This window comes from Lithobates pipiens, unplaced genomic scaffold, assembly GCF_037356315.1.
Source record: "Lithobates pipiens isolate NorthernLeopardFrog02 unplaced genomic scaffold, aLitPip1_a1.2 Scaffold_8, whole genome shotgun sequence".
Taxonomy (NCBI): domain Eukaryota; kingdom Metazoa; phylum Chordata; class Amphibia; order Anura; family Ranidae; genus Lithobates; species Lithobates pipiens.
Window position 1 is genome coordinate 677,753,914 of NW_027507903.1, and position 144,179 is coordinate 677,898,092.

Below are 144,179 nucleotides of genomic sequence, written 5' to 3' on the forward strand. Positions count from 1 at the left end.
TCCATTATGCTTTACATTTGCAGGGAACCAAAGAGGAAGTAAACCCATCAGGGTTTACTTCCTCTTTAATGCAGCGCATTCTCTTTTTCTTTACAATGCTACAAGAATGAAGTTGTTTTGCTGCTCATATTCACACACACTTCTCCCAAACGTATTTATTTATTCTTTTTACTCATTTCATCAATACAATATTTTAATTCGTCACATCTCCCCAATCATTTTTTATTTTTTTGGGGTTTTAAATTTGGTGGTTGGTTTTTTTAATAAACATCTCCCTTTTTGACAGTTTGCTCATCTTCACAGTTTTTTTGTTGTGTTTTGTGTGTCAGCTTACCAGAACACCATTATTATCTTTTTATTTTATTTTTTTATTTTTTAATCTAGAGGAGGTTGTTTGGTGTTGGTGCCTATTGTTATTAATTTGACGTTGTATTTTTGAAATGTACCTGCCTACTCACAAATAAACTGTCCTTTTTAAAGTAAAACACATAGGCATAGGTAAGTATTTCTTCAACCAAAAAAAAACCTTTATTTAGGTGTCAAACAACTAAAGAGGGAGACAGCGCTGGAGAAACTGGTCAATTTGGCGAGGCCTTTGGCCCCCAGGGCAGACATGAACTAATTTGAAAATGCAAAATTGGTGGCCTGAGGAGTACTTATCTCAGGGAGAGTAGTCTGGTCCAGAAGTCCTAGAGATCAGGAAGAGCAGATGCCATCTATGTCCTCACTCAGGCTGTGGTCCTACAAGAGGCTGCATCTTCTGTCAGACCAGACTGAACCCAGGCCATCACACTCTGGTCTTCTTTGGGCACTTCCCTCCAGGCTTCCTTCCAGGCTGTGGCTCGGCTCCTGTAGTTGCGGCAGGAGGAGGAGAAGGAGGGCGATGGTCGACCTCCCGGCTGCCACTTGCCACAGCCTCCTCTCTGCTGAGGTCTTCCTGTGCATGAAAATGGGACATCGTTTTCGTTTTTTGGTCATTAATCACACAATTTTGTGCTCATGACTGTTGCAAATTGAATGTTATAGACTATCATTCTGAGCTCAGCAATTTTCATTCTTGTCCCAATCATTTTTGGTCACTACTGTCTATTGATATGTAAACCACTTTGTTAAATCACAACTTACTGATCGATAATAACATCTAGTTAACATCCTTAAATGTATGTCAAGAAATATATTCAACAATGCTATACCTGTCTCAAACTGGGCCCCTCCACATGTTGCTGCCTGGAAGGCCCAGGTTGGACGTTGGAAGCCTCAGCTGGGGGTGAAGGAAGCCTTGAAGGAAGACTGTAGAGTGGTGGCCTGGGTTCCCCCTGGTCTGCAAGAAAATGCAGCCTCTCATAGTACACCATCCTGGGGATATAAATGGCATCTGGATCTCCTGATCTCAGGGAATTCAGGTACTTCTTGCGCTCCCTGAGATATGTACTCCTCAGGGCACCAACTTTGGCCTTCACATAGGTCATGTCTGCCGTGGGGACCATGGTCTTTACAAAACCAAGCAGTTTCTCCAGCGCTGCCTTCCTCTTTCTTAGGTCATTATAAAAGGGGTTGTTCATCTGCCACAGGCAGGGCAGCTTCCTGAGCAGATCAATGAATAGCCCCATAAAATGAGATTTCTGGAAGGGATCCATCTTGTTCGCAAGACACAACACAAGACAAACCCTAATAATAATACCATGCTAAACTCTCCTAATCTTGTCCCAACATAGGCCTATATAGAAGCAGTATAGGCTAGTGATGTACCAAGTTAAAAAAATTGTACCGTCGTTTGCACGATTAGCGTGTCAGCTCCTCACTCTGCTCACAGATAGTACGTACGACACACGTGTGTTGCGTTTTATATACAGTGCGCATGCGTGAAACTCCTCCCGCCCCTGGCGTTCTTTCTAGTCTATTCCCCACCCCTTCTCTTTCGGCGCAGTGGGGAGAGCACATGGTGGAGACACAGCAGGTGCGCAATAATAATTCCACTAACGAGGAGGAGGACGAGGAAAGCCTGGAGCCAGAAACGTCCCGATCCCGGGAGAGAAGATTTAAGGCCTCAAATATGTCTTTTGGAGAGATGTTGGACATATTGAAGAGGACCGACTATGATGGGAAGTATGGACCTTACCCAAACCCAAATATCAGAAAGGCCAAGATCATGACTAAAGTTGTGAAGAGTCTTCAGAAGAATTTTGGGGTACGACGATCCAAGGATCAACTGAGAAAACGCTGGTCAGACCTGAAACTGAGGGAGCACGATCAGTACAGAAGGATCAAGCAAGTTCTTCAAAAAAGTAAGTAGTTGTCGTGTGTTCATATTATTATTATTGCTTGCATACTGCTCCATGTGCTTTGATTTAATGTTGTACAGTTTAAAATGGCCACTTTCATGGTCATGAATTCAATCGTTCGTAATAAACATTGTTCGTTAGCCCACTCCAAAACAATGTTTTGCCAACTTGCACCTGACTACATTTGTTCACACTACAGGTAAGTATCCCAGCTTTAGAAAGTGCCAAAAATAATTTTTTCACCGCTGAACTCTGCCAAAAAACACAATTGTACGACACTTCCAAGCAATATTTCATATACCTCTTTTTGCCCTCTGTATGCTAAGTATTCTTTTTTTACATTCTCATAGGGAGAGAAGACTCGGGACGTCTGAGGACACCAGGGACCCCACACCTCCCAAAGAAGGGGAAATACCAACACCAGAAGCAGAGGAGGAGGAGGAAGGAGAGATTGTTGAAATTGACGAAATTGGCACCACAACAGGTGAGTGCCCGAGACCACAGCTTCAGGTAAGCTAATCAATGTATGTCGGCATATTTATAATACATGGTGATGTGGAAGAAGAATCACATTTTACCAGTGAAAGTGCCCAGATCCTCATTGGGGAGATAATGGGGTGCAATTGCGATTTAGAGAATATACAGAAAAACATCAATGATGTTCAACAAAAAATGAAGAACATCATTGATGTTTTGGGGAGAATCTGAAACACCCCAAACTAGCTAGCATCGTTTTTAAATTTTCAAAAACACTTTTATATTTTTAGAAAAGCCAAATTTGGAAGATGCACACAGTGTGTCAACATGTGCTATCTCCCATCATGGGGGGTCAATGTATGTGTTTTGTGGGTCCAACCCCTTCCTTGCTACTAAAGTGGCTGAGATGAAGGTGTTGCACCCCCAAAACACGTACATTGATACCCCATGATGGGAGATAGCACATGTTGACATTAGGCATGGAATCATGAGGAAAATGGCCACTTTATGATTCTCAATTTGTGTGCATCTTCCAAATTTGGGTTTTCCAGGGGTGACACCCCATCTGACGAAGGCAATATCAGCACAGTTTGTACATACTCATGTCTGATATTGTCTTCACTTTTCAAAGTTGAACTTTGTAAGTTCCTGTGTTCTGTATGTTATGCTTTGATACATGCCTGTTTACACAAAAATGCCAAGTTATAAAAATGTTACCCAACATAATGTTACAGTATATACACCAAATATGTTGGTTTGTTGTAAAACCCTTTTCTAAATGCACATGTGAATGTGCTTTGAGTAAAAAGTGAAATTATCAACAATGTGTGGCTTCCTTTTTCAATGTGCAAAAGCAGTATTTGTAGTAAAGTTGTTGTTTTCTGTGACAATGGGTGTTATTTACTAAAGGCAACTCCACTTTGCACTCCAAGTGCAGTTTCAGGTGCACTTTTGCAGTGCACTTGTAGTGCATAGTGGATTTGCCTTTAGTAAATAACACCCACAGTGATGTTTAAATTTCCCCAATCATGCCATTTTCAGGACCCCACATATTTCTGCCATGGTGCTGAAAATGAGCAATATTTTTGTCAGTAATGCACTACATACATTATCAACAAAAACAAGGTGTGTGTGTAGCAGACCCACAACATAATAAGATTATCTGAAGAAGAGACTGTCCCCTCATCTTGCTCTGAACTTGGGTTTGCAGTGTTGTAGAAAAAGGGCCAAAACAAACAGCAACAAAAACCTAGGAGACACCTAAAACAAAGCCAAGCAGTAAATGAAAACAAAAATTATTGCAGTTTCAAGTAAAAATGTATTAAAAAAATGCCTCTCAGACATTGTCTGGCATATCAATGGCCCCCCTACCCACATAGTACTCCATGTATTGGTTTCTGACCTCGCGGGCACTTTGGGGGGGGGGGGGGGGGCAAGCCAGGACGAGCAGCTTCAAGGGCCGTAAGGTTGACATTTTCCAGCAGGTCTGCATCAAGGCCAACTGAGACCACATAGTTTGCTGAATGTTTTTTCCAAAAATTGTGCAGAACACAGCAGGCAAGCACAATGTGATTTAGTTTATATTCCGTCATGTGTATTGGCATCAAAAATAGGCGGAACCGGCTGGCCATTATCCCGAAAGTGTTCTCCACGACTCTTCTGGCTTTGGCAGGCCGCACATTAAAGATCCTCTGATCCGGGGTGAGGGTCCTCATCGGGAAAGGTCGCATCAGGTGGTTTGCCAGAGCAAACGCCTCATCCATGACGAAAACGAATGAGAGTTCTTCTACAGTCTCCTCTGGAGGTGGCAAGCCCAGACTGCCACTCTGGAGATGCCAGTAGAATTCCGTCCGTAAGAACACTCCACCATCCAACATAAGGCCATTTTCCCCACATCCACATACAGGAAGTCATAGGTCGCTGACACCACTGCCAATTTCACAATAATATTATACCCCTTGTAATTATAATAGTAGGACCCTGAATTAAGGGGTGGGATGATGCGGAAGTGTTTACCATCAATTGCACCTCCACAATTGGGAAAGTCCCAACGGCTGGCAAAGTGGGAGGCCACAGTCTGCCATTCCTGTGGCGTTGAAGGAAACTGTGGAGTGAAACCAGAAAAAAAAAAATAGTAATTTTGCACATCAACATTGCAAGCAGATTAGACACAAACATTTTTTGACAATATCAGTATAACATTTTGGGAAATAAGTATTTAAAGCCTAAAGTATAAGGCCCCCTTATCAGAGTCATCACCCTCCCATCCCCCCCATCTGATAGGCCATTGCAAAAAATGAGAGGGGGGATGTTTTGGAAAGGTAACCCTCTCCACTTCATTGAGAGCTGAATGCATAAATAATGTGTGATACTTTGGCCAGCCCCTCCTTACTTACACTATTGGCAGCCCACCGGACAGGTAAGAAGTGCCATAATACAAAATAAGGAACAAATGGAAGCACATTTTGACATTCTGCTATTACCTATCAAGATAATAATAGGAACAAACAAACTTGAAACTGTAGCATTTGAAAGTATTGAAGCAGGCCCTTGCACTACATGCTTTGGTGAATTCATCCATAAATCAGACCAGAAAAAGGTAGGTATAGTGTGTATTGGGTTTGGCAAAGTCAGCAGATAGAGGATTGCTATCAGCTGACCTAGCAGTTGAGGGGAGGGGGGTTCCTAATGAGTTTGGCCCAACCAAAAAAAAAAAACTCTGGCACTCTGCATGAATTTAAGCACACACATAACATTTGTACACATTTTAGGGGGTGTTTAGGGGAAAGCAATACTATGAAGCTGACAAAATACATTGCTAAGCCACTAGGCTATAGGTTTATGGCCCCAGAAGAGCATGCTGGGGAAGTTAGTAAAGGCAAATATGCATGAAGGACAAAAAAGGAACTTGAAAAGCTTCCAGCATGCATGAGGACAAAAGGGCACAGCATATCAATTACAGCATATTGCAATCATGGTAAGTAGGGAATGAGAAAAGAAATACAACACATTAGCAATTCTTGGTCCACAAACTCCTCCTCGCCCTGTTCATGGACCGGACTTTTGTCAAAGCTAAAAGCCCAACACCAAGCCCATGCACAGCACAAACTTTACGACGAGTACGTACACGAAACATGGCTTAAAACGGTCGGCTGGTCAGAACGGACAACAGAAAGCACCGATAAACAGCAATGCCTGAAAGAACGACTTGAAAACCAGAAACGAGCAGACAATAAGCAATGAAAATCAAAGCGTACTATACCAAGATATAGTCAACAATGAGCAACAAATGCAAACTGACTACATGCACTGATAAGCAGATACGCACCGACAAGCACTAACTGAAGAGCAGTAACGATCTGAAGCACAAATCTGAAAAGCGCAAATTGTCTCTAACCAAACATCTACTAACATGCGATAAACACGAGATTAGCAGAAGGAGCCCAAAGGGTGCCGGACATGGTGCTGAACTTCCCTTTTCTAGTGCCGTTGTACACGGCTTACGTCACCGTGTTCTTGGCAACCAGAAATTCCGACAACTTAGTCGGACCGTGTGTATGCAACACCACTTTTGGACCACTTCCGGACTAAATCTGTCGGAATTTATCCGACGGATTTGGTTGTCGGAATGTCCGACCATGTGTACAAGGGCTTACAGTAAAGAACCCTCTACATAGTTTAAGGTTAAACCTCTTTAATTCTAATTTTAACCACTTAAGCTTTGGACCATTTGGCTGGCCAAAGACTAGACCACGTTTTGCGATTCGGCACTGCGTTGATTTAACTGACAATTGCGCAGCCATGCGATGTGCCTCCCAAACAAAATTGATGTCCTTTTTTTCCTCACAAATAGAGCTTTCTTTTGGCGGTATTTGAACACCTCTGTGGTTTTTATTTTTAGCGCTATAAACAAAAAAAAAGTGACAATTTAGAAAAAAATGCATTTTTTTTTTACTTTTTGCTATAATAAATATCCCCAAAAAATATATAATTTTTTTCCCCACAGTTTAGGTTTATTCTTCTACATATTTTTGGTTAAAAAAAAAATCACAATAAGCGTTTATTGATTGATTTGCACAAAAGTTATAGCGTCTACAAAATAGGGGATAGTTTTATCTCATTTTTATTAATATATTTTTTTACTATTAATGGCGGTGATCAGTGATTTTTATTGTGACTGTGATATTATGGCAGACCGATCACACACTTTTGGCGCTATTTTGGGACCATTCACATTTATACAGCGATTAAATGTATACAGCAATGTAAATGTGACTGGCAGTGAAGGGGATAACCAGGAGGGGGTGCTAAGGGGGTTAAGTGTGTCCTAGGGAGTTATTCTAACTGTGGGGGGGAGGGGCTACGTGTGACGCAACACTGATATCCGCTCCCAATCACAGGGAGCTGTGATCAGTATCCTGTCACTAGGAAGAATGGGAAAATGCTTGTCTACATCAGCATTTCCCCATTCTTCCTCTCCGTGAGACGAACGCGGGTATTCCCACGGACAATGAGTCCACAGGACCCTCGTTCACACTCACAGAGCTTGCAGTGGGCGCGCGCACCCACAATGCTGCATCTTAAACGGCAATGTACAGGTATGCTAATATGCCTGTATGTGCCATTCTGCCGGCGTGAGCCAGTTGGCAAATGGTTAATGAGTGGCCATGTGTCTTGTTAAACTCTCTCCTGCAAAAAAGTTTTATCCCTATTGTGGGGGCACCAGTATGGTATTGGTATATCATATCCCCTCTCAAGCGTCTCTTCTCCAGAGAGAATAAGTTCAGTGCTCACAACCTTTCCTCATAACTAATATCCTCCAGACCCTTTATTAGCTTTGTTGCCCTTCTTTGTAGTCGTCCATTTCCAGTACATCCTTCCTGAGGACTGGTGCCCAGAACTGGACGGCATACTCTAGCGGGAGAATTATTGTTTTATCTCTGGAATTAATCCCCTTTTTAATGCATGCCAATATTCTGTTTGCTTTGTTAGCAGCAGCTTGGCATTGCATGCCATTGCTTAGCCTATCATCTACTAGGACCCCCAGGTCCTTTTCCATCCTTGATTCCCCCAGAGGTTCTCCCCCCAGTGTATGGATTGCATTCATATTTTTGCCACCCAAACGCATTATTTTACATTTTTCTACATTGAACCTCATTTGCCATGTAGTTGCCCACCCCATTAATTTGTTCAGATCTTTTTGTAAGGATTCCAAATCCTGCAGAGAAGTTATTGCCCTGCTTAGCTTAGTATCACCTGCAAATACAGAGATTAAACTGTTTACCCCATCCTCCAGAGTAGTAGATTAGCAGTGCATACAAATGTATTATAAACCAATTATAGTCCATAAACCACTGATATTAAATAACAAGATGTTCATGAGTGGGCACACGTTTCTACAGACTATTACAGAACTACATAGACTTCCTCTTTATTGTGGCATTTCTAAGTTCCTAAAACTGAAATGCAGTATGTGGTAACACCTTATTTTAGGAAGTTCTTAAAGATAACATCAACAGATATCAAGGATGCAGACTGAGCAGGGCACAGAATCGGGTTTGTCTGCAGCCTGCAATGAGGGGGGGTAAAAATCAAGAGAGAGAACCAGGTAGGTTATAGATGTGATCATTGATTAATATTGGGGGGGGATAGAAATGGGGTCACTTTGACATAGTTGGCCAGCAAAGCAATTAATTTGATGCATTTGGCTAGTGAGGGATCACTTTGATGTAGTGGACCAGAAAGGGCTCACTTTAACAAAGTTGACCAGGAAGGGATAACTTTGATGCAGTGGACCAGAGAGCATTCACTTTGATGAGGTTGGCCAGGGAGGGATCACTTTGATGTGGTTGACCAGAGAGGGATTACTTTAAATTCAATTGGTCAGGGAGGGATCACTTTGATTCAGTTGGCTAGAAAGAGATCACTTTCATTCAGTTGGCTAGAAAGAGATCACTTTCATTCAGTTGGCCTGGTGGGGATCACTCTGATGCTTCGGCCAGAAAGAAATCACATTGATGCAGTTGTCAAGCGAGGGATCACTTTGATTAAGTTGACCAGAAAGGGATCACTTTGATTCAGTTAACCAGAGAGCGATCTCTTTGATTCAGTTGACCAGAGCGGAACCACTTTGATTCAGATGACCATAAAGGTATCACTTTGATGCAGTTGACCAGAGAGAGATTTCTTTCATGCAGTTGGCCAGAGAGGGATCACTTTGACACAGTTGGCCAGAGAGGGATCACTTTAACAAATTTGACTAGAGAGGGATTAGTTTGATTCAGTTGACCAGAAAGGGTTCACTTTGATGTAGTTGACCAGAGAGGGATCACTTCAATGCAGTTGGCCAGAGAGGGATGACTTTGATTCAGTTGACCAGAAATTAATACATTTGATGCAGTTGGCCAGAGAGGGATGACTATGACGCAGTTGGCCAGAGAGGGATGACTTTGACGCATTTGGCCAGAGAGGGATGACTTTGATTCAGTTGACCAGAAAAGAATACATTTGATGCAGTTGGCCAGAGAGGTATCAATTTGATTCAGTTGGCCAGAGAGGGATAACTTTATTCAGTTGGCCAGAGAGGGATTACTTTAACGCAGTTGACCACAGAGGGATCACTTTGATTCAGTTGACCAGAGAGGGGTCACTTTGACATAGTTGGCCAGCAAAGGGATTACTTTGACGCAGTTGGTCAGTGAAGGATTACTTTGATTGAGTTGACCAGAAATTGCTCACTTTAACACAGTTGACCAGAAAGGGATAACTTTGATGCAGTTGACCAGAGAGGGATCACTTTGATGCGGTTGACCAAAGAGGGATCATTTTGATTCAGTTGGCCAGGGAGGGATCACTTTGATTCAGTTGATCAGAGAGGGATCACTTTGACATAGTTGGCCAGCAAATTAACTACGCTGATGCCGTTGTCCAGTTAAGGATTACTTTGATTCAGTTGACCAGAATGGGCTCACTTTGACGCAGTTGACCAGAGAAAGACCATTTTCATGCATTTGGCCAGAGAGGGATTACTTTGATGCAGTTGGCCAAAGAGTTGCACAGTGTTTGAACATGTCCATGTTGACATGCTAGTCGCTGGACCCGTTTTCTCATCTAGAGTTTTTCTGTGCTTTCAGTAATTCCCATCATGTTCTAGTTTGCTCCCAATGTGTCCCAGCCTGCTTTCAGCCTTAAGTTCCCTGTGTGTCCCATCCTTCTTCCAGCCTTAAGTTCCCTGTGTGTCCCAGCCTTCTTCCAGCCCTGTGCTCCCAGTGTTTCCCAGCCTGCTTCGAGCCTTGTGTTTCCAATGTGTCCCAACCTGCTTCCAGCCTTGAGTTCCCTGTGTGTCCCAGTCTGCTTCTAGTCTTGTGTTCTTCAGTTTAATATATTTTATTGAGAAGAATGGCATTGTAGAAAGGAAAAAAAGGAAATAACAATACTTATTAACCGTGTCCTGAATATACAGTGGCCACCCGAATTTTGTATTACCACATGTCCTCTTGTGCTTTGTCAACTGAGAAACAAGAGACTGCACAAATGAAACAGGCTGAAATATTTGCTATCCATGCCAATTTTTACATTAAAAAAAAGGAGAGAAATAAGAGACAAAAATAAAATAAATAAATAGATGAATGAAGTAAAATTAGGAAAAATTATAGCCTCCTAACAATCTCAAGATGACAGCTGAGGTGATTCCAGAAAGTTCCCCCACGGTGCCCAGACTTCCCTAAACATAAGTCATTATTATTTGCTGTGGATATTAGCTCTTCCATCTGCATTGTGTGGTTCATCTTTACTATCCATTCCAATATTGTTGGTGTTATTGGAGATTTCTAATGTCTTGGAATTAAAGCTCTTCCTGCCATCAAGAAAAATCAAAATATTCCCTTTATAATTGATTTAATTGATCCCGGGATCAGAGAGAGGAGCGCTACCTCCGTAGACTCCTGACACTTTTTGCCGTTGACCACATGACTTAGTTTAAATATAGCCGACCAAAATGGTTTTATATCCGGCAAAACCACCACAAGAGTAATAATGTGCCTCTCGATTCACAACATTTCCAACATAGGTCAGACATAGCTGGATTCATTTTGTTTAATAGGACCGGGAAACGATAAAGTCTTGTCAAAATCTTATAGTTGTGTTTCTGTGAATAAGAGGATAAAATTATTTTAACCACTTACCTACTGGGCACTTAAACCCCCTTCCTGCCCAGACCAATATTCAGCTTTCACAAATAGAGCTTTCTATTGATGGTATTTAATCACTGTGGGTTTTTTTTTTGCTAAAAAAATAATAAAAAAGACGGAACATTTTGAAAAACAGTTTCATAGTTTGTTATAAAATTTTGAAAACAGATCATTTTTCCCCTTCATTGATGTGCATTGATGAGGAGGCACTGATGGACACTAGGGATGGGCAAATATAAAAGCCGCAGAACACCCTTTATAAGTCTATGGGAGAAATCAAAAGTCCTAATTTTAAAGGCTTATATGCAAGTTATTGTCATAAAAAGTGTTTGGGGACCCAGGGGACATGTATCAATGCAAACAAAAATTTTAAATGCGGACGTTTTTTTGGGAGCAGTTATTTTAATAATGCTTAAAGTGAAACAAAAAAAGTGTAATATTCCTTTATATTTCGTACCTGGGGGGTGTCTATAGTATGCCTGTAAAGGGGGGCTTGTTTCCCATGTTTAGAACAGTCTGACAGCAAAATTAAATTTCTAAAGGAAAAAAGTAATTTAAAACTACTCGCGGCTATAATGAATTGTCAGTCTGACAATACACATAAAAGTTAATTGATAAAAACGGCATGGAATTTCCCTACAGGGGAACCCTGAACCAAACTTTTTTTTTTAAATGCCTGGGGGTCCTCCCTAAATTCCATACCAGGTCTGGTATGGATTTTAAGGGAAACCCCGTGCCAAAATGAAAAAAAATAGTGTGGGGTCCCCCCAAAAATCCTTACCAGACCCTTATCCGAGTAGGCAAGCTGGCAGGCCACAGGAAAAGAGGGGGAGCGAGAGAGCGACTGCCTCCTGAACCGTACCAGGCCACATGCCCTCAACATTGGGAAGGTGCTTTGGGGTAGCAGTCCCCCCAAAGCACCTTGTCCCCATGTTGATGGGGAGAAGGGCCTCATCCCCACAACCCTTGCCCGATGGTTGTGGGGGTCTGCGGGCGGGGGGCTTATCGGAATATGGAAGCCTCCTTTAACAAGGGGACCCCCAGATTCCGCCCCCCTGCGTGAATTGATAAAAAGGTACAAATGTACCCCTACCATTTCACAAAAAAATTGCCAAAAAGGTTAAAAAGAGAGTTTTTGACAAGTCCTTTATTAATTTCCCCATGCCAAAATTTTACATTTTGGCACGGGGTTCCCCTTAATATCCATACCAGACCTGAAGGGCCTGGTATGGAATTTAGGGGAACCCCCACGCGTTTTTTTTTCAAAATTTTGGTTTGGAGTTCTCCTGTGGGGAAATCCCATGCCGTTTCTATCAATGAACTTTTATGTGTATTGTAGGACCAACAATTCATTATAGCCACGAGTAGTTTTAACCACTTCCCGACCAGCGCACGACGATGTACGTCGACAGAATGGCACGGGCAGGCATATTGGCGTACAGGTACGTCCAATATTCAATGCCGCCCTGCCATCGGGAGCGCGCCGCAGGCGGTGTGCTCCCGCGCTGGTCGGGACCCCCGTGAGTCCGGGCGCGGGACCCACAGACTCGATCGCCACGGGCATCCCGGCGATCGTCTCACGGAGCGGCCGAATGGAGGAAATGCCGTGTAAACAGCATTTCTCCATTCTGCCTAGCAACTAGTGACGCTGATCTCTGCTCCATGTGATTGGAGCAGAGATCAGTGTTCACTAAATGAAAGCCCAACCCCCCCACAGTTAGTAACACACCCCTAGGAACACTTAACCCCTACACTGCCACCCCCTGGTTAACCCCTTCACTGCCAGTGTCATTTACACAGGAATCACTGCATTTATATAGCAGTGATTACTGTATAAATGACAATGGTCCCAAAAATGTGTCAAAAATGTCCGATGGGTCCCCCACAATGTCACAGTCACAATAAAAATCGCTGATCGCCGCCATTACTAGTAAAAAAAATAATAATAAAAAATTATTAATAAAAATGCTATAAAACTATCCCTATTTTGTAAACGCTATAACTTTTGCGCAAACCAATCAATAATCGCTTATTGCTATTTTTTTTTATTTTTTTTTATTTTATTTTTTTTAATTTAAAAGATGTTTATTGAAACCAAGACAATACATATATCAAATTGCTCTCACGTAGGAGAGACAGCAGTAAGGCACGTAGTAAACAACAAAAGACAATATGCCAAAGGACAATGAAAAGGGGGATGATGGCGCCCGCGAACCAAAACTACAAGAATACTGGTCAAAAATGCGGGGCACATGTGAATTGGGGGGGAGCGAGTGATGCACACGGGAGTCCCCAGCTAAAAAGAAGTCCAGGGAAGGGGGAGAGGGGAACGGTTTCAGTGGTAAAGGGAGAATTCAATTTCTTTTGGGGAGCCCGGCTTCCAGACACCCCACATGGGCTCAGACTGTGCCCGGAGCTCTGAGCCCCCCAAACCCCTAACCCCCTAGGACTACCGCGTGCATCAAACCTGACATAGAACAACTTAACAAGAATAATGTCAACCAAACGAACTCAGGGACTGAAAACGTAGTAAAAAATGCGATCCGACTCTGGACCCTCCAAACAAGAAACAATGGGAGGGGCCAGAGTAGGGAAGGCCCTATGGGCCACAAGATAACAGTGTCTATGCAGGCCAAAAGGTAGGTCAATCTTGCTCAGTCCAGGCTCCAAACTTGTGCCGCATATCCAACACCTCCCGACGAAAGATTTCGAGGGGAGGGACGGAGTAGAGAGAAGAAGAAAGACAGGACAGAAACAGAGGGGACAGAATAGGGAAAGGGAGAAGGGAAAGGAATGGGTAGGGGAGGTACCCGTGCCAGGGGGAGCTCCTAGGGGAAGGCAGGGATCTCGTTGTGATACAGGTTGTCAAAAATACGCCCTGTTCTAGGGCTAGAGGAGAACCCCCACGTAGCGAGCCCAGGGATTCCAGATTTTCTTGAATTTTTTATATTTATCAATGATGAGACTGGAGGTCTTTTCCTGGAACATAATCCAGGAGATTTTCTGTTTAGCTGCTGGGTACGAGACCTTTGGGGACTTCCAAGCCCGGGCTATGGTCATCTTGGCACTAATCAAAATGTAGTGGATCAAACATTGTTGGTATTTAGAAGTATTAGGGATTGGCTGGTTCAGGAGCGCTATAGCAGGGGTTTGGGGGGCTGCAACGTCAGTGACCTTGCGGATCAGAGAGAAGATTTTGTTCCAGTAGCTTCTTACCCGGGGACACTCCCATAGGATATGGAGAAGGGAGCCCATGTGGCCACAGCCTCGAAAACATAAAGGCGAGGTCTGTGGGTAGAATTTAGCCAGGCGGGTTGGGACCAGATACCATCTAGTGAGGACCTTAACGTCTGCCTCAATGAGGGAGACATTAAGGATCCCTGTGAAGGCTCTTGAAAAATAGGAGTGCCAAGTGTCCATGTCCCACTCTAAGTCAAGGTCTCGCTCCCAGCTTAGCATATAACTGGATTTCTCCGAGGGGGTAGACAGAGCTGTGTAGATCAGGGAGATTCCCCCCTTCATGTCCATGGCTGAGACACACCACTGTTCATAAGGAGTGACCTCAAGGCGATCTGAGTTGGTGTGTAGGAGAGAGCGTAAAAAGTGATTTATCTGATAAAAATGGAACTGCTCCGTGGGGGGCATGGCAAGTTGGGAGATGCATTGCTTTAAGGTGACGGGACCATTCATATTAAAGAAGTGCCCAATCCTATATAGGCCTTTGTCCAGCCACCATCGAAAAGCTTTAACGTTTAAACCGGGGGGGAAGGCAGGATTATTAAAGATATGGGCCAGGGGGTGCCAGCTGGAAGTAATTGCTATTTTTTTTACCAAAAATATGTAGAAGAATACGTATCGGCCTAAACTGAGGGAAAAAAATGTTTTTTTATATATTTTTGGGGATATTTATTATAACAAAAAGTAAAAAATAATGCGTTTTTTTTTTCAAAATTGTCGCTCTATTTTTGTTTATAGCGCAAAAAATAAAAACCGCAGGGGTGATCAAATACCACCAAAAGAAAGCTCTATTTGTGGGAAAAAAAGGACGTCAATTTTGTTTGGGAGCGACGTCGCACGACCGCGCAATTGTCAGTTAAAGCGACGCAGTGCCGAATCGCAAAAAGTGGTCTGGTCTTTGACCAGCAAAATGGTCCGGTCTGCAAGTGGTTAAATGACTTTTTTTCCTTTAGAAATGTAATTTTGCTGTCAGTCTGTTCTATACACAGGAAACATGCGCACCTTCACAGGCATACTATATACACCCCCCAGGTACGAAATTTAAAGGAATATTACACTTTTATTGTTTCACATTAAGCATGAATAAAATCACTGCTCCTGAAAAAATTGCCATTTTTAAAACTTTTTTTGCATTTATACATGTCCCCTGGGGCAGGATCTGGGTCCCCAAACACTTTTTATGACAATGCCATGCATATGTCTTTAAAATTAGCACTTTTGATTATTCATGTCCCATAGACTTTAAGCATTTTCAAACAATGTTTTTGCCTGTTCGCATGTTCTGGATGCGAACCGAACCGGGGGGGATGGTGTTCGGCTCATCCCTAATGATAAGGATTAGATGGTGAGCTATGGCGCTAAAACCCAATGTGTATTTAACCTATAAATATTGACAAGGAAAAGGGGGAGTAAGGGAGAAAAATAAAAAATAAAAATAAAAGAACCTTCACATAAAAGACCTCAAAAGAAAAAATGTGGGTTCAGTTGGACTTTTTAGGCATAAAGAAAGTTGTAAACACAACCAGTATATTCAAAAGAAATTATTTCTATTTATTTTTAAAACAAAAAATAAAAACAGAAAATAAAGAGTTTAATTTCCTTTTTACACACAAAAAATAAATGTTTCCTCCTTATAACTACACATTTAAGACCTAATTGACATCCTATCAAAAGTAGTAAAATCCATTTCAAATATCCAAAAAGGAAAAGACAAAATATATATCTATATAAATATAGGATCAAGGATATCAACCATACAGTCAGTAATTACATATATTTTTGGTGCTCTACATGTTTCGCGTCTGTGATGACGCTTCTTCAAGAGCTGATAACAGTATTCTAAATTGTAAGGAGAGAATATAAATAAATAAAAAAGGAAAAAACATATATGTATATAAAATACTAAAAAACACATATATAAGCATACATATAAAATACATATATCCAAATATATATAACATATTTCGTTATATCACCCATCAGAGTACTGAGGTGTTTCAAAAAAGGGGGGGAATGAAGGAGAGGGAAAAAAAAAAAGGGGGGGGGAGGGGGGAGAGGGAAAAAAGGGGATTTTCTGGGACCACGATGTGGGGGCGGATATAACATTCCTATTTCATATCATATAGTGTCAAGCCATCAATACTTACATTCCTTCATAGAGTGTGTCCCATATAAAGAGACCACCATTTCCGAAGGAGACTGGGGAAGTTGGTACGATTGATTACACAACCATTTCTCCACAAAGGGAGAAAAAAAAAAGGGAAAAGAAGAAAGGGAAGGAAAAAAAGGGGGAAAAAAAAGGGAAGTAATTGTTGAGCAGAAAAATATAAATATAGATTTTGAGCTTAGTGGAATCACTTTAAAGGTGTATTGGGCTCATAAGGTTTCAAATCTTCAGTGTTTAATAAGTATTCTTGAGACGTAAGTAAACAGAAGTAGGATCGGTGATGGATACTGTTTAGTATCCCCTGAGCTGTATAGATAAAAGAAAAAACATAAAAATGGGGATTTTTAGGATTTTATATAAATAATATCCAAAAACATAAAAAAATATCCCTAAGAGTGAGAGAAAATAAAGGACCCACTATTTAGGTGAAACGCCAATTATTTGAACAACAAAGAAAAAAAGAAAAAAAAGAGAGCCAGCAAGAAAAATTGTGCAGTGTATGCTGAGACTAAACTATTAATAGTGCTTTAAGAAACCCACCATAATAGTTAAAAGAGATGAAAGAAATATATCCAGTGAAAATAAGAGAAGGATATATACAGTTGTGTAGACCAATTACCTCAAGGTGCAATGAAAACGGACCAAGTTCCCACTGGGTAAAGAAGGAAGGTAAAAGGGGGAATCAAAAAGGCAGACTATTCAGCCCATTCACCCCTATCATATTGTTTGTTGTGTACAAGATGGCCGCCATTCATGGACACCAGCCACGTGTGTCCTTTTATATATATCCGTCCCGGTAGTGACGCCACTCCGCACTAGACGGAAGTGACGTTCACCTACCCGACCAACGTCTCCTACGATGCGTTCGGACGGCCACGACGCTACACCCGAACGTGCGGCGTCCTCGCATAAGGCGTGTGTACGTTCGTATACCAAAACAAAACGTCTGGCCACCATAACAAACAGACGTGCACCGGATATAGGAGGAACACCTCAAAGGTTCCTCCCCGATCTGCGGAGGTGAACAGAGGGGCCTCGTTTCGATACATCGGATGGGGACAATACCAGAGGGGACCGTGAGGACAACCCACGGGTCCCTATGGTGGAGCGCCAGACCCTACATCCTGAATGGAAATCCCATGGGATCATTGGGGGTCGCGCTTACGTGGTCGCACACTGTGGTCAAAGAGAAAAAAACAAAACACCTGAGCATTGATGAGGTAATAATTACAATAAACCATAAATATGCATAACTGTTTATAAACAAATTAAACTGTTACAAAAAGGCAGATCAGATTCGAGTTGATCAGCCATTAATCAGTCAAATCATTAATTATTAATTACATCCCGATGCGGTATACATAAAATTCAAAACAAACAAAATGAACATCCATATATTTATTATTTATTTATTTAACCTATAAAGGTCTATTCATGAAAATATATGCACAATTAATTTATAAGTGTTACAATACGGTGCTACAAAAAAAAAATTTTTATATATTCAGTGTGTGCAAATATGTGCTGACACTACTGTGACCCATAAATATGATTAGCTTATAATAATAATAACAAATTCATAAAAATTCATAAAATTCATAAAAAAAATCATAAAAAACATTCAAAAATGTGTGCAAAATGATTAATCCCAAAAAAACCATATAAGAGATTGTGCAAAATAATTAATCCCAAAGAACGTCTTTGTGCATAGAAAAAAACTTTCAAAATCGCATTCTGGGATCGCTGGAAAGTCCCATACAGTAATGTTCCAAGTAGTGGTAATAAAGTAAAGTGACTAGTGCAAAAGTGCCAATCCTCAATGTAGAGAAAACACTCATCCCCGGTGCACCACTCAGTGTTGTGGTAATGTGAATGCTCTCACCAGATCATGTACCCCTGTGGGGTTGGATGGGCTTTCACAGTATGAGCCACTGTGCTGCTGACTGGATACTGCTGCTGGTGCGCTGGGGGAATGTTCACTCTTCACTTTATGTGTACTCCGTTGTTATATACATTGAGGGAAGAAAAACATATCCATGGTTCAAATACGTTTAAACCAGATTTTTATTTGGTTGTATGAAAGAAAATTACTCACATTTACTTATGAGAACAGTTCCCATTTGTGAACAGATAGAAAACAAACTCCGCCGGCCGCTGCTGGCTATGGGAAGGGTGCACCTACATAGCCACACCCTACGCGTTTCGTCAGAGTGACGTCTTCTGGACAAATTTTTGAATGTTTTTTATGATTTTTTAATGAATTTTTATGAATTTGTTATTATTATTATAAGCAAATCATATTTATGGGTCACAGTAGTGTCAGCACATATTTGCACACACTGAATATATAAAAATATTTTTTTTGTAGCACCGTATTGCAACACTTATAAATTAATTGTGTATATATTTTCATGAATAGACCTTTATAGGTTAAATACACATTGGGTTTTAGCGCCATAGCCCACCATCTAATCCTTTACATTCCAACCTCCCCCCCCCACCTATAGGGGGTGGAGGATCTAGGCAAAGGCAGCTCTAACCCTTGTAAATCTCACAAGTCACAGTAGTTTTTATTTTAATTTTATTTCAATTTTCATTCGTTTTAGTCACATACAGAGTGGAAAGTCTGTAGCGGGACTTTATTTATTTATTTACTCATCCCTAATTATCACTGATAAGGTGGCACGATTGGGCACTGATAGGTGGTACTGATAAGCACTGAAGAGGCGGCACTGATAGGTGGCACTCAGAACTGGCACTGATGGTTGATACTGATTGGCACTGATGGGTGGCACTGATAAGCAGCACTGATCAGAGGCACTGATGATGAGGCACTGGTGGGCATTAATGGGTGGCACTGGTGAGGCAGCCATGGCTCTCTGTGTGAGGGACCAATGTCCTGCTAACAGAAGGTGATGATCTGCTTTTTTTCTACTCACACTGACAGTGTGATGGGAAAAAAATACTTCTGTTTACATCACGTGATCAACTGTCATTGGCGGACATAGACTCGGTGACCGCAAAGCGCACCCCCAGGGACATGCAGGCAGCTTATGCAGGGGAGGATGTCCATGGACGGCCTCCCGGCAATTAAGGCCCGCACTGTAGCCATTTTTTTGGCTATAGGGTGGACGGCATGTAGTTAAAACTGAGAGAGAAAACTTTATCCCAGTCTTCAAGGGCCACATGTTTACCTAGCTCCCAGTCTTGGATATAGAAGGGGCAGTCGGGAAATGTGTGTGATAATAAAATGGCATATGTTATAGATAAAGCATGGGGGCATTTTGAGTCAGAGAGGCACAACTCCTCAAACTCAGTTAAGTCCCCACAGAGACTTGACCTACTCAGCTCTTTATAAAAATTGCGTAGTTGGAAATATTAAAGCTACTCACTCAGTCTTGTGTTCCCAGTTTGTACCAGCCTGCATACAGTTTTGTGTTCCTATTGTTTCCAAGTCTGCTTCCAGCCTTGTGCTCCCATTGTGTCCCATCCTGCTTCAAGCCTTGTTTTTCCAGTGTGTCCAAGCCTGCTTCCAGCCCCATGTTTTCTTAGTGTGTCCCAGCCTTCAGCCAGCCTTGTTTTGTCATTGTGTCCTAACCTGCTTAAAGCCTTGAGTTCCCAGTGTGTCCTAGCCTTCGGCCAGCCTTGAGTTCCCAGTGTGTCCCAGCCTGCTTCCAGCCCCATGCTTTCTTAGTGTGCCCCAGCCTTCGACCAGCCTTGTGTCCCCAGTGTGTCCCAGCTTGCTCCCAGTCTTGTGCTCTCAGTGTGTTCCAGTCTGCTTCCAGCCTTGTATTCCCAGAGTCTCCCTACCTGATTCGAACCTTGTATTCCCAGTAAAAGATTTGTATAGATAGGGTTTGATCAAAAAATAGAATGGTACCACATCCCAAGCAATAAATATTTAAAGATATAGGGAAGAAACAAACAGGGGACTGGAGGGTAACCAACCCCCGGGACTTTTAAGACGGTACCCAATAGCAAAAACAGAAAAAAAATATATATAATTTTATTGAAAATACAAATGTATAAAAACATTTCCGGAAAAGGAAAATATATAAATATAAGTAGCAAGTCCTAACATACAAGAACTAGTGCAAAGTCATACAGAACTACACATGTTACCGAATTTGTACATTATATATGCTGCATTTTTCTCTCTACAAGTTTCGCTCTTCAGAGCTTCTTCAGGACATTGCAGCGTGTACAGTTATACAGAGAAACTGAAAAATATACAAAATAATCAATAAATTTATTTTTTCAATGCATCCCAAAAAAATGTTTGAAACACATATTAGTCTATTGAACTGTAGTATCTGCTCTGACCAACCTCAATTGACCAAGGCAGGTACATTCCTTATTAAATGAAATTTTCAAGCAAGGACATTATTACAAAGTAACAGAAAATAGATACAAATTAGTATATCATGGGATTATATATACATAAACTGTAACATTGGAACAAAATCGGACAGTTTCAAAACTATCCAATTGGAGACTTCGATTAAGCTTTCAAAATGGCCGCCTTACCCAATGGGTCTTTAACCACTTTCAGACGGGACCATTTTGCTGGTAAATGACCAGAGGTCTTTTTACACTTTGGCACTGCGCTGCTTTAACTGGTAATTGCGCGGTCATGCAATGTTGTACCCAAACGAAATTTGCGTCCTTTTCTTCCCACAAATAGAGCTTTCTTTTAAAGGTATTTGACTGACTCTGCGATTTTTATTTTTTGCGATATAAACGTAAAAAGACCGCAAATTTTGAAAAAAAATGATATTTTCTACTTTTTGTTATTAGAAAAATCCAATAAACTCAATTTTAGTCATACATTTAGGCCAAAATCTATTCAGCCACATGTCTTTGGTAAAAAAAAGTCAATAACTGTATATTTATTGGTTTGCGCAAAAGTTGTCACATCTACAAACAAAGGTACGTTTTCTGGAATTTACGCAGCTTTTAGTTTACGACTGCCTATCTCATTTCTTGAGGTGCTAAAATGGCAGGGCAGTACAAAACCCCCCCAAATGACCCCATTTTGGAAAGCAGACCCTCTAAGGAAATTGATAAGTGGCATGTTGAGCCCATTGAATATTTTATTTTTTTGCATCAAGCGATTGAATAATGACACAAAGTTGTCATTAAATGATATATTGCTCACACATGCTATGGGCTTATGTGAAATGACACCCCAAAATAAATTCTGCTGCTTCTCCTGAGTACGGGGATACCACATATGTGGGACTTTTTGGAAGCCTAGCCACGTACGGGGCCCCGAAAACCAAGCACCGCCTTCAGGCTTTCTAAGGGCGTAAATTTTTGATTTCACTTCTCACTACCTATTACAGTTTTGAAGGCCATAAAATGCCAAGATGGCACAAAACCCCCACAAATGACCCCATTTTAGAAAGTAGACACCCCAAGCTATTTGCTGAGAGGCATGTTGAGTCCATGGAATATTTTATATTTTGCCACAAGTTGCGGGAAAATTACAAACTTTTTTTTTTTTTTTACACAAAGTTGTCACTAAATGATATATTGCTCACGCATGCCATGGGCATATGTGAAATGACACCCAAAAATAAATTCTGCTGCTTCTCCTGAGTATGGGGATACCACATATGTGGGACTTTTTGGGAGCCTAGCCGCGTACGAGGCCCCGAAAACCAAGCACCGCCTTCAGGCTTTCTAAGGGCGTTACAGTTTTGAAGGCCATAAAATGCCAAGATGGCACAAACCCCCCCCAAATGACCCCATTTTGGAAAGTAGACACCCCTAAATTTAGGGGTACACTAGTGAGACTAGGTAATAAATGGCGGGTGCCCTGAAACTATAAAAAAATAACTAACCAACCAGCGTCACCTGTAACAGTTATATGGTGATCACTGGTGAAAGGGTTAACTAGGGGGCAATCAGGGGGCTTTATGCGGTAGTATATGGGGGTCCCTGGCGCTATAAAAAGCTGCGGCGAACCTAAATACCTACCTGCCCAACTAGCGTCACCTGTGACACTAATACAGCGATCAGAAAAACGATCGCTTATTAGGCTGGGTTCACACTGGAGCGATGCGGGAACGCCACGAATCCGTGGCGGGTTCCCGCACCGCATGCCTCCCGGCGGCAGTTCACACTGCCCTATGCGAACTGCTGGGAGTGTCAGTGAAATGTTAATGACACCCCCAGATCAGTTCGCATATCGCAGTGCGATCTGCAAACTCGGATCGCATGGTGTGAACACCCATGCGATCCGATTCTGCTGAGGACCAAAAAAAGGGTCCCGTGTGAAATTGCGGCGGGTGCGGCGAATGGCTGAACTCGAATCGCAGAGATCGGATGTGATTTGCACTGCAGTGCGGTGCGAATCACATCCGTTCTCATAAACCGCTGCTGCGAATCACATCCGTTCTCATAAACCGCTGCAATGTGAATCCAGCCTTAGTGACACTGGCGACGGGGGGTGATCACGGGGTTAAACCTTTATTGGGGGGGTTAGGGGGGTACATTAGAACTAAAGGGGGCTAACCCTAACTGCCCTAACAGTTATTACAGTCACAAATGACACCAATGCAAAAAAAAAAAAAAATGCATTGGTGTCACTGTGACTGGGGGTGTAGGGGTAATTGGGGGGGTGATCGGGGGGTAAAGGGGGGGTGTGAGTGTGCCTGGCATGTTCTACTGTGAAGTGTCGTGTTGGTGCAACTCACCGATCCTCTCTCCTCGGTGCCGGAACGAAAAATACCGACACGAGGAGAGAATACATCACTTCCTCTGCCTGTGTTTACATTACAGGAGAGGAAGTGATGTCACGAAGGATTTCCATTCGTCGGGAGCGATCGCGAGGGGGTGGCCATGAATGAATGGCCGCCCCCTCATCCCGGATCGCTCCCGAACGAATACCGACCGCCGCAGGCACCGGGGGGGGCCCGATCGCGCCCCCCACCCGCGGGAAGGCAGGGACTTATATATACGCCCATATGCCTGCTCGTGCCATTCTGTCGACGTATATCGTCGTGCGGCGGTCGGCAAGTGGTTAAGTTCATACTTTTCAGAGGGTTAATTAAATCAAATGTTGATAAGTGAAGAAGATCACAGTATAAAAATAGAATATAATGAAAAATGCCATTGAGGAGCCCCGATGTTCCCCGGCAGTCTGTAGAGGCACAAGAGATAAGATAGAGTAAATATAAATCTATAGGTTTAGGACTAAGGAGAGGCAAGTGATGGTCAGATATAAACGTACCTGAGAAATGTCTAGGAAACAAATGTATTAGAGCCAATTTGTATTCCCAGTGTGTCCTAGCATGCTATCCACGTGTTTCCAGTGTGTCCCTACCAGCTTCCAGCCTTGTGCTCCCATTGTGTCCCATCCTGCTTGAAGCCTTGTGTTTCCAGTGTGTCCCAGCCTGATTCCAGCCTCATGTTTTCTTAGTGTGTCCCAGCCCTCGGCCAGCCTTGCCTCCCCTAGTGTGTCCCGGCCTGCTTTCCGTCTTGTGCTTCCAGTGTGTTCCAGTCTTCTTACAGCCTAGTATTCTCAGTGTGTCCCAGTCTGCTTCCAGCCTTGTATTCCCAGAATCTCCTACCTGATTCCAACCTTGTATTCCCAGTGTGTCCTAGAATGCTTTCCAGGTTGTGTTCTCAGTGTGTGCCTACCAGCTTCCAGCTGCTTGATCCCAGTGATTCCGATATATCGTAGTATGTATCATTGGCATCAGCAACTTTTACATTTCTCCAAGAATAAATTCCCGATAGGTCACAATAAATGTCAATAGTAGTGATGGACGAACTTCCGACGGGATGTTTCACGAACGCGGACCGCGAACGCAGCCGATAGTTTGCGAACCGGAACGTTCACGGCGGGCCCCATTGACTTCAATGGGAGGCGAACTTCGCAAACCTACAGGTCAAATTTGCAGCCACAAAATAATTAATAGCCGTGCAAACATAGTCCCACCACATGGCCAATGACATAATACATGTATGAGGTGAATCTGGGATCGACAACTACAAGCATTCTTTTTTTTATGGGAAATTGTTGTGACAATTCAGGACTGTGGAGCGCATGAAGGCAATGGAGGAGAGGGAAGGTCAGGGTAGGCAAAGAAGAGGGTGCAGGAGATGATCACCAGCAGCGTGACATACAGCAATGACACCTGCATCGTGATAGAGTCATCTGACAGCAGCACCGTGATAGAGAGCACTGACATCAGCAGCGTGACATACAGCAATGACACCTGCACCGTGATAGAGTCATCTGACAACAGCATCGTGATAGAGAGCACTGACATCAGCAGCGTTACATAAAGCACTAACACCAGCACCGTGATATACAGCACTGACAGCAGCACCGTGATAGAGAGCACTGACATCAGCAGCGTGACATAAAGCACTAACACCAGCACCGTGATATACAGCACTGACAGCAGCACCGTTATAGAGAGCACTGACATCAGCAGCGTGACATAAAGCACTAACACCAGCACCGTAAAATACAGCACTGACAGCAGCACCGTGATAGAGAGCACTGACATCAGCAGCGTGACATAAAGCACTAACACCAGCACCGTGATATACAGCACTGACAGCAGCACCGTTATAGAGAGCACTGACATCAGCAGCGTGACATAAAGCACTAACACCAGCACCGTAAAATACAGCACTGACAGCAGCACCGTGATAGAGAGTACTGACATCAGCACCGTGATATACAGCACTGACACCTGCACCGTAAGCAGCCCCAGGAGGAAGTCAGCATAGCACAGGGATGGTGGGAGCCCCTCATAATGAGCATAGCACAGAGATGGTGGGAGCCCCTCATAAGGAGCATAGCACAGGGATGGTGGGAGCCCCTCATAATGAGCATAGCACAGGGATGGTGGGAGCCCCTCATAATAAGCAGCCCCAGGAAAATGTCAGCATAGCACATGGATGGTGGGAGCCTCTCATAATAAGCAGCCCCAGGAGGATGTCAGCATAGCACAGGGATGGTGGAAGCCCCTCATAATAAGCAGCCCCAGGAGGAAGTCAGCACAGCATAGGGATGGTGGGAGCCCCTCATTATATGCACAGCAGAGGTACAGCCCCAGGAGGATGTCAGCACAGCACAGGGATGGTGGGAGCCCCTCATAATAAGCAGCCCCAGTAGAAATATGACACCGCTCAACCTCTTCAAAGAGGAGGGTACAGGCATATAGTACGGTGTGCTTTTTTTGGACAAGGAAGTGAGCCAAATGAAGAAAGAAGGTCTCTGTGCTCGATTAAAAAAAATGTTTATAGACATATACATGGTCTACTGATCACATGTGTTGAATTCCTCCGAGATCCATGCCTCATTCATTTTTAGAAATGTGAGTTAGTTAACACTGTCGTGAGCTAGGCGAGTACGCTTATCGGTCACGATCCCCCCTGCTGCGCTGAACGTCCTTTCGGACAGGACACTGGATGAGGGGCAAGCCAACAGATCCATTGCAAATTGGGCAAGCTCTAGCCAGAGGTCAAGCCTGCCCACCCAGTAGTTCAGGGGTTCATCACTCCTCAGAGCGTCCACATCGGCCGTTAACCCGATGTAGTCGGACACCTGACGGTATAGGCGTTCCCTGATGCTGGATCCGGATGACACCTGTCGATGGGTCAGCTGAAAGAATGACCTCATATCCGAAGTCACCAACACATCTTCAAACCGGCCTCTTCTTGCAGGCGCTGTTGGATTGGTACCCGCAACTCCTTCTCTGGGAGTGGGAATTGCTCCTCTGGCAGCGCATGCAAAAGCAGAATGCAGCATTTCTCGAAGCAAGGCCTGGAAGTGCTCCATTCTGCCAGCCCTCTGTGACGGCGGTAACATTTTCGCCATTTTGTGTTTGTACCGGGGGTCTAAGTACGTTGCCACCCAGTACTGGTCCTTGACCCTTATGCTTTTTATACGGGGGTCCCTATTAAAACACTGGAGCATGAAGGCCCCCATTTGCACTAAAGTGGGAGCGGTGTGGTGGCCTGGCTCCTGCTCATCATCCAGGATAATGTCATCCTCTTCATTCTCCTCTCCCCATCCACGCACAACAGGGATCCCAGAAAGGTTTAAAGCATGCTCTTCTTGCTCCTCCTCATCCGCCCCGGCACCATCCTCCTCTGACTCCTCTTCAGACTCCTGTTGTTGACTTGTCTCAGATAGAGTAGCCCCCCCTGGGAATTCATCCAGCATTGCGACTTCCTCATCTTCCCGCTCCTGCTCCTCCACAGCTTGATCAATGACACGACGCAATGCACGCTCCATAAAGAAGGCATAAGGTACCATGTCACTGATGGCGCCATGGCTGCGACTGACCAGTTTGGTGATCTCCTCAAATGGCCGCAGAAGTCTGCATGCGTCGTGCATGAGCAGCCACTGGCACGGTGAAAAAAAAACCCAGCTCCCCAGAACCTGTTTTGCTGCAGAGTTCATACAGGTAGACGTTAACTGCACGTTTCTGCTGGAGCAGCCTATCAAGCATATAGAAGGTTGAGTTCCATCGCATCGGGCAATCGCAAATAAGACGTCTGACCGGTAGATTGTGTCGCCGCTAAATGTCAGCAAGGCGAGCCATGACCGTGTAAGATCTTCTGAAATGGACCGAGATTTTCCTTGCCTGCCGCAAGATGTCCTGGACCTCAGGGTATTTGACAACGAATCGCTGCACGACCAAGTTTAAGACGTGTGCCATGCATGGCACGTGCGTGATTTTGCCCTGTTTCAATGCACTAAGCAGATTGGCACTGTTGTCACACACCACTTTACCAACTGTCAAATTGAGCGGTGTTAGCCACTGAACTGCCTGTGAACGCAAAGCTGAAAGGAGTGCCGGGCCAGTGTGGCTCTTGGCTTCCAGGCACAACAGACGCAGCACGGCATGGCAACGTCTCTCCTGGCATGTCGAATAGGTTCTGGGGAGCTTGGGCGGTGCAGCGGAAGAGACGCTAGCAGCTGAAAAGGAGGAGTCAGCCGAGTAGGAGAGGGAGGAGGATGGAGTAGGAGGAGGAGGAGAAGAAGAGTCAGGCCTGCATGCAATCCGTGGCGGTAAAACCAAATCTACACGGGTGCCACGGGTTACATGCTTGACGGCCGTCAGAAGGTTCACCCAGCGGGCAGTAAAAGTGATATACATTCCCTGCCCTTTGCTAGACCACGTGTCTGTGGTCAGATTTATCTTGGCACTGACACTGTGTGCAAGAGATACATTCACTTGCTGCTGAACATGGCCATATAGCTCTGGGATGCCCTTCTGTGAGAAATACTTCCTTCCTGGGACCTTCCATTGTGGTGTTCCAATGGCCACAAATTTGCTAAAGGCCTCCGAGTCCACCAGTTTATATGGCAGTAGTTGGGGGGCTATCAGTTCTGACAAGCCAGCCGTCAACCGTTGGGCAAGAGGGTTATCCGGCATCATCATTTTTTTACGCTCGAACATTAGGCCCACGGAAGCCTGCCATTTTGCAGAAAAACGTGAGCTTGGCGTGATGGAAGGTGGAGTGGAGGACAATTGTGAGGAGAGAGGAGAAGGAGAAGTAGAAGACGAGGCTGGACGGTGAGAGCCTGGAGTGTGGCTTTGTGTGTTCCGTTGCTCCCACTGGGCTCGGTGATGGCTGCTCATGTGCCTTCTTAAGGCGGTCGTCCCTAGGTGAGTGTTGGGCTTACCGCGACTAATGCGTTGACTGCAAAGATTGCAGATGGCAACGCTATTGTCAGCAGCGGACACGTTAAAAAAAGCCCACACTGCGGAGCCATGTGCCGGTGTCCTGGGAGCGCAAGATGTGACCGTACATGGTCGATGACTCGCTCCTGATACATTTGCAGTCTGCTTTGTCCCTCCTGTGCAATGTAAGTTATTCCTGCTTCTCCTCCCTATCTGCTGGTCCATATCTCCCTCTGAACTCCCCTCCTCTTCCTTTCTTGTGGGCACCCACGTGACATCACTAGACACGTCATCATCAACGTCACCTTCCCCACCGCTATAAGTAGAGATCTCGGAGTAGGCAGCAACACCGGGGATCAACCTCCTCCTTGGGCTGATCTGGGTACTGTCGTCAGACTGCTGATTAGTGGTTGTTGCTGCCTCCTCTTCCTGATCCAATGCCAAGAGTGGCTGCGCATCAGAAATGTCTTGATATGGATCGGAAAATAATTCCTGTGACTCAAGCGGAAGGTATGTGGTGGTGGTGGTGTTGTTGGTGGTAGTGTCTTTGGGGGTGCACATAGCAGAGAGTGAAGAAGAGGGTGCAGATCGAGAGGATGAGGAGGGTGCAGAAGAGTAAGGCTGAGTGAGCCACTCAACCAAGTCTGGTGCATCCTTTAAAGTAATTGAATGCACCTTCTGCAACTTCCCACTTTGGCTCAAGCCTGTTGCTCCTGCCCTACCCCTACCACCCCTGCGAAAGGGCCTGCCTCTTCCTCTGCCTGTCATTTTTTAAATGACCCTGTGACAAAACTCTCAGTCCCTATACCGATGAAGGACTGCTGCAGTATAGGGCAGCGGTCAGCAGTAGTGCACCTCAACCCTATGTATTGTGGACCTATACCAGTCCTTATAGAATGGCAGACTGTACCTCACTCAACCCTATGTACTGTAGTACCCTATACCTTACCAGTCCTTATAAGGACCTTTGTGGACCAAGTAGGTTGTGTGTGACTGATTAGCAGATTGTACGTCAGTCCCTATACCGATGAAGGACTGCTGAAGTATAGGGCAGCGGTCAGCAGTAGTGCACCTCAACCCTATGTATTGTGGACCTATACCAGTCCTTATAGAATGGCAGACTGTACCTCACTCAACCCTATGTACTGTAGTACCCTATACCTTACCAGTCCTTATAAGGTCCTTTGTGGACCAAGTAAGTTGTGTGTGACTGATTAGCAGACTGTACGTCAGTCCCTATACCGATGAAGGACTGCTGCAGTATAGGGCAGCGGTCAGCAGTAGTGCACCTCAACCCTATGTATTGTGGACCTATACCAGTCCTTATAGAATGGCAGACTGTACCTCACTCAACCCTATGTACTGTAGTACCCTATACCTTACCAGTCCTTATAAGGACCTTTGTGGACCAAGTAGGTTGTGTGTGACTGATTAGCAGACTGTACGTCAGTCCCTATACCGATGAAGGACTGCTGCAGTATAGGGCAGCGGTCAGCAGTAGTGCACCTCAACCCTATGTATTGTGGACCTATACCAGTCCTTATAGAATGGCAGACTGTACCTCACTCAACCTTATGTACTGTAGCACCCTAGACAGACCAAGTTACCAGTCCTTATAAGGACCTTTGTGGAACAAGTAGGTTGTGTGTGACTGATTAGCAGACTGTACGTCAGTCCCTATATCGATGAAGGACTGCTGCAGTATAGGGCAGCGGTCAGCAGTAGTGCACCTCAACCCTATGTATTGTGGACCGATACCAGTCCTTATAGAATAGCAGACTGTACCTCACTCAACCCTATGTACTATAGCACCCTACACCAGGTTATTACCAGTCCTTACAAGGACCTTTGTGGAACAAGTAGGTTGTGAATGATTAGCAGACTGCAGCAGAAGGGCAGCAATCAAGTATAATATTCTTTCTATATTTGGAAGAAAGAATATTATACGTGTACAAGCCTATTACCATACCACTGATACCAGTCCTGAAAAGAACCTTTGTGGACCTAAAATAGTAACAGCTACTGATTAAACTGACCCTCACTGCCTCACACACAGCTTCCTGCCTGTCCCTATATAAACTGACAAAACAGAGGCTACTGGAAAAATAACTGGAATAGCACTTTTGTGGACCTGATAGTAACAGCTAATGTCTAAACTGACTGTCCCTACAGCAGACACCGTCCTGTCCCTTTCTCTAAACGGACAAAAGACACTCAGGCTGCTGCAACAATCAGTAGCACAGCAAACCTATATACACCTAAGACCTATACCAGTCCTGAAAAGAACTTTTGTGTACCAAATAGCTAGCGATTTGGGTCACTGCAATCTCTCCCTGCTCCTCACAGCAACCTCTCCCTATAGTGACAGAAGAAAGAATGTAAAATGGCCGCCGGATCGGGTGTATTTATAAGTTAGGGGGAGTGTCCAAGTGTCCATGTGCTGTAATGTCTAAATTGGCTGTCCTGTATAGTGATGGACGAACGTTTCGCCCGGCGGTCGTTTCGCGGCGAATTTCCGACATTCGCGGTCCGCACGTTCGAACGCCTTTTTCCGTCGTTCGCCGCGGCGGACTTACGTGTTTAATGTATACAAGAACTTTAACCTTTGGTGACACGTTTATCATGTGATACAGGACAGCCAATTGAGACATGACAGCACATGGACACTTGTACATTCCCCCTAACCTATAAATACACCCGATCCGGTGGCCATTTTACATTCTTTCTTCTGTTACGATAGGGACAGGTTCCTGTGTGGAGTAGGGAGAGATAAACCACTAGCTATTTGGTACACAAAAGTTCTTTTCAGGACTGGTATAGGTGTTAGGTGTTGATAGGTTTGCTGTGCTGCTGATTCTTGCAGCAGCCTGAGTGTCTTTTGTTAGTTTAGAGAAAGGGAAAGGACGGTGTATGCTACAGGGACAGCCAGATTAGTCTTTCATCATCATCATCATCATCATCATCATTAGCTGTTACTATCAAGGTCCACAAAAGAGCTGTTCCAGTAACCACTAATCGTTCTCTTTTTTTGCCAATTTGTATAGGGACAGGAAGGAAGCAGTGTTGTCAGGCAGTGAGGGTAATTTTAAAGACTTGCTGTTATTATTAGTTCCACAAAGGTTCTTTTCAGGACTGGTATCAGTGGTACAGTAATAGGCTTGTACATGTATAATATTCTTTCTTCCAAATATAGAAAGGATATTATACTTGACTGCTGCCCTTCTGCTGCAGTCTGCTAAACATTCACAACTCACTTGTTCCACAAAAGTTCTTATAAGGACTGGTAACTTGGTATAGGGTGCTACGGTACATAGGCTTGAGTGCGGTACAGTCTGCTGTTCTGTAAGGACCGCTATCGGTCCACAATAGATAGGGTTGACGTGCACCACTGCTGACCGCTGCCCTATACTGCAGCAGTCCTTCAGCGGTATAGGGACTGACGTACAGTCTGCTAATCACTAACACACAACCTGCTTGTTCCACAAAAGTTCTTATAAGGACTGGTAACTTGGTATAGGGTGCTACGGTACATAGGCTTGAGTGCGGTACAGTCTGCTGTTCTGTAAGGACCGCTATCGGTCCACAATAGATAGGGTTGACGTGCACCACTGCTGACCGCTGCCCTATACTGCAGCAGTCCTTCAGCGGTATAGGGACTGACGTACAGTCTGCTAAACACTAATACACAACCTGCTTGGTCCACAAAAGTTCTTATAAGGACTGGTAACTTGGTATAGGGTGCTACGGTACATAGGCTTGAGTGCGGTACAGTCTGCTGTTCTGTAAGGACCGCTATAGGTCCACAATAGATAGGGTTGACGTGCACCACTGCTGACCGCTCACCTATACTGCAGCAGTCCTTCAGCGGTATAGGGACTGACGTACAGTCTGCTAATCACTAACACACAACCTGCTTGTTCCACAAAAGTTCTTATAAGGACTGGTAACTTGGTATAGGGTGCTACGGTACATAGGCTTGAGTGCGGTACAGTCTGCTGTTCTGTAAGGACCGCTATCGGTCCACAATAGATAGGGTTGACGTGCACCACTGCTGACCGCTGCCCTATACTGCAGCAGTCCTTCAGCGGTATAGGGACTGACGTACAGTCTGCTAAACACTAATACACAACCTGCTTGGTCCACAAAAGTTCTTATAAGGACTGGTAACTTGGTATAGGGTGCTACGGTACATAGGCTTGAGTGCGGTACAGTCTGCTGTTCTGTAAGGACCGCTATCGGTCCACAATAGATAGGGTTGACGTGCACCACTGCTGACCGCTGCCCTATACTGCAGCAGTCCTTCAGCGGTATAGGGACTGACGTACAGTCTGCTAAACACTAATACACAACCTGCTTGGTCCACAAAAGTTCTTATAAGGACTGGTAACTTGGTATAGGGTGCTACGGTACATAGGCTTGAGTGCGGTACAGTCTGCTGTTCTGTAAGGACCGCTATCGGTCCACAATAGATAGGGTTGACGTGCACCACTGCTGACCGCTGCCCTATACTGCAGCAGTCCTTCATCGGTATAGGGACTAAGAGTTTTGTCACAGGGTCATTTAAAAAATGACAGGCAGAGGAAGAGGCAGGCCCTTCCGCAGGGGTGGTAGGGGTAGGGCAGGAGCAACAGGCTTGAGCCAAAGTGGGAAGTTGCAGAAGGTGCGTTCAATTACTTTAAAGGATGCACCAGACTTGGTTGAGTGGCTCGCTCAGCCTTACTCTTCTGCACCCTCCTCATCCTCTCGATCTGCACCCTCTTCTTCACTCTCTGCTATGTGCACCCCCAAAGACACTACCACCAACAACACGACCACCACCACCACCACCACATACCTTCCGCTTGAGTCACTGGAATTATTTTCCGATCCATATCAAGAGGACATTTCTGATGCGCAGCCACTCTTGGTATTGGATCAGGAAGAGGAGGTAGCAACAAGCGCTACTCAGCAGTCTGACGCCAGTACCCAGATCAGCCCAAGGAGGAGGTTGGTCCCCGGTGTTGCTGCCTACTCCGAGATCTCTACTTATAGCGGTGGGGAAGGTGACGTTGATGATGACGTGTCTAGTGATGTCACGTGGGTGCCCACAAGAGAGGAAGAGGAGGGGAGTTCAGAGGGAGATATGGACCAGCAGATAGGGAGGAGAAGCAGCAATGACTTACATTGCACAGCAGGGACAAAGCAGACTGCAAATGTATCAGGAGCGAGTCATCGACCATGTACGGTCACATCTGGCGCTCCCAGGACACCGGCACATGGCTCCGCAGTGTGGGCTTTTTTTAACGTGTCCGCTGCTGACAATAGCGTTGCCATCTGCAATCTTTGCAGTCAACGCGTTAGTCGCGGTAAGCCCAATACTCACCTAGGGACGACCGCCTTAAGAAGGCACATGAGCAGCCATCACCGAGCCCAGTGGGAGCAACGGAACACACAAAGCCACACTGCAGGCTCTCACCGTCCAGCCTCGTCTTCTACTTCTCCTTCTCCTCTCTCCTCACAATTGTCCTCCACTCCACCTTCCATCACGCCAAGCTCACATTTTTCTGCAAAAAGGCAGGCTTCCGTGGGCCTAATGTTTGAGCGTAAAAAAATGATGACGCCGGATAACCCTCTTGCCCAACGGTTGGCGGCTGGCTTGTCAGAACTCATAGCCCGCCAACTACTGCCATATAAACTGGTGGACTCGGAGGCCTTTCGCAAATTTGTGGCCATTGGAACACCACAATGGAAGGTCCCAGGAAGGAAGTATTTCTCAGAGAAGGGCATCCCAGAGCTATATGGCCATGTTCAGCGGCAAGTGAATGTATCTCTGGCACACAGTGTCGGTGCCAAGATACATCTGACCACAGACACGTGGTCTAGCAAACACGGGCAGGGAAGGTATATCAGTTTTACTGCCCACTGGGTGAACCTTCTGACGGCCGTCAAGCATGTAACCCGTGGCACCCGTGTAGATTTGGTTTTACCGCCACGGATTGCATGCAGGCCTGACTCTTCTTCTCCTCCTCCTACTCCATCCTCCTCCCTCTCCTCCTCAGCTGCCTCCTCCTTTTCCGCTGCTAGCGTCTCTTCCACTGCACCGCCCAAGCTCCCCAGAACCTATTCCACATGCCAGGTGAGACGTTGCCATGCCGTGCTGCGTCTGTTGTGCCTGGAAGCAAAGAGCCACACTGGCCCGGCACTCCTTTCAGCTTTGCGTTCACAGGCAGATGAGTGGCTAACACCGCTCAATTTGACAGTTGGTAAAGTGGTGTGTGACAACGGTGCCAATCTGCTTAGCGCATTGAAACAGGGCAAAATCACGCACGTGCCGTGCATGGCACACGTCTTAAACTTGGTCGTGCAGCGATTCCTTGTCAAATACCCTGGGGTCCAGGACATCTTGCGGCAGGCAAGGAAAATCTCGGCCCATTTCAGAAGATCTTACACGGCCATGGCTCGCCTTGCTGACATTCAGCGGCGACACCATCTGCCGGTCAGACGTCTTATTTGCGATTGCCCGACGCGATGGAACTCAACCTTCTATATGCTTGATAGGCTGCTCCAGCAGAAACGTGCAGTTAACGTCTACCTGTATGAACTCTGCGAAAGAAACGGTTCTGGGGAGCTGGGTTTTTTTTCACCGCGCCAGTGGCTGCTCATGCGCGACACATGCAGACTTCTGCGGCCATTTGAGGAGATCACCAAACTGGTCAGTCGCAGCCATGGCGCCATCAGTGACATGGTACCTTATGCCTTCTTTCTGGAGCGTGCATTGCGTCGTGTCATTGATCAGGCTGTGGAGGAGCAGGAGCGGGAAGATGAGGAAGTCGCAATGCTGGATGAATTCCCAGGGGGGGCTACTCTATCTGAGACAAGTCAACAACAGGAGTCTGATGAGGAGTCAGAGGAGGATGGTGCCGGGGCGGATGAGCAGGAGCAAGAAGAGCATGCTTTAAACCTTTCTGGGATCCCTGTTGTGCGAGGATGGGGAGAGGAGAATGAAGAGGACGACATTATCCTGGATGATGAGCAGGAGCCAGGCCACCACACCGCTTCCACTTTAGTGCAAATGGGGGCCTTCATGCTCCAGTGTTTTAATAGGGACCCCCGTATAAAAAGCATGAGGGTCAAGGACCAGTACTGGGTGGCAACGTACTTAGACCCCCGGTACAAACACAAAATGGCGGAAATGTTACCGCCGTCGCAGAGGGCTGTCAGAATGCAGCACTTCCAGGCCTTGCTTCGAGAAATGCTGCATTCTGCTTTTGCGTGCGCTGGCAGAGGAGCAATTCCCACTCCCAGAGAAGGATTTGCGGGTACCAATCCAACAGCGCCTGCAAGAAGAGGCCGGTTTGAAGATGTGTTGGTGACTTCGGATATGAGGTCATTCTTTCAGCCGACCCATCGACAGGTGTCATCCGGATCCAGCATCAGGGAACGCCTAGACCGTCAGGTGTCCGACTACATTGGGTTAACGGCCGATGTGGACGCTCTGAGGAGTGATGAACCCCTAGACTACTGGGTGGGCAGGCTTGACCTCTGGCCAGAGCTTGCCCAATTTGCAATCGAACTGTTGGCTTGCCCCTCATCCAGTGTCCTGTCCGAAAGGACGTTCAGCGCAGCAGGGGGGATTGTGACCGATAAGCGTACTCGCCTAGCTCACCACAGTGTTAACTACCTCACATTTCTAAAAATGAATGAGGCATGGATCTCGGAGGAATTCAACACATGTGACCAGTAGACCATGTATATGTCTATAAACTATTTTTTTAATCAAGCACACAGACCTTCTTAATTCATTTGGCTCACTTCCTTGACCCAAAAAAGCACACCGTACTATATGCCCCTACCCTCCTCTTTGAAGAGGTTGAGCGGTGTCATATTTCTACTGGGGCTGCTTATGATATCCCTGTGCTGTGCTGACTTCCTCCTGGGGGTTCTTATTATGAAGGGATCACACTATCCCTGTGCTGTGCTGACTTCCTCCTGGGGGTTCTTATTATGAGGGGATCACACCATCCCTGTGCTGTGCTGACTTCCTCCTGGGGCTGCTTACGGTGCTGCTGTCAGTGCTGTATGTCACGGTGCTGCTGTCAGCGCTGTATGTCACGGTGCTGCTGTCAGCGCTGTATGTCACGGTGCTGCTGTCAGCGCTGTATGTCACGGTGCTGCTGTCAGCGCTGTATGTCACGGTGCTGCTGTCAGCGCTGTATGTCACGGTGCTGCTGTCAGCGCTGTATGTCACGGTGCTGCTGTCAGCGCTGTATGTCACGGTGCTGCTGTCAGCGCTGTATGTCACGGTGCTGCTGTCAGCGCTGTATGTCACGGTGCTGCTGTCAGCGCTGTATGTCACGGTGCTGCTGTCAGCGCTGTATGTCACGGTGCTGCTGTCAGTGCTCTGTATTACGGTGCTGCTGTCAGATGCCTCTATCACGGTGCATGTGTCATTCCGGTATGTCACGCTGCTGGTGATCATCTCCTGCACCCTCTTCTTTGCCTACCCTGGTCCCTGACCTTCCCTCTCCTCCATTGCCTTCATTAGCTCCATAGTCCTGAATTGTTAGAACAATTTCCCAAATAAAATAAAAATGCTTGTAGTTATCGATCCCAAATTCACCTCATACATGTATTATGTCATTGTCCAGATGGTGGGACTACGTTTTACCCCCTAATAATTACCACGTGGCCGCAAATTCGACATGAAGGTTTGCAAAGTTCGCCTCCCATTGAAGTCAATGGGGCCCGCGGCGAACGTTCGGTTTCGCGAACGTTTGGGTCCGTTCGCATTTCGCGTTCGCGAAACGTCCCGTCGGAAGTTCGTCCATCACTAGTCCTGTACCCCGTGATGGATGTGTCATCATAGGTCAAAGTTCTTTTACACAGTAAACACGGATTTCCCCCGGTCGAACGGCGCCAATAGTCCGCCGAACGGGCAGACCGCAAACAGCCGAAATTCGCTGCGAAACAACCGCCGGGCGAACCGTTCGGACATCACTAGTCAATAGTATCACATTTCACATTTCTTCTTCAGGGCGCTCTCATGAGAGAAGTATGTATGCCAATATGGGTGATCTTCATTTAAAAAGGATGAAGAATGCATCAACAGCCAAAGGTAAGTAATTATAATGTGGGGGTATCCTCTTAATCTATTATGGACAGCTGAGGACCCATTTATAGGACACACGTCTACTAATACTAATACTGCTATACTGGATCTACCAATCTAAAATCACCTTTTACTTTATCTGCATTGAGGTAATAAAAGCCAGCACCTTGTTGTTTGCACTGATTTAGTATACAGTTTATACCTAAATACGATATACAGGTTACCTACATATTTTGTGGGAAATTAGCTGAAGTGTAGAGATCATAAGGACTCAGTCCACTCACAAAACCTTCTTAAAGCGGAGCTCCACCCTAAAGTGGAGCTTCCGCTCATTGGAACCCTCCCCCCCTCCGGCGCCACAATTGGCACCTTTCAGGGGGGAGGGGGGTGCAGGTACCTGTACAGTACAGGTATCTGCACCCACTTCCGGCACAGATATCTGCAGAAGGTACGCCCCTTTCCGCAGAATCTATGCCCCTTTCCGAAGGTCCCCCGCTGCCTGCTGGGAAACACACGGATCCCAGAGACAGCGGGGACCATCCTTATTGCGCAGCGCGACTCGCGCATGCGCAGTAGGGAACCGGGAAATGAAGCCGCAAGGCTCCACTTCCTGATTCCCACACCCAAGATGGCGGCGGCAGCACCCGAGAGACGATCGAGAGATCGGCTTCGGGTGCCAACATTGCAGGCGCGCTGGGCGGGTAAGTGTCCTTATTTTAAAAGTCAGCAGCTGCAGTATTTGTAGCTGCTGGCTTTAAAAAAAAAAAAAAAACAGCGGACTCCCGCTTTAAAAGGCCTCTTCCTGACCTCTATTATTAAAAATACAGAGGTTACCCTGGTAGGGGGTAAGGATGAGCCGAACACTCCCCTGTTCGGTTCGCACCAGAACCTGCGAACAGACCTAAACTTTGTGTGAACTTTAGAACCCTATTAAAGTCTATGGGACTCGAACGTTCACAATCTAAAGTGCTAATTTTAAAGGCTAATATGCAAGTTAAAAAACTTTTTGGAAAACAGCGCTGTCCAAACAATATCTCAATTAATTCAAACCAAGGCCTAAGCCAGTGAAAAAATTATGATGTAAATAATAACAATATAAATTCCTGCTGCAACCCAATGTGAGATACCCACACTAGACCCAAACCAAAAAAATAAGGCTGCGCTAAAACTTATACATTACAGCATTAACAATGTGACGTGTTAATTCTAGTGTTAAAACAATATCTACTGTCAAGAAAAATTGTGTATGAAAACATCAAACTTGAAGCACATAAAAAGTCCAAAGAGGGGGAAGAACGAAGGTATGGAGTAAGTCCCTTGAAGTGACTCTTTATAAACACCCTTTAGATGTATAGCAGGTGCGCCCAAAGAGGAAGTTCTATCCACCACCTATTTCAATGAGGCTTACCAGCTGCCAAGATCTCTTTTTAGGGAGATCATACAGGCATGAAGAAAAAACGATCGTTCCTGGTCTCCTCAATGGGTTCTTGCTGGCGTCTCCACCTCTTATATCTCTTTCTTACAACGTCTCACATTCCACCGAATTTTGGGATAAGACAAGAAAAAAAGGCTCCCATAGCGTAACTCCGCATAAAAATTTATTACGAACGAAATAAGGTAAAACAAACTCACAAATTCCAGTTGAGTACAAACGTAAGTACAAACACGAGCCGGCCGGCTCTCTCTTATTATCACTGCCCGTCCTTCCTGGTCGACGGGGAATGGCGGTAACGTCAGCACGCCGCTCACCCTACGTCGTTTCGTCAAAAGTGACGTCTTCCTGGGGTACGGGCGGCGCGCTGACCCTCCGCCTAAATACTCACTAGCTACAGAACGTAACCGCCCACTTCCGAGCTCCTGGCTACAGCTCCTAATCAGCCATTTTAGGAATGGGCAAAATTGAACGTTCGCCCTGATCATTAAAAGAAAATAAAATGAGCTAAAAACTCGAACGCTGTAAGGAATCGGACACAAACCGCTTCACAAATAGGTTCGTACTCATTTGATCTTTTTTTATTAAATTAAAGGATCTTTAAAAATAAACCACACTAAATAATAGTCTAGAGGATCAGGACTAACCTGTTCTCTAAATAGGATCATATATGATGGTATAATCCGGTCTCATACCTACCACTTATAAGAGCACGATCGGACAAGATCAACCCCCCTTTCCCGAACGCACAATTCTAATAACTGCACCCAGAATATAGGAGGGCCCACCATCATTCCCCGACCTAAGTTTTCCACATAGGAAGAGGACACTGTCAGGTCATCAGACCATCAGGCCACTACCTAAACCTAAAAATTACATAAAACTCTATACAGAAGGAAAGGAACATTCTCGTATACAGGACATTATTCCAATTAGGCCTTATATAGCATAGGCCATTGGGAAAAACCTCAAATAAGCTACATACATCACAAATAACAAAACCATCCCCAAGTGAGCTTAGTTAACCCAAACCCGCAGGGGGGGACCACAATCACATACTTAATTGTGGGTCGCCCACCAATTATGGCAGACCTCTTAAGAGAGGGTATTGATTGGTATTTATTATGGGTCTCTCACCAATTATGGCAGACCTTTTAAGAAAGGGCAGTCAAATATTAATGTTAATTCATATCACCTAATATCTAACATTTTAATCGATACTAAGCCCTCAAAGGTCAGGGGTTCTATGATATCTCCATATGTAGGTAACAGAGACCATAGACCCTCCTCTTTACCCACCTAAAAAGATAAACAGAGCTCGTTCACAGGGTGACCTAAAACATTACAGAGGGTGGCCAGAACCACTCAACCAAGTCTTACTGGTCAGTACTTGAAGCGGGATAAACCCTTCACATCACCTCGAAAGGGATGATGTCGGATAGATGGAAAAAATCCCACAAGATCACCAATTAATTGCTATAATTCAAAGTGTACTTCGAAGTGTACTTCACTAATTTGTCAAAAAGTGGATAATTCCACAATTCCCTAATCATATCAGGACCGAGAATACGGAACGACCCAGGAATTCGGAAGTGGTTCACATAGAAAAGGGTCTAGCTATTGTCTATGAAGGCGTTCACGTCAACATCCACATTAAGACCGTATGGAGTATAGCACCGGGTTTTATGTATCCACATCATTTCTAGTCTAGACAAATCACGCACCAGGGAGCTCCCCCTCCAATGTGCACTAAACTTGTCTATACCCAGAAATAGGGTGTTTGCTGGATTACGGCCATGATGTAAATCATAATGTTTGGATACTGAGTGGAATTTATACCCATTTTTAATATTTGTGATATGCTCACCCAAGCGTACTTGCATAGCTCGCTTGGTTCTCCCTATATATTGGAGCCCACAAGGGCATTGCAAAAGGTATACAACACCCTTAGAGCTACACGTTATAAAGGGTTCAATTTGATATTCTTTCTGGGTACTGGTAGAGACAAAGGATTCAGTTTTTCTCTTTTTACTCTTATTCAACCTACAGATCTGACACCTACGACATTGGTGGTACCCAGTTATATGTTGAAAGAAAGAAATATTCTTAGTAGGGGGATCAATTACATTAGGAGCTATCCTATGTCTCAGGGAGGGAACCCCTCTGAAGATGATCTCTGGTTTAGCTGGAAGAAAGGTACGAATGACTCTATCATTCGACAGCAAATGCCAATGTTTCCGCAGCATTTTCTTGACTAGATAGTGTTGGGTGGAAAAGGTCGTAACAAAAGGGACAATCAATTTCTCCCTTTCCTTACCAGAACTAGCCCGCAAAAGAGCAGCTCTATCACCCTCAGCAATCTGTTCTATAATTGCATTCATGGGTTCGACTTCGTACCCCTTTTCTTCCAGTCTCCCTTTCAAAATGTTAGCCTGCGACCTAAAGTCGCTAACGTCAGAGCAATTCCTCCTCATCCTTATAAACTGACCCTTAGGGATTGATCTTAGCCATGAGTTATGATGGCAGCTCTCTATGGGTATAAAAGAGTTCCTGTCAGTTTTCTTGAAATAGGAAATCGTTTTAAAACCCCCTTCGAATTTACTAATGGTCAGATCAAGAAAATGGACCCTCTCTGGACTGGCCTCCACTGAAAATCTGATGCCCCTATCGTTGTTATTGATATTAAGAAAAAAATCTTCCAGTTGGGGTCTGGTCCCCTCCCACAGGAGGAGGACGTCATCTATATACCTCGCCCAAAACACCAAGTGCGGGCTTCGGTCTTTATAGATGGCGTCCTCCTCCCACTTAGCCATAAAGAGATTTGCTAGGCTAGGGGCGTACTTCGCCCCCATTGCCACTCCCCGAATCTGTTTAAAATATTTTTGCTCAAACCAAAAATAATTATGGCTTGCCGCAAACTCAAGTAACTCGATGATGTACTGTTGTTGCTGTGTTGACACAGTTGACATGGTATTCAAATAGTGTGTCGCAGCCGCGACCCCTAATTCGTGTGGAATGATCGTATAAAGCGAGGTGACATCGGCTGTCACCAATAACGTACATTCATTCGATCTCAACCCTGAGAGTAAATTGATCACCTGTCTTGTATCCTTCAAATAAGAGGGCATTTTCTGGACCAAGGGCTGAAGAAAGAAATCAATATATTTCCCCACCCGGGACGTAATGGAGTCTATACCACTCACTATAGGACGTCCCGGGGGGGAAATAAGGTTCTTATGGATTTTTGGCAGGTAATATAGCACCGGAGTCTGTGGTGCCTTAGGGACAAGGTATGCTTTCTCCTTCTCATTCAATATCCCAAGTTGAAATCCCTTATCAACCAGGGACTGTAAAGTCTTTTTATATTGGACCACGGGGTTACCTGGCAATGTGATATACGTATCACCGTCATCAACTATATTATGCATCTCTTTGATGTAATCTAGCCGGTCCAGAACTACTATGCCCCCCCCCTTATCCGCAGGGCGAATGACTAGATTTTTATTATTACAGAGCGAGTCTAGACCTTCTTCCGTGCTCTTATCCATCTTATGGTTGGCAATCTTAACTTGTTCTAAATCTTTTAATAATACGTCCCTAAAGACTTTTAGTGAGGGTGCCATCGTCCCTGGGGGATTAAACGTCGAGGCGTTTGAAAGTCCCGAATGTAATACCTCCTGGGGTGTTGCTACATATTGTTTGGTCGGCAAGGTTGCAAAATGTCTCTTGATATTAACCTTACGGACAAATTTATGGATGTCCATATAGGTCTGAAACCTATCAAGTTTCTTTGGTGGTGCAAATTTCAAACCTTTATTGAGTAAGGCAATTTCTGATTTAGTTAGTGTTTGGGTACTAAGATTGAATATTCCCTCTCCCTTTACTTCCTTAGTCTTTTTTGACTGTGCTCTCCTCCCCCCTCTGCTTCCTCTTTGTTTTCTACTGGTCTTTTTACTCCTTGAGCTCCCTTGGGAAAACCCCAATTTTGTTGTGACTGGTCCCCGACATTGGACCTCCCATTGGAGTCCCCAAATGGTTCTCTTACACGACCCTCAAATTCAAAGTCGTTGTATCCCCCATTGAAAGAACCAACTCTGTCCCTTAGAGGAAAAAAACGATTATGTGTATCCACACTATAGTCATAGTCATTCTCCTCACTTTCCCTATTATAGTAGGGTCTATTGTCGTACTGGGGGCCCTGATACCTAGGCATATTATGCACATAATTATCATAATACCCTCTTACAGGTCCCCTACCAACAGAGGGATTTCTCCTAGGGTACGGAGGTTGCATGCTCTCATAGTTCTGACCATACTCCCGGCTACTGCCGCCCATATTACCTTGTGGGTATGGCTGATTCCGACCTGAGTTCCCCACAGGTTGCCCTGTCCTCCCCATGCCTAAAGGCCTCCTAGGTGACTGATGTGTAATATTTTTCCCCCTTTTACCCGATTTGGTATGTGTTTTTTTAGGGGTTCTTGGGGGTTGACCCCCAGTGGGTAGGTGCTGAACAAGCATAGCCCCCTCCCCCCGGGATTCCTCCCCTTGTGTAATTGCATCCATCCTAGGATCTGTTTTTATGGATTGCTCACCCAATAGTTTCTTCTGCCATTCGAAGACTATAGTGGCCTGATAATCTGCATAGTCCCTATTATACTTTTTTCTTTTTTTGGCTTTTTGTTCCTTTTCCTCCTTATCTAAAACCTTTAAAAGATTCATGGATCTATCTTTATATTCATCCTTATCTTTATGTAGGAGTAACGTGTCTCTGAGGGCCTTAATTTCTCCATCCAATCTTACAAGTTTACTCTTTTTACGAGCAACTAGAAACTGTAGAAATTTGACCCCCGCCTCATTGAAATAACGGAACCACTCCTCCAGTTCTGTCTCACCTTTTTGGGGGCACACCTCCCACCTAAGGCTCCTGGGGACCATGTTTAGTTTAACATAGGTCTCCAGGAAAGCCACATCCCATTGTGTATGGATCTCTGAGATGGTTAGATTTTTCAATCTCATAAATAACCATTAACTATTGGGTGAGCAATCCATAAAAACAGATCCTAGGATGGATGCAATTACACAAGGGGAGGAATCCCGGGGGGGAGGGGGCTATGCGTGTTCAGCACCTACCCACTGGGGGTCAACCCCCAAGAACCCCTAAAAAAACACATACCAAATCGGGTAAAAGGGGGAAAAATATTACACATCAGTCACCTAGGAGGCCTTTAGGCATGGGGAGGACAGGGCAACCTGTGGGGAACTCAGGTCGGAATCAGCCATACCCACAAGGTAATATGGGCGGCAGTAGCCGGGAGTATGGTCAGAACTATGAGAGCATGCAACCTCCGTACCCTAGGAGAAATCCCTCTGTTGGTAGGGGACCTGTAAGAGGGTATTATGATAATTATGTGCATAATATGCCTAGGTATCAGGGCCCCCAGTACGACAATAGACCCTACTATAATAGGGAAAGTGAGGAGAATGACTATGACTATAGTGTGGATACACATAATCGTTTTTTTCCTCTAAGGGACAGAGTTGGTTCTTTCAATGGGGGATACAACGACTTTGAATTTGAGGGTCGTGTAAGAGAACCATTTGGGGACTCCAATGGGAGGTCCAATGTCGGGGACCAGTCACAACAAAATTGGGGTTTTCCCAAGGGAGCTCAAGGAGTAAAAAGACCAGTAGAAAACAAAGAGGAAGCAGAGGGGGGAGGAGAGCACAGTCAAAAAAGACTAAGGAAGTAAAGGGAGAGGGAATATTCAATCTTAGTACCCAAACACTAACTAAATCAGAAATTGCCTTACTCAATAAAGGTTTGAAATTTGCACCACCAAAGAAACTTGATAGGTTTCAGACCTATATGGACATCCATAAATTTGTCCGTAAGGTTAATATCAAGAGACATTTTGCAACCTTGCCGACCAAACAATATGTAGCAACACCCCAGGAGGTATTACATTCGGGACTTTCAAACGCCTCGACGTTTAATCCCCCAGGGACGATGGCACCCTCACTAAAAGTCTTTAGGGACGTATTATTAAAAGATTTAGAACAAGTTAAGATTGCCAACCATAAGATGGATAAGAGCACGGAAGAAGGTCTAGACTCGCTCTGTAATAATAAAAATCTAGTCATTCGCCCTGCGGATAAGGGGGGGGGCATAGTAGTTCTGGACCGGCTAGATTACATCAAAGAGATGCATAATATAGTTGATGACGGTGATACGTATATCACATTGCCAGGTAACCCCGTGGTCCAATATAAAAAGACTTTACAGTCCCTGGTTGATAAGGGATTTCAACTTGGGATATTGAATGAGAAGGAGAAAGCATCCCTTTTCCCTAAGGCACCACGGACTCCGGTGCTATATTACCTGCCAAAAATCCATAAGAACCTTATTTCCCCCCCGGGACGTCCTATAGTGAGTGGTATAGACTCCATTACGTCCCGGGTGGGGAAATATATTGATTTCTTTCTTCAGCCCTTGGTCCAGAAAATGCCCTCTTATTTGAAGGATACAAGACAGGTGATCAATTTACTCTCAGGGTTGAGATCGAATGAATGTACGTTATTGGTGACAGCCGATGTCACCTCGCTTTATACGATCATTCCACACGAATTAGGGGTCGCGGCTGCGACACACTATTTGAATACCATGTCAACTGTGTCAAAACAGCAACAACAGTACATCATCGAGTTACTTGAGTTTGCGGCAAGCCATAATTATTTTTGGTTTGAGCAAAAATATTTTAAACAGATTCGGGGAGTGGCAATGGGGGCGAAGTACGCCCCTAACCTAGCAAATCTCTTTATGGCTAAGTGGGAGGAGGACGCCATCTATAAAGACCGAAGCCCGCACTTGGTGTTTTGGGCGAGGTATATAGATGACGTCCTCCTCCTGTGGGAGGGGACCAGACCCCAACTGGAAGATTTTTTTCTTAATATCAATAACAACGATAGGGGCATCAGATTTTCAGTGGAGGCCAGTCCAGAGAGGGTCCATTTTCTTGATCTGACCATTAGTAAATTCGAAGGGGGTTTTAAAACGATTTCCTATTTCAAGAAAACTGACAGGAACTCTTTTATACCCATAGAGAGCTGCCATCATAACTCATGGCTAAGATCAATCCCTAAGGGTCAGTTTATAAGGATGAGGAGGAATTGCTCTGACGTTAGCGACTTTAGGTCGCAGGCTAACATTTTGAAAGGGAGACTGGAAGAAAAGGGGTACGAAGTCGAACCCATGAATGCAATTATAGAACAGATTGCTGAGGGTGATAGAGCTGCTCTTTTGCGGGCTAGTTCTGGTAAGGAAAGGGAGAAATTGATTGTCCCTTTTGTTACGACCTTTTCCACCCAACACTATCTAGTCAAGAAAATGCTGCGGAAACATTGGCATTTGCTGTCGAATGATAGAGTCATTCGTACCTTTCTTCCAGCTAAACCAGAGATCATCTTCAGAGGGGTTCCCTCCCTGAGACATAGGATAGCTCCTAATGTAATTGATCCCCCTACTAAGAATATTTCTTTCTTTCAACATATAACTGGGTACCACCAATGTCGTAGGTGTCAGATCTGTAGGTTGAATAAGAGTAAAAAGAGAAAAACTGAATCCTTTGTCTCTACCAGTACCCAGAAAGAATATCAAATTGAACCCTTTATAACGTGTAGCTCTAAGGGTGTTGTATACCTTTTGCAATGCCCTTGTGGGCTCCAATATATAGGGAGAACCAAGCGAGCTATGCAAGTACGCTTGGGTGAGCATATCACAAATATTAAAAATGGGTATAAATTCCACTCAGTATCCAAACATTATGATTTACATCATGGCCGTAATCCAGCAAACACCCTATTTCTGGGTATAGACAAGTTTAGTGCACATTGGAGGGGGAGCTCCCTGGTGCGTGATTTGTCTAGACTAGAAATGATGTGGATACATAAAACCCGGTGCTATACTCCATACGGTCTTAATGTGGATGTTGACGTGAACGCCTTCATAGACAATAGCTAGACCCTTTTCTATGTGAACCACTTCCGAATTCCTGGGTCGTTCCGTATTCTCGGTCCTGATATGATTAGGGAATTGTGGAATTATCCACTTTTTGACAAATTAGTGAAGTACACTTCGAAGTACACTTTGAATTATAGCAATTAATTGGTGATCTTGTGGGATTTTTTCCATCTATCCGACATCATCCCTTTCGAGGTGATGTGAAGGGTTTATCCCGCTTCAAGTACTGACCAGTAAGACTTGGTTGAGTGGTTCTGGCCACCCTCTGTAATGTTTTAGGTCACCCTGTGAACGAGCTCTGTTTATCTTTTTAGGTGGGTAAAGAGGAGGGTCTATGGTCTCTGTTACCTACATATGGAGATATCATAGAACCCCTGACCTTTGAGGGCTTAGTATCGATTAAAATGTTAGATATTAGGTGATATGAATTAACATTAATATTTGACTGCCCTTTCTTAAAAGGTCTGCCATAATTGGTGAGAGACCCATAATAAATACCAATCAATACCCTCTCTTAAGAGGTCTGCCATAATTGGTGGGCGACCCACAATTAAGTATGTGATTGTGGTCCCCCCCTGCGGGTTTGGGTTAACTAAGCTCACTTGGGGATGGTTTTGTTATTTGTGATGTATGTAGCTTATTTGAGGTTTTTCCCAATGGCCTATGCTATATAAGGCCTAATTGGAATAATGTCCTGTATACGAGAATGTTCCTTTCCTTCTGTATAGAGTTTTATGTAATTTTTAGGTTTAGGTAGTGGCCTGATGGTCTGATGACCTGACAGTGTCCTCTTCCTATGTGGAAAACTTAGGTCGGGGAATGATGGTGGGCCCTCCTATATTCTGGGTGCAGTTATTAGAATTGTGCGTTCGGGAAAGGGGGGTTGATCTTGTCCGATCGTGCTCTTATAAGTGGTAGGTATGAGACCGGATTATACCATCATATATGATCCTATTTAGAGAACAGGTTAGTCCTGATCCTCTAGACTATTATTTAGTGTGGTTTATTTTTAAAGATCCTTTAATTTAATAAAAAAAGATCAAATGAGTACGAACCTATTTGTGAAGCGGTTTGTGTCCGATTCCTTACAGCGTTCGAGTTTTTAGCTCATTTTATTTTCTTTTAATGATCAGGGCGAACGTTCAATTTTGCCCATTCCTAAAATGGCTGATTAGGAGCTGTAGCCAGGAGCTCGGAAGTGGGCGGTTACGTTCTGTAGCTAGTGAGTATTTAGGCGGAGGGTCAGCGCGCCGCCCGTACCCCAGGAAGACGTCACTTTTGACGAAACGACGTAGGGTGAGCGGCGTGCTGACGTTACCGCCATTCCCCGTCGACCAGGAAGGACGGGCAGTGATAATAAGAGAGAGCCGGCCGGCTCGTGTTTGTACTTACGTTTGTACTCAACTGGAATTTGTGAGTTTGTTTTACCTTATTTCGTTCGTAATAAATTTTTATGCGGAGTTACGCTATGGGAGCCTTTTTTTCTTGTCTTATCCCAAAATTCGGTGGAATGTGAGACGTTGTAAGAAAGAGATATAAGAGGTGGAGACGCCAGCAAGAACCCATTGAGGAGACCAGGAACGATCGTTTTTTCTTCATGCCTGTATGATCTCCCTAAAAAGAGATCTTGGCAGCTGGTAAGCCTCATTGAAATAGGTGGTGGATAGAACTTCCTCTTTGGGCGCACCTGCTATACATCTAAAGGGTGTTTATAAAGAGTCACTTCAAGGGACTTACTCCATACCTTCGTTCTTCCCCCTCTTTGGACTTTTTATGTGCTTCAAGTTTGATGTTTTCATACACAATTTTTCTTGACAGTAGATATTGTTTTAACACTAGAATTAACACGTCACATTGTTAATGCTGTAATGTATAAGTTTTAGCGCAGCCTTATTTTTTTGGTTTTAATATGCAAGTTACTGTCCTAAAAAGTGTTTGGGGACCTGGGTCCTGCCCCAGGGGACATGGATCAATGCAAAACAAACTTTTAAACACAGCCATTTTTTCAAGAGCAGTGATTTTAATAATGATTAAAGTGAAACAATAAAAGTGTAATATTCCTTTAAATTTCGTACCTGCAGGGTTTTTATAGTATGCCTGTGAAGGGGCGCATGTTTCCCATGCTTAGAACTGTCCCTGCACAAAGTGTCATTTATGTAGGAAAAAAATTCATTTAAAATCACTCATGGCTATAATTAATTTTCGGCTCCCTGTAATACAGAGAACACTCATTGAAAGTCATTGATAAAAAAAAAAAAGTGTGGGGTTCCCCCAAATTCAATTACCAAGCCCTTCAGGTCTGGTATGGTACACATCAAATTTAAAAAAAAATGACGTGGGGTTCCCCCTAAATATCCATACCAGACCCTTAAAGGGGGCTTCCAGATTCTGATAAGCCCCCCGCCCGCAGACCCCCACAACCACCGGCCAGGGTTGTGGGGATGAGGTCCTTGTCCTCATCAACATGGGGACAAGGTGCTTTGAGGGGTCACAGACCACCAAAGCATCCTCCCCATGTTGAGGGCATGTGGCCTGGTACAGTTCAGGAGGGGGAGCACTCTCTCATCCCCGCCTCTTTTCCTGCGGCCTGGTATGGATTTTTAGGGGGACCTCCGTGAGATTTTTTTTTTATTTGGCGTGGAGTTCCCCTTAAAATCCATACCAGACCTGAAGGGTCTGGTATGGATATTTAGGGGGAACTCCACGTAATTTATTTTTAAAAAATTGACGCCCGGGTTCCCTCTAATATCCATACCAGACCTGAAGGGCCTGGTAATTGAATTTGGGGGAACCCCACGCTTTTTTTTTGCTTTTTTTTTATCAATGACTTTCAATGACTGTTCTCATGTGCCTCTTTACAGGCATACTATAGACACCCCCCAGATACGAAATTTAAAGGAATATTACATTAAATATAAATATTATTGTTTCACTTTAAGCATTATTAAAATCACTGCTCCAGACAAAACTGTCATTTTTAAAACTTTTTTTGCATTGATCCATGTCCCCTGGGGCAGGACCCGGGTCCCCAAACACTTTTTAGGACAGTAACTTGCATATTAGCCTTTAAAATTAGCACTTTCGATTTCTCCCATAGACTTGTACAGGGTGTTCCGCGGCTTTTCGAAATTTGCCGCAAACACTCCAAATTGTTCACTGTTCACCGAACAGGCGAACAGGCAATGTTCGAGTCGAACATGAGTTCGACTCAAACTCAAAGCTCATTCCTAGTAGGGGGTATTCAGAATTGTTCAGAAAATAAACACTTATTAGCAGCTTCCTGGTTTGTTTTTGCAGATCTGTTGCTCTGGCCTCAAACATAGACTCTTATCTTTTCCTCCAGACAATACCCTCTAAAACTGGACACGTGTTTCTGGCTGCTCCCTTGCAGTCATATGGACTCCTTATGGAAGGGCAGTCTCTCCCAAGACAAAATAGGATTGCACAAGCTGGTTCCTCAAAAAACATGGAGCCAGGATTGGAGAGTTCATCCCTCATAAGTCTCTATAAAGTCTCCGGGTTCCAGGACCCAAATAGGGTTTTTCTGAACTCTGAGGAAACAGAAATCCTGCTTCCTCCATGTGACCTAAGCCCCCCCCCCCCCCCCCCCCACCCGGAGCCCCTCAACCTGCCTGGGCTGAGTGTTTTATTGTCACTATATATATATATATATATATATATATATATATATATATATATACACAGATGCAAAATGATGCATGAAGCATTGCCGTCCATTGCTCTTCCTTGGAAATTGGTCAACCCAATGGAAATCCCAAATTTCCCAAAATGCACACATACACTAATATCCAAGCTGCTACCAACTACAAATGACAGGCTTGTGGGAGACCTTAATCCTGACACTCACGTTTCAGTTAACAGGTTAACAGGTATTACTACTGCCACTAATGAGTCACAGCTTCCCATTCAGGTCTGTGGTTGGCAGGGCACTGTGGCTGCCATTCATCTGAATGTAAATAGTTGGACTGTGGATGTTAGCAGATGTCATTGACCAAATATCACCACATGGTCATATTTGCTCAGTGATGTCAGAAAGCATCCTCAGTGTCAATGTTTCCATTCAGATGAATAGGGATGCATCATTGGTTGCTAGGACACTGGGGATCACCAGCATCCAAGAACCACTATGATGTCATTGAAGCTTTGCTGTCATTCCCGGTAAGAGGATCATTGGCAAAAAATCATTGTGGGACATTTACTTTTAGACATTATTTTTACGCATGATAGGACATTATATTTTAGACATCTTGGTGCATAATTTGTTTTGACATTGTGGGATATATTTTGGACATCAAGGGACATTATTTTTATACATCATAGGACTGTTTGTAGACTTTGTAGGACACAAATTTTTTGGACATCATTGGACATTATTTTTGGACATGTTGGGACATTATCTTTTAGACATCGTGAACATTATTTTTGGACATTGTGGGATATTATTTTTGGATATTAAGGGAAATTAACTTTTAGACATCATAGACATAATTTTTTGAACATCCTGGGACATTATTTTTTGACAACATGGGGCATTGTATTTGGACATTGCAGGATATTATTTTTGGGAATCACAGGACATTAATTTTTGGACATCATAAGAATATTTTTTGGACATTACATTACTGTAGTAGGACATGTAGTAGACATATGGTAGTAGAACATGTAGTAGACATACAGTAGTAGGCATGTAGTAGATATACAGTAGTAGGACATGTAGTAAACATATGTAGCGCCGGCTCCTGAAGAGCACGCGCTATGTGTTTTTCTCTATTTAAAATACCTAGAACTGCAGTTTGGTTTTGGGTTTAATTATACCAAATTATGGGTTCAAACCAGTCTAGCTGGATTGCACTGTGTTCTGCTTGTCATCACTAGCAAGTGTGAGAACGCAGTTCAGCTGGGCGCATCGGGTGCCACTTTCTATCTGAACCAGGCCAGTGGGAGTGTCATCTTGCTGTGCGTTCTGGGAGAGGGTATTTATGGTACTGGTATAACATGCTTTGGGGTTCCAGTCCAGAAGATCTTTCTGCCTGTTTGGTCCTGGTCCTCCTGACCAGCCCTCATGGCCTGGGGTGCGGATCCATCCAATTCCGAGTCTCGGGTCTGGCTAGCTGGAGGCAAAGTAACTGAAAGGAGGATTCAAAGGTGGTCTGGTGCCGTCTCATCTGTGAAGAGGCCCAACAACTGAGGAAGCAACCAGAGAAGGACTCTTTGGGGGAAGGCCACACTGAAGGCTGGCTTCTTAGAAAGAGCCTGGAGGCTTAGTTGAAAGACTCCAAGTGAATCTACACTTGTATGGTATCGCCGCACCAGCTGTAAGATACTGGTACCGTATAAGGGCTCTCTAAATTTGTCTACATCCTTCAGTTACAACAAGTCTATGGCAGAGACTTTATTCAACAAGTGTTCTACAACAAGTCTGTGGCAGAGACTTTATTCAACAAGTGTTCTACAACAAGTCTGTGGCAGAGACTTTATTCAACAAGTGTTCTACAACAAGTCTGTGGCAGAGACTTTATTCAACAAGTGTTCTACAACAAGTCTGTGGCAGAGACTTTATTCAACAAGTGTTCTACAACAAGTCTGTGGCAGAGACTTTAGTCAAACGTTCCATATGCAAGTCTGTGGCTGAGACTTTGCTTTATCTGAACTCTCTAGGCCTAGTGAGAGGAGATCTATCCGGTAGCTGTGAGAATCCAGTTGTGAGGGCTATTCTCTGGATTTCTAAAGTGAGAGACTTTTTATTTTGAGAAGTTACAAGAGTACCGGAACTTTCTACCTAAACCCTCTAATCCTCATTGAGAGACTGCGTTTTGTCTATTACTATTTTTGGCAAATAAAAATCCCAAAAGCGGATCCAGTGTTGGTTTCTACAGTTCTTTGGGCAATCTACCTCGGGAAACCCCTAGACGTACACAAGGTCAAGAAGGTAACGGTAAGCCCAACAAAGCCAGCCGCTCCTTCAGGAGTCAGTGCTACGCATACGGTAGTAGGATATGTAGTAGACATACGGTGGTAGGACATGTAGTAGACATACAGTATTAGGGGGGTATGAACCAGAACCTACACTGTAATTTGCCTATATCATGATAATGAAATAACATGATGTGATGTGTACATATACAGTTATAGTGGAAGATTATTATATGATAGCTGTGATATAAATATAGATGTATACAGTTATAATAGAAGATTACAGATTTGTATGCAGGGAACGAGCACACAGATGATCCAAAATGAATATAAAATGTCTTTACATGAGATAAGAATTCTGGAGGATTATTATACCGGCTGATACACGCAGGAATATTCACTATCCTCTCTGTCTGTAGAGATTCCGGCTGCCAAGAATACACATCACCGGGTGATACTGATCCTGGGGGTCCTCCTAATATTGGTCTTCATTACTTTGCTCACCCTCACGACTTTCTTGTTCATTTCCTGTGAGTATCTCTAATATATTGGGATATTTGGGTTGGGATTTGGCATCTGAACCTTTGTATTCGTTACTTGTTGCCCTTCCCACAGGGGGCAGAGTTTTTCATATTTGCCTAGGGCTAAGGAGACTACTACCTTCCTGCGCAGAACCTCTGCCTCTTAATTTAGACCTGTCTGACATTTAAAAAAAAAAAAAAGGGATTGCTTAACCACTTGTAGAGCGGACCATTTTGCTGGCCTAAGACCAGACCACTTTTTGCGATTCGGCACTGAGTCGCTTTAACTGAAAATTGCGCGGTCGTGCGACGTGCCTCCAAAATTGACGTCCTTTTGTCCCCACATATAGAGCTTTATTTTGGTGGTATTTGATCACCTCTGTGATTTTTATTTTTTGCGCTAAACACAAAAATAGAGCGACAATTTTGAAAAAAAACACATTATTTCTTACTTTTTGTTATAATAAATATGCCCCAAAAATATATAATAATATATATTATTATATCTTTTTGGGGCATATTTATTATAATATTATTATATTATTATTATTATTATTATAATATAAAAAAAAAAAAAATTTCCCTCAGTTTAGGCCGATACGTATTCTTTTCTATTTTTGGTAAAAAAAATAATCACAATAAGCGATTAATGATTGGGTTGAGCAAAAGTTATAGCGTTTACAAAATAGGGGATAGTTTTATGGCATTTTTATTAATATTCTTTTTTTTTTACTAGTAATGGAGGCGATCAGCGATTTTTATTGTGACTGTGACATTTTTGACACATTTTTGGGACCATTGTCATTTATACAGCAATCACTGCTATACAAATGCACTGATTCCTGTGTAAATGACACTGGCAGTGAAGGGGTTAACCAGTGGGTGGCAGTGTAGGGTTTAAGTGTTCCTAGGGGTGTGTTACTAACTGTGGGGGGCTGGTCTTTGTTTTAGTGAACACTGATCTCTGCTCCAATCACATGGAGCAGATATCAGCGTCACTTGTTGCTAGGCAGAACGGGGAGATGCTGTTTACAATGGCATCTCCTCATTCAGCCGCCCCGTGAGACGATCGCGGGTATGCCCGCGGTGATCGAGTCCGCGGGACCCACGACCGGACCAAGAATAAGACCAAGAAACAGTTTTGCATTGTTTGCACACATTTTAGCCCTGAAGATTGCACGCCCTAGAGAATAAAATAGTGGTAGTTTTAATTTTTTTTATGTCAGATGATATTACTGCAACTTTCAGTAAAAAATAAACACACTAAAAACACACTAAAGTGAATCTTAGGGCAAACAAATGCAATAAATGTGTGTGTTTACATTCTCACGTGTGTATATGTGGGGGGCTCAAAATGTTTTGGGGGGGGGGGGGTTATGTGCTTTGGTTTAACCTTATTTTTTATGCTTAACATTTTTATTTTTTGTCATCACATAGGGGACAAAAAGTGCCCTGTGTGATGATTTTTAGGTGACAAGGTTCTCTTTAATCTTTTAGACCCCGACGTGTCTCCTCTGGGTGCCACTGAATTATTATTATTATACATGATTTATATGGTGTCTTACGCGGGAGACAGATTGGAATGCAGCGATCCCCCACACCTCAGGAGACGGATAGGAATGAGGCAGCTATCAGAGGCCTAAGACTCCTCAGGAACTGCTTCCTGATTGGTTGGGAGGAGAATCGGGAAGACAATAGTGAACATTAATTTGCTATTGTCACACAAGTTGGCGGGCTCGGGGCGCAGTGCTCTGCACCCTAAGACCACCTTTTTTTCTTAAGCCAATTAGAGCCTCAGGCCTCAGGCCCATTGAAACGTATGCGTCCGGAACCCCACATGTAGATAAGAGGGGCCAGATGCATGGATGGGGGGGTGGCGCCTATGCGCCCCCTATGGACGGGTCGTCACTGCCTGGCAGCGATATTGAAGAATTTGAAGATATAAAGTGTAAGTCTCCATGAATAAATTCCTACCTTATCATAATATACAGGAGCAGTATAATCATTTCAGAAAGGCTCCGCCTTTGAGCTCCCATTTATAACTTTGACTAACTGTTGGCTGACGTTTGTGAACTCATCTAAGAACTACACAGGCACCAGAAATGTAATTACTGTGTCATCTCTGAGCTGGCATCTTAGTTGGTCCAAAACATAGATGATGACTAGGGATGAGCCGAACACCCCCTGGTTCAGTTCGCATCCAGAACATACGAACAGACCGAAATTTTGTGCAAACTTTCGAACACCGTTAAAGTCTGTGGGACTTGAACGTGAGAAATAAAAAGTGCAAATTTTAAAGGCTTATATGCAAGTTATTGCCCTAAAAAGTGTCTGGGGACCCGGGTCCTGCCCCAGGGGACATGTATCAATGCAAAAAAAAGTTTTAAAAACTTAAGTTTTTTCGGGAGCAGTGATTTTAATGATGCTTAAAGTGAAAAAATAAAAGTGAAATATTCCTTAAAATATCATGCCTAGGTGGTGTCTCTAGTATGCCTTTAAAGTGGCCTGTGTTTCCCATGTTGAGAACAGTCCCTGAACAAAATGACATTTCTAAAGGAATAAAAGTCAATCAAAACTGCTTGCGGCTGTAATGTAATGACGGATCCCGGCAATATGTATGAAAATTATTTAGAAAAACGGCATGGGTGACCCCCCAGCCCATTACCAGGCCCTTTGGGTCTTGTATGGATATTAAGGGGAACCCCGCACCCAAATTAAAAAAAATAAAAGTCATGGGGACCCCAGGCCCTATATACTCTGAACAGCTGTATACAGGCGATCCCAAGAAAGACATGGACTGTAGGTTTGTTCTTAAGTTGAATCTGTTTGTAATTTGGAACAGGTACATTTTGTAAGTGTAGCTCCAGCCAAAAAATCTATCTTTTTGGATAACATAGGGAAGGATTATCACCCCTGTAACATTTGTTTTGCTGTCTGTGCCCCTGTTCAGAAGATTTCACCTCACTTTTTGTCCATATGACAATTGAATTTTGAAAATTTTGGATTATTAGGGAAACAAGGATTGGTGATAAAACATCAGTGGAGACACCTTTTTCCCATGTTAACTCTATATTACAGGAAAGAATTTCCCTTCCTAGGGGTAGATTTCCTCTCACTTTCTGTTTTCTCCCTCCATTTGTAAGTAGGAGTCGTTTGTAAGTCAGATGTTTGAAAGTAGGGGCCTGCCTTATATGCTCTGCAGAAATTTGGGCCTTAGGTGTTGGTGGTACCAGAACACCACTCTTGGTGGGGGCTGGAACGGGCCCTGCTGTGAAATATTATATCAAGAATTGTAATTACATGCCCCTGTTGAACAGGGTCAGAAAAATTGGGCCTTTGGTGGTGTGGTGGTGTTGCCACTACATTGTAAAGCCTCACAGTTACTCTTAGTGAGCGCAGGAATGGGCCCTGCTGTGAAATATTAGATCAAAAATTGTAATTACATGCCCCTGTTGAACAGTGGCAGAAAAATTGGGCTTTAGGAACTGGTGCTGGTGCCACAACACTGCAACCCCTCACAGTTACTCTAGTTGAGCACAGAAACAAGATCCTGCTGCAAAATATTACAGCAAAAATTGTAATTACACGCCCCTGTTAAACAGGGGAAGAAAAATTGGGCCTTAGCCACTGGTGGTGGTGCCCAGAACCAAAAATGTTCTTACAAGCTATCAGCATTATTATTGAGGAGGAAGAGGATAGTCACTCAGCATCAGCATAGGCAGTGTTCAAGGGACCTCACATTCATAAAAAAATGTTACATCAGCATCAGGGGCTTGGTAGCTGGTGATCCAAGACTGATTCATTTTTATGAAGGTGAGCCGATCAAACGAGCCGGTGGACAGGCGCACTCTGTGATCGGTTACAAAGCCTCCAGCAGCACTGAATGTGGGTTCCGAAAGAACGCTGGATGTAGGACAGGCCAGTAGCTCAATTGCATACTGTGCAAGCTCTGACCAGTGATCCATCCTCAAGACCCAGTAACCCAGAGAATTTTCAGTTGAAAAGGTCTCCAAGTCTGATCTTGCCCCTAGGTATTCCTGCACCATGTAAATCAGACGCTGGCGATGGATGCTGGAACCGATCAGACCTTGGGGCTGCGGACTAAAAAATTGTCTGAAAGCATCTGTCAGGAGGACACCTTCTCCACCACTGACCGAAGCCTCAGCAACACGTTGTCCAGGACTAGGAATTTGTAACCTCCCAGGCTCTGGAAATGCATTGCACAAACCTTTCTGCAAGGCCTCACAAAGATGTTTCATCCTCTGCTTCCTCTGCGACAGCTGGATAAGTTCCGCAACCTTACCCTTGTAACATGGATCAAGGAGGGTTGCCAGCCAGTACTGATACCTCATCCTTGATACCACAAATTCAAGCATGCTTTCGCAGGTTTTGCAGGATCAGGGAGGCCATGCAGTATAGGTTTGCTGAGGTATTTCGATCCGGAGTCCTCACTAAGGACAACCTGATCCGCAGCCATATCCTCCCAGCCACGTACAAGTCTATGGGTTTCTGAGGACTGTAAACGATCCCTTGAAGACTGCTGCTGATGCTGAGTACTAGGCTCCATTTCCATGCTGACACAAATCTCCTCCTCCTCCTCTTCCTGTGTGATTGGAGGGCCTGCAGGAACACTGTCTGGATAAAGGGGTCCTTTAGAGGTAAGGAAGTTCTCCTCTTTCTCCCTCTGTTCTGCCTGAAGTGCCCTGTCCATTATTCCACGCAGCATGTGCTCCAAAAGGTAGACAAGAGGGACAGTATCACTGATACATGCACTGTCACTGCTCACCATCCTCGTGGCCTCCTCAAATGGTGACAGGACAGTGCATGCATCCTTGATCATGAGCCACTGGCGTAGTGAAAAAAAAGCCAAGCTCACCTGACACTGTCCTGGTGCCATAGTCGCATAGTCGCAGGTACTCATTGATGGCCCTCTGCTGCGTGTGCAGCCACTGCAGCATGGCCAACGTTGAGTTCCATCTGGTGGGCATGTCACAGATTAGGCGTTTCTTGGGCAGGTTGTATTCCTTTTGCAGGTCAGCCAGCTGAGCACTGGCATTATATGACTGGTGGAAATTCACACAGAGTTTCCCGGCCTGCCTTAGGAGATCCTGTAAGCCCAGGTATCTGCACAAGAACCACTGCACCACCAAATTAAGGATGTGAGCCAAACAGGGAACATGGGTGAAGTGTCCCTGTCAGAGAGTGGAGAGGAGGTTGATGTCATTGTCGCAAACCACAATTCCTGCCTGAAGCTGGCGTGGCATCAACCACCTCTGAGCCTGCCCCTTCAGAGCTGACAGAATCTCTGTCCCAGTGTGGCTCCTGTCCCCTAAGCACACCAGATCAAGCACCGCAGTGCTTGCATAGCCCCTTGAACGCTTACGGAGCACCGCTGGTTCTGAGGACAAATCCATAGAGGAAGAGGCCATGGAGGAAGAAGATGAGGAGGGGGTGGAGGAAAGAGGTGTGTCAGAATCACCAATAGTAGCATTTTGGAGGTGTGGTGGCGGAACAAGCTCCAAGAATACTGCACCCTGTCCTGCATCCTTCCCAGCTGCCAGCAGGGTCACCCAGTGCGCCGTTAAAGATAGGTAACGTCCCTGTCCATGCCTGCTGGACCATGAATCAGCGGTAATATGCACCTTACCACTAACCACCCTGTGCAGTGATGCCAAGACACTGCCTTTCACATGCTGGTAGAGAGCCGGAAATGCCTTCATTGAGAAAAAGTGGCGTTTGGGAACCTGCCACTGAGGTACCGCACATTCCACAAATTGACAAAAGAGGGCAGAGCCTACCAGTTGAAAAGGTAGCAGTTGGAGTGCTAGAAATTTAGCCAAGCTAGCATTCAGCCGCTGGGTATGTGGATGGCTGGGACTGAATTTCTTTCGCTGGTTTAGCAACTGGGGTAGGGAAATTTGACTGTTACAAATCGGACGTAGGTGTAACGATAGCAGATTGCCCGCAAGTACTTGGCAAACCTAATTCTACACCTTCATTCCTGTCAGTGCAGGTTTCTGAGAGAACTAAAGGTATAGTGGAATTGGAGATCCCAGCTGATGATGAGCAAGGAGAGGTCCACCTTTTTCTTTGGTGTGGGTCTTTTAAGTAAACTTGCCAACTGACTGCATGTGAGCTCAACATAGGTCTGGTCAAGCATGTGGTGCCCAAGCGGCTGCTGTTTTGGCCACGCTTGATACACTTCAGACATATGTTGCAAACATCAATGGTGTGATTTGCTGCACTCGTCTCAAAAAAAGGGCCACACCAAAGAACGTTTGGAAAAACGTGCGGAGTCAGCAGTGCCCTGCACATGCGGAGCTCTGAGGTGTGATGCAGTGGGTTGTCTGCCCTTAAGCTGGCCCCTGGAGGGCATCCTGCCTCCTCCTCATCCTCTCTCCTATAAGGCACCCACATAGAGTCAGTGACCTCATCATCCCCTCCCTCCTTGTAGCTGGAGCAAACCTGGCAGTATGCTGCAGCTGGGGGAACATGACTGCCAGTTTGTTGTCCTTCTTGGGCACCCCCTCACTCTGGGCTCATTTTACTGTCTTCCTCAATCTGGATACCATCATCGGAGCCTTCAAAACGCTGCACATCCTCCTGCAGCATGTACTCAATACTGTGGTCAAACAGTCCGGGGGACTCCTCAGGGAATGATGGTGGGGCTAGGGAAGGAGTGACATTGAGCCGATGGAAGAGGCCGCTTTGGCAGTTGCATTGGCAGCCAAAGAAATCTGAGCCTGGGTGACAGAGGATGAGCAGGATGAGGACGGCTTGGTCATCCACTCTACCAACTCTTCTGCATGTTGTGGCTCAACACGGCCAGCTGGCGAAAAAGAGGACAAGCGTGTCCCACGGCCATGTGCTGAGGATGCACCGTGTCAATGACAAGCAATGTTGGCTGTAGACACAGAGCCTGCTTTCCCTCTTTTAGTGGCCTGTGAACATCTGCCTCTCCTTGTTGGCCTCCCAGACATACCGTATTTGATTTATTTGTAATGCATTTGAATAGGTATAACAGGAATATATATATATATATATATATATATATATATATATATATATATATAGCGATACCCTCACTTAAGAGGGCCGCAAGTTTGGTTTGGGTCCTGAGCACAGCTCCGCCAACCCCCCGGCAATCTGCACTACCCACTCTGGCACAGTTAGTATCTAGCAATACACATTAAATCACTTATACTCTAAATATGTGTGTGTGCGTGCGTGGGTAACTCAAGCTCATAGACAATCTTTGAAAGTATATAACTGACTTTACTTATTGTTTTTATAAAAGGAATAACATGAATCAAACATTTGGATTGCAACACATAATCAGGTCCCTGCAGTAACCAGTAATAAAGCTAAACAGAGTAATCAGCATAATAAAGTATTGCTATGCAACTCTAGCGCTGCCCTTTTTTAGCTACTTCCCCACATGGGTAAACACCCAGCACTGTCTACCTATGCAGTCAGGCCTGACTGATCTAGATGGAAGTCCAGTAAAACAATATTCGCTAGCAATCTTTCGGTGGTGCACTTGAAGAACAACTTTGTAATCCAAACGAATAATAAAGATAAAGCATCTGTCTTTAAACAGCTCTCACCACCCGGACAAGTCCAAGTCCGGTTTCTCTGCCTTTTCGTCTAGGAACAGGAATCCACCGATCTCCGAGTCTTCAATCCTTCTGGTGTACTGCAGCAAGGAATGAGAAAATGTCTCTCAGGTGCAACTAGGCTGGCAGAGAGCTCTTTGGAAAAGAGCACAAGGCCCAGGCTTTAGGCCTTGTGCCTCAGCAGTTCAGCACAGATCTCCTCTTGCTTGAAGAGAGGGGGGTGTCCAAAGAGGAAGAACTAGGCCTCTCCCCCTCCTTATATATCCTCCCCCATGAGTCTTTGAGACATAACTCAAAACATCCTGGGAACCAGCGGGGTTCTGGGAACAGTAGTTTTATAGTCCTTAAAGAGACCCCGCTACACACTCCCCCCACTGAAACTCTTTGGTCCCCAAAGATAAACTTTTAACACATATCCTGTACCAATTTTGAAAGTGCTGGGTATGATGTTGGTACAGGGAATTTCCACCAGAACTCAGAGGTGGGATTCCCTGTCCCACAGGTCACACTGACATGAGTGGCCTGCCTAACTGTGCCAGAGAGTGAGCTGGGGTTGCCCTCCACCAAATGGTCAGTGGAAGGATTAGAGCGTTCAGCACTTCTTCTAGCAGTCACAACAGAGTCCTCAGAGCTCTCTCCCATTTGAGAGTAGGTTAGCTTCTTGGGGGGTCTCACAACTCGGCGAGCTCTCTGTTCTCTTGGGACTTCAGGCTCTGGTGCCACAGGTTCTACTTCAGGAACACATTCTGACAGCATCACTGGTTCTGGAACATCAGTTCCTTCCTCTTCTGAGTAAATGCTAGGGATATCTTCCCAGCCTTCAGGCACACCACTAGATGGAATGAACTCTGTAGCTTCTGGGTTCAGTGTCCCATCCTGTGTATCCTCAGTAGGTGGGAGATCTATGGCAGAATTTCCTGGAGTTGATGAAGGCCACAGCCACTCAAGCTCTCCTCTTCCACCTTCACCTTGTTGGGAATCTTGTCCATCTCTAACCCGGGAGGTCTGAGACCGAGTGCTAGGTCCTGGGGTATCCAGAATGGAAACAGATTCAGGTGGATCTCTCACTGGAGGTATTCTGACTGCTTCAGTAAGTGGGAGCAAATGATTCCTGTGCCAAGTTTTCAAGGGCCCCACTTTCCCCTCTGGTTTTAGCTTATACACAGGCAATCCAGGTAGCTTTCTGCAAATGACATAGGGCTCCGATCTCCATCTTTTAGCAAGCTTGTGCTTCCCAGGGATCCCCAGATTGCGTAGCAGTACACGGTCCCCAGGCTGCAGGTCTTGCACTCGAACCTTCAGATCGAAGTTCCTCTTGTTGCGGGCTCCCCTTTGGTCCGAGGCCGCCTGAGCTCGTTCATGGGCCACTTTCAAATTGTGTCTAAGTCGGTCCACATATCCCTTGTGGGAGGTAGCAGAGGCATGGTCTAGGGAAATGCCAAAGGCCAGATCCACCGGCAATCTTGCTTCTCTCCCAAACATGAGCCGGTAGGGGGAGTAACCCGTCACATCACTTGTGGTGCAGTTGTAAGCGTGCACCAGAGCTGATATGTGTTGGCTCCAGTGTTGCTTCTTCTCTGTCTCTAGAGTTCCAAGCATGTTTAGTAAGGTCCGATTAAACCTCTCAGGTTGGGCATCTCCTTGTGGATGATAAGGTGTAGTCCTGGTCTTCTCTACTCCTTCAGTCTTGATGGGCAAACCCATCCACAAATCTTCTATAATAGGAGCAGAACCCCAAGAAAGATCTGAGCTCTGTGACTGTTGTCGGTCTTGGCCAAGAGGTAACTGCCTCCAACTTCTCAGGGTCTGTAGCCACTCCCTTTTCAGACACTATGTGTCCCAGATAGTTCACAGAGGATTGGTAAAACCGGCACTTCTCGGGAGAAAGCTTGAGTCCCTCTTCGCTGAGTCTTCTCAACACCTTCTCCAACCTGGCCTCATGTTCTTCCAAAGTTTTCCCGAAGACAATGACATCGTCCAAGTACACAAGGACTTCTATGAGGTTCATGTCTCCAACGGTCTTCTCCATGAGGCGTTGAAAGGTAGCAGGGGCTCCAGACAGGCCCTGAGGCATTCTGTTGAATTCGAAGAATCCCACTGGGGTTATGAAGGCTGTCTTCTCTCGGTCTTCCTGGTGCATGGGGATTTGGTAGTACCCACTCTTGAGGTCCATTACACTGAACCACTTGGCACCAGCCAAACTCTGTAGGGCATCCTCTATTCTCGGTGTGGTATACTGGTCAGGGATGGTCCTCCTGTTGAGAGTCCTGTAGTCAATACAAAGCCTCAACGACCCATTCTTTTTCCTGACCATCACTATGGGGGAGGCATAGGGACTTCTAGACTCCCGAATCACACCAGTCTTCTTCAACTCCGCAAGCTGCTCCCTCAGATCCTCCAGATCAGCTAGAGGGACCCGCCTAACCCTTTCCCTGAAGGGTTTGTCTTCTTGGAGGCGGATTCGGTGGGTGGCACTCCTGGCACATCCCACATCAAACTCATCCTTTGAGAAAATCCTCTCCCATCTAGTCAGCTGGGCCTTGGCTCTCTCCTTCCAGGCTCCAGGTAGGTCCGGGTTCTCCATGGAAAGTTTCTCCCAAACATCTCCTCCTTCACCCGTTCCTTTTACTTCTGACCAGCTGACTGGGGCCGCAGGACTCACCTGCCCCAACAGCATCCTGGCAGGGATCTCTATGGGTCTCTCCGTAGGGTTTCTCACACTCACTGGGACTCTTCCTCGAGCCTTCTTCAGGGCCTTGATTGAAATCACTTCCGGTATCACTTCCAGGCCTGAGTGGTCCTCCCTTGGATCGGATTCCAGCATGACAAAGGGGCCAGGCTGCTCCCAGGTAAGCTTCACCGTGGCCCTGAGGCAGGCTACCCCTCCGGGCTGCAGCACCACTCCCTCTCTCCCAAGTCTCCACACCTTCCCTATCCCCTCTCCTGGGGTCTTCTGCTCTAGGACCAACCGTTGGTAGGCTGTCTTCAGCATGGGATGGATATTGGGATCTTGATGGTTTCTCGTCTCCACTAGAGGGGTCAGAAGTCTTCGCACCAGATCCGTATTGGTCCCTATGATGAGGGACATCTTGCTGGCCCCGGGCGGTCTAGGACACACAACTGCCAGGGTTTCAAACACCTCTGTTTTCCCTGCCACAGATGGATCGAAGGTCAGCTTTATGGGCAGGTAACCATCGTAGGGGAAACTCTGAGTTCCAAGGCCCCATATCTCCAGCTCTTCTATCTTCTGTATAGGCAAATGGCTCAAGTGCCTATCATAGAAGTCTCTGTACAACAAAGTCACTTGAGCTCCAGTGTCCAGGAGGGCCTTCGTGTAGACTCCTTCCACCTGGATGGAGACAGTGGGGGACGGGCCGACCAATTCTTCTGGGAAGGGCCGGGTTGAGGCCACCCTCTTCTGGGGACCCGTCTTCATCCAGTTGGTTTTTGACTTTACTCTTTTTCGAGCCTGGCATGCATTGACCCTCCCCACAGTAATGGGAGTACAAACCCGCTGAGGGATGTTATTGTCTCTTATTTGTAGACATTCCTTCTGAGGGGTCTGGTTTCCTCTCTCTCTCTTCCTTCTATTCAGTTTGGAGTTCACTGAAAGGCATGGGCACCCGGTTGACTCCCTCACCGGGGCCCTCTGAAGTTTCCCGCCGGCTGGCGGTTATCTATCTTCTTCTTCTTGGGACTGGAACATCTACTGGCGAAGTGGCCACTGCCCCCGCAGTTGTAGCATAGCATCTCTTCTCGGTCTCGAGTGGGGCTTGGTGTTGGTGTATCTGGAAACAACTCCCTCCTAGGACTTGGTTTCTCGGCTCCCCCTTGACCTTTCGCCATCATAGCAGTCAACATCTCCATCACCTGGGACATCTGTAACTTCAAAGTGTCCAGCTCCTTATCTCTAGCGGGAGTCATGGCCGGTGTAACTATTGCTACCGGTTGGTTGACGGGCTCGGTGAGATGTTCTTCCCTTTTCTCTTCCAGTAGGGCCTCTTCCTCTCTGATCATTCGGATGAGGTCAGTGTACTCCAGATTCTTCCCATCCAGTCGGGCACGCAGTGTCCATGCAATAGGATCCATGGGTTGAGCTCCCCTCAGTACCTGTTGAGCACGGGCCTCATCTACTTTTCCTGGGCTGATCCCCTTCTTTAGGATCATCCTATGCAGGATTTTATCTAAACGTCCCATGTAGTCTGATAGTTTTTCACCTTTCTTCTGGTAGCAATGCTCTAACTGATAAGCAAGCTCAGAGATTTTCTCTTTCCCACCAAACACAGTCTGTAGTACATCTAGGTACTCCTGTGCATTACAGTCTGTCCTGCTCATCTTCAGGTTGCGTACGGCCTCTAGAGCAGGCCCCTTTAGACTTTCCACAATCCTCTGCTTCTTTATGCGCTCTGGAACTTCCCATTCCTCTAGTGCCTGACTTGCGCTATCTAACCACTCTTCAAATCCCTCTTCTTCCGAAGGTACAGGTTTCCTCCCTGAAAACATCCGGAGTTTTCTGTACCCCGACATCGGGTAATCTGTGGGATCCTTCTTGCACTGGGCCACAATCTCCCCCAGGACAGCACACAGTTCTGCGCTAAGGGTGGCCGGTGCTGATCTGAGACTCTCGGGTGTGGTACGGGCCGCAGCCTGCGGTGATCCCGTTGGCGAAGGCTCCTCCTTTATTGCGTGCGCCAACCTAAAGGATCTGTTGTCTTGTGTCCGTACACGGTTGCGCTTGCAAGCCTCCGGCATCCCATCCCAGTATTCCACTAGCGCATACTGATATGAGATGTCTGGGTCTGATTTTATCTCCATCACCCATGGTTCATGGTCTGGGGACACTGACTTCATTAACTCCTCTACGGTCTCAGTCGACCATTTCTCCCCTGGGAGGCTAATGACCACTGAATGACTTGGGTCGGCCTTAGCCGCTTCACACCACGCTCTGACTCCCTGTGGGTCCATGCCGGTACCTCTGGCGTGTTCACCGCTGTCTCAGAAATCCCGGATTTACGAGCCCCCACGTATAGCGATACCCTCACTTAAGAGGGCCGCAAGTTTGGTTTGGGTCCTGAGCACAGCTCCGCCAACCCCCCGGCAATCTGCACTACCCACTCTGGCACAGTTAGTATCTAGCAATACACATTAAATCACTTATACTCTAAATATGTGTGTGTGCGTGCGTGGGTAACTCAAGCACAACTTTGTAATCCAAACGAATAATAAAGATAAAGCATCTGTCTTTAAACAGCTCTCACCACCCGGACAAGTCCAAGTCCGGTTTCTCTGCCTTTTCGTCTAGGAACAGGAATCCACCGACCTCCGAGTCTTCAATCCTTCTGGTGTACTGCAGCAAGGAATGAGAAAATGTCTCTCAGGTGCAACTAGGCTGGCAGAGAGCTCTTTGGAAAAGAGCACAAGGCCCAGGCTTCAGGCCTTGTGCCTCAGCAGTTCAGCACAGATCTCCTCTTGCTTGAAGAGAGGGGGGTGTCCAAAGAGGAAGAACTAGGCCTCTCCCCCTCCTTATATATCCTCCCCCATGAGTCTTTGAGACATAACTCAAAACATCCTGGGAACCAGCGGGGTTCTGGGAACAGTAGTTTTATAGTCCTTAAAGAGACCCCGCTACACATATATATATATATATATATATATATATATATATATATACACATATATATACACATATATACTGATTCTGAATATACTGCAGCTAACTGAATCAACTGCCTGTAGTATATTAGGAACAGGACAACAGGAACAGTCTGAAGTGAGATCTAGCTGCACAGGATACAGTAATGAATATACTGCAGCTAACTGAATCAACTGCCTGCCTGTAGTATATTGGGAACAGAACAACAGGAATGGTCTGCAGTAGTGAGATCTAGCTGCACAGGATACAGTACTCAATATATGCTGCAGCTAACTGAATCAACTGCCTTCTTGTATTGTATTAGGAACTAGGGATGAGCTTCGTGTTCGAGTCGAACGCATATTCGACTCGAACACCGGCTGTTGGCCCGTTCGGCGAAGCCAGAACTCTGTGGGCCGTTCGCGCCAAATTTGTGTGGCGCTCACGGCCCACAATGCACTGCGCCACCGCAGTGCATTGCTGGCTCATGATTGGTCAAGAATGCACTGTGACCCCGCATGCTTGGCCAATCACAGCGCCGGCAGCGAGGAGAGCCATGATTGGCCACAGGCAGGATCCCTGTGGCCAATCATAGCTCAGGCTGTGCAGTACACGCCCCACACTATATAAGGCCGCCAGCGCGGCAGCCTTGTGTAGTGTGTGGGCGTCTGTAGGAGTTAGTGGGTGTTCTCTGTGTACCTTCAACGCAGTATACACCATCCGTTATCCACCGATTTAGTGTTCTTGCTCTTCTGTAATTGAGCTTTCACCCATCTGCAGGAGTTTGTTGGTGTTGTCTGTGTGCCCTGAGCGCAGTATACACCATTATCCACCGATTTAGCATTCTTGCTCTTCTGTAATTGAGCTTTCAGCCAGCTTCAGGAGTTTGTGGGTGTTGTCTGTGTGCCCTGAGCACAGTATACACCATTATCCACCTATATAGCTATATTGCTCTTCTGTAATTGAGCTTTCAGCCAGCTGCAGGAGTTTGTGGGTGTTGTCTGTGTGCCCTGAGCGCAGTATACACCATTATCCACCTATATAGCTATATTGCTCTTCTGTAATTGAGCTTTCAGCCAGCTGCAGGAGTTTGTGGGTGTTGTCTGTGTGCCCTGAGCGCAGTATACACCATTATCCACCAATTTTGCTCTTCTCTAATTGAGCCATCTGCCATCTGCAGGAGTTAGTTGGTGTTGTGTGCCTCCAGCACAGCACAGTATACACCGGTATCTACCCTTTAATTCCTGTTGTTCTATAATAAAGGCATCTGCAGGAGTTAGTGGGTGTTGTGTGCCTCCAGCACAATATACACAACCCAATTGCTGTTTTCCCATCTCCCTTCAGGCCATTACCATGTCTGGAAGGCCAACAAGGAGAGGAAGACAGCCACGAGCCGATAAAAGAGGACAAGCAGGCTCTGTGTCTAGAGACAACAGTGCTGGTCGTGGACGCGGTGCATCGTCATCAGCACGTGGCCATGGGACACGCTTGTCCTTATTTTCGGCAGCTGGACTTGTTGAGCCGCATCATGCCGAAGACTTGGTAGAGTGGATGACCAAGCCCTCTTCATCCTCCTCATCCTCTCTCGCCCAGGCTCAGGGTACTAGCAAAGCAGCTGCCAATGCATCCTCTTCCCTTGTCTCAATGTCATCATCAGTGACTCCTTCCCTAGACCCACCACATCCTCCTGAGGAGTCCCCTGAACTCTTTGAGCACAGTGTTGGGTACATGCTCCAGGAGGATGCCCAGTGTTTTGTAGGCTCTGATAATGATACTCAGCTAGAGGAAGGCAGTAGAGTGAGCGCAGAGAGAGGGGATGCTCAAGAAGGACAGCAATCTGGCAGTCATGTTCCACAAGCTGCAGAATACTGCCAGGTTTGCTTCAGCGATGAAGAGGGAGGGGATGATGAGGGCACTGACTCCACGTGGGTGCCTGATAGGAGAGAGGAGGAGGCACATCTCCAACGAGGCAGGATGCCCTCCGGGGGCCGGCTTAGGGGCAGCACACCGACTGAATCACACCGCAGAGCTCCGCCTGTGCAGGGCGCTGCCTCTGCGCGTTGTTCTAAAAGTTCTTTAGTGTGGGCCTTTTTTGAGATGAGTGCATCAGATCGCGTGCTGCTATTTGCAACATATGTCTCAAGCATATCTCGCGTGGCCAAAACATCAGCCGCTTGGGCACCACTTGCTGCTTGGCCAGACATATGTTGACCTGCCATGCAGCTCATTGGCAAGCATACCTCAAAGACCCACACCAAAGAACAAAGCGGACCTCTCCTTGCTCCTCATCAGCTGGGATCTCCAACCCCACTAGACCTTCAGTCCTCTCTGAAACCTGCACTGAGAGGAATGAAGGTGTAGAATTAGGTGTGTCACAGCCAAGTGCTTCCGGGCACTCTGCTAGCAGTACACCCACGTCCGATTATAGCAGGCAAATTTCCCTGCCCCAGCTGCTGGACCGTCGAAAGAAGTTCACTCCCAGCCATCCACATGCCCAGCGGTTGAATGCTAGCTTGGCTAAATTGCTACCACTTTAACTGCTGCCTTTTCAGTTGGTAGACTCGGCCACCTTCCATGAGTTTGTACAATGTGCGGTTCCTCAGTGGCAGGTCCCCAAACTCCACTTTTTCTCACGGAAGGCGATTCCGGCTCTCTACCGGCATGTGGAAGGCAATGTCCTTGCCTCGCTGGACAGGGTGGGATATTACCTGTCTTTCATGGCCCATTGGGTCACTCTTCTGGCAGCTGGGAAGGATGCAGGACAAGGTGCAATAGTGTTTGGAGGTGGTTCTGCCACCACGCCTCCAAAATGCTACTACTGGTTGTGACACACCTCTCTCCTCCACCCCCTCCTCTTCTTCTTCCTCCATGGCCTCTTCCAGTGCTCTGTCTTCAGAACCAGCGGTGCTCCATAGGCCTTCAAGGGGCTACGCAAGTACGCAGGCAAAACGATGCCATGCCGTGCTTGCACTGGTTTGTTTGGGGGACAGGAGCAACACTGGGGCAGATATTTTGTCAGCTCTGCAGGGGCAGGCCGAGAGGTGGTTGACGCCACGCCAGCTTAAGCCAGGATTGGTGGTTTGCGACAATGGCACCAACCTCCTCTCCGCCCTCCGACAGGGACAACTGACCCATGTGCCCTGTGTGGCTCACATCCTTAACCTGGTGGTGCAGCGGTTCTTGGGCAGGTACCCAGGCTTACAGGATGTCTTGAATCAGGCCAGGAAAGTCTGTGTGCATTTCCGACGATCATTTAAAGCCAGTGTTCGGCTGGCAGAGCTCCAAAAGGAGTTTAACCTGCCCAAGAACTGCCTTATATGTTACATGCCCACCAGGTGGAACTCAACGTTGGCCATGCTGCAGCGGCTGCACACGCAGCAGAGGGCCATCAATGAGTACCTGTGAGACTACGACACCAGGACAGGGTCAGGGGAGCTCGATTTTTTCTCACCACGCCAGTGGGGCATTATCAGGGATGCATGCACTGTCCTGTCACCGTTTGAGGAGGCCACAAGGATGGTGAGCAGTGACAGTGCATGCATCAGTGACACTGTACCTCTTGTCCACCTCTTGGAGCATACGCTGTGTGGAATAATGGACAGGGCACTTGAGGCAGAACAGAGGCAGGAAGAGGAGGACTTCCTTGCCTCTCAAGGCCCCCTTTATCCAGACAGTGTTCCTGCTGTCCCACCCATCACACAGGAAGAGGAGGAGGAGGCGGCTGGCACTCAGCATCAGCAGCAGCAGCAGTCTTGTAGGGATGATTTACAGTCCCAAAAAACCTGTGAACTTGTACGTGGCTGGGAGGAGGTAGCTGCGGATCATGTTGTCCTTAGTGACCCAGAGGACTCCGGACCATATGCCTCAGCTAACCTACGCTGCATGGCCTCCCTGATCCTGCAAAGCCTGTGGAAGGATCCTTGTATTCTTCGGATCAAGGAGAGGGACCATTACTGGCTGGCCACTCTCCTTGATCCACGGTACAAGGGTAAGGTTGCCGACCTTATCTTGCCGTTGCAGAGGGAGCAGAGGATGAGACATCTCCGGGAGGCCTTGCAAAAAGGTCTGTGCCAGTCTCCCAGAGACTGGGAGGTTACAAACTCCTGGTCCTGGACAACGTGTTGCTGAGGCATCGGTCAGAAGGTGCGGTGGAGAAGGTGGCCACCTGACCGATGCGTTCAGACTTTTTTTAGTCCGCAGCCCCAAGGTATGATTGGTTCCAGCAACCATTGCCAGTGTCTGATTTACATGGTGCAGGAATAACTAGGGGTAAGGTCAGGCTTGGACACCTTTCCCACCAAAAATCCTCTGGCTTACTGGGTCTTGAGGATGGATCACTGGCCAGAGCTTGTACAGTATGCAATTGAGCTACTGGCCTGTTCTGCATCCAGCGTTTTTTCGGAACGCACCTTCAGTGCTGCTGGTGGATTTGTTACCGATCACAGGGTGCGCCTGTCCACCAACTCGGTTGATCGACTGACCTTCATAAAGACGATACAGTCTTGGATCACCTACAGCTGCCAAGCACCTGAAGCTGATGTAACCAAATATATATTTTTTTGAAATATCACATCCCTTCAAGAATGCCTATGCTGATGCTGAGTGACTGTCCTGTTATGTTGATTGTCTATCCTCTTCCTCCTCCGCTGATATCTTGGAAGAACATTTTTGGTTCTGGGTGATGCCGCCAGCCCAATTTTTCTGCCCCTGTTTAACAGGGGTGTTTAATTACAATTTTTGAAGCAATGCTTTGCAGCAGGGCTCATTCCTGCACTCCAACTAGAGTATATGGGAGAGGTTGCAGTGTGGTGGCACCAGTACCAGTGCCTAAGGCCCAATTTTTCAGCCCCTGTTTAACAGGGGCGTTTAATTACAATTTTTGAAGCAATGCTTTGCAGCAGGGCTCATTCCTGCACTACTACTAGAGTATATGGGAGAGGTTGCAGTGTCGTGGCACCAGCACCAGTTCCACCAGCCCAATTTTTCAGCCCCTGTTTAACAGGGGCATGTAATTACAATTTTTGATGCAATGCTTTGCAGCAGGGCTCATTCCTGCACTACAACTAGAGTATATGGGAGAGGTTGCAGTGTCGTGGCACCAGCGCCTAAGGCCCAATTTTTCAGCCCCTGTTTAACAGGGGCATGTAATTACAATTTTTGATGCAATGCTTTGCAGCAGGGCTCATTCCTGCACTACAACTAGAGTATATGGGAGAGGTTGCAGTGTCGTGGCACCAGCACCAGTGCCTAAGGCCCAATTTTTCAGCCCCTCTTTAACAGGGGCATGTAATTACAATTCTTGATATAATATTTCACAACAGGGCCCTTTCCTGTGCCCACCGAGAGTAACTGTGAGGACTTATAGTGTTGTAGCACCAGCACCACAACCAATTTTTCTACCACTGTTCAACAATGGCATGTAATTACAATTCTTGATATAATCGTTCACAGCGGGCCGCTCCAGCGCCCACCAAGAGTCACTTTGAGGGCTTACAATGTTATGGCAACACCAACACCTTGTTCCGCCATTTCTGCAGAGCATTTAGGGCAGGCCCCTACTTTCAAACATCCAACTTACAAACGTCTCCTACTTGCAAACGGAAGGAGACAACAGGAATTGAGATGAAAAAAGATGGACGGCAAAACAAATTATACAGGGGTGATAACCCTTCCCTATGTTTTCCAAAAATCTTAAAAATAGATTTTTTGACTGGAGATACACTTTAAAAATGTACCAGTTCAAAATGACAAACAGATTCTACTTAACACAACAAACCTACACGGTCCCTGTCTTGTTTGCATCGCCTGTATACTGCTGCTCTGAGTATATAGGGCCTGGGGGCCCCACCAGGGGAGTTGCTAGGTTGCAAAAGGACCAGGGGCTTCAGCCCAGAGTCCAAGCGGAAACGGGGGGGGGGGGGGGTCGGGTGTTGTATGGGATGCAGGTTTTTTTTGGCTGGGCCGTGACACTGACAGTAGTGACTTACATACACTAACCTACCTACACTGACGGCAGTGACCTACCTATCTGACCTACCTACACTCACCTGCCTGATCTACATACACTGGACATATACATAAACTAACGGTAGTGACCTACCTACACTGATCGATCTACCTACACTGACATTTACATACACTGACCTACCTACACTGACATTAACACACACTGACCTACCTACACTGACATTAACACACACTGACATTTACATACACTGACCTACCTATACTGACATTAACACACACTGACCTACCTACACTGACATTTACATACACTGACCTACTTACAGTGACCTACCTACACTGACATTAACACACACTGACTTACCTACACTGACATTTACATACACTGACCTACCTACACTGACATTAACATCATACACTGACCTTACTGAGCCGTGGTGTCATAGCAGCCAGTCCTCAGAGGAGGATCCGAGGAGGAGAGGAGAGCGGCTTGCCCGAGCGCCAAGTGGGGATGTGGCGTGGCAGCCTCTTTGTTATTACCGCCTTCTGGAGCCAACAGCGCCTATGATGGACGTCACACGTCCCACTGTCCCTATTTGGACCAGTGGGACGTCCATTATAGACGTGCAGGCTCCAGAAGGCGGGACCTGCTCTGGCACTCAGGCCGCACTCGGCCGCACTCGGCCACGCTCGGAGGCGCTCGGGATCAGATTGGTCCCGGCGCTCTCACCTACCCTGCAGAGCTGACACTCGGGGCTATAGGGGGACACATTCGGGGCTGCAGCCCCCCCAGCCACCCCCTCCAGACGCCCCTGAGCCCCACGTCTTTCCTTTTTTTAATATGGGTACGGGGTTCCCCTTAATATCCGTACAAGACCCAAAGGGTCTGGTAATGGGCAGGGGGGGCTACCCATGCCATTTTTCTCAATGATTTTCACCCATATTGCGGGAACCAGATATTACATTAAAACTGCAAGCAGTTTTAAATGCCTTTTTTTCCGTTAAATGTCATTTTGTGCAGGGAATGTTCTAAACACGGGAAACACGTGGCACTTCACAGGCATACTATAGACACCCCCCAGGCACGATATTTAAAGGAATATTTCACTTTTTTTTTCACTTTAATCGTCATTAAAATCAGTGCTCCCGAAAAAACTGCCATTTTTCAAAACATTTTAGGCATTGACCCATGTCCCCTGGGGCAGGAGCCAGGTCCCCAAACCCTTTTTAGGACAATATCTTGCATATTAGCCATTAAAATTAGCACTTTTTATTTTGAACGTTCGAGTCCCATAGACTTCAATGGGGTTCTAAAGTTCGCAAGAATTTGTGGTCCGTTCGAAAGTTCTGGTGCGAACCGAACCGGGGGGTGTTCGAGTCATCCCTATTAGGAACAGAACAACAGGAACTGTCTGCAGTGAGATCTAGCTGCACAGAATACAGTACTGAATATACTGCAGCTAATTGAATCAACTGCCTGCCTGTAGTATATTAGGAACAGAACAACAGAACTGGTCTGCAGTAGTGAGATCTAGCTGCACAGGATACAGTACTCAATATATGCTGCAGCTAACTGAATCAACTGCCTTCCTGTATTATATTAGGAACAGAACAACAGGAACGGTCTGCAGTGAGATCCCATCTATCTAGCTGCACAGACTACAGTACTGAATATACTGCAGCTAACTGAATGAACTGCCTGCCTGTAGTATATTAGGAAGAGAACAGGAACAGTCTGCAGTGAGATCTAGCTGCACAGGATACAGTACTGAATATACTGCAGCTAACTGAATGAACTGCCTACCTGTAGTATATTAGGAACAAAACCACAGGAACGGTCTGCAGCGAGCTATACCTGCACAGGATACAGTACTTAATATACTGCAGCTAACTGAATTAACTGCCTGCCTGTAGTATATTAGGAACAGAACAAAATGAACAGTCTGCAGTGAGATCTAAGCTGGATCAACTGCCTGCCTGAAGTAGATTACAAATAGTACAGCAGGAACAGTCTGCAGTGAGATCTAGCGAAACTGGATCAACTGCCTGAAGTAAATTAGAAACAGTACGGCATGAACAGTCTGCAGTGAGATCTAGCTAAACTGGATCAAATGTCTGCCTGAAGTAGATTAGAAACAGTACAGCAGGAACGGTCTGCAGTGAGATCTACCTAACTGAATAAACTGCCTGCTCAAAGTAAATGAAATGACACTCTCTCTCTCTCTACCTCTCTAGAATGCCAGCAACACACTACAAAGGGTCGACGTGCCGGTGGCCTTATATAGTGTGGGGCGTGTACTTAATCCCCTGAGCCATAATTGGCCAAAGGCACCCTGCCTTTGGCCAATTATGGCTCTATTTGCTTATGGGGGTCATAGTGCATGCTTGGCCAATCATCAGCCAGCAAACCACTGCAATGATGCAGTGCATTATGGGCCGTGACGCGCCACTCGAATTTGGTGGGAACAGCCCATAATCTTCAATCTTCGACGAACGTTCGAACAGCCGATGTTTGAGTCGAACTTAAGTTTGACTCGAACTCGAAGCTCATCCCTAATGGTGACCCTGGATGATGTCTGAACAAAGTGGGCTCTGTCCTTCTGAAGCTGATGAGGGCATTATCAGGGGAGGTATTGTGTTATCTGTTATGCCTCGTACACACGATCGGACTATCCGGCGGACAACCCGCCGGACTTTGCAACGGAGGTCCGCCGGACTTTCCGAGTGGACCTGCCCACACACGACCGGACTTTTCCAGCGGAAAACCTGCCGGACTTGAAATGAACGGACTTGCCCACACACGGAGTAAAGTCCGTTAATTTTGAACGCGGCTCCAGGTAGACAGAACTAGTGAAGGAAGTCAATGTCGCTGCCTCCATCGGCGAGATTGACACCTCACAAGCCCTGTCGCCTGGTATGGATTTAAAGAGGAACCCCTACGCTGAAAAAACTCTGTGGGGGTCCCCCCAAAGTCCATAGCAGACCCTTATCCGAGCACGCAGCCCGGCCGGTCAGGAAAGGGGGTGGGGATGAGCGAGCTCCCCCTCCTGAGCCGCTCGGGGGTCTTCTCTTCTTCCATCTTCTGGGGTCTTCTCGCCAGACTCCTCCGCTATCTTCTGCTAGCTCTTTTACTAGCAGAGGAGCACGGCTTTCTCCTTCGTCGCAGCCGTCCGGGGGTCTTCTTCTGACTTCAGGGTCTTGTCCCGCTCTTCGGGGGTCTTGTCCCGCTCTTCATTTCTTCTTGTCGGGCCTCCGCTTTCTTCTTCCAGCTCTTTAACTAGTGTTGGCCCGGTCTTCTGTCGCTGTCGCGCCGCCGCCTTCTGCTTCTTCTTCTTCCTTCAGATGTTGACACAACGCTCTCTCCGGACTTAATGCTGGTGACGCGTTGTGCGGCGACTTATATAGGGACAAGGGGTGGGGTCACCGGCTGATGTCACATGGTGACCCCATCCCTTATGATATCACAGTCCCAGCATCCTCCGGGACTGGGTGGGGGCCAGAATCTGGGGGCCCCCTTATTAAAGGGGGCTCCCAGATTCTGATAAGCCCCTTGTCCGCAGACCCCAACAACCAATTGCCAGGGTTGTCGGGAAGAGGCCCTTGTCCTCATCAACATGGGGACAAGGTGCTTTGGGGTGGGGGGGCCGCAGGACCCCCCTTCCCCAAAGCACCCCCCCATGTTGAGGGCACGTGGCCTGGTACGGCTCAGGAGGGGGGGTGCTCGCTTGTTCCCACCCCCTTTCCTGACCGGTCGGGCTGCATGCTCGGATAAGGGTCTGCTATGGACTTTGGGGGGACCCCCATGCCGTTCTTTCGGCTTAGGGGTTCCCCTTTAAATCCATACTAGGTGCGGGGCTTGTGAGGTGTCAATCTCGCTGATGGAGGCGGCGACATTGACTTCCTTCGCTAGTTCCATCTACCTGGAGCCGCGTTCAAAATGAACAGACATTATTCCATGTGTGGGCAAGTCCGTTCATTTCAAAAGTCTGCCGGAGCCCACACACGGGTGGATTGTCCGGCGGACTCTGGTCCGCCAGACCAAGTCCACCACATAATCTGATCGTGTGTACGCGGCATTAGATGTCATAAATACCTGGAGGGGTTACACTGACAAATTAGTAGAATGGTGCACCTACCATGCAAATATGCAAAATATGCAGTATATGTGACAGGTCAGCTTCATAATTCCAAAACGATGAAATGGGATTCAATGGGGCCTTATAATGACCACTATGAAGATTGACAACACCCAGACCACGTCTGTGCAATCTAGAGACCATGTCTTTATTCATTTTTTTAAACTGTATTTTCTGATGTGAGTTCTCCAACATTAAAGAACCTTATCTGACATTGTTTTCTATTTCCTCTTCAGATAAAAGTGTTGGTGAGGAAATGTCACAGATGAGGAATGGTGAGTGTACAATGGTCTCAATGGTAATGTCAATATGCATTTTTATGGGTTCCATATATTCCACTTCCTCTGGATCTGTGAAACACTTGGCGGGGTCTCAGGGATTATCCCTTTAACATAAAAAAAGGATACCCTCCTATTAGCCCTCTTCTATTGTCCCACAATAGTGTGTGATCCTTAGGAAGGACAAAGGATATATACGGTAGCTGCATATAACAACCTTTCACCATCCAATAAACCATCTTGTAGTATATGTGTTACCTGGGTAAGGCAAGGACACGGCATAAGGGATGAGATCCACCCTGCTACTGTCATCTAGGATCTTGAAGTCATCTAATGTGCCTACAACAAAGGAGGTATCTATTCTAGGGTGGGAAAGCCAATGTTATACTGTGAAACAAGTGATTTTTTATTGCCTATACATTGTGGATTCTGTAAATAGGCTGGGTGTGGCTCTCGTGCGCTGTACTTTTAAATTTTTTGTGACTACATTTGTATAATTTTATTAGCAGTTGACTGTATATTATCAGGCACCTATGAAGTTTTGTGTAATGTTCTGTGGGTGTATTGGGGTGTAGAGCCACAGTAATCTGAGATAAGCCACCATTGTTATCATTACAGGTTCTCTTTCCAGAGATGTTCAGAGCATTCAAGCATCTGTGAGGAACCTGGAGAAAGTCCAGACAGCAATCAGTAAGATTATTTTATTCCAACCACTGGAACACTTACCCATCAAACCACCTTTCACCACAGTGTGCAAACAGGATGTAGATATCACAAAGCCTCTCTCTGTCTGTTTGTAGAACTAGGGATGAGCTTCGTGTTCGAGTCGAACGTACGTTCGACTCGAACATTGGCTGTTCGTCCGTTCGGCGAAATCCGAACATTTTAGTCCGTTCGCATCAAATTCGTGTGCGATGGCGCAGTGCATTGCTGGCTCATGATTGGCCAAGCATGCACTGTGACCCCGCATGCTTGGCCAATCGCAGCGCCAGCAGCGAGGAGAGCCTGTATACTGCTGTTCTGAGTATATAGGGCCTGGGGGCCACACGCATTTCCTTTTTTTTAATATGGGTACAGGGTTCCCCTTAATATGCGTACAAGACCCAAATAGGCTGGTAATGGGCAGGGAGGGCTACCCATGCCATTTTTCCATATTGCAGGAACCAGATATAACATTAAAACCGCAAGCAGCTTTAAATGGTGTTATTTCAGTTTAATGTCATTTTGTGCAGAGACTGTTCTAAACACGGGAAAGACGTGGCACTTCACAGGCATACTACAGACACCCCCCAGGCACGATATTTAAAAGAATATTTCACTTTTTTTTTTTCACTTTAATCGTCATTAAAATCAGTGCTCCCGCCAAAACGGACGTTTTTAAAACTTTTTTTTGCATTGACCCATGTCCCCTGAGGCAGGAGTCAGGTCCCCAAACCCTTTTTAGGACAGTATCTTGCATATTAGCCGTTAAAATTAGCACTTTTCATTTCGAACGTTCGAGTCCCATAGACTTTAATTGGGTTCTAACGTTCGTTCGAACTTGGGGTCCATTCGAAAGTTCTGGTGCGAACCGAACCGGGGGGTGTTCGGCTCATCCCTATGTAGAACAATGTATCCAGATATCAAACAAATTAGGTGAATTTTAATAACAAAAAAACTGACATTACAGGTCCATGACATAATGGGTCCTCTTCTGTCCTCTGCAGTGGGTGGTTTATGAGCCCTGACATCATGGCTCTGTGACATTACAGTTCCTCTTCTGTCATCAGCAGTGGGGGGGGGGTCCTGACCTTATGGGTCCTCTTCTGTCCTCAGCAGTGGGTGGGTCCTGACATCATGGGTCTGTGACATAATAGGGTCCTCTTCTGTCCTCAGCAGTGGGTGGATCCTGATGTGATGGGTCTGTGACATGATGGGTCCTCTTTTGCCCTCAACAGTAGGGGTGGCACCTGACCTTGTGGGTTCTCTTCTGTCATCAGCAGTGGGTGGGGGGGTGGGGTCCTGACCGCATTGGTAATTTTCTGTCATCATTAGTGGGTGGGTCCTGACCTCATGGGTCCTCTTCTGTCCTCAGCAGTGGGTGGGTCCTGACCTCATGGGTCCTCTTCTTTCCTCAGCAGTGGGTGGATTTTGACCTCAGGGGGTCCTCTTCTGTCCTCAGCAGTGGGTGGGTCCTGATATCATGGGTCTGTGACATGATAGGGTTATCTTCTGTCCTCAGCAGTGGGTGGATCCTGATGTGATGGGTCTGTGACATGATGGGTCCTCTTCTGCCCTCAACAGTAGGTGGCACCTGACCTTGTGGGTTCTCTTCCGTCATCAGCAGTGGGTAGCTCCTGACCTCATGGGTCCCCTTTTATCCTCAGGAAATTATATGACCTGACATTATGGGTCCATGACATGATGGGTCCTCTTCTGTCCTCTGCAGTGGGTGGTTCCTGACCTCATGGGTTCTCTATCTTGAGCAGTGGGTGGGTCCTGACTAGGGATGAGCCGAACACCCCCCGGTTCGGTTCGCACCAGAACTTTCGAACGGACCCCAAATTCGTACGAACGTTAGAACCCCATTGAAGTCTATGGGACTCGAATGTTCGAAATGAAAAGTGCTAATTTTAACGGCTAATATGCAAGATACTGTCCTAAAAAGGGTTTGGGGACCTGCCCCAGGGGACATGGGTCAATGCCTAAAATGTTTTTAAAAATGGCCGTTTTGGCGGGAGCACTGATTTTAATGACGATTAAAGTGAAAAAAAAAAGTGAAATATTCCTTTAAATATGGTGCCTGGGGGGAGTCTGTAGTATGCCTGTGAAGTGCCACGTGTTACCCGTGTTTAGAACAGTCCCTGCACAAAATGACATTAAACGGAAATAACACCATTTAAAACTGCTTGCGGTTTTAATGTTATATCTGGTTCCTGCAATATGGTTGAAAATCATTGAGAAAAATGGCATGGGTAGCCCTCCCTGCCCATTACCAGCCCCTTTAGGTCTTGTACGCATATTAAAGGGAACCCCGTACCCATATTAAAAAAAGGAAATGCGTGTGGCCCCCAGGCCCTATATACTCAGAACAGCAGTATACAGGCGGTGCAAACAAGACAGGGACTGTGTAGGTTTGCTGTGTTAAGTTGAATCTGTTTGTAATTTTCAACTGGTACATTTTTAAAGTGTAGCTCCAGTCAAAAAAACTATTTTTAAGCTTTTTGGAAAACATAGGGAAGGGTTATCACCACTGTATAATTTGTTTTGTCGTCCATCTTTTTTCATCTCACTTGCTGTTGTCTCCTTCCGTTTGCAAGTAGGAGATGTTTGTAAATTGGATGTTTGAAAGTAGGGGCCTGCCCTATATGCTCTGCAGAAATGGCGGAACAAGGTGTTGGTTTTGCCACAACATTGTAAGCCCTCAAAGTGACTCTTGGTGGGCGCTGGAGGGCCCTGCTGTGAACGATTATATCAAGAATTGTAATTACATGCCATTGTTGAACAGTGGTAGAAAAATTTACCTTTGGTGGTTGTGGTGCTGGTGCCACAACACTATAAGTCCTCACCGTTACTCTGGGTGGGCACAGGAAGGGGCCCTCCTGTGAAATATTATATCAAGAATTGTAATTACATGTCCCTGTTAAACAGGGGCAGAAAAATTTGGCCTTAGGCACTGCTGCTGGTGCCACCACACGGCAACCTCTGCCATATACTCTAGTTTTATTGCAGGAATTAGCCCTGCTGCAAAGCATTGCATCAAAAATTGTACTTAAACGCCCCTGTTAAACAGGGGCAGAAAAATTGGGCCTTAGGCACTGGTGCTGGTGCCACCACACTGCAACCTCTGCCATATACTCTAGTTTTATTGCAGGAATTAGCCCTGCTGCAAAGCATTGCATCAAAAATTGTAATTAAACCCCCCTGTTAAACAGGAGCAGAAAAATTGGGCCTTAGACACTGGTGCTGGTGCCACCACACAGCAACCTCTCCCATATACTCTTGTTTGATTGCAGGAATTAGCCCTGCTGCAAAGCATTGCATCAAAAATTGTACTTAAGCGCCCCTGTTAAACAGGGGCAGAAAAATTGGGCTGATGGCATCAACCAGAACCAGAAATGTTCTTCCAACATATCAGTGGAGGAGGAAGAGGATAGACAATCAACATAACAGTCACTCAGCATCAGCATAGGCAGTCTTGAAGGGATGTGATATTTCAAAAAAAATATTCTGTTACATCAGCTTCAGGTGCTTGGTAGCTGTGGATGATCCAAGACTGATTCATCTTGATGAAGGTCAGTCGATCAACTGATTCGGTGGACAGGCGCACCCTGTGATCGGTAACAAAGCCACCAGCAGCACTGAAGGTGCGTTCCGAAAGAACGCTGGATGCAGGACAGGCCAGTAGCTCAATTGCATACTGTGCAAGCTCTGGCCAGTGATCCATCCTAGAGACCCAGTAAGCCAGAGGATTTTTGGTGGGAAAGGTGTCCAAGTCTGACCTTGCCCCTAGGTATTCCTGCACCATGTAAATCAGACGCTGGCGATGGGTGCTGGAACCGATCATACCTTGGGGCTGCGGACTAAAAAATTGTCTGAAAGCATCAGTCAGACGGCAACCTTCTCCACCGCTCCTTCTGACCGATGCCTCAGCAACACGTTGTCCAGGACCAGGAGTTTGTAACCTCCCAGTCTCTGGGAACGCATTGCACAGACCTTTCTGCAAGGCCTCCCGGAGATGTCTCATCCTCTGCTCCCTCTGCGATGGCAAGATAAGGTCGGCAACCTTACCCTTGTACCGTGGATCAAGGAGAGTGGCCAGCCAGTAATGGTCCCTCTCCTTGATCCGAAGAATACGAGGATCCTTCCGCAGGCTTTGCAGGATCAGGGAGGCCATGCAGCGTAGGTTAGCTGAGGCATTCGGTCCGGAGTCCTCTGGGTCACTAAGGACAACATGATCCGCAGCTACCTCCTCCCAGCCACGTACAAGTCCACGTGTTTCTTGGGACTGTAAATCATCCCTACAAGACTGCTGCTGCTGCTGCTGATGCTGATGCTGAGTGCCAGCCTCCACCTCCATGCTGACACAATCATCCTCCTCCTCCTCTTCCTCCTCCTCATCCTCTTCCTGTGTGATGGGTGGCACAGCAGGAACACTGTCTGGATAAAGGGGGCCTTGAGAGGCAAGGAAGTCCTCCTCTTCCTGCCTCTGTTCTGCCTCAAGTGCCCTGTCCATTATTCCACGCAGTGTATGCTCCAAGAGGTGGACAAGAGGTACAGTGTCACTGATGAATGCACTGTCACTGCTCACCATCCTTGTGGCCTCCTCAAACGGTGACAGGACAGTGCATGCATCCCTGATCATGCCCCACTGGCGTGGTGAGAAAAAACCAAGCTCCCCTGACCCTGTCCTGGTGCCGTAGTCACACAGGTACTCATTGATGGCCCTCTGCTGCGTGTGCAGCCACTGCAGCATGGCCAATGTTGAGTTCCATCTGGTGGGCATGTCACATATAAGGGGGTTCTTGGGCAGGTTCAACTCCTTTTGGAGCTCAGCCAGCCGAGCACAGGCATTAAATGATCGGCGGAAATGCACACAGACTTTCCTGGCCTGCTTCAGGACATCCTGTAAGCCGGGGTACCTGCCCAAGAACCGCTGCACCACCAGGTTAAGGACGTGAGCTACACAGGGCACATGGGTCAGTTGTCCCTGTCGGAGGGCGGAGAGGAGGTTGGTGCCATTGTCGCAAACCACCATTCCTGGCTTAAGCTGGTGTGGCGTCAACCACCTCTCGGCCTGCCCCTGCAGAGCTGACAAAACATCCGCCCCAGTGTGGCTCCTGTCCCCCAAACAAACCAGCGCAAGCACGGCATGGCATCGTTTTGCCTGCGTACTTGCGTAGCCCCTGGAACGCCTACGGAGCACCGCTGGTTCTGAGGACAGAGCACTGGAAGAGGCCATGGAGGAAGAAGAAGAGGAGGGGGTGGAGGAGAGAGGTGTGTCACAACCAATAGTAGCATTTTGGAGGCGTGGTGGCGGAACAACCTCCAACACTACTGCACCTTGTCCTGCATCCTTCCCAGCTGCCAGAAGAGTGACCCAATGGGCCACGAAAGACAGGTAACGTCCCTGTCCATGCTTGCTGGACAATGAGTCAGCGGTAATATGCACCTTACCGCTGACCGCCCTGTCCAGCGAGGCAAGGACATTGCCTTCCACATGCCGGTAGAGAGCCGGAATCGCCTTCCGTGAGAAAAAGTGGCGTTTGGGGACCTGCCACTGAGGAACCGCACATTGTACAAACTCACGGAAGGGGGCCGAGTCTACCAACTGAAAAGACAGCAGTTGAAGTGCTAGCAATTTAGCCAAGCTAGCATTCAACCGCTGGGCTTGTGGATGGCTGGGAGTGAACTTCTTTCGCCGGTCCAGCAGCTGGGGCAGGGACATTTGCCTGCTATAATCGGACGTGGGTGTACCGCTAGCAGAGTTCCCGGAAGCACTTGGCTGTGACACACCTAATTCTACACCTTCATTCCTCTCAGAGCAGGTTTCAGAGAGGACTGAAGGTCTAGTGGGGTTGGAGATGCCAGCTGATGAGGAGCAAGGAGAGGTCCGCTTTGTTCTTTGGTGTGGGTCTTTGAGGTATGCTTGCCAACGAGCTGCATGGCAGGTCAACATATGTCTGGTCAAGCATGTGGTGCCCAAGCGGCTGATGTTTTGGCCACATGAGATACGCTTGAGACATATGTTGCAAATAGCAGCGGTGCGATCTGATGCACTCGTCTCAAAAAAGGCCCACACCAAAGAACTTTTAGAATAACGCGCAGAGGCAGCGCTCTGCACAGGCGGAGCTCTGCGGTGTGATTCAGTCGGTGTGCTGCCCCTAAGCTGGTCCCCGGAGGGCATCCTGCCTCATTGGACATGTGCCTCCTCCTCCTCCTCCTCTCTCCTTCCAGGCACCCACGTGGAGTCAGTGCCCTCATCATCCCCTCCCTCTTCATCGCTGTAGCAAACCTGGCAGTATGCTGCAGCTTGTGGAACATGACTGCCAGATTGCTGTCCTTCTTGAGCATCCCCTCTCTCTGCGCTCACGCTACTGCCTTCCTCTAGCTGAGTGTCATCATCAGAGCCCACAAAACACTGGGCATCCTCCTGGAGCATGTACCCAACACTGTGCTCAAAGAGTTCCGGAGACTCCTCAGAAGGACGTGGTGGGTCTAGGGAAGGAGTCACTGATGATGACATTGAGAGGAGGGAAGACGATGCGTTGGCAGCTGCTTTGCTAGTACCCTGAGACTGGGTGAGAGAGGATGAGGAGGATGAAGAGGGCTTGGTCATCCACTCTACCAAGTCGTTGGCATGTTGCGGTTCAACATGTCCAGCTGCCGAAAAGAAGGACAAGCGTGTCCCATGGCCACGTGCTGATGACAATGCACCGCGTCCACGACCAGCACTGTTGTCTCTAGACACAGAGCCTGCTTGTCCTCTTTTATCGGCTCGTGGCTGTCTGCCTCTCCTTGCTGGCCTTCCAGACATGGTAATGGCCTGAAGGGAGTTGGGTAAAACAGCAGTTGGGTAGTGTATATTGTGCTGGAGGCACACAACACACACTAACTCCTGCAGATGCCTTTATTATAGAACACCAGAGATAAAGGGGTATATACAGATGTATACTGTGCTGTACTGGAGGCACACACAACTTCCAATAACTCCTGCAGATGGCAAGTGGGCTCAAATAGAGAACAGCTATGTAGGTGGATATAGCGGTATGTACTGGGTACAGAGCACGCAGACAGCACGCACTATCTCCTAACACTACTGACTGCAAGCTCTATTATAAAAGATAGATCACTAGCTATATAGGTGAGGTGAATATAGCGGTGTATACTGCGGTCAGGGCACGCAGACAACAACCACTACACAACAGCAAGATCGAAAATCGTCCGAAAACGATCGGTGTGTACTGTGTTGAAGGTACACAGAACACCCACTAACTCCTGCAGATGCCTTTATTATAGAACACCAGAGATAAAGGGGTATATACAGATGTATACTGTGCTGTGCTGGAGGCACACACAACTTCCAATAACTCCTGCAGATGGCAAGTGGGCTCAAATAGAGAACAGCTATGTAGGTGGATATAGCGGTATGTACTGGGTACAGAGCACACAGACAGCACACACTATCTCCTAACACTACTGACTGCAAGCTCTATTATAAAAGATAGATCACTAGCTATATAGGTGAGGTGAATATAGCGGTGTATACTGCGGTCAGGGCACGCAGACAATAACCACTACACAACAGCAAGATCGAAAATCGGCCGAAAACGATCGGTGTGTACTGTGTTGAAGGTACACAGAACACCCACTGCTTCAGACGCCAACACACTACACAAGGCCGCCGCGCTGGCGGCCTTATATAGTGTGGGGCGTGCACTACACAGCCTGAGCTATGATTGGCCACAGGCATCCTGCCTGTGGCCAATCATGGCTCTCCTCGCTGCTGGCGCTGCGATTGACCAAGCATGCGGGGTCACAGTGCATGCTTGGCCAATCATGAGCCAGCAATGCACTGCGCCATCACAGTGCATTGTGGGCCGTGAGCGCCACACGAATTTGGCGCGAACGGACCAAAATGTTCGGACTTCGCCGAACAGACGAACAGTCAATGTTCGAGTCGAACGTATGTTTGACTCGAACACGAAGCTCATCCCTAGTCCTGAGCAGTGGGTTGGTTCATTACATGGTGGGTCCTCTTCTGTCCTTAGCAGTGACTGGGGCCAGACCTCATGGGTTCTCTTTTGTCCTCAGCAGAGAGTAGGTTCTGATCTTAAGGTTCCTCTTTTGTCCTCAGCACTGGGTGAATCTGGAATGTTGCAGAGAGCAGACCTTATAATGACAAGGTGCTGCTCTCAGCAGCATGCTCCTGTGAACCCATGGATGGTATACCCACGGAGGTAGGTCTTTGACACCCTGAGTTCACAGGAAGTTGGTTAAGCGACACTGGACATCATTTAATCTGGAAAACTGTCATACTATAATTACTGCAAGGGACATATCCAGAGATAGAAGTGAAAATAAACTGTGCTCAGGTAAAAGGATGCCAAAACATCAAAAAACAAAAAAACAAATAAACTAGAGGCAGCAGCTCAAAGTGGGATACATACACTTAATACACTGGAAAAAAGATGGCTCTAAAGCTGCGCCACAAACCCCATTTAGCTAACCGAATGTCAAATACCTAAATTAAATAAATTAATTAAATAAATTAATATATACAATTCATATAAATAATAAATAAATCAAATTCATTTCACATAAATAAATGCCAAAAGAAAAACTTCAAGACCCCAGTTCATAAACTTGAAAGTAAAGAACAAGGCTTATAGGATAGAGTCCTTTGTAGGAGTTATTTTCAGGTCACCACAGTGAATCCACACAGAACAGTAAACAGGTGCCCATCACCGAGTAGTGGATGCGCTTATCAGAAAACAACACAAATGGAGCCTTATCATTAATTCAGCTGTGCCCTTTCCATACACCAAAAGCTCACGGATCAGTTTTCCCTGTATCCAGCAGCGTCCCATGAAACTCCCACAATCAGCGATCTCAGATTGGTAGTAACACTATTGGTAACTCAAAAAGAGGAGGGAGCCTCCATAGTGTAAAACCAGTTGGACATTTTATTAAAATAAAAATAGTTGCACTTACATTTAATCCATATAAAAAAGCGCATCAAAGGAAACAATCAAAAAGCCGGCCGGCATTCATTCGGGAGCCCGTCCTCCCCTCGTTCAGCGTGGTGGCGTCACTGCGTGCCTTCCCAGACACGTTTCGTCACAAATGACGTTATCAATGGGGAACCCAATCCATTTGCTTTTTATTTTAATTTTGGTATTAAACTAGAGTTGGGCTTGAAAGCAGACCTTTTATCAAATAGGATTTCTCCTGCCTGGTCTACCATGTTTCATGGTGATCATGAATGGTAACCATCCTGAACCATCCTGAAACATTGTATTATGTGTAGAAACCGCTTTTCAAGAATCCCAATATGGTCACATGACTAAATGCCTAAAATCAAAGTTCAGACTGGTGGATTTTACTCTTTAGCAGAAACCATGTGAACCCAAAATGAATGTATGTAGAGTACAGAGAGGTGTATAATGATAAACCTGATTATACTAATTGATGTTGGTTTTCCTCTCTTTCTCAGATTCCAACGTGAAGTATAATTTAACAGATGAAGTCACTGGTAATTATGTACTGCTCAATTTACTGTATATTTGGATGGATAAATACTATTTATTATTATTATTATTATTATTATTATTATTATACAGGATTTATATAGCCATCAGCAACATAAAAATCACAAGCCTTGATGTAATCAGTAAGGATGAATAGAAATGAAGACTGTAGGGATGGGAGGGACCGCTAACCCCTAGCTGCGGGCTAAATCTTGTAGCGGGCTGTAGTTTGGAGACCTCTGGTATAAAATGATGCCAGCTCTCTCCTGACATTCTGTGTATTTCAGCTTCCTTATCCAGCGACATTCAAAGGATTTTGGGATTTTTGGGGAAAGTGGCAGAAGCGCTCCAGAAAAGTAAGTTCATCTTAAATTATTTCCTCAAAAAATTCTCCAAGGATCTACAATACATCTACTGATGATCGTACCTTTGTAAGTCCAGATAAAGATAAAAAACCTCAATAATTTATATTATAGTTATAATTGTACTTTTTGCATCACAAAAAGGATCAGAAAAAAAATCCAAAAATATTTCACCTCAAAATGATATGTGGAGCCCTGTATCAGGGGGGTTGTGTGGGGTGATCCTCACCTTGCAACAAGTCCATCCCAATGCTGTAACTCCAGTGTAAAGGGAAGCTGAGCCTCCTCTAAGCCCCTGTACACACGGTCGGAGATTTCGACAACCAAATCCGTCGGATTTTGTCCGTCGGATTTTGTCCGTCGGATTTTGTCCGTCGGATTTTGTCCGTCGGATTTTGTCCGAAACTGTTGCATACACACGGTCGGACTAAGTTGTCAAAAAATCTGATCATTCAGAACGTGATGACGTAATTTCGTTACGATGGGACTACGTTCAGGCTAGTAGCCAATAGCTTTGATGTAGGAATTTGATCTGAGCATGCGTGGCACTTGGTCCGATCAAAATTCTCTACACATGATCGGAGTATGTCCGATCAAACCAGTTGGTCGGGAAATATTTCCAACATGTTGGAAATTTGGATCCGACGGATATTCCAATGGAATCAGTCCGATGCATACCACACACAGTCGGATTATCCGACAACACGGTCCGATAGGACACATTCCGACGGATTCTCCGACCGTGTGTACAAGGGCTTAGTGGGAGTTCCAGTTACTTTCCTGGGCTCTTAAAGAGACCCTGTTATCAATTTAAAAAATGCAGGTAAAACACACACAAAAAAAAATTAAATATTTTGCTTCAGTGTTTTTCTTTTCCACAAACATTTTTTATTACTTGAAATTTGTCTTGAACTTACTAGAAAAAAATGACTAGCCAATTCATTAGCACAGCCCCCTAACTTCTTGCATGGTACAGGCAGAGGTAGAGGAACGAGGTTGAAGTTTTTTACACAATTGACATGCCTTGCCAAAACCAACATCGTGTTAAACGTCTCAGCCTCGTTCCTCTACCTGTACCCATCCAGTGGTATTATGATGCTTTATTAAACTGATTGAACCGATGCATTTGTGTGGGTGTGCAGCCTATCCAATTCTTTTGGTCTACATGGTGCGCAGTCATGTTGGAACAGGAAGGGGCCATCCCCAAACTGTTCCCACAAAGTTGGGAGCATAAAATTGTCTAAAATGTCTTGGTATGCTGACGTCTTGAGAGTTTCCATCACTGGAACTAAGGGGCCAAGCCCAACCCCTGAAAAACAACCCCCACACCATAATCCCCCTCCACTAAATGATTTGGACCAGTGCACAAAGCAAAGTCCATAAAGACATGGATGAGCGAGTTTGGAGTGGAGGAACTTGACTGGCCGGCAATCATTTCATGAAGGGGGAATTATGGTGTTGGGTTGTTTTTCAGGGGTTGGGGTTGGGCTTGGCCTCCCTTAGTTCCAGTGAAGGGAACTCTTAAGGCATCAGCATACCAAGACATTTTGGACAATTTAATGCTTCCAAATTTGTGGGAACAGTTTGGGGATGGCCCCTTCTTGTTCCACCATGACTGCCCAACAGTGCACAAATCAAGGTCCATAAAGACATTGATGAGAGAGTTTGGGGTGGAGAAACTTGACAGTCCTGACCTCAACCCAACAGAATACCTTTGGGATTAATTAGAGCACAGACTGCGAGCCAGGCCTCCTCATCCAATATTATTGCCTGACCTCACAAATGCGGTTCTAGAAGAATGGTCCAACATTCCCATAGACACACTCCTAAACCTTGTGGACAGCCTTCCCAGAAGAGCTATTATAGCTGCATAGGGTGGGCCAACTCAATATTGAACCCTACAGACTAAGACTGAGAAGCCATTAAAGTTCATATGAGTGTAAAGGCAGGTGTCGCAATACTTTTGACAATTCAGTGAATGTTCAAATTGTATTGTGGAGATGTGATACTTCAAACATCCCTGATGAAGGAGATTTAGTTTCTCTCGAAATGTATCGGGTGAAAAAAGTCACATCAATTAATTTGTAACATCTAGGACAGTGATGACGAATGGTCACGCGAGAGGGTCCAGGTTCACGGCGGGTAGAGCATGGCCACAAGCAGTGGCAAGGTGCAGGATACTGTCTGCACGAGTGAGTGGGTGGCCCCACAGCCTCCACACGGAAGGCTACAGACCTGACAGCATGGGAGGGAGAGAAGAGCTTCACTGATTACTTGACGGCCGAAGAGGGGCACAGCGGGCACAGCTTCCCTGGCGCCTTCCGGAGCTAGGACTACTCAAACCTCCTCTTCAACAGTAAGGCCCAGAGAACAGGCTGACTGTGGGCCCGTAAGACGAGGACAGGTGGGAGGCGCAGGCTGTGAGGGAGCTGCTGGATGGAACAGAGCAGAGAGCTCTCCTGGATCAAGGACAGAGACAGGTACCGGGCACAATTATACACTGACAACCTGTAGACAAAGACTGGGGCAGGGAGGCAGAGCAGGGACTGCAGAATAGGACAGAGCTAGAGGTCTATCTCTCCTCTCAGCCCCCCCTCTCTCTGTCCCCTTCCCTCTCTCTCACACCCTTCTCTCTCTGCCCCTCCATCTCTCTGTCCCCCCTCTCTTCCAGCTCCCCTCTCTCTCAGCATCTCTCTCACACCCCCTCTCTTCTCTCTGTCCCCTCTCCCTCTCTCTCAGCCCTCTCACTCTCTCTCTCTCTCTCTCTCAGCACCCCTCCCTCTCTCTCAGCTTCCCTCTCTCTCAGCATCTCTCTCACACCCTCTCTCTCTCTCTGCCCCCCCTCCCTCTTTCTCAGCCCCCCTCTCTCTCTCAGCCCCCCTCCCTCTCTCTAAGCCCCCTCCCTCTCAGCATCCACACTCTCTCTCACCCCCTCTCTCTTTCCCCCCTCTCTCTCAGCATCTCTCTCACACCCCTCTCTCTCAGCATCTCTCTCACACCCTCTCTCTCTCTCAGCCCCCCTTCCCTCTCAGCATCTCTCTTACACCGGCTCTCTCTCTCTCACCCCCTCTTTCTCTCTCACAAACCCCCCTCTCTTTCTCACACACACCACTCTCTCTCACAACCCCTCTCTTTTGCTCAGCCCCCCTCTCTCATGAATTTCCATGTTGGCACTTTGCAACACAAAACCAACTTTATTATTTCAGTTTGGGCACTCAGGCTCAAAAAAAGTTCACCGTCACTGATCTAGGACGTTTACAAAGTAATATTTTATGCCGTACTTATATGTTTTTAAATCTTTGTATGATGTTGTACTAATAAACATATTACATAATTTTAAATCAATGTGTTGTGATAATAAGTGTCCTTTAAAATCCCATTAGGGAAATTTACAATTTTTTAGTGATAAAGGGATGCTGGCATGTAGTAGAGTACCCCCATTGCACCCACAAAATTAATGTCTGCATGCTGTGCCTGATTAACTTTTATTATAATTTTACCGTCTTGGCTAAACTATACAGCTATAACCATAACAATCCAGCGTCACCCACCCAATCCTCTTTCTTGCTCCCTCAGGCTCCTCTAATCCATTATGCAGTGAGGGATGGAGACACAATGGACTCAGCTGTTACTACTTGTCTTCAGACTCAATACCATGGAACGCCTCCAAGAAAGAGTGCGAGAACAAGGGGGCCCACCTGGTGGTCATTAATGGCGAGGCAGAGATGGTATGCACAGATATACACTTCCTATTGTATTAGTCCCACTGTCTGATCACATTACTGCCAGCAGTATTTGATTATTATGCTCCCAGCCACACCCTGGGAAGAGATTGTCCAGTTTAGACATGTGCAATTCGTTTAGTTCCAAATTCCTTTTTTCAACGAATTTTGACAAATTCGTTAATTCAGATTTTCCAAATTTCCGAATTTTTTAATTTTTCAGAGTTTTGCGAATTTCCGAAATTACGAATTTCCGAAATTTCGAATTTCAGAATTTCCGGATTTCTGAATTTCGGATTTTCGGATTTCCAAATTTCCGAATTTCTGTTTTTCGGATTTCCAAACTTTCGAATTTCAGATTTTCGGAATTCCGAATTTTCGGAAATTTGGAAATTCGGAAATTCGAAAATCAATAAAAAAGAAAGAAAATCTGTTTAATTCTAAATAATAACTAACTATTAAATTATTGGTATTGGAATTCCCTTTCAAATGTGTCTGTTAGTGAACATAACAAATACGAATTTATCCAAAGTTACTAATTAAATTATCTGAAATAAGGAATGCCACATCTAACCAAATGGAACGTAACGATCTAATAATAATAAAACCTTTTTATTATTATTAATTATTTATTATTAATTATTTATTATTAATTTGTTCCATTCCATTTGTTTAGATGCGGCATTTGTTATTTCAAATAATTTGTAACTTTTGATAAATTCGTACTCTTTATTTTAATAGTTAGATATTAATTAAACTGATTTTCTTTCTTTTTTCTAATTTTAGGACTTTCAAATCTTTGAATTCCCGAATTCCGAAAATCCGAAAATTCAGAGTTCCGATAATCCGAGATTTGGAAATTCGGAAATTCAAAATTCGGAAATTCGAAAAATTCGTAAATACAAAATTCGGAAAATCAAAAATTCGGAAATCCGAAAATTCGAAATTTGGAAATTCGGAAATTCAGAAAATCGGAAATTCGGAAATCCGAAAAATCGAAATGTGAAAATTCCCAAAACATCCGAATTCCAAATTTCTGAAAAAATAAAAAAAACAAATGAAATGAAAACGAAAATGAACTAATTTGCACATGTCTAGTCCAGTTTGCAGGACAACAATCTAAGCACTGGTAGACTGAGAGAGATTATGCCCTTGTACACACGATCGGAGATTCCGGTGGAATGTGTCTGAACTGAGCGTTTTGTCGGATATTCCGACTGCGTGTGGTCTGCATCGGACTGTTTCCGTCGGAATATCGGTCGGACCAAATTTTCCAACTTGCCGGAAATATTTTCCAACAAAATGCTCTGATCGGACATACTCTGATCATGTGTAGAGAATTTCCGATCGGACAAAGTGCCACGCATGCTCAGATCAAATTCCTACATCAAAGCTATTGGCTACTAGCCTGAACATAGTCCCGTCGTAACGAAATAATGTCATCACATTCTGAACGATCGGATTTTCCGACAACTTCGTCCGACCGTGTGTATGCAACATTTTCGGACAAAATCCGTCGGACAAAATTCAACGGATTTGGTTGTCGGAATCTCCGATCGTATGTACAAGGGTTATGACTGAGTCGGGTCAAATGAATAGTTAACCCTTTTCACACACACGGTAGACAACACTACATCTGCACCCTTTATAGAATCTCTTGGTGAAATTCTGACATTTAAAAAAATGTGTTACTTGCTGCCTCATCCAGACAGGAATGTAACAGAGCTTACACTGCTGAAGCTTCTTCACAGAGACAAAGTCCTTTGATTTCTAAATAGAGCGATCAGCTTCACGATTATCAAACATTGAAAAAAAAGGTGTATTAATAATTATACAGACAAAAATTAACTTTAATGGCATCCCAGTCTTATGCTGGCCATACACTATACGGAAAATTGGCCGAATATTGTAGACATTTCATTCGTTTTTCGGCAAGTTAATGGGCACAACTCGTTAATCGTTAGTGATGTTTTTGTGGGAAAAAAATAACCGCATGTTTGGAAAACTTCTGCCGAAGGAACGATAAATTGCAAGGTTAATGCGTTTTTCGTCCGTAAAAAAAAACAAATGGTTGCTACTGCGCATGTGTGAAAAACATTTAACCCGGAAAGTAAATATTCGTGCCAAAGAACATTCACGTCAAAATGTCCACACCAACAACTATATAACCTGCAACCTGGTCAATCGTAATATACCTAACTTGTAAAAAATAGTACAACAGACCAAATATGCATTATTAAAACTTTATTGCAAATAAAAGTAAAGACATTTTTTTGTGCATTTTTTTTTTAAATAGCATCCAAAAATGTTATATTTACATTTTACTACTGAACATTATACATCCATCAACCAATGATTTTTAATTACCGGTATCTCTCATGGTTTTCCAAAATATAATTTTTTGTCAAACATTATCAGTAGTCTTGAGATTTTGGCCTGCATAAAAAACCTGGTTTGAGTTTCTCTTTGAAGTTTGTGATGGCAGTCACCCCTACTATAAGTGCATGTCCACGTATGTGATATTTGTGTGCATAAAAACACTACTATATGTGTTCATACATATTTGACTTGTTGTGTCTGAACACTAGGGATGAGCCGAACACCCCCCCCCCCCCCCCCCCCCCCGGTTTGGTTCACACCAGAACCTGCGAACAGACCTAAAAGTAGTGTGAACTTTAGAACCCTATTAAAGTCTATGGGACTCTGAACGTTCAAAATCAAAAGTTCTCATTTTAAAGGCTAATATGCAAGTTAATGGGTCCTATCAATGCAAAAAAAACTTTTAGAAACTGAAGTTTTTTCAGGAGCAGTGATTTTAATAATACTTAAAGTGAAACAATAAAAGTGTAATATTTCTTTAAATTTTGTACTTGGGGAGTGTGTATAGTCATTGATAAAACAAAATAAAAAAATGCGTGGGGTTCCCCCCAAATTCAATTACCAGGCCCTTCAGGTCTGGTATGGATATTAAGGGGAACTCCACGCCAAATGTAAAAAAAAAAAAATGCCATGGACTTCCCCCCAAAAATCCATACCAGACCCTTTATCCGAGCACGCAACCTGGCAGGTCGCAGGAAAAGAGGGGGAGACGAGAGAGTGCCCTCCCTCCTGAACCATACCAGGCCACATGCCCTCAACATAGGGAAGATGCTTTGGGAGTCTGTGACCCCTCAAAGCACCATGTTCCCATGTTGATGGGGACAAGGGCCTCATCCCTACAACCCTGGCCGGTGGTTGTGGGGGTCTGCATGCGGGGGCTTATCAGAATCTGGAAGCCCCCTTTAACAAGGGGACCCCCAGATCCCAGCCCCCCTCTGTTTGAAATGGTAACGGCCGGGTACATTGTACCCCTACCATTTCACAACGAAGAAGAGATCACCCATCGCTGGATACCAAGAGTGGATTACCACCGCTGGAATCTTTTTTTTATTTTTTTTATTTTTAATAAAGGACTTATCCCAATGGTGTCTGTGGAACTGAACTCTAGAAACATAAAAGAAAAAAAAAAACATGTACAAAAGTGACACGTGTTAAATTTTACATAGTGTGTCAACTACAAACATAAAACTGGTGATAAGTGATCTTTAAGTTTCGCTAACTCTGATGAGCACTTCAAAATATCAGATACCAATCTTTGGGCAGTGAGGGAATATAGTCCCTGTTCACCAGACAGATGATATGCTGTTGAAGATAAGAAGAAATAAAGAAAAAGCAGGAAAATGTTTGGGAAATGGAGTTGATGTTAAAGCGTATGTGTAGTGGATTACCTGTGCTACTTGTGATGGTCTCAGAAGAATGCTGGGCCTGGTCTGCTTCAACATCTGTTATAATTTGGGATGGTTCTGCATCATCATCATCTGGTCCTAGAGCAGTAGCTGGAGTTGTGTCATCAACCAGAACAATATCCATTCCTGTTGTCACAGTTCTGTTCTTAAAGTGTGCTTTCTTGGGTCTTTCTAGGTTTATGAAACAAAAAATCATAAAAAAAGCATGCATGCTAAAGAATATAGTTTGCATTGATGACATTGCCGAGAGACTACATGGATTGCATGCCTCGCTGAGAGAGCAGAAATGTCAGAAAATAAGCTAAAATAACTTTTTGGATATTTCTTTGTATTTTATGCAACTGGGCTTCCTCCCTATGCTTCAAGTCAGACCATCTCTTGCGCAGCTGGTCCTTTGTTCGCTCCATACCATGCTTCTTCTACAGCACATGGACAACCTTCTCCATGATGTTGTCTTTTCTTGTAATAGGCCTGGGGTAGCTTTTGCACCTCCCATCATAACCTTTTTTTCCAGAATCTTCACCGTAGTTTTCATCTCATCCAGGGACATAGGTGTTGCCTTTATTCTAAAACTTTGCAGGCAAAATCGTTTCGGGAACGGCATGCCCCTTTTCTTCAGCCATCGTTCGGTTGCTAAAGATGGTGCCGAATGAAGAGGGACGGAGATTCTAAACTCCCATAAAGCACCATGGTACAGTCCGACCCGGCACACAGAACGTTGTCCGGTATGAAAACAGAACGTACTCTCGCTCGATGTCACTGATCAGCCAAATTATTACACTGACCAATACACAGAAGATTTGTAACAACTGAAGGTAAGCAGACCAGTACAATAGTTATAGGGCAGGGGTGACAAACTCAATTTCATCGTGGTCCGCATCAGCATTATGATTGCCCTCAAAAGGGCCGGTTGTATCTATAAGATTAGATGTCCAGCGCATCCCCTTCCCTTATATTAGATGTCAAGAGCCACCCCACTTTTAGAAGTTGAGTCCCCCACTCTCCCTTACATCACTTTACATCACAGTGCACCACCCCTTCCTCATGCAGCTGCTGGGAAGAAGCTGGATGCATTGCTTGAAAGCAGAAAGTATGGGTCTGGAGGAGGACCAGAGGAGGTCTGGAGCTCTCCTGCAGCTGGAAAGGTGCGAGGGCCACATGAAATGGCCTGGAGGGCCGGATTTGGCACGCAGGCCTTTTGTTTGACATCTGTGTTCTAGGGTATTAATTGTTAGGTGTAGTTTGGCAACTGAACAATGATGCATTGTTTCTTATTACAGGAGCAATGGTGGACAAATTTACCTCACCACATTTCCTGCCACAATTCCTTGAAATGTACCGAGACCTTCCATGTCTATGGAAAGTACACTTCAAAGACTATTCAGACCGTCAAAAACTTAATGAAGCGTATACTAAAATAGTGGAACTATGCACGGTTGTGTATGCCAAAACAGATATATCCTATGTGACCAAAAAAATTGCAAATCTGCGTACTATCTTCAAAAAAGAATTGAATAAAATTAATGAATCCAAAAAATCGAGTGCAGGTGCAGATCAAGTATATGTGCCACGCCTGTGGTATTTTGAGAGTCTACGATTTCTGACTGACCAGGAGGAAGCACGACCCTCTGTGTCAAGTTTAGACAGTATCAGTGGAAATATTTCAGGAGATGAAGAAGAAGAAACATTTGAGGAAATGGCAGACAGTCAGGTAAGTCATCATATTATTTTTTATAATACACTTTTATACGTACAGATCAGAAAATAAAAATTGAAGATAATACATAAAAAAATGCAAAACACATCAAAATTTAAAGTACATGTACCTTTGTACTTTTTTTATTTTTAATGAAAAAATAACATGACACCTGTGTTTAGTACTGAAATAAGATATAAATGCAGCCACTCAAATTTACATATATCATTTAGAGATTATTTTGCCAATCTACTGCTCCACAACCCAGAAAATATTGCATATAATCCAGGCGATTCTGACGAGCGAGTTGACTGGAGAGACGTGGTGGGGCACGGCCTAGGTTTAATGGCCCTTCTGTGTCATTATGCCACTCACCAGGCATGACATCCCCAGACAGAGAATCTTCCCAGTTCACCAGGGATTGTGGCATGTAGCTGGAGCTAGTACGCCTTAAGAAATTATGTAACACACAGCAGCAATGAACTATAGTGTCAATTTGGAGGGGGGGGCTACATTTATTGCTGTATGGAAGATACAAAAGCAGTTGGCCATAATACCAAAAGCATTTTCGACAACTCGTCTAGCATGAGATAACCTGTATTTAAAGATTTTTTTTATCAGTTGTAAGGATTTTAAGGGTAAATGGTTTCAACACAGCAAATGCATCATCTGCAACAAATATGAAGTTTAGTCCTTCCACTGTGTCCTCTTGGCTTGGTAGATTTAGTAGTCTATTTTTTAAACAATGAAAAAAAATGTGGTTTTCTCAATCATTCCCCCATCGGAATTTCGTCCATTTTTGCCAATGTCCACAAAGATAAACTCATACTTTGCATTCACGATTAGACATGTGCAGAGTAAAATATTTTGTTTCGGAATTTCGTTTTTGTCCGAAAAATTAATTTATTTAGTTACTCCCGAAATTCGTTTTTATTTATTTCGTTTTTCGTTCAAAAATTGCATTCGTCTGAAAATCCACATGAATTACGGTCGAATCTATCTTTGAAGGCTTATGGTGTCTGTCGAATGTATAAAGAAGATTAGACAGAGCTAGTATATAGCATACTTTGTGTGAACTTTAGAAACCTATTAAAGTCTATGGGACTCCAACGTTCAAAATCTAAAGTGCTAATTTTAAAGGCTAATATGCAAATTACTGTCCTAAAAAGTGTTTGGGGACCTAGGTCCTGCCCTAGGGGACATGTATCAATGCAAAAAAAAGTTTAAAAAACGGCTGTTTTTTCGTGGGGAGTGATTTTAATAATGATTACAATGAAACAATAAAAGTGTAATATTCCTTTAAATTTCGTAGCTGGGGGGTGTCTATAGTATGCCTGTGAAGGGACGCATGTTTCTGGTGCTTAGAACTGTCCCCGCACAAAGTGTCATTTATGCAGGAACAAAAAGTCCTTTAAAATCACTCGCAGCTATTATGAATTGTTGGCTCCGTAATACAGAGAACACTCATTGAAGGTCATTGATAGGAATTTTTCAAAAGTGTGTTTGTCTTATTTAACAATTTTTTTACACATTCTTTGTGAAATGGTAGACACAGATTGTTATTGTCAGAGTCACGTCGAATCTCCTATTCTATATCGAACTGTTGTAACAAGGAAAACGAAAATAAAGCATTTATTTATGTCGGATCTTTCGTTTTTCTGATTCTGTGCTTTCGTTATCGTTTGTCAAAACGAAAACGAAAATACCTGAAATTTGGACGAAAATGCATTCGGACGAAAACTAATGCACATGTCTATTCACGATTGCCATTAGGACGATGCTAAAGTAGCCTTTATAATTATAATAGAAGGAGCCAGATTTTTCTGGTGGTGTTATGCGAACATGTTTGCCGTCTATGGCACCACCACAGTTGGGAAAATTCCAATTGTTTAGCTGTTGCTTTCCATTCCTCCACAGATGCCGGTAGCTGTGCAATGGTAAAAATATATGTTAAAAAAATGTAAGGCTTAATTCTAGATAAATTTTTTTATTTTTCTTTATTATACAGAATCTATTTGGCAATGAAACACAAACTGTCACATCACCACCAGTAAGCAGGAACAGAAAGAGAAAGACAAGGCAAGATTCTACAAGCAACTTTCTACTACAAGCATCTGCAGCGTTAAATCAGAATGTGAGTGATGAATGTGATGACCTGGGTGCATTCGCTGCCAAGAAAATACGCAGGATGTCAGAAGACCAAAAACAATTACTGGAGCCATTACTCATTCAGCTTCTTAATAAAGGGTTAAGGGGGAAGCTGACCACAAATACGCACTTAGCTGAGCACAAAACCACACACGCCCAATCATCGCAACTACCTCAACAAATGCATCAGTGGCACGTACCATACACACAGCAGGATTGTTCACAAAGCAACTGGGGACATGATTATCAGTACACATCTTCGTGAATCACATACATTTGGTTTAAAAGATGTTATTTTTGTCAGTTTAACATGTTATGAACTAGTTTGAGTTATGATATGTTTAGAGCTTCTAAATTCAAAGTTTAACAAAGCAAGCTGTACAGTGTTTGAGAGTGAAAAATAAAAGCACTGTGTCATTACCTTTAAGTTTCGTCTTGCATGATTCTTATGATGCTTGGCAGGTCTCAGGTATGATGTGGCCAAGCGACTGGGCAGAGATTCCAGTGGTGAATTTGGTGTCTTCAAAATTTCATCCTTTTGCCACAAAACGAAGTGTTGCTACCAGTCTCTGCCCCACTGTGATGCTAGGTCTTAAGACTGTGTCCTTTTTTGTTATGAGGGGTGAAACTTTACTCAGTAGCAGCTGAAAGGACCCATCATCAGGATTGTTTTCATTTAGCTCTCGAACCAATCTCATATGAGAGAGGTCATCACGGTTCTTCAGCCACTCTTTACTCCATAACCTTCGCCTTTTGCTTCTGGGCTCCTCTGCTTGGTGTATAGCCATCATTCCAAGCATTGCTATGGCAATGGTCCTCTCATCCACATCCATATTTAAGGTGGTGCATAGAGATGAGCTTCAAGTTCAAGTCGAACTCATGTTCGACTCGAACATTGCCTGTTTGGCAAACAGTGAACAATTTGGGGTGTTCGCGACAAATTCAAAAAGCCACGGAACACCCTGTGAAAGTCTATGGGAGAAATCTAAAGTGCTAATTTTAAAGACTAATATGCCAGTTAATGTCCTAAAAAGTGTTTGGGGACCTGGGTCCTGCCCCAGGAGACATGTATCAATGTAAAAAAAAGTTTTAAAAATGTCAGTTTTTTCGGGAGCAGTGATTTTAATAATGCTTAAAGTTAAACAATAAAAGTGTAATATTCCTTTAAATTTCATACCTAGGGTATGTCTATAGTATGCCTGTAAAGGGACGGTGATCTCTCCTTCCAGTCCAGCGCAGCGCAGTCCTTTCATCCTCTGTCTCCACTGGCGGAGACACTGCAGGGATCCCGGCAGCCTGACATTTCTTATAGGAGGAGGGCGGGGCCACCCGTCACCTGACCCCGCCCCCTCTGACGCAGGGGGGAAAGCTTTGCTTCCCCAATGACGTGTGGGTGACCCCACCCCCCTCTGATGTAACGCAGGTTTCCGTCACTGATCACCCGTGGCTGGATCAGATCAGCCACCGCTGGACCCCAGAGAGATGATCATCCATCTCTGGATAGCAAGACTGGATTACCACCACTGGAATCTTTATTTTTTTTTAATAAAGGACTTTTTCAAAAGTGTGTTTGTCTTTTTTACATTATTTTACACTTTCTTTGTGAAATGGTAGGGGGACATTTATACCCCCTTACCATTTCAAACAGGAGGGGGCAGGATCTGGGGGTCCCCTTGTTAAAGGGGACTTCCAGATTCTGACAAGCCCCCCACCGCAGACCCCCACAACCACCGGCCAGGGTTGTGGGGAGGAGGTCCTTGTCCTCATCAACATGGGGACAAGGTGCTTTGAGGGGTCTGTGACCCCCAAAGCATCCTCCCAATGTTGAGAGCATGTGGCCTGGTATGGTTCAGGAGGGGGTGCACTCTTGTCCCCCCTCTTTTCCTGCGGCCTGCCAGGTTGCATGCTCGGATAAAGGGTCTGGTATGGATTTTTAGGGGGAACTCCACACCATTTTTTTTTTATTTGGCGTGGAGTTCCCCTTAAAATCCATACCAGACCTGAACCGAACCGGGGGGGTGTTCGGCACATCCTTAGTGGTGCAGTAGATCTCTACTACACACAGTGTTCGTTCTGACGAACATACGTTGATCCTGTGTGCGTATACGTGAACCTCAGGAAGCCACAGTGCAGAGGTCAAACGCATTTTGACACTTCCATTTTATATGCAAAAACCGCACAAAAAGACGATACATTGATGTTCCTAAACGATTTATTGTTCAAAAATCATTACTTACCTGATGACGTGATCATTTGCTCCCACAAATGTATGTTCGTTTTTCGAAAGCCCACTCGGCCGATTTTTTGCATAGTGTATGGCCAGCATTAGTCCGTAGTGTTCAATATTGAGTTGGAAAACCATTTGCAGCTTTAACTCTTCTGGGAAGGCTGTCCACAAGGTTTAGGAGTGTGGCTATGGGAAAGTTTGCCCTTTCTTCTAGAAGCACATTTGTGAGGTCAGGCACTGATGTTGGATGAGAAAGCTTGACTTGCAGTTGCCGATGTCCAGAAGGTTTTGGAGTGGGTCTATGGGAATGTTTGACCATTCTTCCAGAGCATTTGTGAAGGCGGGCACTGATGTTGGATGAGAGTCTGTTTTGCAGTCTCCACTCTAATTCATCCCAAAGATGTTCTATCGGGTTGAGGTCAGGACTCTGAGTCAAGTTCCTCCACCCCAAACTCGCTCCCCCATGTGTTTATGGACCTTGCTTTGTACACTGGTGTGCAGTCATGTTAGAACAGAAAGGGGCCATCCCCAAAATGTTCCCACAAAGTTGGGAGTCTGGAATTGTCCAAAATGTCTTGGTATGCTGACGCCTTAAGAGTTCCCTTCACTGGAACTAAGGGGCCAAGCCCCACACTATAATCCCCACTCCACCAAATGATTTGGACCAGTGCACAAAGGAAGGTCCATAAAGACATTGGAGATTGGGGCCGGGCGCATGGATTAGGGGGGAGATGCCCCTGTGTCCCTAATGGAGCGGCCGCTACTGCAATCCAGTGCTTCTCATCTCTTTTAGTGTTACAATGACGACTTGATGGAGGTTCTGGTTCCTTCCCGGTATATTAAAAAGTAGAAAGAAAAGGTTTTGGCTGGAATTCTATCCAGGCCACTGGCATGTTTAGGAGGTCAGCAAGGAAAACTTACATTCTTCTCTAATTATAGGTTTCCAGAAAAAAAAAAAAAAAAAACTTTCCTATGGATATCCTTCTGGCTTCATGGTTCAAGTATTACCAATACACCTGAGTAATTAAAAAAAAAAAAAAAAAACCTCTTTATTCTATGAATGGGAAATGATCTCTGAATGGAGGATGGGTGGATGATCGTTAGGTCTGCCCCATCTATTCATAGTTGGTGTTCCATTCATAGAAGCTGTAGTATAGCTTCTATGAGCAGCTGGGTGGAAAAGGAGGCCATAATCAATAAATGCCTTTAATTGTGTTAACGCCTACCATGGGGGGCGGGGGGCATGAATGGTGGTGGTCGCACAAGGTGGAGGAAGTTGGTGGCACGGCATTGAAACTTTCACTATCGTGACGCGTTTGTGACTCTTGGACTCACTTGTTTATATTATTTATTTACTGTTTATTTCATTTAAGCGCAACAAACTTGTTCACCTGATTGTAAGTATTTCAAGAGCAGAAGCAGATAACAGGGAACAGGACAAATCACAGAACGCTGTAGATGAGACAGCACTGATCCTGGGTGCTGATCCAGCTTAAATAGCCCATTTGGCCCTTATCTGTCCCGAGATGCTCCGCGCACATGTGTCCACGCACGCACATATTTGTTGAAATTCCGGACATGCGCATATACGTTCGTGCATTACCACGCACTAATGCGCCTCTTCTTCCAGATATTTGGGGAACAGGGATTTGTCTACTGCTAATATTCTGTGTTCTGGCAGAGCCTTCCTGACAGCTCCCAAACTGAACCACAGCTCCGTGTGTCCATTCAGACACTGAGCCGTGGCCCAGCACCACCCCTTTCTCTCCTCATTGGCTGGCTGACTGACTTTAATTGACAGCAGAGGGAGCCAATGGTGCTGCGCTGCTGTCTCAGCTAGGGATGATCTTCGAGTTCGCCTGTTCAGCGAACAATGAACAATTTGGGGTGTTCACGGCAAATTTGAAAAGCCGGAACACCCTGTACAAGTCTATGGGAGAAATCTAAAGTGCTAATTTTAAAGGGTAATATGCAAGTTATTGTCCTAAAAAGTGTTTGGGGACCCGGGTCCTGCCCCAGGGGACATGGATCAATGCAAAAAAAAAGTTTTAAAAACTGCAGTTTTTTCAGAAGCAGTGATTTTAATAATGATTAAAGTGAAACAATAAAAGTGTAATATTCCTTTAAATTTCATAGCTGGGGGGTGTCTATAGTATGCCTGTGAAGGGGCGCATGTTTCCCGTGCTTAGAACTGTCCCTGCACAAAGTGTAATTTTGCAAGGAAAAAAAGTATTTTAAAATCACTTTCCATTGTCGGCTCCCGTAATACAGAGAACACTCAATGAGTGTTCTCTGTATTAGCCGACAATTCATTCATTCATTGATAAAAAAAAAAGCGTGGGGGTTCCCCCTAAATTCAATTACCAGGCCCTTCAGGTCTGGTATGGATATTAAGGGGAACCCCGTGTCAAATAAAAAAAAAATGATGTGGGGGTCCCCCTAAATATCCATACCAGACCCTTCAGGTAACCTGCGTTACATCAGAGGGGGGCGGGGTCACCCATACGTCACTGGGGAACCCCATGGCTTCCCTCACCAGCGTCATAGGGGGCAGGGTCAGGTGACGGGTTGCCCCGCCCTCCTAATATAAGAAAGGTCAGCGCTGGGATCCCCGCAGTGTCTCCGCAGTGGAGACAGAAGACGGATGTATGGACAGCGCTGGACTGAGAGATCCCCCGTCGCTGGATCAGATCAGCCATCGCTGGACCCCGGAGAGATGATCATCCGTCGCTGGATAGCAAAAGTGGATTACCACCGCTGGAATCTTTTTTTTATTTTTTTATTTTTTTTTATTTTTAATAAAGGAATTTTTCAAAAGTGTGTTTGTCTTATTTTTACACTTTCTTTGTGAAATGGTAGGGGTACTTTTGTACCCCCTTACCATTTCAAACAGGGGGGTGGGATCTGGGGGTCCCCTTGTTAAAGGGGGCTTCCAGATTCTGATAAGCTCCCCGCCCCCAGACCCCCACAACCACCGCTCAGGGTTGTGGGGATGAGGCCCCAAAAGCATCCTCCCAATGTTGAGGGCATGTGGCCTGGTACGGTTCAGGAGGGGGGGGCGCTCTCTCGTCCCCCCCTCTTTTCCTGTGGCCTGCCAGGTTGCGTGCTTGGATAAAGGGTCTGGTATGGATTTTTAGGGGGGACCCCCACGTCAATTTTTTTTTGAAAATTTGATGCGGGGTTCCCCTTAATATCCATACCAGACCTGAAGGGCCTGGTAATTGAATTTAGGGGAACCCCCACGCTTTAAAAAAAAAAATTAATTTTTTATCAATGAATAAATTGTCGGCTAATACAGAGAGCACTCATTACGTGTTCTCTGTATTATGGGAGCCGACAATGGAAAGTGATTTTAAAAGACTTTTTTTCCTTGTGAAATGACACTTTGTGCAGGGACAGTTCTAAGCACAGGAAACATGCGCCCCTTCACAGGCATACTATAGACACCCCCAGGTACGAAATTTAAAGGAATATTACACTTTTATTGTTTCACGTTAATCATTATTAAAAAATACGGCCGTTTTTAAAACTTTTTTTTGCATTGATCCATATCCCCTGGGGCAGGACCCGGGTCCCCAAACACTTTTTAGGACAGTAACTTGCATATTAGCTTTTAAAATTAGCACTTTAGATTGTGAACGTTCGAGTCCCATAGACTTTAATATGGTTCTAAAGTTCACACGAAGTTTAGGTCTGTTCACAGGTTCTGGTGCGAACTGAACAGGGGGGTGTTCAGCTCATCCTTAGTCTCAGCCAATGAGGAGGGTAGTCCCGGGCAGCCAAGACACTCCTGTAACATCATTGCATAGAATGCACCTTCTGCCTTTACAATCACTGATTTTATTATCAAATTCCTTAAAACCATAGTACCATCATTAAAATCAAGTCAACAGGATAAACTGGACACATCAAACAGGTAGCAATTGTAAAATACTGTACAAAGAAGCATATGGAACCGACGCGTTTCACAAAAAATTGCTTCCTCGGGGGGGTTCACGATTGATGATGACCTGCTGAGATATATGAAAAACGCTCAACACCACAATATGAATGCAATCTACTCATTGGGGGCAGAACCTCTGGGGGAATCTAGGATGGAAAAGGACCTGGGGGTCCTAGTAGATGGAATGCAATGCCAAACTGCTGCTAACAAAGCAAACAGAATATTGCCATTAAAAAGGGGATCAACTCCAGAGATAAAACAATAATTCTCCCACTCCCACCATGTCTTTGCCTCCGGGGGAAGATCACATTTGTGTTGGGGTGTGACGTGTTCTCATTATTTTAGTGGATTTCCTCCTGGCTCCCCAGTTTCCTACCTAAACCCTAAAATATAAAGGTAGCCCAACTGTCATGTGACCTAATCAGCCATTGTGTGTATAATTCACCTTCTAACAACTTCTATATTTTGTCTTAAGAATTTTCTTCGTGGGATCGCAAACAAACAATCCATTTGGATCGGTCTAACAGATGCGGATGGAACCTGGAGATGGGTGGATGGAACGTCTTATGACATAACTCCAAAGTAAGACATAGAAACCTCAAATATCAGAATTCTTCTCACATATCTCTAAGATCTGGCAAAATGATCTGAAAAGGTGGCACACCGATGGATCCTTGAGCACATTGTTAAGACTTTAATTTACTCCGCCCAGTGCTGTACAATACTTTGCCACCCAGAAAACAATAATGAAATTGAGTGATAAGACTCGGGGTAGATATGTTTTTTTAGTGAAGTCCATGGCAGGTTTAAGGGCCTGGTAGCCCACTTTTATAAAAACAGATTAACGTAAAGTCCATAAACTTTCCCAGCTCACAGCATAAACAGGCAAAAAATATCAAGCCACCTGGCTCTTTCTTCAGCAGTACTTCTGCTCTTAGTAATGTGTCCCTCAGTCCAACGTCTCTTCAATGCACATATCTTCAATCCCATCAATGCACACAGCTCCTCATTAAGGCACACAGCTCCTCATTAAGGCACACGGCTCCTCATTAAGGCACACAGCTCCTCATTAATGTGCCCAGAGATACTGGCTCACACCCGTCTCCTAAGGTGAAGCCCTGTCTCCAGAATGGGAGCGCACCTCCCTCCTGGCTGGAGCCCTGAAATGTTCTCAGTCCTTCACACACACCCTGCTGGTCCTCAACAAAACCCGGACACTGGGTTGGAGATTTCTTCGCTCCCAAGGCACTTTGACATCTCCAAACGTTCAGGAATACCAAAATCCCGGGAAAGCTGTAAAAATTGTTTTTCCAGCTCAAAATCCATACTCCGGAGTCCCGCACTCTGCACATGTGCGAACTCTGTGCTGTTTTTTTCAACCATTTTTCCAGTGGCAGGGCCTCAGTACATGTTTATTAATAATCTATGAGTCAGTCTTTATGAGCAAGACCTTTTGAGCAGAACATACCAGTGGGGGGCTGGGTAGAGGGACTGACTCTGTAATAAAAGGTTCCAGCGGGGTGTCGCCTCTTCTCCTGATCGATGTACTTGATTTTCACCCTCTTGCCTCTTTGTGTGAGTGAAAGGTGAGCATCATAAAACCTGTGGATCCTATTGGAAATGCTTTCATATCCTTAAAGTGATACTAAAGTCTCAGTTTTAAAAACAAATAACAAACATGTCATACTTACCTGCCCTGTTTAATGGTTTTGCACAGAGCAGCTCGGATCCTCCTCTTCATGGGTCCTCTGTCAACATTTCTGGCCCCTTCCTCTTGTTGAGTGGCCCCACAAGGGGGCAAACACGGAGGCACGGTTTAGCCCCACCCTCTCTCTCCTCATTGGCTGACTGATTTGATTGACAACAGCAGGAGCCAATGGCATCATACTTCTGTCTCAGCCAATGAGGAGGGAGAGTCCCAGGCAGCCAAAACACTCCTGTAACATTGCTGGTTCGAGATGGGGCTCAGGTAAGTATTAGGGGGGCTGAGGGAGGCTTCTGCACATAGAAGGCTTTTTATCTTAATTAGGGATGGGCGGAACACCCCCTGGTTCAGTTTTTTTTCCTCCTTCCTGAGCCATGCTAGACCAAATGACCTTAACTTGGAGGGATGCCATGCCAGGGAGGACACCCTGGCAAAGCACTTTATCCTCATGTTAATTCAGATAAGGTTCTGTTCCCCAGGACCATTGCCAATGATTGTGGGGAGAGCTCATCAGAATTTGGAAGCCTGTTAAAAATATGGGGGCCTACACATACCGCCTCCCCTCAATGAGTAGGCGGTGCATATTAACTGTGTAACTCATAAATAAAGACACCCAAATAAAAATTAAAATACCAAAAAAAGAGCCCCTCATCAATCACGGTGCCCTACGCCTGCTTTTAAGAATTAAAAACTGGGTTGACCTGATGTATATGGCTATTCCCAATGGTACTGCTCGCTGAATGACAGTTCCCTGAGCTGTCATCAGCTATATAAGGGAATTGGAGGGGAAAGTAGTGACATCATTGACCAAATATGGCCAGTGACAGTTGCTGTTATCCCTGTCCCTTTGCTAATGTAACTGTAGATTCCTACCCATGTGAGTAATGTGCCAGAGATGGTTGCTAGGGACGCAGCGGGCACCAACACTTGCTGCTGCTTTAGGAACCACTGACAGCAGGAAGCTGTTATATATAGAAGCTGTAGAAATACCACTTCTATAGATGATGCTCAGCTCCCAGGGCAGAGGGGACCAAACGTTTGGCCATTCTTTCAAACACCCTAACAGCCTAGGTTTAAGCCAAACCATTGGCTCATCCCTACTCCTCACGCCAATGTAGGAAAGAGATGAGGGAAAGAACTCCTCACATAGACCAATAGGTAAAGGAGTGAAGGAGAAGAACTTCTCACATGAAGGACCTGGAGGAGAAAACTCTTCACATATTCAATCAGGAAAAGAGTTGGGAGGAAGAGAACATCACATAACTAGGGGCTATGTATGTATGGGGTTGGCCACCTCTGATCTACCCTTAGTAGATTGTAGTAATTGTAGTGTGTGGTCAGTTCTCTTGCAGCCAATCACAGTTGTTGGGCTCACATCGTCTTTAACAGCATTTCTGAGGTCCCAGTTCTGCTCGGTTCCTGTATTGGTCTAAACCCTTATTGTCACTTCTGTCCTTCAGGTTCTGGGAGAAGGGTCAGCCCGATGATTGGAAGGGTCATGTTGTTGGAGGAGGGGAAGACTGTGCTATGTTAAGGCATGGACATGAATGGAATGATGGTCACTGTACTGAAATAATAAAGTACATCTGTGAGAAGAAGATCTTCTGATATGGACTGAAGGACACCAGAGGACACCTGATATCTCTATCTAATGTACCTTTGTTGCTCCTCCATCATACTACAGCCATATAGAATATACTACTGTATAATAAAATGCTGCAGGATATGCTGGGACTTGTTGTTCTTCTAGAATTTAAGGATCTCAGAGCGTCCAATCTGCTGTTTTCAAGTTAAACTCCAACCTTTTCTTTAGTCTTGCACAGTTGTATAGGGTCTTGTATTTCACCACATGCTATGAGCGTCTCACAATGTGCATTAGAAGCTACAAAGAGTCAGATAGAGCCCTGCCTGATTTCTTGGCTGGAGGAGGTCCAGTGTCACCTAGGTCTCTCCTCCCCAGCCTGAGTGTCCCTGACCCACCACAAGTCATTCACTGAATTTCAGTTCTTTCAAACATGGAGGCTCAGCATCACATGTGGGTGTTATCTAGGGTGATCTGCATTCACAAGTGAGTCACCTTCCTTCTTGAGACGTACCATTTCACATGTTATCAACATGGGGGGCGGGGGGGGGGGTACCTTGCCAGAGGGGACAAGGCCTTTAACCAATTTGATACCGGGCACTTTCACCCCCTTCCTGCTCAGGCTGATTTTCATGTTTTAGAGCTCTCTCATTTTCAATGACAATTGTGCGGTCATGCAACGCTGTACCTAAATTAAATTTTTAGAATTTTTTTTCACATAAATAAAGCTTTCTTTTGGGGGTATTTTATCCCCACTGTGTTTTCTACTTTTTTTCAAATAAACAAAAAAAGATGGAAAATTTTGGAAAATAATGTGTTTTTCTTCATTGCTGTTATAAAACTTTGCAAATATATAATTGTTTTTCATAAATTTAGGCCAAAATGTATTCCGCTCCATTTCATTGGTGAAAATAACCCAAATCGGTGTATATTATTTAGTCTATAGGTAAGTTATAGAGTTCACAATCACAAACTATGGCATATATATCTGAAAATTGATCAATCCTGATGTACTGATGGCCAATCTCGATTCTTAAGGCCCAAAGACATCAGGACAGTACAAATACCCACCAAATGGCCCCCTTTTTGAAAAGTAGACAGTCCAAGGTATTTAGTAAAAGGCATGGCAAGTTTTTTGAAGTTGTAATTTATGATTTTTTTTTTGGAAAATTAAGAAATAAAAAAAATATATTCATAATTTTTTATTTTTACATACTGTCACCAGTATAATAGTACATCATATAACGGGTGTGGCGGTGTTCATGAAAACTGACTGGTGAAATTATGAAAAAAAATGGAAAATTTATTGTCAAATACTTACCATAATTTTCCTTTCCTGCTGGACTCCATGGCAGCCTACGTGTGGTTTGACCCCGCCTCCACTCCAATGCTATAGGACCCCATTCATATAAATGAACACTCACCACTCCACACGGTGTTCCGTAACTAGCCTACTCATATGACTCATGGGTGGAAACTCCTTCTGCCATGGAGTCCAGCAGGAAAGGAAAATTACGGTAAGTATTTGACAATAAATTTTCCTTTTTCCCTGACAGACTCCATGGCAGCCTACATGTGGGAAATAACTAGCCAACCACAAGGGTGGGTATGCTTAAACAGAAAACATTTAATTTGATTTATCAGCCGATAAAATCTTTAAATCAAAATTTACAGAGGATAAAGAAGCAGGCTCAATACAGTAATGTGACATAAACGTATTAATAGAAGACCAGGAAGCTGCCTTGCAGATAGTGTCAAGAGCCACATGACGAGCCGCTGCCCATGAGGCTGCCATTCCCCTGGTAGAGTGAGCCATCACCACCTCTGAAGGAGCCAAACCCTTCGCCCTATATGCCTGTTGTATAGTTCTTACAATCCAGGTGGCCAGTGTCCTGGTTGAAGCTTTCTTCCCCTTGTTGCTACCTGAATGTAAGATAAAGAGATGGTCTGAGCGTCTGAAGGGGGAAGTAATAAGAAGATATTACTTCAGGGCTTCTCCAATATCCAGAGGATGAACATCATTAGAACCTGGTGACCTGAAGGTAGGCAAGACAATTTCTTGATTTTGATGAAACACCGAAGTAACCTTTGGATTAGACCCCAACATGGGAATGAGGACTACCTGGTCCGTAAAGAACGTCAAAAAGGGTTCTTCGAAGCCCAAGGATCCTATTTCCGATACACTTTTGGCTGAAGTGACTGCAACTAAGAAAACAACTTTTGCTGAAAAGTCCTTAATAGAGAGCGGGGATGGCCCCATTGAACTTAGACCTGAGATTGAATCCAGGACCAGAGAAAGATCCCACTTGGTAAATCTAGGCTTTCTCTGGGGTTTGAGTCTTGAGGCTCTCCAGAAGAACTGACGAATCAATGGATGCACTGCCCAAGATTTACCTGAGAAGGCCGACAGAGCCGATACTTGCACTCTGAGGGAGCTTATTGACAAAGGAAGATCGAGGCCAGTCTGCAAGAAGCCGAGAATTTCCTGGACTCCTGGATGTTCAAAAGATCTATTCGAGGATGAGTAGAACTCCACAAATTTGGCCCAGATTCTGCCATACACTTTGTTCGTACTTGATCTCCTTGCACTCATAAGGGTGGAAATTACACTTAAAGCACACCCAATGGATTCCAGCCTCTTCCTCACAAGAACCAGACCATCAGTCTCAGAACTGCTGGGTAAGGGTGCAGGACTGCACCCTGAGAAAGAAGGTCCGGCCTGAGAGGAAGAGGTATGGGATCTCGAACACTGAGTTGGACCAGGAGGGGAAACCAAGGCCTGTTGGGCCAATAGGGAGCTACTGTCACTACCTCTACTGCTTCCACTCGGAGCCTCTGAAGGAATCTGAGGATCACGGGAAGTGGAGAGAAGGCATACTCCCTCCTGAACCTCCACTGGTCCGTCAGAGCATCCATCCCGCAGGCCTGACTGCAACGACTTAGTGTGTAGAATCTCTCCATCTTGAAATTGCAGGGAGAGGCAAACAGATCTACCTCTGGACTGACCCCCAACGACAGGATCCACTTGAAGGTTTGAGCATGAAGAGACCATTTGTTGTTGTCCAGCTGAGACTGGGACAGAAAATCCACTTGAGAGTTCTGAACTCTTGGCACAAAGACCGCTGAGATGTTCATCAGTAGGGATGAGCTTCGAGTTTGAGTCAAACTCATGTTCGACTCAAACATTGCCTGTTCGCCTGTTCAGCAAACAGTGAACAATTTGGGCTATTTGCGTCAAATTCAAAAAGCTGGAACACCCTGTACAAGTCTATGGGAGAAATCTAAAGTGCTAATTTTAAAGGCTAATATGCAAGTTACTGTCCTAAAAAGTGTTTGGGGACCCGGGTCCTGCCCCAGGGGACATGGATCAATGCAAAAAAAGTTTTAAAAATGGCAGTTTTTTCAGGAGCAGTGACTTTAATAATGATTAAAGTGAAACAATAAAAGTGTAATATTCCTTTAAATTTCGTACCTGGGGGGTGTGTATAGTATGCCTGTGAAGGGGTGCATGTTTCCCATGCTTAGAACTGTCCCTGCACAAAGTGTAATTTCTGCAGGAAAAAAAGTCTTTTTTTGACGCGGGGTTCCCCTTAATATCCATACCAGACCTGAAGGGCCTGGTAATTGATTTTTTTTTTATCAATGAATGAATTGTCGGCTCCCGTAATACAGAGAACACTCATTGAGTGTTCTCTGTATTACGCCACAAGTGATTTTAAAAGACTTTTTTTCCTGCAGAAATGACACTTTGTGCAGGGACAGTTCTAAGCACGGGAAACATGTGCCCCTTCACAGGCCTACTATAGACACCCCCCAGGTACGAAATTTAAAGGAATATTACACTTTTATTGTTTCACTTTAATAATTATTAAAATCACTGCTCCAAAAAAAATGGCCATTTTTAAAACTTTTTTTTTGCATTGATCCATGTCCCCTGGGGCAGGACCCAGGTACCCAAACACTTTTTAGGACAGCAACTTGCATATTAGCCTTTAAAATTAGCACTTTAGATTTTGAACGTTCGAGTCCCATAGACTTTAATAGGCAAAAGCGCTCCAGCCACCATACAGGGGGAAAAAACAGGATGCCAGGGAGAAAGCCACAAACACATACAAATATATGACTGCCAAGGAGAAAGGAAAAACACTGCAGACCTTGCCAGCCGTAGTAATCTTGATCGTTCATCCGGGGCATACCGAGGCAACCACCCTCATACAGGGGACTGTCCAGCCTCAAAGCTACTCGCCCACCCATGGCTGGGCACTGAGCTTGCACCGCACAGGTATTCCAAAGGAGAAAATCCAAAATCCAAACGAACAGCATGTGAAGGTTCATATGGAGGGACTCCACCGTGTGGAGGGGTGAGTGTTCATTTATATGAATGGGGTCCTATAGCATTGGAGAGGAGGCGGGGTCAACCCACATGTAGGCTGCCATGGAGTCTGTCAGGGAAATATGCATTTTATTTTTTATTTTTTTAAATTATTTATTTTATTTCTTTTATTTTATTTTTTAAAGAATTTTTTTGTGACCAGAACAACCCAGTGTTACCATAGTAACACTATAGTACTCTGGGAGGTGATCAGGATTTATCTTTTTTTACACACTATGATTGCTTATAACAGTGAATATCACTGTTATAAACAACCATTTTTTGGGAATAAAATCTATTTATTCAGTGTTTACTATTGTGAACTGCAGTAAATGTAGGCAGATGCAGCAATCTATTTTCTACTCTGCAGGTGGCGCTCCCCCGCAGTGGCATTGCTGCTAGAGAGGAAGTCAAGAGGGACATGGTTCCTCTATGGTTTCCTGGGTCACTTGGGAAGCTACCCGATTGGATGCTACTGTCCCATGTGACTCAAGCAACCATCATGGGTCAGGCAGAGCCTATTTTAGGCCCTGGCTCCCAGGTTTGGTGTGCATTTGAGACAGGTTAGGGACAGAACTAGCGACAGGAAAAAGCTCCAGGCGAGGAGGGAAAGTGTAACTTGCAACTTCTATGGACATATTTCCACTAGGACACGAGGCTCTGCCCCTCCTAACAGGTGCTGTCAGTTCGGCTGTAACCTGCTCTCTACACGCTGTTGGGACCCATGACTGTTCCCGGTTGGGCCGTCTTCCCACCGGGTTTATTGTGAACTGTCTCTGCATTGTCTTAATACAAATTCTTTTCATCGCACTTAAGACTGTGTGTGCTATTACCAAGGCACCACACTGCACCCCATCTACATACAGATAAAGATAACAAATGTAGTAATATTGGTAAATGTAACAAGAATATTTAGTTATAGATGGTTTTTCACCATGGAGTCCCATGTCTTTATGGCATGGCACGATGATCAAACTAGACGCGTTCTTGCCTTAGTACAAGGCCCACTGGGATTGATTTACTAAAATTGATGTGCAAAACCTGATGTATCTCTGCTTCTAGGTTTTATTGTCAAAGCTTAAGAGCCGGTTCACACAGGGGCGACCCGTCATGCTACTCTTGTAGGTTACAGTCTTGTGGAAAAACATAGTTTTGAGGCTTCTGTTGGTCAAGAGAGGAGCGGTAGAGAAGGGGGCCGCCTCAGTGATGCATTTCAAATTTTTTAGTCCTCAACACCCAACACATGTGAGCTTCCACATCCCATCGGCAGCGTCTGAATCATATGGTGGGTGATTATTTGGGGTCGAAAAACAGACATGGAGAGCTTTCCAGTAGATGATCCACTGGGTTACTGGGTCATGAGAATAGACCACTGGTCAGAACGTGCCCAGGATGCAATTAAGCTGCTAATATTTATTTATTTATGCTGCATTGCCATTTGCACATATTTATACATTGTTTTTGCACATTGCCTATTTGCACGTATGTTCACATTTTTCAAGAAGCACATTGTATTGAGTTTTAAGGAGCACATTGCATTTATTCATCGTCCAAGGATGATACATTTAATTAAGGTTGGTAAGACCGCACCAGTTGTTCACAATTTATTGTTTACATTTATCACTTATCTCTTGAGTGTGAGAGCACTTATATATTGGTTGCAGCTTTATCATTTAGGTATCTTGTTTAACCACTTACAGACCGGACCATTTTGCTGGCTTAAGACCAGACCACTTTTTGCGATTCTGCACTGCGTCGCTTTAACTGACAATTGCGCGGTCGTGCGACGTGGCTCCCAAACAAAATTGACGTCATTTTTTTCCCACAAATAGAGCTATCTTTTGGTGGTAATTGATCACCCCTACGGTTTTTATTTTTTGCGCTATAAACAAAAATAGAGCGGCAATTTTGAAAAAACGCATTATTTTTTACTTTTTGTTATAATAAATATCCCACAAATATATATATATATATATATATATAAAAATTTCCCTCAGTTTAGGCCGATATGTATTCTTCTACATATTTTTGGTAAAAAAAAATTGCAATGAGCGATCATTGATTGGTTTGTGCAAAAGTTATAGCGTTTACAAAATAGGGGATAGTTTTATGGCATTTTTATTAATATTTTTTTTTACTAGTAATGGCGGCGATCAGCGATTTTTTTATTGTGACTGCGACATTATGGCGGACACATCGGACATTTTTGACACATTTTTGGGACCATTGTCATTTATACAGCAATCACTGCTATACAAATGCAGTGATTCCTGTGTAAATGACACTAGCAGTGAAGGGGTTAACCAGTGGGTGGCAGTGTAGGGGTTAAGTGTTCCTAGGGGTGTGTTACTAACTGTTGGGGGCTGGGCTTTCTTTTAGTGAACACTGATCTCTGCTCCAATCACATGGAGCAGAGATCAGCGTCACTTGTTGCTAGGCAGAATGGGGAGATGCTGTTTACAATGGCATTTCCCAGTTCAGCCGCCCCGTGAGACGATTGCGGGTATGCCCGCGGTGATCGAGTCCACGGGACCCGCCACCGTTCTCACGAGGGTCCCAACCGGCATGTGTGCATGGCGCACTCACGATGGCAGGGTGGCATTTAAGATTGTGACGTACCTGTATGCCAATATGCCTGCCCGTGCCATTCTGCCGACGTACATCGGCATGCGCCGGTCGGGAAGTGGTTAAATTATCTTTCCGGAATTTGAATCATATCAGTGTGTCATGGTTATGTAGTAATCTTCCTCTGTTTGCTTACCTCCCCTCATGTGTTCAGACTAAGAGGCCAGCCACTTCCACCTGGTGGTTTTTATAACCTCTCCTCTAAGCATGGCTCCACCCCAGGCCCTATCAGGGAGTCCTATATTAACCTGTGCACCGCAAGCCAGCAGTGCTGATCAACCATTGTGTATTCACTGTTGTTTGGCTTCCTGTTTCTTGCTTGCTGTGTGCTCTACGTTTGTCTCTGTTACCGACCCTAGAGTGTTCTCGACTATTCCTGTCTGCTTGTGACCTTGACCTTTTAGTATGTCTCTGACCATCCCTGTCTGCCTGTGACCCTGAACCTTTGGCATGTACTCTGTTGTTCCTGTCTGCTAGTTGCCCTGACCTCTGCCTTATCCCTTTACTATCCTTGTTGTTCCAGCCTGCTGCTTCCTTTCTTCTGTAGTCTACTGTGAGCGTGAGCTGTGAGACCCTAGGGGTCGTGACCGGGAACCAGACTGCAGAGAAGTCCATCCTCACCACTGGAGGCTCTGGTGAACACCTGCTGGCTCTTAGACTCCGTGCCCTGGGGAATCTATGATCTAGCTCCCACTGGGATCTGTGCTAGTGGTCCAGTAGACCTGCTTCCTGAATCTCCCTGGGTACAATCCGCAGCAGTCAGTCTTAGGGTCCACTATCTTAGTGGTGCACTTTCGATTCCTATGGAGTGCATCTGTCACCTGCTCTCAGGTGACCTGACAGTTTGATCAGCCATGGACACGGCTTATGTGCCGCTAGCCACAGATGATCCGTTGCAGGGCCTAGTTCGCAAACTTGAGACCCAGGAATCGCATCAGACCCAGGTGATGCAATTCTTTCAGGATTTGACCTCCTGTTTTGAACAGGTTCAGGTCTCATTAGGACCCCCGGTTCAACCACCTCAAACGCTATCTGCTGCTGCACCTATCGCACCAGTCGCAGCAACACATTCATTACAACTGCCAGTTCCGTGCCGCTTCCCTGGGGACTCCAAGGCCTCCAGAGGGTTCCTTAGCCAGTGCACAATTCATTTTGAACTCCAGTCCCAATTGGGTGAAGGTAGCCTATATTATATCCCTCCTGTCCGGCGAGACATTAGCCTGGGCTGCTCCTCTGTGGGAACTTAATGATCCAGTGGTTTCTAGCCTGTCTGATTTCTTGAAAAAAAATTCAGAATATCTTTGAGTAACCGGATCGTGTCTTCTCAGCGACCAGCGCTCTTTTACGTCTCCATCAAGAGTCCGCTTCTGTGGGACAGTACGCTCTTCATTTTTGTATTTTGACTGCTGAGCTTGAATAATGAGGCCCTAGTTCGAAACATTTTTATATGGCCTCTGAATTAGCAGGAAGATCCCTTCCTGCCGATCTGGACCATCCATCACCTTGTGTAACCAGAACAATATCCGCTTTCAGGAGATGGCCCTGGAAAAAAGACGCCAGCACTCCCCGTTCTTTAGGGAGCCTGAGCCCCCAGTCCCTTCTCTTTGATCCGAGGAATGCCCCCTACCTGCTGGGGAACCTATGCAGCTGGGCTGGACCAAGTTATCTCCCGAAGAATGAGCTAGGTGCAGAACTCTGGGCCTGTGCCTCTATTGTGGAGCCAAAGGTCATTTTCGTGACACTTGTTCTCTTTGTCCGGACAACCGCTCGGGGCTAATATCGGAAGGTGGAGTATTAGACCCTGAAATATCACCTTCCCCTTCTCGTCTTCTCCTTTCTGTGTTCCTTCATGTCGGCGCTTGCTCTCGTTCGGTCTTGGGACACACCTGGATTCCAGAGCTGCTGGCATTTTCATGGATTGGGAAACTGCATCCTCCATGAGACTTACCCTTTTGCCCCTTACAACACCATTGGTGGTCTTGGCGATTGATGGCACTGTTCTCCCACGGGGCCCTATCCACTTCCAGACCCTTCCTGTTAAGATGTCAGTAGGGACACTCCACCAGGAGTGGATATCCTTCCTCGTCTTACCTAAGGCTTCATCTCCTATCATATTAGGTCTTCCTAGTTACGGCTCTATTCTCCACATGTTGACTCGACTGCTGGACAGATCCTGGCTTGGGGTTCCTCCTGTTCCTCTTCCTGCCTACTCAAGGTTACCCCAAAAGAGAAACTTCCTGTTGCCACCATCCCAGTATCTTCTGCTCTTCCCGCTGTATATAGTGATCTCTGGAATGTGTCTTGCAATAGTCGGACTGATGCACTCTCTAGGTCATGTGGCACTCTGGATGAGAAGCCCACCTATGAACCTGAGCCGATCATTCACTCCAGTTTGCATAACCATTTACCTTTGCCTGTCCCTAATTTATTTATTTCAGGTACTTATATAGCGCCGTCAATTTACGCAGCGCTTTACATTTACATTGTACATTCACATCAGTCCCTACCCTCAAGGAGCTTACAATCTAAGGTCCCTAACTCACATTCATACATACTAAGGACAATTTAGACAGGATCCAATTAACCTACCAGCATGTTTTTGGTGTGTGGGAGGAAACCCACGCAGGCACAGGGAGAACATGCAAACTCCAGGCCGGTAGTGTCGTGGTTGGGATTTGAACCAGCGACCCTTCTTACTGCTAGGTGAGAGTGCTACCCACTACACCACTGTGCTGCCCTAATCTCCCTTGGACGCATGGCCAGGCTAACTTGTTCGCAAGTTCCACAGTCGGATTGCCCTGTGATACGATTGAGATGGTCGCTACACCTGACAATACTATTCAGTCGGCCTCTGCACCAGTTATGCCAGTCCAGTCTGTGCCCAGTGAGCTTCCTGCTTCTTCCTATTCAGGACCTTATAACCAACCTGACCTCAGGGATCCACTGACCTCTGCCCAGTCTGATGGTCCTGTGCTGGATGTCCAGCTCGTCTTTAACGGTCTAGGGGACCCTGCTCAGACTCCTGATGGTCTTCTCATGGACTTATCATTCCTAAGAAGCCCCCTCAATAAGTCCTCTCATCCTTTCCCTACCTTGGTTCCGGTTTCTGAGGATAATCCAAAGTATGTGGTTAGTCAAGTTCTGGATTGCCGGTGCCGTAAAGGCATTCTTCAGAATCTCGTACATTGGAAGGGGCTTGGTCCTGAGGAGGGGTCTTGGATCACTGCATCTGAGATCTTTGCATCTCGTCTGTTGAGGAGGTTTCATCTGGAGTTTCCCTTTAAGCCCGGGTCCAGGCGGGGGAGGGGGAGGCCTCATAAGAGGAGGGGTACTGTCATGGTTATGCAGTGATGTGTGTCTGTCAGCTTACCTTCTCCATGTGTTTCTTAAGATGCCAGTCACTTCCACCTGGTGGTTTTTATAACCTCTCCTCTAAACATGGCTCTACCCAAGGCCCCACCAGGGAATCCTATATTAACCTGTGCACTGCAAGCCAGCGGTGCTGATCAACCATTGTGTATTTACTGTATGTTTAGCTTCCCGTTTCCTGCTTGCCGTGTGCTCTATGTTTGTCTCTGTTACCAACAATGGCATGTTCTTCACTATTCCTGTGTGCTTGTGACCTTGACCTTTTGGTGTGTCCCCGACCATCCCTGTCTGCCTGTGACCCTGAACCTTTGGCATGTACTCTGTTGTTCCTGTCTGCTAGTTGCCCTTTATGCCTTTACTATCCTTGTTGTTCCAGCCTGCTGTTTCCTTCTCCTGTAGTCTACCGTGAGCGTGAGCTGTGAGACCCTAGGGGCCGCGATCTGGAGCCAGACTGCAGCGAAGTCCATCCTCACCACTGGAGGCTCTGGTGAACACCTGCTGGCTCTTATGCCGCGTACACACGGCGGACTGTATGGCGTACTTAGTCCGTCGAAACACATTTCAGCGGACAGTCCGCTCGTGTGTGGGCTTCAGCTGACTTTTTCAGCGTGCAGTCTGGCGTACTAAGTATTTCGGATTTTTCGAAATTCTGTCCGTCGTACTTTGGTTTCAGCGGACAATCCGCTCATCAGTAGGCTAGTTTGACGGACTAAGAATGGCGCATGCCCAGAAAGGATTTAAACGGCGGAAGGGTGCTTTGCTGTGTATTGGACTTCCTATTTCTAGTCCCGTCGTACGTGCTGTACACGTCATCGCGCAAGCTTTCGACGGACTGTTTGTGCATCCGTGTGTGGTCAAGTCCGTTCAGTCAAAAGTATGATGGACTGTCCGTCGGATTGTATGACGGACTAAGTACGCCATACAGTCCGCTCGTGTGTACGCGGCATTAGACTCTGCGCCCTGGGGAATCTATGCTCTAGCTCCTACTGGGATCTGTGTTAGTGATCCTGTAGACCTGTGTCCTGAATCTCCCTGGGTACAATCCGCAGCAGTCAGTCCTAAGGTCCACTACCTTAGCGGTGCACTTCCGACTCCTACGGAGTGCATCTGTTACCTGGTCTCAGGTGACCTGACAATCACATTATAAATGTACACATACAGTTAGGGCCATAAATATTTGGACAGTGACACAATTTTCGCAAGTTGGGCTCTGCATGCCACCGCATTGGATTTGAAATGAAACCTCTACAACAGAATTCAAGTGCAGATTGTAACGTTTAATTTGAAGGGTTGAACAAAAATACCTGATAGAAAATGTAGGAATTGTACACATTTCTTTATAAACACTCCACATTTTAGGAGCTCAAAAGTAATTGGACAAATAAACATAACCCAAACAAAATATTTATTTATTCAATATTTTGTTGCAAATCCTTTGGAGGCAATCACTGCCTTAAGTCTGGAACCCATGGACATCACCAAACGCTGGGTTTCCTCCTTCTTAATGCTTTGCCAGGCCTTTCCAGCCGCAGCCTTCAGGTCTTGCTTGTTTGTGGGTCTTTCCGTCTTAAGTCTGGATTTGAGCAAGTGAAATGCATGCTCAATTGGGTTAAGATCTGGTTATTGACTTGGCCATTGCAGAATGTTCCACTTTTTTGCACTCATGAACTCCTGGGTAGCTTTGGCTGTATGCTTGGGGTCATTGTCCATCTGTACTATGAAGCGCCGTCCGATCAACTTTGCACCATTTGGCTGAATCTGGGCTGAAAGTATATCCCGGTACACTTCAGAATTCATCCGGCTACTCTTGTCTGCTGTTATGTCATCAATAAACACAAGTGACCCAGTGCCATTGAAAGCCATGCATGCCCATGCCATCACATTGCCTCCACCATGTTTTACAGAGGATGTGGTGTGCCTTGGATCATGTGCCGTTCCCTTTCTTCTCCAAACTTTTTTCTTCCCATCATTCTGGTACAGGTTGATCTTTGTCTCATCTGTCCATAGAATACTTTTCCAGAACTAAGCTGGCTTCTTGAGGTGTTTTTGGGCAAATTTAACTCTGGCCTGTCTATTTTTGGAATTGATGAATGGTTTGCATCTACATGTGAACCCTTTGTATTTACTTTCATGGAGTCTTCTCTTTACTGTTGACTTAGAGACAGATACACCTACTTCCCTGAGAGTGTTCTGGACTTCAGTTGATGTTGTGAACGGGTTCTTCTTCACCAAAGAAAGTATGCGGCGATCATCCACCACTGTTGTCTTCCGTGGACGCCCAGCCCTTTTTGAGTTCCCAAGCTCACCAGTCAATTCCTTTTTTCTCAAAATGTACCCAACTGTTGATTTTGCTACTCCAAGCATGTCTGCTATCTCTCTGATGGATTTTTTTCTTTTTTTTTCAGCCTCAGGATGTTCTGCTTCACCTCAATTGAGAGTTCCTTTGACCGCATGTTGTCTGGTCACAGCAACAGCTTCCAAATGCAAAACCACACACCTGGAATCAACCCCAGACCTTTTAACTACTTCATTGATTACAGGTTAATGAGGGAGACGCCTTCAGAGTTAATTGCAGCCCTTAGAGTCCATTGTCCAATTACTTTTGGTCCCTTGAAAAAGAGGAGGCTATGCATTACAGAGCTATGATTCCTAAACCCTTTCTCCGATTTGGATGTGGAAACTCTCATATTGCAGCTGGGAGTGTGCACTTTCAGCCCATATTATATATATAATTGTATTTCTGAACATGTTTTTGTAAACAGCTAAAATAACAAAACTTGTGTCACGGTCCAAATATTTATGGCCCTAACTGTACACCACAAAAAGTGCTGCCACATCCCAATCCCATACCCAGTTTCTATACCCCTATATACCTTCATTTTATATCTTTCCCTAATCAAAAGCTGTTTCTACTCCACCTCTTCTTATACTAATAATCATACACAGAGATGGAATATAACACCAGCCCAGTATAATACCATCCGAATTACCTAGCTCGGATCATAAAGAGGTAATAATTATAGGAAAATACGAATCTTTTTTTTTTTCCAAGAAGGTTTATTGGGAATTGCAGATTCCAATCATAGTATGCATGCATACAAAAGTACAGAAACAGAAATTAAATAACTCAAGAGTAGGGATGAGCTTGGTGTTCGAGACGAACATATGTTCGACTCGAACAACGGCTGTTCGTCCGTTCGGCAAATTCCGCTCACAGCCCACAATGCACTGCGTCATCGCAGTGCATTGCTGGCTCATGATTGGCCAAGCATGCACTGTGACCCCGCATGCTTGGCCAATCACAGCGCCAGCAGCGAGGAGAGCCATGATTGGCCACAGGCAGGATGCCTGTGGCCAATCATAGCTCAGGCTGTGTAGTACACGCCCCACACTATATAAGGCCGCCAGCGTGGCGGCCTTGTGTAGTGTGTTGCCGTCTGAAGCAGTTAGTGGGTGTTCTGTGTACCTTCAACACAGTATACACCGATCGTTATCGGCCGATTTTCGATCTTGCTCTTCTGTAGTGGTTGTTGTCTGTGTGCTCTGACCGCAGTATACACCGCTATATTCACCTCACCTATATAGCTAGTGATCTATCTTTTATAATAGAGTTTGCAGTCAGTAGTGTTAGGAGCTTGTGCGTGCTGTCTGCGTGCTCTGTACCCAGTACACACCGCTATATCCACCTACATAGCTGTTCTCTATTTGAGCCCACTTGCCATCTGCAGGAGTTATTGGAAGTTGTGTATGCCTCCAGCACAGCACAGTATACATCTGTATATACCCCTTTATCTCTGGTGTTCTATAATAAAGGCATCTGCAGGAGTTAGTGGGTGTTGTGTGCCTCCAGCACAATATACACTACCCAACTGCTGTTTTACCCAACTCCCTTCAGGCCATTACCATGTCTGGAAGGCCAGCAAGGAGAGGCAGACAGGCGCGAGCCGATAAAAGAGCGCAAGCAGGCTCTGTGTCTAGAGACAACAGTGCTGGTCGTGGACGGGGTGCATTGTCATCAGCACGTGGCCATGGGACACACTTGTCCTTCTTTTCGGCAGCTGGACATATTGAGCCGCAACATGCCAACGACTTGGTAGAGTGGATGACCAAGCCCTCTTCATCCTCCTCATCCTCTCTCACCCAGTCTCAGGGTACTAGCAAAGCAGCTGCCAATGCATTGTCTTCCCTCGCCTCAATGTCATCATCAGTGACTCCTTTCCTAGACCCACCACGTCCTCCTGAGGAGTCTCCTGAACTCTTTGAGCACAGTGTTGGGTACATGCTCCAGGAGGATGCCCAGTGTTTTGTAGGCTCTAATGATGACACTCAGCTAGAGGAAAGCAGTAGCGTGAATGCAGAGAGAGGGGATGCTCAAGAAGGACAGCAATCTGGCAGTCATGTTCCACAAGCTGCAGCATACTGCCAGGTTTGCTACAGCGATGAAGAGGAAGGGGATGATGAGGGCACTGACTCCACATGGGTGCCTGGTAGGAGAGAGGAGGAGGAGGAGGAGGAGGAGGCACATGTCCAACGAGGCAGGATGCCCTCCGGGGGCCAGCTTAGGGGCAGCACACCGACTGAATCACACCGCAGAGCTCCGCCTGTGCAGGGCGCTGCCTCTGCGCGTTATTCTAAAAGTTCTTTGGTGTGGGCCTTTTTTGAGACGAGTGCATCAGATCGCACTGCTGCTATTTGCAACATATGTCTCAAGCGTATCTCACGTGGCCAAAACATCAGCCGCTTGGGCACCACATGCTTGACCAGACATATGTTGACCTGCCATGCAGCTCGTTGGCAAACGTACCTCAAAGACCCACACCAAAGAACAAAGCGGACCTCTCCTTGCTCCTTATCAGCTAGCATCTCCAACCCCACTAGACCTTCAGTCCTCTCTGAAACCTGCTCTGAGAGGAATGAAGGTGTAGAATTAGGTGTGTCACAGCCAAGTGCTTCCAGGCACTCTGCTAGCAGTATACCCACGTCCGATTATAGCAGGCAAATGTCCCTGCCCCAGCTGCTGGACCGGCGAAAGAAGTTCACTCCCAGCCATCCACATGCCCAGGGGTTGAATGCTAGCTTGGCTAAATTGCTAGCACTTCAACTGCTGCCTTTTCAGTTGGTAGACTCGGCTCCCTTCAGTGAGTTTGTACAATGTGTGGTTCCTCAGTGGCAGGTCCCCAAACGCCACTTTTTCTCACGGAAGGCGATTCCGGCTCTCTACCGGCATGTGGAAGGCAATGTCCTTGCCTCGCTGGACAGGGCGGTCAGCGGTAAGGTGCATATTACCGCTGACTCATGGTCCAGCAGGCATGGCCAGGGAGGTTACCTGTCTTTCATGGCCCATTGGGTCACTCTTCTGGCACCTGGGAAGGATGCAGGACAAGGTGCAGTAGTGTTGGAGGTTGTTCCGCCACCACGCCTCCAAAATGCTACTATTGGTTGTGACACACCTCTCTCCTCCACCCCCTCCTCTTCTTCTTCCTCCATGGCCTCTTCCAGTGCTCTGTCCTCAGAACCAGCAGTGCTCCATAGGCGCTCCAGGGGCTATGCAGAGTACGCAGGCAAAATGATGCCATGTCGTGCTTGCGCTGGTTTGTTTGGGGGACAGGAGCCACACTGGGGCGGATGTTTCGTCAGCTTTGCAGGGGCAGGCCGAGAGGTGGTTGATGCCACACCAGCTTAAGCCAGGAATGGTGGTTTGCGACAATGGCACAACCTCCTCTCTGCCCTCAGACAGGGACAACTGACCCATGTGCCCTGTGTAGCTCACGTCCTTAACCTGGTGGTGCAGCGGTTCTTGGGCAGGTACCCGGGCTTACAGGATGTCCTGAAGCAGGCCAGGAAAGTCTGTGTGCATTTCTGCCGATCATTTAATGCCTGTGCTCGGCTGGCTGAGCTCCAAAAGGAGTTGAACCTGCCCAAGAACCGCCTAATATGTGACATGCCCACCAGGTGGAACTCAACGTTGGCCATGCTGCAGTGGCTGCACACGCAGCAGAGGGCCATCAATGAGTACCTGTGCGACTACGGGACCAGGACAGGGTCAGGGGAGCTCGGTTTTTTCTCACCACGCCAGTGGGGCATGATCAGGGTTGCATGCACTGTCCTGTCACCGTTTGAGGAGGCCACAAGGAGGGTGAGCAGTGACAGTGCATGCATCAGTGACACTGTACCTCTTGTCCACCTCTTGGAGCATACGCTGCATGGAATAATGGACAGGGCAGTTGAGGCAGAACAGAGGCAGGAAGAGGAGGACTTCCTTGCCTCTCAAGGCCCCCTTTATCCAGACAGTGTTCCTGCTGTGCCACCCATCACACAGGAAGAGGATGAGGAGGAGGAAGAGGAGGAGGAGGATGATTGTGTCAGCATGGAGGTGGAGGCTGGCACTCAGCATCAGCAGCAGTCTTGTAGGGATGATTTACAGTCCCAAGAAACACGTGGACTTGTATGTGGCTGGGAGGAGGTAGCTGCGGATCATGTTGTCCTTAGTGACCCAGAGGACTCCGGAGCGAATGCCTCAGCTAACCTACGCTGCATGGCCTCCCTGATCCTGCAAAGCCTACGGAAGGATCCTTGTATTCTTTGGATCAAGGAGAGGGACCATTATTTGATCCACGGTACAAGGGTAAGGTTGCCGACCTTATCTTGCCATCGCAGAGGGAGCAGAGGATGAGACATCTCGTTCCCAGAGACTGGGAGGTTACAAACTCCTGGTCCTGGACAACGTGTTGCTGAGGCATCGGTCAGAAGGAGCGGTGGAGAAGGTGGCCGTCTGACTGATGCTTTCAGACAATTTTTTAGTCCGCAGCCCCAAGGTATGATCGGTTCCAGCAACCATCGCCAGTGTCTGATTTACATGGTGCAGGAATACTTAGGGGCAAGGTCAGACTTGGACACCTTTCCCACCAAAAATCCTCTGGCTTACTGGGTCTTGAGGATGGATCACTGGCCAGAGCTTGCACAGTATGCAATTGAGCTACTGGCCTGTCCTACATCCAGCGTTCTTTCGGAACGCACCTTCAGTGCTGCTGGTGACTTTGTTACTGATCACAGGGTGTGCCTGTCCACCGAATCAGTTGATCGACTGACCTTCATCAAGATGAATCAGTCTTGGATAACCCACAGCTACCAAGCACCTGAAGCTGATGTAACCGAATAATTTTTTTTGAAATATCACATCCCTTCAAGACTGCCTATGCTGATGCTGAGTGACTGTCCTGTTATGTTGATTGTCTATCCTCTTTCTCCTCCGCTGATATGTTGGAAGAACATTTCTGGTTCTAGGTGATGCCATCAGCCCAATTTTTCTGCCCCTGTTTAACAGGGGCATTTAAGTACAATTTTTGATGCAATGCTTTGCAGCAGGGCTAATTCCTGCTATAAAACTAGAGTATATGGGAGAGGTTGCAGTGTCGTGGCACCAGCACCAGTGCCTAAGGCTCAATTTTTCTGCCCCTTTTTAACAGGGGCGTTTAATTACAATTTTTGATGCAATGCTTTGCAGCAGGGCTAATTCCTGCAATAAAACTAGAGTATATGGGAGAGGTTGCAGTGTCGTGGCACCAGTACCAGTGCCTAAGGCCCAATTTTTCTGCCCCTGTTTAACAGGGGCGTTTAATTACAATTTTTGATGCAATGCTTTGCAGCAGGGCTAATTCCTGCAATAAAACTAGAGTACATGGGAGAGGTTGCAGTGTCGTGGCACCAGCACCAGTGCCTAAGCTCCAATTTTTCTGCCCCTGTTTAACAGGGACATGTAATTACAATTCTTGATATAATATTTCACAGGAGGGCCCATTCCTGTTCCCACCCAGAGTAACTGTGAGGACTTATAGTGTTGTGGCACCAGCACCACAACCACCAAAGGTCAATTTTTCTACCACTGTTCAACAATGGCATGTAATTACAATTCTTGATATAATCGTTCACAGCAGGGCGCTCCAGCGCCCACCAAGAGTCACTTTGAGGGCTTGCAATGTTGTGGCAAAACCAACACCTTGTTCCGCCATTTCTGCAGAGCATATAGGGCAGGCCCCTACTTTCAAACATCCAACTTACAAACATCTCCTACTTGCAAAGGGAAGGAGACAACAGCAAGTGAGATGAAAAAAGATGTACGACAAAACAAATTATACAGGGGTGATAACCCTTCCCTATGTTTTCCAAAAAGCTTAAAAATAGATTTTTTGACTGGAGCTACACTTTAAAAATGTACCAGTTGAAAATTACAAACAGATTCAACTTAACACAACAAACCTAAACAGTCCCTGTCTTGTTTGCACCGCCTGTATACTGCTGTTCTGAGTATATAGGGCCTGGGGGCCACACGCATTTCCTTTTTTTAATATGGGTACAGGGTTCCCCTTAATATCCGTACAAGACCCAAATGGGCTGGTAATGGGCAGTGGGGGCTACCCATGCCATTTTTCTCAATGATTTTCATCCATATTGCCGGAACCACATATAACATTAAAACCGCAAGCAGTTTTAAATTATGTTATTTGCGTTAAATGTCATTTTGTGCAGGGACTGTTCTAAACACGGGAAACACGTGGCACTTCACAGGCATACTACAGACACCCCCCAGGCACCATATTTAAAGGAATATTTCACTTTTTTTTTCACTTTAATCGTCATTAAAATCAGTGCTCCCGCCAAAACGGCCATTTTTAAAAACATTTTAGGCATTGACCCATGTCCCCTGAGGCAGGAGCCAGGTCCCCAAACCCTTTTTAGGACAGTATCTTGCATATTAGCCGTTAAAATTAGCACTTTTAATTGTGAACGTTCAAGTCCCATAGACTTCAATGGGGTTCTAAAGTTCGTACGAATTTGGGGTCCGTTCGAAAGTTCGGGTGCGAACAGAACCGGGGGGTGTTCGGCTCATCCCTAATGTTGATGGATTGACATGAGCGCTACCCATTTTAGTATGACATTGTTCCCCTGTAGAACCAAAATAAAAAAAAGGGAGAAATATTACCAATAAAAAGGGGAAGAAATCACATTCTATATCAGTGTCACATGTTGTTATGTTTGTCAGAATTCTATTTCTTGCGGTAATCTCTGAACTTCCACAATTGAAGGTTTTAGAAGTATCACGGCAAAGTGCCAGAGCTCTGACATAACTGCCGAGGATGGTTAACCGCAGACCCAAGAAAGAGATGTGGCTTCTGCTGACAGATGTCTACAGAAGGGCTGGGTCTCCATAATGGAAGTCAACCATTGGCTGTTATTGGAAAGAAAAATATAAGATCCTAATACATTACTATCGTAATTAACTATTTACTGTATGTGTTGGAGATTCAATCTTATCTGCTTTGACTTGATGGAAACTTCTCCCAAAATGAATAATAATTACATAGCAATATTATACATTGTGTTCTGTGTCTGTACACCCGCTGTGCCCATTATGAGGGGTTCTCACCATCTCTGTGCTGAGTTCCTAGACCTGTACACCTGCTGTGCCCATTATGAGGAGTTCCCATTATCCCTGTGCCAAGTTCTCGGGTCTGTACACCTGCTATGCCCATTATGAGGGGTTCCTTTCATCTCTGTGCTGAGTTCCCAGACCTGTACACCTGATGTGCCCATTATGAGGGGTTCCCACCATCCCTGTGCTGAGTTCCCAGGTCTGTACATCTGCTGTGTCCATTATGAGGGGTTCCCATCATCCCTGTGCTGACTTTCTGGACCTGCACATTCGTTGTGCCCATTTTGAGGGGTTCTTACTAATCCTCTGCTTAGTTCCTGGGTTTGCACATCTGCTCTGCCCATTATGAGGGGTTCTCAATAGAGCTGCATGATTCTAGGAAAAATGAGAATCACAATTCTTTTTTTGCTTAGAATAAAGATCACAATCCTCAAAAACTTTTTTTATTTTAAAGATTCTCTTTTATATATATATATACACATATATATATATATATATATATATATATGTGTAGCACTAACCCCTGAAGGAGCTGCTGGTTTTTGTTGGGCCTGTACTCTGAGTGTGCACCCCCAGTAGCTTGGCTCAGTCTCCTTGACACAGTTATGGTACAGTACTGTGTAAAGTAATAACAGAGGATGACCCCACAGTATACAATACAACAATAATGTACCTTTACCTGCCCTGGGTATCCACTGCTTCACCTGCGGGTGAAGGAACAATGCTTCACACCAACTGTAGTTAACCAGAACATATTTTTCAAGGCTATTGCCAAGACTCATTACAGCCATAATCAGTTTTAAATTACAATTTTTCCTTTAGAAATGACATTTTGCTGTGCTATGCCTTGTACACACGGTCAGAAATTCAGACGGAAAAGGTCCGATCGGATTATATTGTTGGAAAATCCAATCATGTGTGGGCTCCATCAGACTTTTTTCATCGGAAATTCTGACGGAAAAAAATTTGAGAGCAGGATCTAAAATTTTCCGACAAAAAAATTTGATCTGACTTTTTCCAATCGCTTGTAAAGAATTCCGAACAGACAAAGTGCCACGCATGCTCAGATTAAATTGCGAGATCAAAGCTATTGGCTACAAGCCTCTACGTAGTCCCGTTGAACACAACAAACGTCACCGCGTTCCAAACGATCGGATTTTCCAAAGACTTTGTCCGACCGTGTCTATGCAACAACAGTTTCAAACAAAATCCGTTGGAAAAAATCTGACGGATTTTGTGGTCGGAATGTCCGACCGTGTGTACGAGGCATTACTGTTCTAAACACGGGAAACATGAAAATGCACCACTTTACAGGCATACTATAGACACCCCCCAGGCACAACATTTAAAGGAATATTTCATTTTTATTGTTTCACTTTAAGCATTAAAAATATCACTGCTCCCGAAAAAAAAAAATGTTTTGCATTGATACAAACACTTTTTTTCACAATAACTTGCATATAAGCCTTTAAAATTAGCACTTTTGATTTTTCGTGTTCCATAGACTTCAACGGTGGCTTTCGAATTTTCCGCAAACACTGCATATTGTTCGCTGTTCGACGAAGAGGCGAACACCCGATGTTCGAGTCGATCTTACATTCAACACGAACATCGGGCTCATCCCTAGTAGGAAGGTGCAGGCAGGTGTCTGCGGTCAGCATGGAGTCTGTACCTATCGTTAGCATGTCACAAAGCCTCCTGAACTTGTGCCCAAGTGGAACGAAGACCACGGAGATGCTCCTACACAGGAATACTCTGCAGAACAAATGAGCCAGGCAACGTGGAAGGTTGGTAACTATGGTTCGCCATAAATGGGGACAATCGAGAAGCAGAATTCAAGGCACTATTGTGAGAAAACTCCGCCCATGGTAAGAGGTCTGACCAGTTGTTATGATAGTGAGAAATATAGCAATGTAGGAATTGCTACAAGGACTGATTGGCTCGTTCTGCGGCCCCATTAGACTGCCGGTGATACACAGCAAAGAGGAGAATGCAAGCTGGATTCCCAACTGTGCACAAAAGGCTCACCAGAACTGGGACACAAACTGACTACCCCTGTCCGAGACAATCACCTTGGGTAGTCCATGTAAGCGAAAGATCTCCCAAGCAAAAATGTAAGCCACTTCCTTAGAAGTGGGCAACTTCTTAAGTGGAATACAATGGGACATTTTTGAGAACCGGTCAACCACCATAAGGATAACTGTGTTGCCCTGGGAGTTAGGTAACTTCACAATGAATTCCATAGACAGGTGGGTCCAGGGCCTCTCTCCATTGGATATGGGTTGTAGGAGGCCCACTGAAAGGTGTCGTGGAGTCTTACTCTGAGCACACATGGAAGAGGCAGCTACGAAGGTGGTGCCATCAGCACGTAGACTAGGCCACCAGAATTGTTAGGAGATGGCCCAAAAGAGTTGATTCTTCCCAGGATGGCCAGCTGCCTTGGGAGAATGGTAAGTCTGGAGCACTGCAGTACAGAGACTCTCTGGGACAAAGCAGCAGTAACAAGGTTTCTCAGGAGGAGCATGGACATGAGAGGCTAGGATTTTGCCACCCAAAGGAGAAGCGAGACTGGTGCGAACCGTAGCCAGAATATGATCAGGAGGAATCACAGGGACGGGAACCGACTTGCATGTGGAGGAAAATTGTCATGACAAAGCGCCAGCCCTTATATTCTTAGTACCCGGTAAGAATTAGACAATGTAATTGAAACTAGACAAAAAAAGAGCCCATCGTGCCCTTCTAGGAGAGAGGCGTTTAGCCTCAGACAAGAATATGAGATTCTTATGATCAGTAAGAATGAGAACAGTGGTACATTTGAGGTGATGTCTCCATTCTTTCAGGGCTAAAATAATCGCTAACAGCTCTCTGTCACCAATCTTGTAATTGCATTCAGCAGCTGACAATTTAATGGAAAAGTAGCCACAAGGATGCATAGCGCTCTCAGAGGTAGGACATTGAGACAGAAGAGTGCCAACTCCAGTCTCAGAAGCATCAACCTCAAGGATAAAAGGTAACGTAGGATCAGGATTTGCCAACACAGGAGCAGAAACAAAGGTAGCCTTGAGAATCTCAAAGGCCTTTATGGGCTGCGGAGACCAACTCTGTGGGTTACCGTCCTTTCTGGTCATATCAGTCAGGGGCTTGACCAGAGGCGAGAAGTTACAAATAAACTTCTAAAAATAGTTGGCAAAGCCAAGAAAACCCCACAGAGGATGTAAACCCACGTGTCTGGGCCACTGTAGGACTGCTGAAAGTTTCTCGGGGTATATCGAAAAAAACAGCAGTGGAAATTACATAACCCAGGAATTTAACGTGTTCATGATGGAATTTGCACTTCTCCAATTTACAATAGAGATGGTTCTCTCTTAGTTTCTAAAACACATGACAGACATCTGTGTGGTGGCTCTCCAGGGCCTTGGAAAATATGAGGATATCATCGAGATAAACCACCACACACAACTGCAACAAATTGGGGGGGGGGGGGGGGCATCATTAACCACTTACAGACCGGACCATTTTGCTGGTCAAAGACCAGACCACTTTTTGCGATTCGGCACTGCGTCGCTTTAACTGCGCGGTCGTGCGACGTGGCTCCCAAACAAAATTGACGTCCTTTTTTTCCCACAAATAGAGATTTCTTTTGGTGGTATTTGATCACCTCTGCGGTTTTTATTTTTTGCTCTATAAACAAAAATAGAGCGACAATTTTGAAAAAAACGCATTATTTTTTACTTTATAATAAATTTATAATAAATATCCCCCAAAAATACATAAAAAAACATTTTTTTCCCTCAGTTTAGGCCGATACGTATTCTTCTACATATTTTTGGTAAAAAAAATTGTAATAAGCGATCATTGATTGGTTTGTGCAAAAGTTATAGCGTTTACAAAATAGGGGATAGTTTTATGGCATTTTTATTAATATTTTTTTTTTACTAGTAATGGCGGCGATCAGCGATTTTTATTGTGACTGCGCCATTATGGCGGACATATCGGACATTTTTGACACATTTTTGGGACCATTGTCATTTATACCGCAATCACTGCTATATAAAGTTAAGTGTTCCTAGGGGTGTGTTACTAACTGTTGGGGGCTGGGCTTTAATTTAGTGAACACTGATCTCTGCTCCAATCACATGGAGTTGCTAGGCAGAATGGAGAAATGCTGTTTACAATGGCATTTCTTAATCCGGCCGCTCCGTGAGACAATCGCGGGTATGTCGCGGCGATCGAGTCTGCGGGTCCCGCGACCAGACTAACGGGGGTCCCGACCAGCGCGGGAGCGCGGCGGCGGCGGCGCGCTCCCGATGGCAGGGCGGCAAATTTAAAGGGACGTACAGGTACGCCCATTTGCCTGCCTGTGCCATTCTGCCGACGTACAACGGGGTGTGCTGGTCGGCAACTGGTTAATAAATTCCTGGAAAACTACTGGGGCATTACAAAAGCCAAAAGGCATTGCGAGGTACTCATAATGGCCTTTTCTGGTATTAAATGCAGTTTGCCACTCATCGCCTTCCTTAATCCACACAAGATTGCATGCCCCTCTCAAATCAAGCTTCGTGGAAACCATTTCTCCGTGGAGGCAGTCAAATAACTCCGTAATCAACAGAATCGGATAGGCATTCTTAATCGTGAAATGATTGCGACCCCTATAATTAATACAAAGTCTCAGTTCACCACTCCTCTTCTTCACAAAGAAGAAACCAGCACCAGCAGGAGACAAGGATTTGCGGATGAAACCTCGAGAAAGTGAGTTTGCAACATACTCCTCCATGGCCTTATCCTCCAAGACCGACAAACACAAAAAGGAAAAGGTCTGGTGTCACCCGCAAACCACCTCCATCCCAATATATGCAACAAAAAACAGGAAGTCGCCCCGGGACTTTAAATGGGGTGAATATGATTAGCCAATTGACAGAGTAAATACAGTCTCAAAATGTATTTAAAAAGTCCTACAAACATAAATGAATCATAGCCAAGCCACTGAAATGATACATACAGTAGAAAATGTCATTACACATATGATATAAAATGTAAATTGCAGAGTACACAAAGATAAAAAGTATCACAATGCATTTCGCAAGCTTCATCAAGGGTAAATGTGTGTGTAGTACATCTGTACGGGATATAATGAACCAAATAAGTATGAACACAGACATGGTATCATGACAATTAGTCAAGACGGTCCAAAAATGCATGGCCCTATATATATCCAAGACTGACAAAGGGTAAACCTGGCCACAAGGAGGTATGGCTCCTGGTTGAAAGTCAATTGCGCAATTATACGACCGGTGTGGAGGCAAACTACTGGCTTAACCTTTGTCAAAGACATTGCTAAAATCGCGGTACTCCTCCGGCAGGGAGGAGAGTGAAGAGGTGCACAGGACCTCAGATGCCTTCAGGAAGCATGTTTTACTGCATTGTGGTGAACAGGAGAGAACCTCAGCACAGAGCCAATCAAAAGAGGGGTTGTGCCTCTGTATCCAAGGATAACCAATAACCAGCGGAAACTTAGGTGAAGAAATAACTTTGAATTGGATTATGTCATGGTGAAGAGCCCCTACGGCCATGGACAATGGAACAGTCTCATGAGTCACACTGGTAGGCTGTAGAGGTCTTCCATCATCTTCCATCAAGAGACTCAATGGCAAGTGGAGTGTCATGCAGCTGCAGCGGAATCGAGTGCTTCAATACTAGGGATGAGCTTAGTGTTCGAGTCAAACTCATGTTCGACTCGAACATTGCCTGTTCCCCTGTTCAGCGAACAGTGAACAATTTGGGGTGTTCCTGGCAAATTCGAAAAACCGCGGAACACCCTGTACAAGTCTATGGGAGAAATCTAAAGTGCTAATTTTAAAGGCTATTATGCAAGTTATTGCTCTAAAAAGTGTTTGGGGACCCGGGTACTGCCCCAGGGGACATGTATCAATGCAAAAAAAAGTTTTAAAAATGGGCGTTTTTTCTGGAGCAGTGATTTTAATAATGATTAAAGTGAAACAATAAAAGTGTAATATTCCTTTAAATTTCATACCTGGGGGTGTCTATAGTATGCCTGTGAAGGGGCATATGTTTCCCGTGCTTAGAATTGTCCCTGCACAAAGTGTCATTTCTGCAGGAAAAAAAGTAATTTAAAAGCATTTGCGGCTATAATGAATTGTCGGCTCCCGTAACACAGAGAACAGTCATTGAAAGTCATTGATAAAAATAAAAAAAAATGTGTGGGGTTCCCCCAAACTCAATTACCAGGCCCTTCAGGTCTGGTGTGGATATTAAGGGGAACCCCGTGTCAAATTGAAGAAAAAAAAATGACGTGGGGTTCCCCCGAAATATCCATACCAGACCCTTTATCCTACCTTTATCCAACCTGGCAGGCCGCAGGAAAAGAGTGGGGGGATGAAAGAGCGCCCCCCCCTCCTGAACCATACCAGGCCACATGCCTTCAACATTGGGAGGATATTTTGGGGGTCTGTGACACCTCAAAGTACCATGTCCCCATATTGATTGGCACAAGGGCCTCATCCCCACAACCCTGGCCGGTGGTTGTGGGGGTCTGCGGGCGGGGGGGCTTATCAGAATCTGGAAGCCCCCTTTAACAAGGGGACCCCCAGATCCCGGCCGCCCCCTGTTTGAAATGGTAAGGGGGTACAAAAGTATCCCTACCATTTAACAAAGAAAGTGTAAAAAATTGTTAAAAAACACAAGGACACCGTTGGGAAAAGTCCTTTATTAAAAATAAAAAAAGTAAAAAAAAGATTCCAGCGGTATTAATCCACTCTTGCTATCCAGCAATGGCTGATCTCTTCTCCAGGGTCCAGCGATGGGTGATCTGATCTCTTCTCCAGGGTCCAGCGATGGGTGATCTGATCTCTTCTCCAGGGTCCAGCGATGGGTGATATCTCCTGATGTTCCAGCACAGCACATCCTGTCTCCACCAGAGACACTGCGGGAATCCCAGCAGCCTGACAGGTCTTAGCTGAGAAGGACGGGGCCACCCATCACCTGACCCCGCCCCCTCTTCCCCAGTGGTGTACGGGTGACCCCGCCCCCTCTGATGTAACGCAGGTTTGGGGTCAATTTGGGGTGATTTGTTCGCTGTTCGGCGAACAGGCGATGTTCGAGTCGAACTCGAAGCTCATCCCTAATCTTCACAGACCGACTCTGTACCATGAGGTATGGGAGGGGAGGGAGGCAAGGGTGGGACTGCAAAGTTCGGAGACAAATGTACAGGAGGCTTCCACAGCCTCGTTATTCTGAGTCTGGAGTCAATGAGGATGGCAAACGTGATCAACCTCTCCAGCTCAGTGGGTATATCTCGAGCTGTTATCTCTTCCTTGATAGTATCCAAAAGACCATGATAAAATGAAGCCATGTGGGCTTTATTGTTCCAAGCAACCTCTCCTGCCAAAGTACGGAATTCAATGGCATAATCGCCAACAGTTCTCATACTCTGATGGACATGGACAAACTCAGGGTAACTGAAGACAACAGGTTTTTGCGTCTCACATAGAGGGTTTGCCCAGGCCAAGGCTCTGTCAGAAAGCAAAGATATCACAAAACATACTTTTCTTCTATCCGTGAGCAACACCTGGGGCACCAGCTCAAAGTATATCTCAACCTGGTTGAGAGACTCCTCTGGATTGGACTGGATTGCCCCCAAATCGCTGGAGAAGTGGAGCAGAACCAGACATACTTCTTATAGAGGTAATATTCGCGGTACCTGCAGAGAGACTGGAGCAGCAGCGGGGATGACATGCAACACAGGTTGTACCAGAGAAGCCACAATGGGAGATTCCAGGTGAGCCGCGCGACTCAGGAGCGTCTGTAACGACATGGCAAACTGATCCGCCTACTGTCAGAAACCATGAATCAGACTGAGACAGAAGTACAATTAAATCACACTTATTTAATGATAATAAAAAAAAGATAAACAGAGTAAACATAGTCAAAACATAGCCAGAGTTTAGGAACCGGAACGGATAGTCAGACAAGCCAAAACGTCAGGGAGCCAGAGATGAGCGTATTAGAACAGCAAGCATGATTTAGAGCCAGAAGGAATGTCAGCCAAGCAAGTCTTTAACAGGAACACAGGAGAGCGTCTCTAGAGACTTTGAGCCTGACTCCTCCTGTTCTCACTTTCAGGGGAGTCTGGAACTTAGGGAAGCCCTCTCTCCATTGGCCTCCAGCACCAAGTACGTGATACCCACACTTCACTCCATAGGTTGAAAATATGACGAGTCCACTGGTCACAAGACAGGAACACCCAAGATCAGAGCTGATTAACAGCCAAACATCATATAAATAAACAAATTATACTAAAAGATAAAGCAAAAATATCCACCAGAAACAGCTTCATGAGTGTTTGGCTATAATTAACCAGTTGCCGACCGCCGCACGATGATGTACGTCGACAGAATGGCACGGGCAGGCATATGGGCGTACCTGTACGTCCCTGCCTTCCCGCGGGTGGGGGGCCCGATCAGGCCCCCCCCCCCCGGTGCCAGCGGCAGTCGGAATCCATTCAGGAGCGATCCGGGATGAGGGGCAGCCATTCGTTCATGGCCACCCCCTCGTGATCGCTCCTGACGAATGGAAGTGCAGCGTGACATCACTTCCTCTCCTGTAATGTAAACACAGGCAGAGGAAGTGATGTAATCTCTCCTCCATGTCGGTATTTTTCGTTCCGGCACCGAGGAGAGAGGATCGGTGAGTTGCACCAACACTACACAATACAGTAGAACATGCCAGGCACACTCTCACCCCCCCTTCACCCCCCGATCACCCCCCCAATCACCCCTGCACCCCCAGTCACAGTGACATCAATTGCATTTTATTTTTTTAATTTTTTTTGCATTGGTGTCATTTGTGACTGTAATAACTGTTAGGGCAGTTAGGGTTAGCCCCCTTTAGTTCTAGGGTACCCCCCTAACCCCCCAATAAAGGTTTAACCCCGTGATCACCCCCCGTCGCCAGTGTCACTAAGGCTGGGTTCACATTGCAGCGGTTTATGAGAACGGATGTGATTCGCACCGCACTGCAGTGCAAATCACATCCGATCTCTGTGCGATTCGAGTTCAGCCATACAGATAGTATGGCTGAATTTGCATCGCACCCGCCGCACCCGCCGCACCCGCCGCACCCGCCGCAAACTCGCATGGGACCCTTTTTTGGTCCGCAGCAGAATCGGATCGCATGGGTGTTCACACCATGCGATCCGATTCCTGTCCGAGTTTGCAGATCGCACTGCCATATGCGAACTGATCTGGGGGTGTCATTAACATTTCACTGACACTCCCAGCAGTTCGCATAGGGCAGTGTGATGCGGGAACCCGCCGCGGATTCGTGGCGTTCCCGCATCGCTCCAGTGTGAACCCAGCCTAATAAGCGATCGTTTTTCTGATCGCTGTATTAGTGTCACAGGTGGCGCTAGTTAGGCAGGTAGGTATTTAGGTTCGCCGCAGCTTTTTATAGCGCCAGGGACCCCCATATACTACCGCATAAAGCCCCCTGATTGCCCCTGTCATGAACCAGATGTGACCAGAACTGTGTGACTGCGACAAAGTGAACCAGACACAAATAAGTGAAGGTAAATTTATTAAGCAAACGCATATAAATGTGAACACACCACCAATACGAACCAAGTGAACAACCAAACAACCAAACAGTAAATAAACCAGTATATGTAACAAAAGAGAGTACCGGAATCGTAGTCAAGCCAGGCCGGGGTCATAAAATAGGAGGTCAGCAGATGGGGGGACAAGGAGAAGGGAACAGGTACAGGAGGCAGGATGCAGGGATCAGGTAACAGGGATCAGGTAACAGGGATCAAGGTATCAGGGATCAAGGTATCAGGGATCAAGGTATCAGGGATCAAGGTATCAGGGATCAAGGTATCAGGTAACAGGTATCAGGTATCAAACAGGCTGCAGGTCAGGGCTCAAGGACAATACCAAGGCGAAGTGTATATGAACTTGCCGGGTATTTATAATGGCTGCTGTCAGTCATGTGACGCCTGACTGCAGAGGGCAATACCTGCTCCATACTGCCAGGATCCCTCCGCTGGTGGACACCAGTACTGCGGACCAAAGATGACATAATTCCAGCAGGAGACACCTGCTGGTGGATCGCAGTACTGCATGCCAAATGATTGATATTACCAGCGGAGGGAACCTTTCCTGACAGTACCCCCCCTCAAAGGAGCGACCTCCGGATGCTCCAACTAGCAGTTGCTGGGGAAAGTCCACTGCGTCAAGCTGGGCTATGGGCACAGTCACATTAGGTTGGGTAATGGACACTTCAAGCAAGGCAGCAGACAGAACCACATCGGACCAGGAAGCTGGCACATCGGGCTGGAAGGCGGGCAGCGGCACGTCAGGCTGGAAGGTGGGCAGCGGCACATCAGGCTGGAAGGCGGGCAGCGGCACGTCAGGCTGGAAGGCGGGCACATCAGGCTGGACAGCAGGCACATCAGACTGGAAGGCATCGGACTGCAAGGCCGGGACATCAGACTGGAAGGCGTCGGACCGCGAGGCCGGGACATCAGACTGGAAGGAATCGGACTGCAAGGCCGGGACATCAGACTGGAAGGAATCAGACTGCAAGGCCGGGACATCAGACTGGAAGGAATCAGACTGCAAGGCCGGGACATCAGACTGGAAGGAATCAGACTGCAAGGCCGGGACATCAGACTGGAAGGAATCAGACTGCAAGGCCGGGACATCAGACTGGAAGGAATCAGACTGCAAGGCCGGGACATCAGACTGGAAGGAATCGGACTGCGAGGCCGGGACATCAGACTGGAAGGAATCGGACTGCGAGGCCGGGACATCAGACTGGAAGGAATCGGACTGCGAGGCCGGGACATCAGACTGGAAGGAATCGGACTGCGAGGCCGGGACATCAGACTGGAAGGAATCAGACTGCGAGGCCGGGACATCAGACTGGAAGGAATCGGACTGCGAGGCCGGGACATCAGACTGGAAGGAATCGGACTGCGAGGCCGGGACATCAGACTGGAAGGAATCGGACTGCGAGGCCGGGACATCAGACTGGAAGGAATCGGACTGCGAGGCCGGGACATCAGACTGGAAGGAATCGGACTGCGAGGCCGGGACATCAGACTGGAAGGAATCAGACTGCGAGGCCGGGACATCAGACTGGAAGGAATCAGACTGCGAGGCCGGGACATCAGACTGGAAGGAATCAGACTGCGAGGCCGGGACATCAGACTGGAAGGAATCGGACTGCGAGGCCGGGACATCAGACTGGAAGGAATCGGACTGCGAGGCCGGGACATCAGACTGGAAGGAATCGGACTGCGAGGCCGGGACATCAGACTGGAAGGAATCAGACTGCGAGGCCGGGACATCAGACTGGAAGGAATCAGACTGCGAGGCCGGGACATCAGACTGGAAGGAATCGGAGTGCGAGGCCGGGACATCAGACTGGAAGGAATCGGACTGCGAGGCCGGGACATCAGACTGGAAGGAATCGGACTGCGAGGCCGGGACATCAGACTGGAAGGAATCAAACTGCGAGGCCGGGACATCAGACTGGAAGGAATCAGACTGCGAGGCCAGGACATCAGACTGGAAGGAATCAGACTGCGAGGCCGGGACATCAGACTGGAAGGAATCAGACTGCGAGGCCGGGACATCAGACTGCGAGGCCGGGACATCAGACTGCGAGGCCGGGACATCAGACTGCGAGGCATCAGACTGCAAGGCCGGGACATCAGACTGGAAGGCATCAGACTGCAAGGCCGGGACATCAGACTGGAAGGCATCAGACTTCAAGGCCGGAACATCAGACTGGAAGGCATCAGACTGCAAGGCCGGAACATCAGACTGGAAGGCATCAGACTGCAAGGCCAGGACATCAGACAGGAAGGCATCAGACTGCAAGGCCGGGACATCAGACTGGAAGGCATCAGACTGCAAGGCCGGGACATCAGACTGGAAAGCATCAGACTGGAAGGCCGGGACATCAGACTGGAAAGCATCAGACTGGAAGGCCGGGACATCAGACTGGAAGGCATCAGACTGGGAGGCCGGGACATCAGACTGGAAGGCATCAGACTGGAAGGCCGGGACATCAGACTGGAAGGCCGGGACATCAGACTGGAAGGCCGGGACATCAGACTGGAAGGCATCAGACTGGGAGGCCGGGGCATCAGACTGGAAGGCATCAGACTGGGAGGCCGGGGCATCAGACTGGAAGGCCGGGGCATCAGACTGGAAGGCATCAGACTGGAAGGCCGGGGCATCAGACTGGAAGGCCGGGGCATCAGCCTGGAAGGCATCAGACTGGAAGGCCGGGACATCAGACTGGAAGGAATCGGACTGCGAGGCCGGGACATCAGACTGGAAGGAATCGGACTGCGAGGCCGGGACATCAGACTGGAAGGAATCGGACTGCGAGGCCGGGACATCAGACTGGAAGGAATCAAACTGCGAGGCCGGGACATCAGACTGGAAGGAATCAGACTGCGAGGCCGGGACATCAGACTGGAAGGAATCAGACTGCGAGGCCGGGACATCAGACTGGAAGGAATCAGACTGCGAGGCCGGGACATCAGACTGGAAGGAATCAGACTGCGAGGCCGGGACATCAGACTGGAAGGAATCAGACTGCGAGGCCGGGACATCAGACTGGAAGGAATCAGACTGCGAGGCCGGGACATCAGACTGGAAGGAATCAGACTGCGAGGCCGGGACATCAGACTGGAAGGAATCAGACTGCGAGGCCGGGACATCAGACTGGAAGGAATCGGACTGCGAGGCCGGGACATCAGACTGGAAGGAATCGGACTGCGAGGCCGGGACATCAGACTGGAAGGAATCAAACTGCGAGGCCGGGACATCAGACTGGAAGGAATCAGACTGCGAGGCCGGGACATCAGACTGGAAGGAATCAGACTGCGAGGCCGGGACATCAGACTGCGAGGCCGGGACATCAGACTGGAAGGAATCGGACTGCGAGGCCGGGACATCAGACTGGAAGGAATCGGACTGCGAGGCCGGGACATCAGACTGGAAGGAATCAAACTGCGAGGCCAGGACATCAGACTGGAAGGAATCAGACTGCGAGGCCGGGACATCAGACTGGAAGGAATCAGACTGCGAGGCCGGGACATCAGACTGCGAGGCCGGGACATCAGACTGCGAGGCCGGGACATCAGACTGCGAGGCCGGGACATCAGACTGCGAGGCATCAGACTGCAAGGCCGGGACATCAGACTGGAAGGCATCAGACTGCAAGGCCGGGACATCAGACTGGAAGGCATCAGACTGCAAGGCCGGAACATCAGACTGGAAGGCATCAGACTGCAAGGCCGGAACATCAGACTGGAAGGCATCAGACTGCAAGGCCGGGACATCAGACTGGAAGGCATCAGACTGCAAGGCCGGGACATCAGACTGGAAGGCATCAGACTGCAAGGCCGGGACATCAGACTGGAAGGCATCAGACTGCAAGGCCGGGACATCAGACTGGAAAGCATCAGACTGGAAGGCCGGGACATCAGACTGGAAAGCATCAGACTGGAAGGCCGGGACATCAGACTGGAAGGCATCAGACTGGGAGGCCGGGACATCAGACTGGAAGGCATCAGACTGGAAGGCCGGGACATCAGACTGGAAGGCCGGGACATCAGACTGGAAGGCATCAGACTGGGAGGCCGGGGCATCAGACTGGAAGGCATCAGACTGGGAGGCCGGGGCATCAGACTGGAAGGCATCAGACTGGAAGGCCGGGGCATCAGACTGGAAGGCCGGGGCATCAGACTGGAAGGCATCAGACTGGAAGGCCGGGGCATCAGACTGGAAGGCATCAGACTGGAAGGCCGGGGCATCAGCCTGGAAGGCATCAGACTGGAAGGCCGGGGCATCAGCCTGGAAGGCATCAGACTGGAAGGCCGGGGCATCAGCCTGGAAGGCATCAGACTGGAAGGCCGGGGCATCAGACTGGAAGGCATCAGACTGGAAGGCCAGGACATCAGACTGGAAGGCCGAGACATCAGGCTGGAGGGCGTCTGGCTGGAAGGCCGGGACATCAAGCTGGAAGGCGTCTGGCTGGAAGGCCGGGACATCAGGCTGGAAGGCATCAGACTGCAGGTTCGGAACATCAGACTGCAAGACATCAGACTGAAAGGCCGGGACATCAGGCTGGAAGGCGTCTGGCTGGAAGGCCGGGACATCCGGCTGGAAGGTGTCTGGCTGGAAGGCCGGGACATCAGGCTGGAAGGCGTCTGGCTGGAAGGCCGGGACATCAGGCTGGAAGGCGTCTGGCTGGAAGGCCGGGACATCAGGCTGGAAGGCGTCTGGCTGGAAGGCCGGGACATCAGGCTGGAAGGCGTCTGGCTGGAAGGCCGGGACATCAGGCTGGAAGGCGTCTGGCTGGAAGGCCGGGACATCAGGCTGGAAGGCGTCTGGCTGGAAGGCCGGGACATCAGGCTGGAAGGCGTCTGGCTGGAGGGCCGGGACATCAGGCTGGAAGGCGTCTGGCTGGAAGGCCGGGACATCAGGCTGGAAGGCGTCTGGCTGGAAGGCCGGGACATCAGGCTGGAAGGCGTCTGGCTGGAAGGCCGGGACATCAGGCTGGAAGGCGTCAGGCTGGAAGGCTGGGACATCAGGCTGGAAGGCGTCTGGCTGGAAGGCGTCAGGCTGGAAGGCCGGGACATCAGGCTGGAAGGCGTCAGGCTGGAAGGCCGGGACATCAGGCTGGAAGGCGTCAGGCTGGAAGGCCGGGACATCAGACTGGAAGGAATCAGACTGCAAGGCCGGGACATCAGACTGGAAGGAATCAGACTGCGAGGCCGGGACATCAGACTGGAAGGAATCAGACTGCGAGGCCGGGACATCAGACTGGAAGGAATCGGACTGCGAGGCCGGGACATCAGACTGGAAGGAATCGGACTGCGAGGCCGGGACATCAGACTGGAAGGAATCGGACTGCGAGGCCGGGACATCAGACTGGAAGGAATCGGACTGCGAGGCCGGGACATCAGACTGGAAGGAATCGGACTGCGAGGCCGGGACATCAGACTGGAAGGAATCGGACTGCGAGGCCGGGACATCAGACTGGAAGGAATCGGACTGCGAGGCCGGGACATCAGACTGGAAGGAATCGGACTGCGAGGCCGGGACATCAGACTGGAAGGAATCGGACTGCGAGGCCGGGACATCAGACTGGAAGGAATCGGACTGCGAGGCCGGGACATCAGACTGGAAGGAATCAGACTGCGAGGCCGGGACATCAGACTGCGAGGCCGGGACATCAGACTGCGAGGCCGGGACATCAGACTGGAAGGAATCGGACTGCGAGGCCGGGACATCAGACTGGAAGGAATCGGACTGCGAGGCCGGGACATCAGACTGGAAGGAATCAAACTGCGAGGCCAGGACATCAGACTGGAAGGAATCAGACTGCGAGGCCGGGACATCAGACTGGAAGGAATCAGACTGCGAGGCCGGGACATCAGACTGCGAGGCCGGGACATCAGACTGCAAGGCCGGGACATCAGACTGCGAGGCCGGGACATCAGACTGCGAGGCCGGGACATCAGACTGCGAGGCATCAGACTGCAAGGCCGGGACATCAGACTGGAAGGCATCAGACTGCAAGGCCGGGACATCAGACTGGAAGGCATCAGACTGCAAGGCCGGAACATCAGACTGGAAGGCATCAGACTGCAAGGCCGGAACATCAGACTGGAAGGCATCAGACTGCAAGGCCGGGACATCAGACTGGAAGGCATCAGACTGCAAGGCCGGGACATCAGACTGGAAGGCATCAGACTGCAAGGCCGGGACATCAGACTGGAAGGCATCAGACTGCAAGGCCGGGACATCAGACTGGAAAGCATCAGACTGGAAGGCCGGGACATCAGACTGGAAAGCATCAGACTGGAAGGCCGGGACATCAGACTGGAAGGCATCAGACTGGGAGGCCGGGACATCAGACTGGAAGGCATCAGACTGGAAGGCCGGGACATCAGACTGGAAGGCCGGGACATCAGACTGGAAGGCCGGGACATCAGACTGGAAGGCATCAGACTGGGAGGCCGGGGCATCAGACTGGAAGGCATCAGACTGGGAGGCCGGGGCATCAGACTGGAAGGCATCAGACTGGAAGGCCGGGGCATCAGACTGGAAGGCCGGGGCATCAGACTGGAAGGCATCAGACTGGAAGGCCGGGGCATCAGACTGGAAGGCATCAGACTGGAAGGCCGGGGCATCAGCCTGGAAGGCATCAGACTGGAAGGCCGGGGCATCAGCCTGGAAGGCATCAGACTGGAAGGCCGGGGCATCAGACTGGAAGGCATCAGACTGGAAGGCCGGGGCATCAGACTGGAAG

At 46.2% G+C, this 144,179-nt stretch overlaps 2 protein-coding genes across 4 annotated transcripts; both read left to right on the forward strand.

Annotated features, from left to right (window-relative positions):
• Positions 1-8,299: 8,299 nt before the first annotated feature.
• LOC143962015 (asialoglycoprotein receptor 2-like) lies at positions 8,300-108,174 on the forward strand. 3 transcript variants are annotated; one of them, XM_077471355.1, is made up of 10 exons: positions 8,300-8,367; positions 37,026-37,106; positions 52,904-53,014; positions 76,590-76,628; positions 77,250-77,321; positions 86,827-86,865; positions 87,148-87,216; positions 90,799-90,950; positions 105,219-105,325; positions 107,909-108,174. In XM_077471355.1, the coding sequence occupies exons 1-10, from the start codon at positions 8,334-8,336 to the stop codon at positions 108,054-108,056; spliced, it is 852 nt and encodes a 283-aa protein (XP_077327481.1). In that variant the 5' UTR covers positions 8,300-8,333; the 3' UTR covers positions 108,057-108,174. The 3 variants fall into 3 exon arrangements, with proteins under 3 accessions (XP_077327481.1, XP_077327483.1, XP_077327482.1); XM_077471357.1 differs by lacking the exon at positions 52,904-53,014; XM_077471356.1 differs by lacking the exon at positions 37,026-37,106 and having other exon boundaries at positions 8,314-8,367.
• On the forward strand, positions 95,889-98,963 carry LOC143964311 (uncharacterized). Its single transcript, XM_077474012.1, has 2 exons — positions 95,889-96,440; positions 98,434-98,963. Exons 1-2 carry the CDS (start codon positions 96,015-96,017, stop codon positions 98,836-98,838), a joined length of 831 nt encoding a protein of 276 aa, XP_077330138.1. The 5' UTR covers positions 95,889-96,014; the 3' UTR covers positions 98,839-98,963.
• Positions 108,175-144,179: the final 36,005 nt, after the last annotated feature.

Bases quoted from the DNA above. Each gene is read 5' to 3' on its own strand.
- LOC143964311 (XM_077474012.1), top strand. From the start codon at position 96,015: ATGGTGGACAAATTTACCTCACCACATTTCCTGCCACAATTCCTTGAA. The intron at 96,441-98,433 runs GTAAGTCATCAT...TTTATTATACAG, and splicing joins AGGAAATGGCAGACAGTCAG to AATCTATTTGGCAATGAAAC.
- LOC143962015 (XM_077471355.1), top strand. From the start codon at position 8,334: ATGAGGGGGGGTAAAAATCAAGAGAGAGAACCAG. The intron at 76,629-77,249 runs GTGAGTGTACAA...TTATCATTACAG, and splicing joins AATGTCACAGATGAGGAATG to GTTCTCTTTCCAGAGATGTT. The intron at 87,217-90,798 runs GTAAGTTCATCT...TTGCTCCCTCAG, and splicing joins GGCAGAAGCGCTCCAGAAAA to GCTCCTCTAATCCATTATGC.